This window comes from Leucopleurus acutus (genome assembly GCF_964270905.1).
Source record: "Leucopleurus acutus genome assembly, chromosome: 8".
Classification (NCBI taxonomy): domain Eukaryota; kingdom Metazoa; phylum Chordata; class Mammalia; order Artiodactyla; family Delphinidae; genus Leucopleurus; species Leucopleurus acutus.
The window spans coordinates 109,281,268-109,392,651 of record NC_139151.1 but is presented as its reverse complement, the minus strand read 5'-3'; the positions used below and the strand labels follow the sequence as shown (position 1 = coordinate 109,392,651).

Below are 111,384 nucleotides of genomic sequence, written 5' to 3'. Positions count from 1 at the left end.
GCTGCTGTCTCCAAATCAACAGACACTCCTGGTGACTCGTCTCTCAGACTGAGCCCTCTTCTGGGTCTTAGCCCCACAATTCCTCACTGTCTTGGTAGGAGTTCTAAGAGGTGTATGGGTTTTGTCTTGATACTGTTCCCAGCTCTTTACTTCTCAGCAGAGGGTTGACCTGAACCCTCTATTCCACCATCCCAGGAAATGGGGCCACCTCCCTCTTTTCAAGAGTATGAAATGCAACCTGTACTTGGGTTTATACTCCAAGCCCTTGGGAAGCACAGAAATATTCCTGAGAATAGATATGACCACATTATCTTTGCATGTAGGAGTTCCTGATTTAGAGTTAACAACTCAGCATAGACACCAGGTATGCAGGCTGAGATACCCTGCCCTCTTGGGGAGAAAACTAGAAAAGAGACACAAGGATTTACTGGAGCTGTTAATGACACCAATGTGTGAGAAATATTACATTGACTTACTTTTTTAACTGAAATGAGATATGCTCTGAGATACCACTTGCCCACTTATTCAGTGGCACAGAGACCACTCTGGGCTCCAGGTGCAGCATGGCCGTGATGAAGGTCAGTTAGGGGGCCACGTGGGGGATCAGGGCAGCCCCCCAAATTGGCATTGGGTGGGAAGGAGGAGGGGAGGGAGGCGGAGCCAGGTGTGGGGTGGCTGGGGCTCCCTGGAAGGGGCACTGTGGGAGGGGCCGGAGGTGGAGGCGCAGGAAGTGTCCAGAATGACCTCACGTGATGGGGGGGCGGGGCAAGGGAGCCCATCTGAGGGAAGAGGAGGAATTGGCTAAAGTGACTGGCTGTCTGAGCACAAGGGAATTAGTGGTGCGGCAGCGTTGGCAGAATGGGGGGCAGTGATCTCTGAGGCTCATGTTCTGCCTTCACACCGGCCAGATCCTGAACTGCGGCTGACATCACAGAATGCCCACTGCACAGAGGCTTACCCAGAGGGGCGTTTAGCATCCTCATCTAGGTCAGAGGTGGACACCATCTATGCTGCCGTAGTAGCTCAGGGCTGGGGCAGCTGTAGGATGGCCATGGAAGCTCCACCACAGGCCCACGGCCCGAGGCAGAAAGGAGGAGTAGCCGAGTGGAGCAAGACTCCCTCTCCTGCATTCCCCCAACACGGACTTCGAGGCGCACACCTGTTCCCCCGGAGCCCCCCCAGCCCCCGCAGTCCCCCCTCCCCTCAGAGCCCCCAGCACCTGGGAGCCCCCTTAGTTCCGGCAAGTTGTGTGGATGGCCTCATGGCCCCTGGAGCAGGGCTTAGGTTCTATCCCGAGAGCAGGAGACCCATCAGGGGTAATTGTGGAGGTGGTCAGGCCAGGGTGTCCAGTGGGAAGAGAAAGGCAGGAGTCACGGTGCTCTGAAGGCATAGTTGACGAGCGTGGTGACAGGCTGGCTGTTGGCATGAGAGGAGGGGTCACTCCGGCGTCAGCCTCAGTAGCTGAGCACACAGTAGGGCAGCTTATGCGGGGGTGGGCTGAGGAAAGACCACCTTGCAGTGGGAGGAGTTATTTCGGTGATGTGGATTTGGGGGTGCCCATGAGACACCCGGGGATTTATTGACAGCTTTGAGATGCCTGAGTGGAGGGAGGCCATGGCAACCTGGTGGGTGTTTAAAGCCGTGGGGAGGAGGCCCAGGGCCGACCCTGGACAGATTCCCACCTTCATGGTCAACCAGGTAAAGGAAAGCTCCTTAGGGGGTCAGGGTCAGCTGCCGAGGGCCGCGGGCTGGGGGAGGTGCCAACTTAGTGCGGAGCCTGGCACCCCTCACTCACCTGAGCCCCTCCAGGCGTCAGGAGGGACCCTAGCAGTGGGTTTCTTCAACATGTGTTGTAAGATTTGTCAGAACAAAGCATTTTAACTCAATCAGCCTCTTCCCACTCCAGTATCTCCCTATTATGCGCCCCCTGTGGCATGGAGCACAGGCAACTGCGGGCATCACCTGGCATCTGGCTGTGGAAGAGCTGAGTTAGGAATATGCCATCTTAACTGCATTTGGACAGATGTTTTGCAATAGTTCAATATCAGTAAAAAATTATATCTTCCTGATTTGCACAGATATGAAGGACATTGACTTTTGCCACCTTAAATTTATTTATTTATTTATTTATTTATGTTTTGGCTGTGCCGTGTGGCATGTGGGATATTAGTTCCCCGACCCAGGATCGAACCCGCACCCCCTGCACTGGAAGCACGGAGTCTTAACCACTGGACCAGCCAGGGAAGTCCCCCACCTTAAATTTACTTGTTAAAGAACTGGGGGAAATTTTAAATACTGAAATATGAAACAAAAGTGCTGGAGATGAGCATTGAAATCAACAGAAATTATTCAGACATTGAGGCACGAAATACAACAGAAGAATGTTGAGATCACACCGTTCATTAAGAGGAAGAGACCGTGTCAAGTAGAAGTCACGGACACGCTCTTGAATTGTCAGGTGATTCAATTAACGGAGACAGGAGAATGAAGAGAAGAGTTGTGGTTTCCTCCCAGATCTGATCACGAGGAGGAGTGAGGCCGTGGCACCACGAGGGCCTTGACGGCCTTGATGGTTCAGAGCGCCTTGTCCACAGATCCTTGAAGATCTTCAAAGACTCGTCACTTCACAGGAAAGTGGGAGCTCCTCGTACATGGAAGAAACTTGACAGAGCACTTCCCAAATTTACAATGATTCAAAAATGCATGGGCATAACCAATAACACGTTATAAATACCAATGATATAAAAAAGTGTTAAATCGTGGTTGAGAGTCCACCTGCCGATGCAGGGGACACGGGTTCGTGCCCCGGTCCGGGAAGATCCCACATGCCGCGGAGCGGCTGGGCCCGTGAGCCATGGCCGCTGAGCCTGCGCGTCCGGAGCCTGTGCTCCGCAACGGGAGAGGCTACGACAGTGAGAGGCCCGCGTACCGCAAAAAAAAAAAAAAAAAAAAAATTGAAAACATACACGTAGTATGACATAATTGTATTAAGCTAGAAATTGCTAACAGAAAGATACCATGAAATTTTCCAAACACTTAGAAATTAACCTGTTCACTTCTAAATAGTTCATAGGTCAAAGAGGAAGTCTCAGGGGAAATTAGAATGTATTTTGAACTAAATAAAATGTAAAAATTTATGGGCTGCAGATAAGGCAGTGTTTACAGGGAAATTTATAGCACTAAAAGCCTACATAACAAAAGAAGATTGGTCTCAAATGAATTAACTAAGCATCCACCTTAAGAAACTACAATGACGACCAAAAAATAAAAATAAACCCAAAGCAAGCAGAAGGAAAGAAATAATAAAATAAGCATATATATCAACAAAATTGACAATAGCAGAGAAAAATCAGTAAAACCAAAAGCTGGTTCTTTGAAAATACCAAAATATTGATAAATCTCTAACAATACAGACAAGAATAAAAGAAAGGACATATTTTACCAATATCAGGAAAGAGAGGGTATCACTACAAGCCTCAAAGACATGAAAAGGATAAGAAGGAAACACCACAGACAACTTACACACACACAAATTTGACAACTTAGATGAAATGCACCAATTCTTCCAAAACTACAAACTGAAAAAACTCACTCAAGATAAACTGGATAGCTGGGGTAGTCCTTAGGGTGTGTGTGTTTTTCACACCACCAAAGACTTGGTTCTCACAGACCAGGTGTCCCACAAGTTTAACTGAATTCTGACTCTGTCAGCCTGGAGATAGCACCAGCTTCCACTGGTTAAGGGCTCAGTCCCACAAGACTGACACCACTTCAGCCGCCAATCCAGGTTCACCTGTGCTTCTGACGAACTGACTACAGATCGGAGGTTCCCACGACCCCCTCCTCTGGTTGGATTCACTTGCTAGAGCGGCTCACAGAATTCAGGAATCCAGTTTACTTACTAGATCGCGGGTTTATTATAAGGGATATTAAAGGATATGAATGAACAGCCAGATGGAGAGATATGTATATAAGGCGAGGTTTGGAAGGGTTGGAAGGGTTCCCAATACAGGAGTTTCTGTCCCTGCGGAGTTTAGGGCCTGGCCCGTGGAAGCTTTCTGGTTCACCAACCTGGCAGCTCTCTGAACACCCTCCTTTTGGGTTTTCATGAAGGCTCCAACCCTCTAATTATGGTCGGTTCCCCTGGCAAAAATATCCCCATCCTTAGGGGATTTCCAGTAGTCACCTCTTACCATAAACCCAGTAGTGGTGGAAAGAGACTTGTTATGAATAACAAGACACCCATTTCACTTCGTGGCTCTGAGGGATTTCAGGGACTGAGGCCAGAAGACCAAATATTGTAACAAAAGATGCTCCCGTTGCCCTTAGGAAATTCTAAGGGGTTTGGGATGAAGACCAAAATATATATTTATTATAAATCACGATATCACAGTCCTGTGACCATAAAAAAAATGAATTTGTAGTTACACTTACTGAAAAAGAAATCTCCAGGCCCAGATGGTTTCAATGGCAAATTCTACCAAATATTTAAAGAAGAAATAACAATAATACTATGCAGTCTCTTCCAGAAAAACAGAACAGGAGGGAATATGTCTGAACTCACATTTTGAGAGCAGCATTATCCTGAGCCCCACACCTAAGAATGCCAAAAAGAAAAAGAAAATTACAGATAATAGCCCTCATAAGCCAACTGCAAAAATCTTCAACAAAATATAATCAAATCAAATCCTGTAATATATATAAAGAATAATGCATCACAACTAACTGGGATTTATCCTGGGAATGCAAAATTGCTTCTTTAGTTGAAATCTGTCATTACAATTCATCATGTTAATGGTCTAAAGAAAAAGATCACACGCCATGTCAATTGATGTGAAAAAAGCATTTGACAAAATCCAACACCCATTCATGATAAAAACTCTCAGTAAAATGGAACAGAGGGGAACGTCCTCAACCAAATAAGGGTCATCTACAAAAACCTACAGCTTACATCACATGTAATGGCAAAAACTGGACATATTCCCCCTGAAATTAGGAACAAAACAAAGAAATCTACTCTTACCATCCTTATTCAACATCATACTGGATGTCTTAGCAACCCCAGTGAAAAGGAGATAAATATACAGAGATTGGAAGGGAAGAAATAAAACTGTCTTTATTCACTGACGATCTGATTATCTGTGTAGAAAATTCCAAGGACTCTGAAAGAAAAACTTGTAGAACTAATTCACAAGTTTGGTAAGGTCTTAGCATGCAGGATCGCAACAGAAAGATCATAATTAGAAACCAGAAAATTTTAAAATAACATTTACAGTAGCGCCAAAAATCAAATACTAGGTATAAATCTCCAGAAAACATGCACTGGATCTGTATGTTGAAAACTACAAAATCCTGAAGGAAGAATTTTTTTTAGCTTTTTAGAATTATTTTTTTTAATGTTAAAAATTGAAGTATAGTTGATTTACAATATTGTGTTAGTTTCAGGTGTACAGCACAGTGATTCAGTTATACATATGAAGGAAGAATTTTAAGACAAATAAATGGAGAGGCATACCATGTTCATGAATGGAAAGACTCAACATAGTAAAGATATCAGTTCTCCTTAAACTGATCTACAGACTAATTACAATTCCAACCACAATTCCAGCAAGACTTTTGTAGACAGAGACAAGCTGATTCTAAAATTTACATGTACAGATGGAAAAAACGAGAATAGCTTAAACAATTTTGAAAAAGAAGAATAAAGTGTGAGAATCACATTACCCAACCTAAAAACTCACTCTGAAGTTGCAGTAATGAAGACAGTGTGGTATGGGTGAAGGATAGACACACAGATGGACAGAGCAGATTAGAGCCCAGAAATAGGCCCTCACTCCTTTGGCGAACTGATTTTGACAAGGGTACAAAGGCAGTTCAGCAGAGAAAGAATCGTCTTTTCAATAAATAGTGTGGGAGCAACTGGATATTGATGTGAAAAAAGAAAAGAATTTTGATCTAAACCGTATAACTTATGCAAAGATTAACTTTAAATGGGTCCTAGGTCTAAACATAAAATCTAAAAATATAAAATGTTTAGATTAAAACATAGGAGAAAATCTTACTAGCATGGAGTTAGGTAAGGAGTTGATAGATTTGACATGAAAAGCAAACTCCATCAAAGGCAAAAATATGTATCCTAATGTTAGTAGCACTGTCAAGAGGGATAGTTGTTTGGAAAGCAGTCTGACAGCATCTGGCAAAATTGAAATGATATATGATCTTTGACCTAGAACTTTCTCTCCGGGGAATTGGGCCATCCCACAGAAAGGAGCATCCATGCTGAGGGTGCAGGGAGAAGGGTTTAGCTGTGCCTGCGGTGGCAGAAACGCGGGGCCACAGGGATGGCCGTGCAGAGAGTGTACTGGACATCCACTAGCATGGCCCCGGAACCGCGTGAGGCTGACCCCAAGCTCTACGCTCTGGGAACGCAACAGGGAAGCTGCCCGGGTGAGGAGGGGGCAGAGCCGTGTGTAGTAAAGAGCCGTGTAAGGAACCAGCGGCAACCAGTGTGCGCACAGGCCAAGCGCAGCGGGCTCGAGGGGAATCCTACGCAGATGCAGGTGGTGGGTCAGGAGAAATAAGACACCACCTCACGGGCTTTCTTGCAGGGGGTCCTGCTGCAGAGGTGGGAGGAGTCACCGTGTGGAGCCACAGAATGGAAGGGCAGAGGCCAGGCGGTTTTGTGGTTTGGTTTTTTTTGGCTGCGCCTCGTGCGGCTTGTGGGATCTTAGTTCCCTGACCAGGGATCAAACCCAGGCCCTCGGCGGCGAGAGCTCAGAGTCTTAACCACTGGACCGCCAGGGAAGTCCCAAGGCCGTGGTTTTAAAACCACAGGAAAGATCACACTTGGGCGTATCTGCAAATGCACATGTATGGGTGGGCACTTGTAACGGGAACTGATGGGGAAGACAAGAACTGGGCAGGGCAGGTGCTGGTCAGGGGCGCCCAGGGTCTCAGTGGAGCACTGAGGCATGGCGGCCCCTGGCTCGAGGACATTGCGGGTGCAGGTGGGGGTGGGGATGGGGGGGCATCGGGAGCCCAGGGGGCCTGCCCACTCCTCCTAGGTGGTCAGACCTCAGGCCGTGGTGCCCTCCGGGGCCTGCCAGGTGGGGTCTGCTCCAACCACAAGGGCCTTGGTTCTGCCCAAATGCCCTGAGGCCTTTAAGAGGAACAGGGTCTTTTAGACTAAAACGCCCTCTGTTTCCATAGTCAGTGGGTCTGGACACATAATAGCAGGTGGTTAATAAATGTAGCGGAATGAGGGACACTTAGGGTGTCATGGTGTCCCGGGCGTGGGGTGGCAGGGGGAGCCCACAGGAAGGCGCCACGTGGCTGAGGGTCCACGAGAGGCAGCACAGGGCCCCCTGTGGACAGGGCGTGGGGACGGCCACCAGCAGCACAAGGAGAGGTCTGGAGGCCGCCTGGAGAGCAGAGTGGCCACCAGAGCCAGTGGAGCACTTGAGAAAAGCTCCTTGTGTCCCCGGGCGCCGGTCCTGCACGCGGCGGCCTCGCCATGCCCGGAAGCAGACGTCCCGTCCTGGGCAGGCTGCTGGGGGCTGCTCTGCTCCCGGACCTCAGGACGGAGGGCCCGAGGCTCTGCTCCCAGACCTCAGGACGGAGGGCCGCTCGGGGGCCGCTCTTTTGCGGCCATTCAGGACCTCCCAGCCCGCGTTTCCCTAACGGCTCACTTTGGAGACATTGCTCTTCTCCAGGAGGCTATAAATAGAAAACTTGTCTTGAGCGCCTGGCTCAGCCTGACTTACTTCCGCCTCAGAACTGCAGGCGTCAGTGTTGGATATCTGCTGTGGACGCTGGGTTTTATAAACACGGAACCTGGGAGGAGAGACAGTCTTTTTCCTCCTATTTCGCTGTTTGAGGACATGCCCATGTGGCCAGTGAGTCTGGCCGGTGGCCAGCACTGAAGGACTAGGAGTCCGTGTGCCCGCGATTACCTCCAAAACAGGACACTTGGGCAGCTGTTTGCCAAGACGTGGTTTAAAGAGGTCTAGAACTCGGTCGGGAACGTGGTCTAGAATGAAGTCTTTTATTCCTCAGACTGTATTAGTACTTGTCTCCAAAATTCTGTGTCAACCAGTGGGAAGTTAAAATCTGTAGAGAAAAGTTATAAAGAGAAGAGGACGGACGCTGGAAAGTGTGTCATGCGCAGGCAGGACGGGGCTCCTCTGTCCCCAGACAGGCCTGTGAGAACACAGCCCCACAGGGGAGCTCCCGGAGCCCGTGCCTCCGGGGAGCGCCGCGGGCATCCTGTCCACAAAGCGGAGCCTCCAGGGCAAGGAGTGGACAGGGGTGCTGAACGCATATGCCGGGGCTGGTTCGAGTCGCTGCTGTGTTGCGGCTGTCGCCCCCCTGCTGCCGACGACAGGGCGGTGGCAGGGCTGACCCACGTGTGCGCCTCGTCCCCACTCAGGGGCTGTTGGGAGCCAGGCTGCTGTAAGCGTTGTGCTCTCATTTCCCTGAGATGGACGCTGGGTCGTGTTCAACCAGTGAGAAGCCGCCAGGCTGCTCCGGGGCTGGGGTGGGGCTTGCAGGTTCCTGTCCCCGGGCCGCGGTCCCTGTTTTACCTTAGCCAGTCTGATGGCTGTGGAGGGCATCTCGTGTGGCTCTGAGCTGCCCTCCCTCGCGGCTGATGGCACGGGCGTCTTTCTTCGAGCGTCCTTGCCAGCTGTGCCCGTCTTCAGGGGGGTGTCCAGCTGTGTCTTTTGCCCGCCCCCTAACTGGAATATCTGCTTTACTGCTGAGTCTCCGGAGCTCTCTCTGTGTTCTGGAACTAACCCTTCATTGGGTTATGTGCTTGCAAATATTTTCATCCGCTCAGCAGGGTCTTTGGCGGAACACAAGTTGGGAGAGCTGGCACGGTTACCACGTTGTCGCCCAATCCACGAACATGCTGTCTCTCTGTTTATTTGGGCTTTTGATTTCTTTTATCAGCATTCTGTAGTTTTCAGCATGCAGTTCTGTCCACATTTTGTTACGTTCAGTCCTAAGTGTCTTATTTTCCAGGGCGACACTATAGCCGGGGTGGTGTCTTCATTTGGTTTCCACGCGATGACTGATCATTATGAGCACGGAGGCACCTGCTGACGCATGTGTGGGTTTGCTGAGCCCACTCTGTCCTTCTACACGTGCTTTTGTTGATACGCTGAGATTTCCTACAGTCAGCCATGTCCTATGCAAAGAGGGAGCTTTATTTCTTCCTTCCCAATCGGTCTGCTTTTCCTTGCCTTATGGAAGCAGCTAGAACTCATAGGGCTGCCCTGAAAGGAGCAGAGAAAGCAAACTCCTGGTCCCACTGCAGCCCCAGGGGAAAGGCTCACGCGTCCAGTCAGGCCCCGGGGCATCGGCTGGGAGGTGAGCTGAGGCCCACCTCACATGACTCAGACATGGCATCGAGCGTCATTTACGACACAGGGCGGGTCCTTACCGGCAGTGACAACGATGCAGCTAGCTCCACGGATGGGAACGGACAGTGAAATTGGATGTGGCACCATGGGACCAGGTAATGAGGGCTTGACGGCCAGAGTGAGTGACCTGGGCTCAGTCCAGCAGCTGGCGGAGTTCAAGATAGACGGAGAGAGACAGAGACAGATGGAGAGAGACAGACGGACGGAGACAGGAGATGTGGCGGCAGAGGGAGTCTTCTTTTGTGACTCTGTCCCTTTAGAGTGTGACCTGGGGGGGTACTCGTACAGCCGCAGCCGAGCCTCTGGACGCGGGGTGAGAGTGCCTGGGGCCTGGGCTGTCCTCGTTGGGTCTCACACACTTGAGGCACCAGGTTCCTGGACTCTCGCCAGGGCCACGATAGGTGGCACACGGTGCCTGGCAGGGCGACGCACTCACCTCAGAGCTCTGGGGTCTAGGACGGAGTTCCTTTGGTTTAATTGGCCCTTTGGACTTCCCAGGTACCAGAAACTCTGAAGGGATGGATGGTCACGGAGATCTTCGCTTCTCTTAGACTTGGTTTTAGGGGTTGAGAAGCAGCAGGCATCTCCTCGGGACCTGCTGTCCTGGCTGTAGCTGTGACCCCGGCAGGGAGCAGACTCAGGAAGCTGGGCGGGGAAATTGCCACGTGGGAGCTTGGGCCTCCTGCCCATGCTGGCACCTCTGGGAGGGACTGAGCAGGCGGAAGGGAGCCTCTGCACCTCTGGACCTTCCCCGGCTTGCACCCTCGTCCCCCCCACCCCTCTCCTCGCCAACACCCCTCCTCAGCAGCCCTGACCCCGGTCGCATCCCCTCGCGGCCGCCTGGCCCTTGGGGTCCTCTCTTGTAGTTTAAAAATAACCTCCTTGCAAAGCCTCCCCGAAATCCAGCCCCCCGCACTCTCTCCAGAACCCCAGTGTCCAGCCACCTGCTGGCATCACACGCAGACGTCCACGCAGCTTCTGATGAGCTCAGCGGAAACCAACTGTGAGGACAGGCCGCCCCGCGGCGGCGAGGAGCTCCAGATGGGCTGCGTCCCTGGACGCCCGGGCACAGCTCTCGCCTCGGCCCTCCAGGCCCTGCAGCTCAGGTGAGGAGACGCGCAGCCTCCTTCCCGTGCTCTCGGGGGCTGTCCCCGCACCATGGGTCCCCAAGCTGAGTGCTTGCCGGTAGATAAGCTCGTGGGCTCCAGGCCTTTGGAAGGACCAGCCCCGGGCCCTCCTGTGTCCTCCTTCATCCTCTTCCCTCCACCCCGAGGCTCTGCCCTGCTCTGCGTCCAGCCTCCCGAGTCCATGAGCGGCTCACGGATTTCCGGTGTCTCCTGTGACTCCATTAAAACACGTAAAGACTCTGCATTTCTCCTGAAATACACTTTAGCTGCCTTCCTGTGCCTGTTGGTATTGTCACGTCTAAGTATTTCTAATTTCCATTATGATTTCTTCTTAGACCCATGAACTATTTAGAGATGTTGCCAAATGTATGGTTTTTTTTTTTGTTGTTGTTGTTTGTTTTTACATCTTTATTGGAGTATAATTGCTTTACAATGGTGTGCTAGTTTCTGCTTTATAACAAAGTGAATCAGTTATACATATACATATGTTCCCATATCTCTTCCCTCTTGCATCTCCCTCCCTCCCACCCTCCCTATCCCACCCCTCTAGGTGGTCACAAAGCACCGAGCTGATCTCCCTGTGCTATGCGGCTGCTTCCCACTAGCTATCTATTTTACGTTTGGTAGTGTATATATGCCCATGCCACTCTCTCGCTTTGTCACAGCTCACCCTTCCCCCTCCCCATATCCTCAAGTCCATTCTCTAGTAGGTCTGTGTCTTTATTCCTGTCTTACCCCTAGGTTCTTCGTGACATTTTTTTTCTTAAATTCCATATATATGTGTTAGCATACGGTATTTGTCTTTCTCTTTCTGATTTACTTCACTCTGTATGACAGACTCTAGGTCTATCCACCTCATTATAAATAGCTCAATTTCGTTTCTTTTTATGGCTAATATTCCATTGTATATATGTGTCACATCTTCTTTATCCGTTCATCTGATGATGGACACTTAGGTTGTTTCCATCTCCTGGCTATTGTAAATAGAGCTGCAGTGAACATTTTGGTACATGACTCTTTTTGAATTATGGTTTTCTCAGGGTATATGCCCAGTAGTGGGATTGCTGGGTCATATGGTAGTTCTATTTGTAGTTTTTTAAGGAACCTCCATACTGTTCTCCATAGTGGCTGTACCAATTCCCATTCCCAGCAGCAGTGCAAGAGTGTTCCCTTTTCTCCACACTCTCTCCAGCATTTATTGTTTGTAGATTTTTTGATGATGGCCATTCTAACCGGTGTGAGATGATATCTCACTGTAGTTTTGATTTGCATTTCTCTAATGATTAATGATGTCGCGCATTCTTTCATGTGTTTGTTGGCAATCTGTATATCTTCTTTGGAGAAATGTCTGTTTAGGTCTTCTGCTCACTTTTAGATTGGGTTGTTTGTTTTTTTGTTATTGAGCTGCATGAGCTACTTGTAAATTTTGGAGATTAATCCTTTGTCAGTTGCTTCATTTGCAAATATTTTCTCAAAGAGCACGGAGGGGACAGACAGCGTCGTTTCCAGGTGGGAAGAGCACGAGCTTGGAGCCCTCCGGCTGCATTTGTCAGATCTGAAAAGCATGAGTGCCCGTCAGTGCGGGACTTCAATAACATCCTGATGGACCCACGAAATGCACATTCACAGCCATTAACAGCAGACACACCTCGAAGGTAATCATGAAGACTTTGAAGACTGGTAAATGAAAAAGACACTCAGTGATGCTGTGGGAGGGGGAGTGGATAACTGTGATACAGGACCATCTGGAGGCGGCTTGGCTGGACTCCATGAGGATGGGCCAAGGGATGGCGGGAGAGGGCCAGGCCTCCTGGCTGAGACCTGCATGGTGACAGGACCCTCCCCCAAAGGCAAGAGACCTTTGAGGTAAAGGGCTCGGTTCTGATCCTGACCTCTGACCCGGGCAGCGACACCGCAGTTCTGCCTGCTGCCCGGCACCCACTGTGCTTCGTGTCCGTAGGCAGTTGGGAGCCCTCATGGTCTCTGACCTGCTCTGACCCTCGCCCGACCCGACCGCAGTCCATCTGTAGAGACCAGGCGCCGCTCCAGCAGTTGAGAGGCCGGAAAGGTGAGCATCACCTGCACCCTCGTCCCTTGTGGCCACGTTGGGGGTAGAGGTCACCAGATGGGCGGTTCCATCCTTCCTGGGATGCGGCCAAGACGACGCTGACCCCCCAGCATTGACCGTGGGCCGGGCGCATCCAGCCACGTAATCGGTCTGTGGGGGGAGGGCTGCTGCCAGAGGTGCCCGTGTCCACGTGAGGAGCCCAAGGTCAGAGCTTAGACACCTGGCCCAGAGGAGGAGGAAGGACAGCAGGAGGGGGTAGAGAGGATGCGGGAGGAAGAGCAGGGGGTGAGCCAGGGGCTCCAGGCCAGTCCAGAGCGTCTGTATTTGTTTAGGGTGCAGGTACCTATAAAGGTTGTACCCAGGTGAGCCTCTGATGTGGCCGTCAGACCCAGAGAACCTCAAAGAAGCTGGCTGAGGCCTGGGTGGAAAATCGCTATAGGGATTTAACTCAGACTGCGAAGGCTTAGGGTGGGCATACGTAGCCACCTGGCACTGGTAGCCAGCAGGGTAAGGGATGGGGGAATGTGCACAGGGATTGGGGACGGGCTGGTCCTGAGGGTCCATGTGCCAGAAGCCAGCACCTGCCCGAATCCACCTGACCCTGGTCACATTCCCCTGCCTGGTGACAAGACCCTCCTCCAAAGGCAAGACCCCTTACAGGTAAAGGGCTCAGTGCCAACCCTGACCAATGACGTGAGGCCCATTGTGGGTTGGAATGGCAGTGACCCCACAGTTCCACCCGCTGCCTGGCACCCACTCTTCTTCGTGTCCATAGGTGTTTGGAGGCCCCCGGGGTCCCTGACCTTCTCTGACCCTCACCTGCCCAGCTCCATCTCTCCTGCCCCGTCCCTGGGTGCATTTCCATCGAGGAGGCACATCTCCCAGCAGCAAGAGGTCAGATGGGTAAGCATCACCTCGTCTCTTGTGGCCACAGTGGGGACAGAGGCCCATGGGTGGGTGCCTCCGTCCTCTCTGGCTCCAGCCAAGCTGACTCGGACCCCACCCCACTGACCCTGGGCCAGGCCCCTGCAGCCCCTTCTGCCTCCATGGGGGGAGGGCTGCTGCCAGAGGTGCCCGTGTCCACGTGAGGAGCCCAAGGTCAGAGCTTAGACACCTGGCCCAGAGGAGGAGGAAGGACAGCAGGAGGGGGTAGAGAGGACGCGGGAGGAAGAGCAGGGGGAGACAGATAGGAGACGGAGCCAGTGGGGAGGTGCATGCAGGGTGACGGAGGGAGGAGGAGGTAAGACAGGAAGAGGGGGAAGGACAGGAAAGATGGAGGGCGGTGGGACGCAGGAGCAGTAGGGGAGAGTGGCTGAGTGGCTGAGGAGTAGGTCTGGGTGTCGGGAAATGGGGAGAATGCGGAAGGAAGGGTGGAGGCGAGTGGCCAGTGGGGACAGAGGAGGAGGAAGGATGGAGAAGGGATGCAAGAAGCGGGCAGGAGGGGAGGGTGCAGGAGGAGGTGAAGGGTGAAGGCTAGGGGTGCGAGGGAGGGGAGGGGAGGCGTGTGGTTGGAGGGGAGGCGAGTGGAGCAGGGCAGGGTGCGGAGAGGTGCTCAGAGCTTCGGAAGCCCCACAGCCCGGCGCCCTCTCCAAGCCCTGTGCTTGTGCCCTGCGTCCTCGAAGTACCCTGTCCATCGTGCCCCAGATCAGGGGCACTGCCAGGTGAGGACGTTTGTGTTCGGGCTGTGGGCCGGGCTGGGACACAGGGCCTCATCCTGAGCAGTGCCCTGTCCCAAGTCCTCTTGACGTGTCACTGGCCCAACACATCCCAGCCGTGTTCCCGATGGGCTGGGCCTTCTGCAAGTGTCCAGGAACGAGTGGGTCCCTCTGTGTGAATGGGGACCGTGAGGCCCTTCCCCCATCGCCTTGTTCAGAATTGTGGACCTAGAGACGGTCTCAGCAGCACAGAGGCTGCCTGAGGTCAAACATGTCCTCCTCTCCCCAAGCCACACCCTCCTGATCAGCTGCGGTGTCGTCTGAGCTGATTCACCAGCCAGCACCAGCTTTGAGTTCAGTCAGCTGGAGTAGGTGTGAGCATCTCGTCCTAGAGACCCCCGGTCCCCAGTCCCTGCTCTGCTTCCCGAGTGGGGCCATCCTGGGTGGGCGCCCGGTCCTGGGAGGAGCCTAGTGGGCAGGAGCCCAGGGCCGCCCTTGACCAGGAGCGCCCCTGCCACCTTCAGGGTCTCCTGGGGCTGAGACTGTGGGGAATCGGGCTCAGAGAGCTCTTTTTCTTCAATTCACACATCACTAAATTTAGCTGTTAAAATACACCGATCAGTGGTTTTCAGAGTATTTACAAAGTTGTGCAACCATCACCACTGTGTCCACATTTCACCACCTCGTAACAAAGTCTCGTATCCGTCAGCAGAGACCCCCCAGCCCCTCCCCCAGCCCTGGAGACCACTGGTCGAGTTTCTGTCTCTACGGATCTGGCGATGCTGGACATTTCAGATCAATGGGATCACTGTGGTCTCTTGTGTCCAATTTCTTTCACTGAGCATCACCTCTATCCATGTTGTAGCCCGGATCAGTATTTCCTGTCCGCAATACAGGAGGGTTCTAATTTCTCCGCACCCTTGTGTTACTGGTGATAGCCATTCCGTGGGTGAGGAGTGGTGTGTCCTGTGGCCTTGTCTCTGAAGCTGGGTAGACTTCGGAGAAAGGTCTATCTATGTCCTCTGTCCATTTTCTAATTGGTCTACTTCTTTTGATTGAGTTCGGAGTTTTTATATATTCTGTATACTAGGCCCCTTATCAGATAGGTGATTCACAAATATTTTTATTTATTGTGTGTCTTTTCACTTTCTTGATGGTGTCATTTGAAGCACAGCAGTTTTTCGTGTTGATAAAGTCCAGCTTATCAATTTTTTTCTGTTGCTCGTGCTTTTTTATTTATTTATTTGTTGTGTGTGTGGCCATGCTATGCAGCATGTGAGATCTTAGTTCCTCGACCAGGGATGGAACCCGTGCCCCCTGCAGTAGAAGCACAGAGTCCTAACCGCTGGACCGCCAGGGAAGTCCCGTGTTGCTCGTGCTTCTGATGCTCGAGCAAAATGTGATTCCCGCAGGAGCCCCTCTGCAGCCGGCAGCCACCCTCTCCTTTCCTCAGCGCCCAAGGCCAGGATCACAGCTCACTGCGCAGCTCAGCACTTCGCCTGGGCCTCCTGGCCCCCTTCTTGCCCCTCATCACCTCACTGTGACAGGATTTCCCAGGCGGCTCGGAGGGGAGTCTGGAAGCGGAAGTAAGTGTTACGAGGTGTGGGTGCGAGCCATGACCCGCCACCCCGGCGGCGTGGTTTTCTCCCCTCATCAGACAGACGGGGGAGCTGCCGACAAGGAGCCAACTTCAACTTGCTGGCTCTCTGAAGCTCTTTAGCACACTGGGATATTTGGATATTTTTGTCTTGCAGCGTCGCACATGGAGAAGCCGGAGACCCTGCTGGCCCTGGAACGAGCAGAAATAACAGCCAAACACAAGTAGGTGAGACCCCGGCAGACGGTGAACACGAAGAGCAGGTGCAGCCCAGGCAGGTATCAGAGCCAAGGACAGGCAGGTGAGGCCCGGCGGGGATCAGAGCAGGTAGATCAGGTGAGGCCCAAGTGGGTATCGTCACCAGTCGGAGCAGGTACAGCCCCGGTAAGGATCGTAGTCACCAGCAGCAGGTGAGGCCCAGGTGGGGAAGCACAGCCAGCAGGAGCAGATATGTCCCTGGTGGGATCAGAGCCAAGGAGGGGCGGGTGAGGCCCAGGTGGGGCCCATCGCCAGGTATGCGCAGGTGCGGCCCAGTGGGAGCCACAGCAGCAGGAACAGTTATGTTCCAGGCGGGGATCCCAGCCAAGGCTGAGAAGGCGGAACCCAGGTGGGTATCCTCACCCGGAGGGGCGGGTATGGCCTGGGTGGCGGTCACAACCAGTGGGACCAGGTGGCCCAGGCAGGATCCTAGCCAGGTATGAGCAGCTCCCACTCGGGCAGGTGGGTCTCGTGCTGTGCTCCTGGGACGCAGGGCAGGGGAGGTGTCCTGCCCCTCCTTTGGCCACACCTCTGGCCTCTGTGGGTTTCAGGGCCAGGCAGGGGCTCCAGTGGAACCCGGGGAAGATGCTGACCGCTCGCTGTACAAAGTTGCCGACAGGCTACGTTTTCTGCCATGAGGCATCAGGATGCCCCTCCTTCCCATCTTGGGGCAGGCTTCCTTTTGCAGAAAGACCTCTCTGGAGGCGGGACCCATCGCTCCAGCTCAGGGCCTCGACCCCTGGTGGCCACGGCGGGTCAAGGTCTGCACTGGGCTGGAGCTGAGAGGACTCGGGGAGGCGGCGGGGGCAGGGCTGGGCGCTGGTCCAGGCCTGGGCCTCAGCCGCGTGGCCTCCATGCCTGGCCCTGGCCTCTGCCTCCGAGGTCAGAGGGAGGCTCAGCCTGGTTAGCAGACTCTGCAGAGCGTGGCCACAGGGTGAGGCGCGCCTGGCCCACAGGTCTCCGAGGCTCTGGCCCGGAGGACAGTGAGAGGTGTGGCCTCAGGCGCTGGAGGGACGGGCAGGGGGAGCAGGCAGGACCGGCCTCAGAAGCTCACGGGAAGGAGACAGACGCAGGCGGAGTTTGCAGCTGAAGACGACCTGACCCCTCGGTCTGGGGCTGGGAGGAGACTCGGGGTAGAAGGCCGGGCCGGGCCACGGTGGGGGAGAGAGGAGAAGACGTGCATGTACCTGGACGGAGCTGGTCTGCAGCAGGGCTAAGGGTGCTGGGCTCCTGGACGGAGGCGTCCACTCTGGAGCAGGGTGAGGCCCTGGGGAGCGACTCACCTGGACGGTGGCGTCCACTCTGGAGCAGGGTGAGGCCCTGGGGAGTGACTCTCCTGGACAGAGGCATCCACTCTGGAGCAGGGTGAGGCCCTGGGGAGCGACTCACCTGAGAGCCCTGAGCGGGGGCCTCTGCGCTCCAGCAGGGCAGGGGCCGGGAGGGCATGGAACAGAGCGGGTGACCAGCATCGGCAGGAGGTGGGGCACCTCCTGGGGCTGCTGTGGGACGCAGCCCATCCCTGAGCCAGCACCCTCCTGGGGTCAGCCCTCCCCTCCGCAGTCTCCTGGGCTGACACCTGGGGGTTGATGGGGGCAGGTGGGGCCTTCTGGGCACCCGGCCGGGTGCAGGTCCTCACGCTCTGCTTCTCTTGCCTTCCAGTCAGGGGAGCTGCGTAGCCTCAGCACCCAGGGCCTCAGCATCAGCGGCTGCAGCACCCACTCGGCGAGGGTAAGAGCCATCCATGCTGCACCGGCGGGAGGGGGGAGGACGTCGTGGGTGCAGCTTCGGTTCCCTGCCGCCCTGACCCCAGAGCCGTCAAGGGGTCCTCGGGCTGAGGGGTCTGCGCCTTTCCTGGCCCTTTTGAGGTCACGCCCATCAGGGCCACCCTAGGAAGCTGGCAGCTGGGCCAGCACCACCATTTCCCATTTTCCAGCAAAAAGCCCAGGAGATCGGGCGAGCTGACAAGTGGGTGAAGATGCTGAGGGATTGGAGTAAATACCAGGGTGGCGAGAAGGTAGCAAGCTGAGCATCCTGACCCTGAAGGGTGCTGGGCTGGGTGCCCCACAAGGCCCGGGGAGAGTCCGATGCCAGGGCCGCAGCCAACCCAGCCGGGGACCCCGCAGGAAGGGAGCAGTGGGGCCACGGCCCGCTCTTACTTGCGGCAGACCCAGCCCCTCCGGAGCATCCTCCAGACGCCTCTCGCTCTCTCTCCTCCTTGGCATCCCCTGCACCTGTCTCACAGCTGGCTTCTCTCCCGGAGATGCGCCGGCAGGTCTACAAAGGAATCCCCCCACAGGTGCAAGGTCAGGTATGGTCTCTGCTGTTGGACATGGAGAAGGTGAAGGTGGAGAACAAAGGGAAATACCAGGGCTACCCTGGTGGTGCAGTGGTTAAGAATCCGCCTGCCAATGCAGGGGACATGGGTTCAAGCCCTGGTCCAGGAAGATCCCACATGCTGTGGAGCAACTAAGCACGTGTGCCACAGCCACTGAACCTGCACTCTAGAGCCGCGAGCCACAACTACTGAGCCTGCATGCCACAACTACTAAAGCCCGTGCGCCTACAGCCCGTGCTCCACAAGAGAAGCCACTGCAACAAGGACCCGCGCACCACAACGAAGAGTAGCCCCCGCTCGCCACAGCTAGAGAAAGCCCACACGCAGCAACGAAGACCCAATGCAGCCAAAAATAAATAAATAAGTTTTGTTTTTTTTAAAGGGACGACCAGGTATGGCCCCTCCACCTGTGCGGGGGCCGCACCAACAGGCCAGGACATCAGGAGCTTGGGGGGCTGGGCCTCAGGGACCCGTTGCCCATCCCCAGCACTCTCCTGGCACCTCCCAGGCTTGCAGGCCCCGAGGCCCACCTGCCTGGAAGGCCCCACCCACCCCCTGCTGCCCATCCCACTTGGCCCAGTGCAGACACTGTGTCCAGATACGGACACATGCCACCTGGAATCAAACTAAGCCCTCCCAGACAGTTGGGGGGACAGAGTCACACAGCAAGGGATAGAAACCAGGGGGAAAAGAGCAAGGAGACACCCACAGAAGCCATGAAAGGAGAAAGCAAAGCCAGACCAGATGAACGACAGGCCTGCATTCAGCTGAACAGAAGGACTGGATCCGGACAAGAAGCAGGTCTTTTCCCATCGCCCCAGAGAGGTCCCTACACCTGGCCTGTTCCCACCGCCCAGCACCCCCTCTCCACCGAGGGTACCCCCAGGTCACATTGCCCGGGGAGGGCGCTCTGTGTACCCAGACCAAGTAAGACCAGTAGGGGAAATGGGACAGTGGTCATGCTTCCACAAGCAACCCAAGGACGGGTAACCTACGAGGCTAAGAATGTGGCGGACACCCACTAACTGTGGGACCACAGCCAGCGTCACGCTCAGTCCGGAAGCTCTCAAAGGGCCCCCGGAAACAGGGCAGATACATACAGAGATCAAGAATGTCCCTCCGTATGAACATAAAGAGTTCTGAAACGGGAAACATGCATGTCTGTTAGGCCTAAGGGGAGCCCCAAGGATATGTTTTTCGCCTTCTTAACCAGGGGTCTGAGAAGGGGGGGTGTCAGGGCCGCGGGGCTCTGCATTCCTCATGGGCTGTTTTAGCGTCTGGCTGTTGGGAGCCCGAGCCCCCAGCAGCCCTCCCGTCCCCGTCCCCGGGGACCCTGCGTCGGGCTGGTGCCAGATTCACTCTTGGGAAACAAGGCAGTGAGCCGCCCTTACTGTCCTCGCCTCGCCCCGCCTCGCCCCGCCTCAACCCTCGTGTCCCCGCCTGTTGGCGGTGGGACTCCGGCGGGGGTCAAGGAACAGAGGCCCAACCAACCTCTCCGCCTCCCCACGCACCTGGGAGCCGCCTCCCTGGGGCGCTGTCATCCTGGGAGGCCGCATGCAGCGGGCGGAGGAGGGGTCCAGCTGGCCTGGACGGTGCCTCCCTAAAGGGCGGGGGTCTGGACCTTGGACGTGGGCGTCACTCGTGACCCGCCCTGGCTTCAGAAATGCGCACAGTGAGGCTTCTGCAGAAACAGCTCAGCTCCCGCCAGCCTCCTCGCAGCGCGCGCTCTGTCCGGCGGTGGTGGTCGTGGGTCCGGGCTCCGCCTGACGCCTGCCCCGCCCCTTGGCCCCGCCCACAGAGCCCGAAACCGCAGGCCCGGCTGTACTCCCAGGACTTAAAGCAGATCGACCTGGGTGGGAACCGCGCCTTCCGAAACCGCATCATGTTCCGGGAGCGCTACGGCATCAAGTGGGTCCCCGGGGCCCCGCGGGGGGAGGCGTGGGCCTGGGTCTGAAGCTGGGATGGCGGGTGCCCGGCCCCTGGCCTGGCGGTGCCGCCTGAGCCTCGAGGGGGCGCGAGTGGGCACGTGAGGAACGAGGGCGGCGGTGTGGGACACGGGGCGGGGGGCGCGCGGGGAGAGTGGGGACCGGTCTGGACTGGCTCAACAGGCCCCAGAGGGCCCCGCGGGAGGTGAGGGGCTCCAGGCACCAGAGACCAGGCTGGACCCGAGCCCAGGGGAACGAATGGAACGAATGCGGGTCGGCGGGGTCAAAATGACGCCCCATCTTGATGTTTTTAGTTATATATTTCTGCTCTTTTAGACAATTTCCATCATTTATTTTTTAAAAGTGTGACGAACCCCCAAATTCCATCACCCAGGTCCAACACTAGCGACACTGTCCTGTCCTGTGTTCTGCGTTCACCACACACTTGACCAGCACAGGTGTTTTACAGAGAACCCAAGATGTCTGGCCTCACCCCGTCCCTAGGTTCTCAGTATGCATTTTAAAAGCAGGGATTCTTGGGCTTCCCTGGTGGCGCAGTGGTTGAGAGTCCGCCTGCCGATGCAGGGGACGCGGGTTCGTGCCCTGGTCCGGGAAGGTCCCACATGCCCCGGAGCGGCTGGGCCCGTGAGCCATGGCCGCTGAGCCTGCGCGTCCGGAGCCTGTGCTCCGCAACGGGAGAGGCCACAACAGTGAGAGGCCCGCGTACCACCAAAACAAAACAAACAAAAGAAACTGGATTCTTGGGAACTCCCTGGCGGTCCAATGGTTAGGACTCGGCACCTTCACTGCCGAGCGCCAGGGTTTGATCCCTGGTTGGGGAACTAAGATCACAAAGCTGAGTGGGATTTTGCGGGGGGGTTGGGGGTGGGGGGTGGGGACGGGACGGGACACGAAGACACAGGGATTCTTATGCGTGCCCTTGACCCTGTTGCTACACCTGAAGCATTTACTGTAATCCCCTAATATCCAGCCCTAGTGGGAGCCCTAATATCGGGTCTCCCAACGCTTCACTCCTTTCTGAACAACCTGTTCCAATCTGGGTAACTGGGTATGGCGCAAAGACCCTGCCAGCCGGGGAGACCTTGTGGGTGGGCAGGAGAGCAGGTTCTGCCGTGACAGGTTCGGGGCGTACATGAATAGCCAACAGATCAAGCTCGCTCTGGACCAAGAGATGCTCTTCAGAGCCCTGACCCCGGAGAGAAGAGGGGTCTGGCCAAGACGGCGCCGGGAGCATCAAGGCAGGCGTGGGCTGTGCTGCCCGAGTGGTCGCCCTGGACCTCCCACGCTCCTCTCATGACGAGATTCCTCTACCGAGGAGACTCCACGGGCCCGAAGCTGGGAAGCCCCATGCCTGCCTCGGCCCAGAGCGTGGCTGTGTCTCTGCTGACCTCCAAGGCCGGGCCCAGGGCGAGTCAGCCGCCGCTGGCCCTCAGAACCTCCATCACCCCACAGCCCCCAGGCCGCAGGCCTCACGCAGACAGGAGCCCAGGGTGTGAGGATAAGCCTGGTGGCCCCCACCAACCCACCACCCCTGCCCATCTGCAGGCCTGGGCACAGAATCAGGGAGGTTTCCTATAATGCACCCGATCGTAAATATCTTAGGTTTCAGGCCCAGCCACTGCTGCCTGAGAACACAGCCTACTGGATACACAAACGAGGAAACACGGCTGTGTCCCAACTTCTGGTTCCATCTTAAACCTCTGGCTTGTTTGCAGGGCCACTCACTTGTTGCATTAGAAAACCAGAACGCCAGGATGGAGTGAGGCCATGGACACCGGGAAAGAGGCCGGTTAGGTGAGAGAGAAGACACCTATGAGAGAAAGAACTATATCTAAATGTAAAACTTTCATTCTGCAAAAGACACTGTTAAAAGAATGAAAAAGCTACAGAGTGGGAGAAAATATTTGCCAATCATATATCTAATTAAGGACTCAGGCAGAATAGGAACCAAAGTGCTGGTAAGGATGTGAAGCAACAGGAACTCTCATCCAGCACTGGTGGGGATGCAAATGGTGCAGCCACTGTGGGGGACAGTTGGGTGGTTTCTTACAAAACTACACATATTGGGACTTCCCTGGTGGCGCAGTGGTTAAGAATCCACCTGCCAATGCAGGGGACATGGGTTCCATCCCTGGCCCAGGAAGATCCCACATGCCGCGGAGCAACTAAGCCTGTGCACCACAACTACTGATCCTGCACTCTAGAGCCCACGAGCCACAACTACTGAAGCCCGTGTGCTCTAGGGCCCACGTGCTGCAGCAATGAAGACCCAATGCAGTCAAAAAAACCCCACTACATACACTCTCACCATGTGATCAGCAACGATGCTCCTTGGTATTTACCCAAATGAGCTGAAAACTTAAATCCACATAAAACCTGCATGCAATATTCACTGCTCTGTTCGTGATCGTTAAAAACTGGAAGCAACCAAGATCATCTTCATCAAGGGAATGGATAAACTGGGGGATTCCATGAAATGGACTTTGATTCAGAAACACAAAGGAAGAAGCTATTGATTCACTCAACAGCATGGATGAGTCTTAGACATATTTTGCCAAGTGAAGGAATCCAGACCCACATGTGATTCCACTCACAGGGCATTCTGGAAAAAGCACAGCCCCGGGAGGGGGAGGGTCAGCGGCCGCCGGGGCTAACGGGGTGGGATCTTAGGCCAGAGCACGGATGTGGCGGCCCCGCCCGTGTGTGAAAACCCAAGGGGCTGTACATCCCCGAGACTGAACTGTGATGTGTGCCAACAGAAAAAATAAAGAAAATCAAAACTTGTCAAACTGTATACCTGGGATATTTATATTTCATTGCATGCAGACTTTACCCCTGAAACTCGAGTTTTGATCCTAAAAATGCTGTATTATTAATCAGAAACTTGGCAGGGATGAAGGTTCCCAGTAATCAGAACTCTTGTGGGGCCCCCAGGGAGGCAGCTCTGCTCCACCTGCTCTTTCCAGAACATTCCGTCGAGGAACACCAGCTGAGAGGACCCCACGGGCTGCCCACAGTGGGGTCTTGGGCCAGCCCCCTGGCCTTGTGCTCTCCCAGGTCAGGCCCCCCAAGCCTGACCTCACGGCAGGACCTCCAGACTGTGCCGGGCCCCATCGCCCCCCCTCGCCTCGCCTGGGAAAGGGGACCCAGGACGGCGCCCAGAGCCTCCGGCTTGGGGCTGCTGTGGTGCTGGCGCCTAGCTTGCTCAGGGGCTCTCCAGCCCACAGGGCATCTCAGGGGCCCCCTCCAGGGCAGTGTGAGCTCGGCCAGGCGGGAGCCCATCCAGGAGCTGAGGTGGTAGTGTGGAGGGGGCAGAAGAGGCCTCCAGGTGGGTCCTCCATGCACATCTGGCTCTTGCAAGAGGTGGACACTGCCAGGGCATAAGCCAGGTCGTGGCGATCCTGCTGACGTTCCTGGGTGAGGAGGACGCCTTCTGGGCGCTGGTCCAGCTGATGACTGACGAGAAACATGCTATGCATGGTAGGTGACCACCGAGGACAGCTGGAGTGCATCAGGGCCAGGGGTCTCCCTGCAGAGCTCCCCCAGCAGTGGGCTGGCGGGGACCTGGGCCCAGTCTATGTCCCCATCAGTGAAGGGCACGGGCTCCCCGTGCTGCCCTCTGGGTCCTAGAGCCACGGCCCTCAATCCCGGCCTCGTCCAGGCAACTCTCCCTTCCCTGCTGGTCCTTCTGCCTCACACCTGCCACCCCCCAGCGCCCTCTGAGCCCACGGCCAGACGAAGCCCCGGCGGCAGCAACACCCCCTCCCGTGCCCCCAGCCTGGCTGCCAAGCCTAGGAGAGGGCCAGGCACACCCCCGTCACCCACCCCGTGGGCTGCACTCCCTGTCCCTCTGTACCGGGTCCCCCACCCCCCGCTGCGGCCAGGGCAAGCGCCAGGGCCGGACGCCTGCCCACCCCTCAGCCCAGGGTGCCAGCCGAGCTGGGCCTCCGGGAGCAGGGCCTCTGCCCCGGCCGCCCCGGCCTCACAGGCTGTCCTGCCTGGGAAGGGCGTGTCCAGCCAGGGCTCAGGAGGGCCCTGCACGCTGGGGTCACCGCCGGGGGCGCCTGCGGTACTCCACCCTCGCTGGACACAGCTCTGATTTGTGGGGGTCCGGGGGCTCCTCGGGCTTCTCCATCCCGGGGTTCCCAAAACTGCTGAGACTCCAGGCCCACGAAGAGCACATTCTAGGCAGAGCCCTCCCCCAGCTGCAAGGACACCTGGTGAGTAGATGCATCGCCCCCGCCCCCGCACAGAGGCGCCATCCCACAGCCACCGCAGGGGCTTGGCCTCCTGCAGGCTTCATTCTCCTTCTCCCGAGGGGGGGTTGGGGGGGTGAGCGGCGAGCTCGTTTCCAGCCGAGCACGCAGGCCCCGAGCCCCTGCCCTCCATCAGGATGAGGAGCAGACGTCCACGGGCATTGACGAGCACGCAGGCCCTGCGCCCGTGCCCTCCATCAGGCTGAGGAGCAGACGTCCACGGGCGCTGACACCATCCAGTGGTTCAGGCTTCATTCTCCTTCTCCCGAGGGGGGTTGGGGGGGTGAGCGGCGAGCGCGTTTCCAGCCGAGCACGCAGGCCCTGCGCCCGTGCCCTCCATCAGGCTGAGGAGCAGACGTCCACGGGCGCTGACACCATCCAGTGGTTCTTGCAGTACTCCGTCGACCGGGCAAGGCTGCCCAGGAGGCTGAGTCCCAGAGGTGCTCCCTGACCCCCTCCTGATGCCTGGGGAGGACCCAGCCCCACACCCCAGACATGCCATGCCCCTCCCGCGGGGCGTCCAGGAGCAGCCCAGAGCCCTCCTGGTGGGCGCAGGGCATCTCGAAGTCCCAGCCGTTTCTGCTTTGGCTGCCATCAGAAGGCTGGGTCAGCCCGGGGGTGGGCAAGCCAGCGTTCTGCTCCACTGCGGTGTTCCCACCGAGCGTGGACAGGCTCTGTTGCCCCCAGACTAGGGGTCGTGCGGCCAGATCCTCAGGACCTTGAGTCCAGGAGCCACGGCCCCACCGGGACGAGCCCCACCAGATGAGGAGCTGCAGGAGCTTGTCTGATGCAGCCCAGGCGACTGCAGGCGCCGGAGGCCGGTGGCGGGTTCTTACCCTGTGCTGGGACCACCACCATGCCCTGCTCAAGCTGCCCCTCCTGGGCCTGCTGTCCCCGCTGGCCCCCTCTGCGCTGACCCTGAAGCTCTGGGATGCCTACACCCTGGAGAGCAAGCACATGCCGCCGGCCGTGGTGTGCACAGTCCTCGAGATCCCCGAGCGTGGCGTGCAGGCCGCAGAGGAGGCAGGCTGGCCAGCACAGGAGCCCAGCGGCCGCCCTCCGGAGCACGCCCTTGGCAGCGGCCCTGCCCACGGCTCTCCCGGGCACAGCAGACCTACAGGTGTGGCGCCCAGCGGAACACAGCCGCCGCCCACGGGAGGTGCCCCAGGGTGGGGAGCTGAGTCTTCCCGGTGGGGCCCCCGCTGGCCTGATGGCATCCGCACCCCCAGAACGCCTCCTGGAGCCGCCCCTGGAAGGCCTGCAGGAGTTCCTGCAGGACACGCTGTCCCGGGCCTGGGCCCTGGAGGACGACGTGGGGCTCAGGCAGCTGCAGGCCTCGATGGCCAAGCTACGCAGGACGAAGTGGGACCTGCTTCCCTCAGGGGCACTGAGCAGCAGTCTCCTCCGGGGTCACCCTCTGGGGCAGTGAGCGGTGGGGCGAGCCCCAGGCCTTCCTCCCCACCCCCATCCATCTGCCCTTCTGCTCTAAGACTCGGCCGACCAGGCCAGGGCTGGGCATCAGGACAGCCAGGGGTCAGCAGCCTGGAGAGCTGTTTTCAGTGTTGGGCTGGGGCCGCCATGCAGGGTCCCACCGGCCCATCCTGCGCAGGCCGAACGGCCTGGTCGAGAAGCTGACCTGGTCTGTACATTTCCAGCAAAACCTGAAGAGTTCCCCACGAGGCCCCTGGGCCTGGAGCGACCTGCCCCAGCCCCCAGGCCTCTCCTTACCCCTCCCAGCATCAAGACGCTCCCCGGAGAAGATGGGCTGGCTCTCCCTGGCCCACCTGCCCAGCACGAGCAGCCCAGCCCCTCGCCCGGCCCGGCCATCCTGAAGGCCAAGGAGCAGTGGCACGAGGGGGCCACGGCCTCAGGCCTCCCGCTGGGGGCCCCGGAGGCTCCGAGTCTGGCCTGCCTGTCCCCAGCCCAGGACAGTCCTCAGGATCGGCTGCAGCCACAGTGATGGAATTCCCTCCCGAGCCTCTCAGTGAACCACGAGGCCACAGGCAAGTGGCCCCCAGACATCGGCTCTGAGCCAGAATGCTGGGTCCTCTCCGCTTCAACACCTGCCTGGGCCACCCGCAGGGCCACACGACAGGCACGGCCCTGCAAACCCACTGAGGTCCCAGCCACTGGCTCTGCCCAGCCCACTGAAGAGAGCACTTCCAGGCCCACGACACCCCTCCTGCCCTGTGACGACTGCAGCCAGCACCCCTCCTGGGGCAGTGACCAGCACGGCCGCGATGGGGCCGGGGCAGTGCCCCAAGAGCGAGCCCCGCACGTCCCCACAACCCCCAACCTCTGCGTCCACGAGGAAGCTGGACATTCAGGGGCCTCCAGAGAACAAGGTGACTGTGAGCACAGTGACACGCCCTACTTCTTCACGCTGGCCTTCCTTGAGGACAGGACCCCCTCACACAGCACAAGGCCCTGACCCAGAAGCGCCTGGCCTGGCCTGACTTGGGCCCCGGGAAGGCAGGGGCGCTGTGAGCACCCCAACAGTTGGAATGATGACTAAAGCGGCCGCCCTGGCCAGTCCAGAGCTCTGCCCAAGGCAAGGTGAGCCCTCTCGGAGCTGGATGTGGCCACCTGGGGCCTGGATGGGCACCACAGGCCGCTTTGGTGACCTGAGGTGGCCCTGGGAGCAACAGGCCACCTCCAACGAGCGGACGGCAGGGGCCAGCGGGCCACCCTCACACACATAAGGAGGCAGGGCCAGCGAAACGCTGGACCCCACGCAGCCACCTGGTCCCCACGGGGCAGAGCAGAGGGTGCCACTGGACCCGACAGGCTGTGTTCCTCCCTCTGCCAAAGTCAGTTACTGCCTTCCAGGGTCCCCAAAACTCAGGAGATACGACCCCACCGGGAGTCCGAAGAAGCTCCCCGCCCCCCAGCCATTCCCTGTGAAGGCCTCCCTCCCAGGGAAGGGACAGTCTTTGGTCTCAGTTTCCCCTCTTGCCGGTTAAAGGTGAATAAATTTTCGTGTGCTAAGTGGTAGACGGGCTGGTTCTCACAGCACCCAGAGGTCTCCGGAGGACGCACCTGGGGCCCCCAGAGGCAGAGAAGCTGCCAGATGCACGAAGCTGAGGTTCCCGCATGCCTCCTGGGGCGTCACTCGCACCGCAGCCTCCCGACCTCAGCCAAATGCCAGGGTCAAGACATGAAATAATTTACTGCGACTCAGCCTGTGCCCAGTGGGCCAGGACGGGGCTGGAGGAGAGTGACAACTGGGGGCCGCCGGCGTCAGTTCACGACAGTCTGTGCAAAGCGTCCCGGGAGGCCCGCGGTCACTCTGTCCACCGACCTGGGCTGGCCAGGCTCTGGCAGCACTTCCTTCCTTCCCTGCATCCTCAGCCCGCGTCTCATCCGGCACCTCCACAGCCCGCACCCATGCCGCTGTCAGGAGAGCAGGCACCTGCAGCTCAGGCAGCCCGGGCCACCCTCGTCAGGCGGGCTCAGCTTGCGCACCTTGTGCTGCCGGATCTCGCGCACCAGCGTGTAGAAGGCATCCTCCACGCCCTGGGAAGAGGAGGCCAGCTCAGGGGGGGACCACTGCCTCGGCCTCGAGCAGAACCCCAGCCCCTTCACCCCACCCCGCACACGGGGAGCTGGACCCTGCTCCTCTCCGGCCCCAGGGGCCACCCCGTGGAGGCCTGTCCTCAGCAGCTCCCCCACGGCCCACTGAGGGGCTGGGGCTGACCAGGACCCGTGGGGCAATCTGGGGGCACAGGGGTGGGGGCCCCAGGGTCACCGCTCCGGTCTGGCTCAGGGCAGCTCTCTCCGGGGACCTCCACCTCCCCCGGGAGCTGTGTCGGCCCAGACCCGGGCCCTGGCCTCCCTCGCTGCCCTGCCATCCGGGGAGACTTACAGCGAGAGGGGCTGCTGGGTCACGGGGGTCCCGGAGGGTCCCAGAGGGTCCCGGAGCTGGAGCCAGAGCCAGAGCGGCTGCCCTGCGTCAAGGGAGAGGGGGCAGTGAGTGCGGCTCCCGGGCGGGGTGGGGCGGGGCCCTGGCTGGCTGCGGGGGCAGGGGGCCTGCTCACCTGGCGCGTCTTGGCCGACGTCTCGATGTAGGGGATGCCGTAGCTGCGGGCGAGGTCCTGGGCCTGCCGAGACTCCACGGTGCGCGCGGCCAGGTCACACTTGTTCCCCACCAGCACCATGGGCACGTCATCCGAGTCCTTCACCCGTTTGATCTGCTCCCTGCAAGGGGGAAGGCGTGAGCTGGCGGGCAGGCTGCCCGCGGCCCCTGAGGGAGGACAGGAGGCCCCTGAGGGCTGGCGGGCAGCTCACCTGTACTGGTGGATGTCCTCGAAAGACTTGGCATTGTTGATGGCAAACACACAAAGGAAGCCCTCCCCGGTGCGCATGTACTGGTCCCGCATGGCGCTGTACTCCTCCTGGCCCGCCGTGTCCAGGATGTCCAACAGGCACGTCTCCCCATCGATGACCACTTGCTTCCGGTAGGAGTCCTGGGGAGGACACTGCTTAGAGACAGCAGGCCGTCCGGGGACGGGACCCTCCCTCGCTCCTCTCGTGCCCCCCAGGACCTACGACGAAGAGACCCCTTCCTGCAGAGCGGGTAGAAGACGAGCCCGCGCCAGGAGCCAGGCTGTGGACAGGGGCCAGGCCAGCTCACCTCTATGGTGGGGTCGTACTCATCCACAAAGTGGTTCTGAATGAGCTGGATGGTCAGGGCGCTCTTCCCCACGCCTCCAGCGCCCACCACCACGAGCTTATACTCCGTCATTGCTCCTCAAAGGACCACAGCACAAGGCACTGCAGTGGTCGCCTGTTCCACCTGCCGAGGAAGCGGCACTCAGCACGGCCAGACCACGCAGGGCAGGCCCGCTGAGCTGCCTGGCCCAGCCTGCCCAGGCCCAGCCTGCCCTCTGGGCCTGGACATCCAGGTAACAGGGGCGGCAGCCAGAATGGTGGCCCAGCCGCTCACCTGTGGCACCTCCAGCCCAGAGGTGGGAGGGGGGTCCTGCCTCCAGCTGCATTTAATGACTGTATGAGAGAAGCAGGGAGCCGGCCCCCCAGAGGCAGGGCTGACAGCTGAGAGCGTCTCCCAAGCATGCACCCGAATTAGAAGCTGCTGGGTAGGCAAGAAGCCTGAACTGGAAGCGCCGTGGGCTGACGTTACCAGCGCCCCCATGAGAACAGGCCTTGCCACGGTGGCGGGCACAGCAGCGTGCCCGGACAGGCTGGTGGCAGCCGACAACCAGCTCCAGGCCCCCCCACCCCCGGGCATGCTGGTGCATTTGACAAGTATTCACTGAGCACCTACTGCATGCCAGGTACTGCTCCAGGCACACGATAACGAGCAGACAGAAAGTACCCCTGCCTTGGCAGGTTCGGGCTACGCTCCAAAGAAAAAATCCACATAAAGGAAAAATAAAGGGAAACCCACGGGGCCCCACTGCCAGAAGAACTTTGGAGAGCATAAGGAAGGTGAGGAGGTGAGCAGGGGACCAGGGCTCCAGGAAGCAGAAGCCGATCACAGGAAAAGACCCAAAGGAGGTGTGGAAATAAGGAGACAGGTGAGAAAGGAAAAAGGCTTGGGGCCAAGGCCCCTAGCTGGGGTGCCCCCAATTTGTGACGTTTAAAGAAGGGATGCCCTTGTGGGGACAGTGGGCAGTGACTTCCTAAACCTCAGATTCGTCTGGTGTATGTGATGGCCGCCCGGTGCCCGAGCTCTTCGCAGGGGTCCTTGGGTCTCTGGCGGGTGGGAGACCCCGCCTAGCGCCATGGTCACGGGCGGGCCTCCGCTCGGGGACACCCAGTGCACTTGTGGGGCCCCGGAAGACAGGGCCCGGGACACGAAGCCGAAGGGGTTGGCCTGGGTGAGGCAGAGCGGACCAGCCGCCGCCCGCAACTCCCGCCGCAGCGCCCCGCCCGCCGCCGCCCGCGGCTCACCTGCGCCCCCGCGCGCCCTGCGAGGACAGCAGGCCCCCCGCCCGGCCCGGCCCTCGCCGCCCCCGCCGCACTCACCGCTCACTGGCACGACTGCCCCCGGGGCCGGGGCCGGGGCGGGGGCGGCGGCGGGGGCTGGGGTCGGGGCACTTGGCTCGCCCGGCGCATGGGCTCCGTCCGCGGCGGGTGCGGCTCAGGCTGCGGGCGGCGGACACCCGACGGGGCCGCGCACGCCCCGCCCCGCGCCCGTCCGTCAGCCCGGCACAGCCTGCCATTGGCCGCGCGCGCCGGGCCCCGCTCTGCCCCACCCCGGTTGGCCGAGAGGCCCGCCCGTCAGAGGCCTCGGCCGGGCGGGGCTTCCGGGAGCTGCGCGGAGGGCGGTTCCCGCCCGGCTGGGCCTCGTGGGCCGCGGCCTGAAGGGTTGGCTCCGCTAGGGACGGGGTCCGGGGGAGACAACTTCTCCGGAACTGCCAGGACTCTCCCGGGAACAGGCGGGACTCGCGGGATGATAGAGACCCCGCGGCGAAGCGGGTCCGCGGCCGGGCGTGGACTGGGGCGGGGTCGCCGATGTCCGCCTCGAGCCCCTGCGCCGCTCCTAGAGCCCAGCGCCCCTGGGCACCTTCACGGCGCGCACAGCTGCGCCCACGCCCCCCTAGGCCGTCCCTGCGCCGTGCCGCGCAGCACACCGTAGGGGTTCCGGAGCGGAGGGGACAGCCCGAGGGCTGAGCCTCAGGGAGGGTGGAGCCCGCGGGGTCAGCACCGCAGACTCCCCCGGACCCGAGGCCGGGGAAAAGCGGAGGGGCTGCCGGGACGCGGGTCAGGTGCAGGTGGCTTCGGAAGGGGCTCCTCCCGGCTCCCAGGACGCCTGGCAGGTTCGGCGGGGTCCTTGGGCGCGGCTCAGCCATGCGCCCAGGGCCAGGCGGCGCAGGGCGCCTCGGCTGGGCGGGGACGTCTGAGCCCGCAGAGCAGCGAGTCCGGCTCAATCTTTTTACCCAGTGCGGGGGGTCTTGTTTTTCACTTACGTAGTGCGCAGCCCCGCCCCGAGCTCCGCAGAGGGCCCTTGTCCCGCGCTCCCTGATCTCCAGCTTCCCCCAACTTCGGCAGGCCCTGCAGACTACCCGTCCACCCAGCTTCCCCAAAGCCCGGAGCCCAGCCCTGCAGGAGCTCACCCTGAGGCCCAAACGGTACCCAGGAAATCCAACCCAAAAGCTGCCATAGGGGGTTGAAGACTCCCCCACCCCAAGCATAAATATGCACATTGTATCTCCTTTAGAGATTCTCAGAAGTACATGATTTAACATTTAAAAAAATTTCAAAGTAACGCATAAACACATTCTCCTTGTTTATAAGAAAGAATGGTGCATTACACGTAAGGCCAAACCTCCCCCTCTGCTCAGCCGGCACCCCCTTCCATTCCTACCCCTTCCGCGCCGTTCGGCCCCCTCCCGTGCCGGCTCCGTGCTATTCCCCAGGAGCTCACCCCACTGCAAGCCTTGACCTCGGCGGGCCCCTGGGGGGGGCCGCCCCCGCCCCAGGCACGGCGCCGACCCCACGTGCCGTGGCTGTGTCCGGTTGGCCGTCCCGCGCACTGCGCCGCGGCCACGACGAAGCCCGGCTCGCGCCTGACGCGCGTAGACGCGAAGTAAAGGCGGATAAGTGAAAACGGGTGACGGCGCCTCTCGCCGGCGCGGACACTCTGGACTCCCCTCCAGGAGTCCAGGTCTGCATTTCCCTCGTCTTCTGAGGGTCCTTTCCCAAAGCGCTTCCTTTAAATCCCGCAGGGCCTTGGCCTCAGGGACGACCCGACACGGGCGCCTACCACCTGAGAAAGGTGGGCGCGAGTCTCCACCCCAGACCACCTTTGCGGAAGCCGACACCTGGCCTGCCTGCGCCCCGCCGTCTCGACCGCGTCTCACCTCCCCAGCTGCCCTACCGGCCCCAGGGGCGCTCCCGCGCGTGCGGGGCGGGACACGCGCGAACCTCCCAATCTGGTTGGCCGCCGCCCCGCCCGCCCTCCCGCCCTCCCTAGCAACCGTTGCTAGGGGGCGTGGCTAGGCCTCGCGGAGCTGGAAGATTCCCGCGGCTCATGAATATTTGCAGATTCAGAGAAGGCCCCGCCCCCGTTGCCTTGGCGCCCAGGCCCCTCAACCCCGCGGCCGGGAGAACAACCCCAAGTCGAAGAGAGCGCCTGGCGAAGGAGGGCGCCCGGGACCAAGCCCCCGAGGCTGGGGCACCGGGGCCGACCCCTCAGGTGAGAGCCGAGCGCGCCTTTGGGTCCGGGGCCTCAGGCCTCGCTGTCTCCTCCCGTGTCGGGGGGGGGGGGGGGGGGGGAACTGAGGCCGGGGATGGAGCAGAAAGACAGTGAGGTCCCAGTGATGCCCCAATTGTCAGATCTGGTCCCCTGGGGACCCATCCCACAACCCCTGGCCCTGCTAAGGGTCTCGTGGTCACCGGGACAGGAGGGACCCCAAGCCCTGCTTAGGGACCCACTCTGGGAGTTTCCATGATGGGGACCTAGGAGGGGAGAGGCCCTACCCTCAGAAGGGATAGCAGGTGGAGGGGACCCAGAGAGGTGATGAGCCCGGCCAGGAGCTGGTGTTAGTCTGGGCCGTGGAGAGAGAAAGGCCACCACATTTCCAACTTCGGGGACTCACGGAGTGGCAGGGCAGGATGGGATCAGGGCCATGAACAGTGTGGACGGGTCCAGGCCAGTGAGTAGATGTGAAGGGATAGTGTCTCAATGGGAACCGCAGCCTCCAACCCAGGCCCTGCTCCTTGGACCCCAAGACCTTTGGCTAATCTAGACCCATACTCTGGGCCTAGTCATGGGCAGGACCTCAGGTCAGCTGTTCTCAGGCACAAAGGGAAGAGAGTGGCCCACTGGCGTCCCAGGCCACAGTCTGGCCAGCCCATCCCTTTCCCAGAGCCCAAGGCTAGCAGCCCTGGGGTAGGTGGGGGCAGCATCTTCCTAGGGGGCCTGGTGCTGGGGTCCTCCTTTGAGGCTTAGGGCCGTTCACCAGCCGGAGAAAGGCAGGCAGCAGAGGAACTTTCGGAAAGAAATCCTGGCCAGAAATTCCGTGAGGCTCTTCGTGAGGCTCCCCTGCATGGCCTTCACCTCCTTGGGTCCTTGGTGTGCGGTCATTTTCCAGACAAGGGCACGTGGAGCCCGGGCAGCTTGTCCCAAGGCCCAGCACTCCCTCCCACCCTCTCTGTCAAAGGCTAGCTGATCACCCCCGCCCCAGGGAGGATGAATCTTGACCATCCACAGGGGGTGATAGACAAGAACAGTGGCCAGAAACTGCATCTGCCACATTCACTGATTTTGGGGGGATATTCTTGAGCCCCTGTTCTGCACACTGGACATGGCAGGTGAGTGTCCTGCCCACACAGAGCTCACTTGCTGTCTCAGGCAAGGCACTCACTCAACTGAACTGAGGGCTGTAGAAGGGGGTCGGTCTTATCAGGTAGTAAGTCCAGGAAGGTCGGGAGGGAGCACAGGGGTAGGGGTTGGCGAGGCCCTGATCCAAGGTGGAGGGAAGAAGCCAGGATTTCCATACAGACTTCTGGCTTTACCCTCAGAGATGATTCCAGGGTCTGGGGCCAGCCACAGGCATCTGTGTCTTTAAGGAGCAATGCCAGGTGAGCCTGGTGCAGGTGGACCACCTCCTGTGGCCTTGGGGGTAACGCCCAAGAGGGACAGGGTGCCTGGGAGGCCAGCCCACAGGGGATGGTCCAGAGCAACAGGCTGGGGACCCCTTTTGGAGAGTGTAAAGTTGGGGATGGAGGGAAGTGGGGATTTGAAGACCAAGCATTTGCATTGGATGGACCCAGAGGCACCCTAGCGTCGGTCACCCATATGGCTGTCTTTCCAGTCAGCCGGGCCAGGTGCCCCATCAGGATGGTTGAAAGGACCTAAGGGCCAGCCCCCAGGCTGGCATCTGCTCACTTCTGGGCCCTGTGGCCTTGGCCCAGCCTGTCCCAGGTCCCTCGAGCATGGTGACCTGGCCAGGAGGCCAACCTGACTGTCTCTCCCGCAGGTGCCGCCTGGGGCCACATGCTGCCCTCTTGCCTAGATGTTTGGCCCACGGTGGGAAAAAGCAGCCTCCAGGTGAGGGGGTCTCAATGGGCACGGGGGGGGGCGGTGCCTGAGACCATCAGGTGGAGAAGGACACACAGCACAAGGCCCGAGGCACAGGCTTGCTGGTTACAGCGGCAAATGGGCAAACGGGACCTCGAGGCAGCCCCCCTCCCCGGCCTACATAGGGCCTCAGAGGGCAGGCCGGAGCTGGCACCCCGCGTGGACCCTGAAGGACGGGCAGAAGCACAGGGAGGGTGGCCTGCCCAGGCCGGGGGTGTGAGCCCAGGCTGAGGGAGGAGACGGCAAGGCCCCCGGGCAGGCTGGGGCTTCACCTTTACAGCCTTCTCCAGGCCAGAGGTGGGCTCTGGGGGCTTGCTGTGTGCGTGCGTACATCAAGGGCTGCACAGGGTCTCGGCTGGGCTGTGGATCAGAGGAAGAGCAGAGGCTGAGCAGCTTTGCCCTCTGCCTACACCCAGCAGGTTGGATGTGAATGGACCAGGCCTGGGACAGAGCCCACGGGCCTCGGCCAGGCATAGCCAGTGTCCCAGCGCGGGCGCTGAGCTGGCAGAGCCGGCACAAGCCCCACCCCCAGAGCAAGGCCCCGGGCAGCCGAGGGGGCAGCCACAGCGGGCGGCTGCCGGAGGAGCACCTGCCACCTGCCCGACTGGTGAGTGCCGGGGGCTGGGCTCGGGCGCAGGGGCCCGCATGGCTGACAGATGCCCTCGGCCCGCTGGGGCCCCTGCGCCTGCTCCACCCTTGGGCCGACCCCAGGTGTTTGGTGACACAGACATCCCCCAGGCATTCAGGCCGCAGAAGGGCCCGAGCCAGGCCCAGCCTCAGATTTGCTGAGCCCCTACCGTGCGCTGGGCTCCAGGGACCCCTCCGTGAACCAGAGAGAAGGCCCCTCATTCCCGTGGGAAACAGGGTGACAGCCCATCCGAGAGCGTGGTGCACAGACAGGGAGCCATGAGCAGAGGAGGGAGCAGGCCATCTGCAGGGCGGGGCATCCTGGGGTCCCACTGACCACATCTGGCGCAGTTGTTGAAGCCTCTCTCCCAAACCTGGGGTGCGGTGGCAGCTGCTTCCCACCCCCACACTGGGGCCCAGCAGGTTCTGCAGAGCCCTCTTGCCTGCAGGTTCCTGCCCAGTGACCCCAGAGAGCAGCCCTGCACCTCCTGGTGACCGGACCCCTTCCCTTTCTGGCCATTGCTCTCGCCCGTCATTAGCCACGCTAAGGGCCAGGCACTCCCCAGCACCCCTCCAGCCCGCACAAACACTTGCACCCAGGTGAGGGACCCTTGGAGACCCTGGGGTGACGCACCCACCAACACTCGACAGAAGGAAGCCTGGCTGCCTGAGGTCCCCACGCACTTTCCTGACCAACTCGGAGAAGGGTCCACGAGGTCTGGTCACTGCAGGTGGACAGGACACTCCCACTGGCCCCCTCCCCACACCCCCCAGCAGCCCCTGTGTGTCCGCCCTCCAGCCAGGCCTGCAGCGCCCACAATACCCAGGGTCCTGGTCCAGCGTGGACCCGTCACGTCAGGCCGCCGGCCCCCGCTGCTGCACGGGCTGGGTGCTGGGGACACGCCTTGATCAGAGCTACTCCGTCCACCCTGGGACCTCCCCCTCCCCCACCCAGCTCCTGGCTGGGGAGAGAGCCTGCCTGTGTGAGCGTGGCCCAAGCACCCCAGGACCACCCTTGCTTCCTAACATATTTGAGTCCGGTGCCCACCATGCCAAAGCGTGGCTGCTGAAGCATTTCCCTCGGTCACTGGAACCGGGGGTCTCAGGCCTCTGTCCTCCCAGACCCTCTCGCATGTAGTCAGCATGTGGCAACTGGTTTCTCCCTGAGGCTGAGTCTTACTGAGTCATCCTAACTCCAAGCCCTTCTTCATTTCTTCTTTTACTGGTTTGAGCTGAGAAGCCATTTTATTTTCCGAGCCACGAGTTCCAGGACCCCTGGGCTCTCTCCACCAGCTCTGAACTCTGCCTTGTGTAAAACCTCATCAAATGCAGTGAACTGTGGCCAGCTCACTCTGCCCACAATTGCCTGGCACCTCTCCACCCCCATCACAGGTTCATTGTGTGCGTCTTCTGCCATCCAGGTTACTACAGGAGACCCTTTTACCAAAAATTCCATTGTCACATGACCTGGGTCTCCATCTTTCCAGCTTCAGTAACACTCACGTCACACGCCCCCCACCAGTTCCCATCCAGTGTCACATCGTTTCATCATTTGTGTTATGGTAGCTATTGGAGCTGCACCTAGATCCCAAGTTTTGTATGAGTCAGCTATTGCTATAGTGATGCTACGTAACAAACAACCCCCAAACTCATCAGCTTACAGTGCAGGTGTACCGTCCATGAGTTTGAAGGAGGCTGGGGCTCGGCCATGCTGAGCAGAGCTGGGCTCCAGGCCCCAAGCTGCACTGGGTCTGTTCCATGGGTCTCATTAGGACACCAGCACACCTCAGGTCACACCCTTCTCTGGCAACGGCCCCACCAGCCACACAGGATCACAATCTCCACTCCTGTCACATCACACTTATCGTCCAGCTGGAGCCAATCGTGGCCACAGTCAACATGGGTGAGGCAGGGAAACGCCTGCCACCTGCTCCAGGCTTGCAGCCAAAAGCAGGAGTTTCACTGGGGGGCGGGGCGGGGTGTGTGTGACTTCTGTCCAGCTCTCAGGGCTGACTCCCCACCGACCCCTGCAGCAGGCCCTGGCCCAGGTGGATGACCTCCGACTGGTGAGCGTTCTGGAGTTGTGTGTCAACACCCACGAGAACAGCCTGGGGAACTTTGGTGAGAGCCCCTGCCCATGCACACCCTCCACTGTCATGGCCAGGCCGTGCTTGAAGGCTCGGCCTGCTCGGGCCCTGCCCACCAGGATCTGGTCTTTGACCACTGCACCCACAGACCTGCCCTGCACCCCGCTCTCTAGGGACTGATAACCCTCTCCCGGGGCCCTGGGAGCCTGGGACACTGGCTGGGGGGGCTGTGCTCTGGAGCCCAGTGTGTGGTCTGGCCATGCCTGCAGTTCCCCGTGGGAGGCGGCCTGGGGGCAAGACCCCACAGAGTCCCATGGCCCCGTGGCCTTCTGTGTGCCTCTGCCCCCACGGGGTGCCTCCTGCACCCTCCCCTGCTGGCCTGCGTCATTCAAACCGGGCCTCAGACACAGCATGTGGCCCAAGGCTGCCCCTGGGCCTCGGAACAGCCGTCAGGCGGCAGGGGCCGAAGGGCGCTGACGCCTCTGAAGGTGCAAAGGGCAGCAGGGCCTGCGCTGACCTCTCTTCCTGTGGCCCCACAGGGCTGCACCTGCCCAACCTCAGCCAGCTGAAGCTGAACGGCAGCTGCCTGGGCTCCCTGAGGTGAGTGTCCACCCCCCGCGGTGGTCACGGGGGAGGGCGTGCTGCCGGCCTGGGTGGGGTCCTGGGCATCCCACTATCGCCAGCTCCCGGCCCTAACGCCCACCCCGGTCACGTCGCCCACCCCTGGCCCGCTGGAGGCCCCGCTGAGGGTGACGCCAGCCACCCGGAGCCTGCAGTCAGGGTCAGGCTGGTTACACCAGGTTTTGTGGCTGACGAGGTCTCCAGGGACCTCCCTGTGGTGCCCGGAAGGCGCCCACTGACCTTTGGCGGAGGACCCCCAACCCGCGAGCCTGGGCGGCTCATCACCGACCAGCTTCTGGATTTGGGGCATCCCCCCACCCCTCACCACAGCCCAGGGCTGTGTCCCCGTCCTGGTGGGGCCGTAGCTGGGGGTTGAGCCGGCCCCCATCAGCGCAGCAAGACGAGCAGAGGAGCATGGCCGCTACTGCCCAGCCGGACCTCAGGCCCCACGTGAAACACAACAGCATCTTAATAGCTTAAAAGACAAAATGCAAAAATCAGGACAGATTAAGGTTTTTGCTTACTTCGTCGGGCTGGAAAGAACAAAGCTGAGGTAATATCAGAGTTTATTGGGTGTTTGAACAAAATGGGTGTCAGGAAAACCCTGCTGGGATTTTGTTTGTTTGTTTTTATAAATTTATTTTATTTATTTATTTTTGGCAGCGTTGGGTCTTCGTTGCTGTGTACGGGCTTTCTCTAGTTGTGGCAAGTGGGGGCCACTCTTCGTTGTGATGCGTGGGCTTCTCGTTGCGGTGGCTTCTCGTGTTGCGGAGCACGGGCTGTAGGCGCGTGGGCCTCAGTAGTTGTGGCACGTGGGCTTCAGTAGTTGTGGCTCACAGGCTCTAGAGCTCAGGCTCAGCAGTTGTGGCACACGGGCTTAGTTGCTCCACGGCATGTGGGAATCGCCCAGACCAGGGCTCGAACCTGCGTCCCCTGCATTGGCAGGCGGATTCCTAACCACTGCCCCACAAGGGAAGCCCAGCCCTGCTGGTTTTATGCGGCCAGACAGCCGTCTTGGGGCAGTGGGAGGCCAGTCCCAATTCTAGAAAGTTCTCCTGATGTTTTAAATGGGCTGTAAGTATCCAGTCATTTCCAGAGGAGATGATAAAGGTATTCATTAAGCAGCCTTGCACGATTTTTCCTATTTGTACTGCTGTTTGTCGAATAAACATCAAAAAGAATTTGAAAAACACCTGAAAGCCTAGAAGTGGAAGCAAAGAAGATCAGAGGCCGCGTGGCCCCCGTAGGCAGGGACAAGCAGGCGGATGCCAGCTTCCACGGCTCCTGCATGGCTCCTGGGCCTGCAAGGAAGGGTCTGGAAAGCAGGTTCTCAGAATTGCCTTTAGTACCTATACATGGTTCAGCAATATTCTGCCAGAGACGTCAATACTTTAAGTTAACAAAGACAAAAAAAATCATATTTACTCCTGCATTATTAAGGCTTACAAATTAGCTCAAAGAACAATAAAATATATAGAAAACATATAAAGGATGGAAACTACAAAGAGAAGTGGAAGGTATAAAATTAAGTATTTGTTACCATTTGTAACAAAACAAAATATTTGATTTCAAAAAAAAATCAATTCCAAGAAAAAATTAAATCATTATTTATATAAAACATGTGTTCTGTTTCTTGATAACGACAGTGAAAACTGTAAGGAATGTTTAAGTTGTCTGTTAGCGAATCCTGAAACTTGGCCACATGTTGTTTGCAAATCTCCACGGAGTGACAGCAAACAAATATTTGTAAAAGGAAGCTAATTCAATATGACAGTGCAATGAAGTAGTATTACAGCTTAGCTGATGACAGAGACAGTCAAGACATTAAAACGTCAGGCAGTGTTATGAGGACTGGAAAGTAATTTTCATGTGATGGCTGTCACTTCATCCGAAGCTGAGAGAGAATTCAGCCCCTGAAAGTGTCACTGACGTGAGGACAGATGGGGCTGGTTTCCAGGCTAGCCAGCATCTGACAAGAGCATCCTTCACCAGGACCACTGTGTGGGGAAACCACAGTAACAATCTCTGAAACTCAGCAACTAACTTGGAGATCATTAAAATGATTGAAGGGACAGTTCTCACTACAACTTAATCGTGTGTGTGTCCCCTGAAGACTCTCCACCCTTCCTCCTCCCGCGATCTCAGACCATGGTGGCTTTCACTTAAACAGAAACCCCTCATTTTGATTTGTTCCAGCCCATCAGTTCTGGCTGGTATTGTGGGTGTTTTTTAGGAGGTTTGTCTGCACCTCAAGGTCTTGGAGATATTCTTTTTCTTCTATTCACTTACGGTCTCACTTTTCAGTTTGGGGTCTTTAATCCTACTTATCTGTGAGGTTGCTTCCACTCCTGATATGAGATGGAGACCCAGTTCTGTTTAGCACCACCTGGTGAGTTGGTTTTCCCAGCATCGTCTACCCCAGGCCCACGCGGACACGCTGGAGGAGTGAGGAGCTCTCCGTCATCACAGTCTTCATTGGTGCGCCTTTGTGTTAATCTGTAACATCTGTTACCCTCCTTGTAGTTTTCCTTTTCCCAAACTGACCTAGCTATTCCTGAGCACTTATTCTTGCATTTGAGTTTTACGATCAGTTTGCTGGGTTTCACACACCCTTATCTTTCAGGATTTTGTTTTGTTTTGTTTTGGAATTTTAAAAAGGCACATGCTCATTTGGGTTAATTTTTATGTTATATACATCCATGAATATGGTATAGCTCTCCATTCATGTGTGCTTTAATGTTTTTAATAGAGTCTTTAAACTTCTTCTGTAAAGTTTATAGGTTAGAACGCTTTCAGCTGCAAGTTACAGAAACCTGCAGCCAACCGGCCTGAGCAGTGAGAAATTGTTTATCCCTTAAGTGCCTAAGGACCACGGGGCAAACCCTGTTCTAAGCACAGAGGATACGTCAGGGAACAGAACAGGTGAGAATCCCTGTCTCTGAGGGCACACAAGTAGCCCGGTGGTGGCTCACGCAGCTGGTGGCCCCCCCAGGATGTGGCCCCCATCCCCATGCCTGGGGCTGCTGCAGCCACGTTGGTGGGCTGAGGGAGTGTGGTAGCTAGTCTTCTAGGGTTGCTGAACAAAGCACCATGAACCAGGTGTCTTGAACAGCAGAAACTGACTCCCTCAGGTCTGGAGGCCACAAGTCAAGATCAAGGTGTATCTCCTTCTGAGCCAGAGGGAGAACCCAGCTCACTCCTCGCTCCTGGGGGTTTGCTGGCCACCTTTGACATTCCTTGGCTTGTAGACTCATCACCCCAATCTCTGCCTTCAGCTCACGTGGCCTTCTTCTCCCTGTGTCCAGATCCAAATTCCCCCTTTTTGTAAGGACACCAGTCATATTGGATTAGGGCCCACCTCACCTCCACCAATTACATCTTCAGAGACCCTGTTTCCACGTCAGGTCACATTCTGAGGTCCTGAAGGTTAGGACTCCAACATATGAATTTCGGGGTGGGGGGAGGATGCAATTCATCCCATAACAGGAAATGTGCCTTCCTGTGTCCATCAGTAAGAACAAGAAGGTTCCCAGCATTCTTCTGTGTTTCTTTGGCCAGAACTGTATCATGTATACACTCTCTTACACCAACCACTAGCAAGGGAATGGAATTATGATTGGAGTGGGCTAACCAGGACCCCCACCTGTGCACCCTGCTGCCACTTGGGACAGGGCAGGACACCAGCCTCCTCTGAAGGCAGGGCTCCCTGAAACCGGAACTGAATTAATTCCCACATACTTATAGTATTTTTATAATCATGGATGAGGGCCTGATTCTGCTGTATTCTGTTTGATTGTTGCAAATTTAGAGAAACACTATGCTGATTTAGAATAGATTTTTAAAATTTTTATTTTATTAACTTTTATTGGAGTATAGTTGCTTTACAATATTGTGTTAGTTTCTACTGTACAGCAAAGTGAATCAGCTATATGTATACATATATGCCCTCTTTTTTGGATTTCCTAGAATAGATTTTTTAAATCAATAAAACAATTGATTTTTATAAATGGGTCTATTACCTCTGGCAATAGTGTACCTTTGTTTTGTATTTAACATTATTGCCAAACTGTCCTATTAATTCAAATAATTTGTTAATTCAGATGGGTTTCCATACTGATGGTGATGTTATCAGCAAGTTACGAGTGCTATCTTTCACTCAAATCCTCCTGCTCCTTTTTCTTGTCTTATTGCTTTGGCCAGGATCTACTAGCCAGTACGATGTTAGACAGCGGCAATGACAGTAGCAGGCATCCTTGGTTTGTTCCTGATCTTAACGGGTATGTGTCTGGGTTCCTCTGCATCTATTGACATGATCATAAAATGATATTTCTCCTTTAGTCTATTTATGCACTGGATTCCACTGACAGATTTTGTGATGGTAATTCATCCTTACATTCCTGCAGTAACACTACTTGATGAGTTATTTTTAAATCACTGTAACCTTAAAATAATATTTGCTTTGCAATTTTCACATCAGTCTTCATGAGTGATAGTGCTTTAATGCCCCAGTTTGTACTTCTCTGGTCCTGGAATCAAGGACTGACTCGGACGGGGCCCTCCCTTTTATTGTTCTCTTCAACTGCTTAATTTTTTGAAACTTCCTGTACAGGAAATTATTGTGGAAGATAGAGATTGTCTATTCCATGATAGATCTTATTTTTAAAACTGATCCAGATCCGGGGACTTGGCGGGGGTGGGGCGAGGGGTGTTAATCACTGTTTAATTTCTTTAGTGGTCATTAGTCTAGTTTTCTTTCTTTTGGCACCAGCTTTGTCTAGTTTTCAAGAATGTTGGTATATAGTTTGTTCATAATGGTTTTTGTTGTTTTAAATTGCTGCTATAGCCATAATTATTCCTCTTTTTAAGTTCCATACATTTATTTGCATTGTCCCTCTGTTCATCCTTGATCAGTCCTGCCAGAGGATTGTCTATTAAGTTTTTAAAGAATCAGCACTGGGCTCTGTTCATCTTCTCTGTTTTTTCTAGTTGTTACTGGTTCTGTTCTAATCTTGATTACATCTTTCCTTCATGTCCTTTTGTTATTTGCTGTTGTTCTTTTTCTGGCTCCTTGAGCTGAATGCTTAGCTTAATTGTTCTACTCCTTCCAGTTTTTTGATAAATATATTTAAAGATCTAACTTTCTAGGGCTTCTCTGGTGGTGCAGTGGTTAAGAATCCGCCTGCCAATGCAGGGGGCACGGGTTCCAGCCCTGGTCCGGGAAGATCCCACATGCTGTGGAGCAACTAAGCCCGTGCGCCACAACTACTAAGTCTGCTCTCTGGAGCCCGTGAGCCACAACTACTCAGCCCACATGCTGCAACTACTGAAGCTCATGCGCCTAAAACCCGTGCTCCACAACAAAAGAAACCACCGCAATGAGAAGCCCACTCACCGCAACAGAGAAGCCCCACTCACCGCAACTAGAGAAAAGCCCACATGCAGCAACAAAGACCCAATGCAGCCAAAAATTAAATAATTTTTTAAAATAAAAGAAAATAAAAAATAAAAGAATCCTGAAGGGCAACTAGCAGAGGTTTGGCATGTGCAGAATTGTAATCTTTACAGAAGTGAAGAGAAACAATAGAACCTAACAGTTGTTTAAAGGATAAAGAAAACTTGTCAGACATAAAAGAAAACTTTCATCTACAGATTGAAATAAAAAACTGAAACTGAATTGGCAACCCTGAAACGTATCCTAATAAAGTTCCTGGACTTCAAGACACAGATCATATTGGGGGCAGCCAAGGAAAGAGATCAAGTCTTCCTTTAAGAAGAGAAAAAAAGGGACGTTTTCCTCAGACTTCTCCATAGAAACACTCAAAGCCAGAAGCCAGTAGAATGATGTCTACACAGCCCAGCAGAAAGATGGTATGAATCAAGAAGTTCATACCCAGCCAACATTTTGGAATGAGTAAGAAATTAAGGAAAATAGTTTGATTAGCCCCTCTTGAAGGAATCATGAGACGCAAATTTCAGCCAATTAAAAGATGATTGGAAAATGCATTGAAGGCAGTAGACTGGGGAGAAACATGGAATCTCTGTAACTAAAGGTGGAGATTACGGTAACAGAACAAAACTTAAAAAACGCAACATACAGGTTAGTCGGTGGATGAGACATAACCGAAGGGGAATTTGTGAACCGGAAGATGGGCCCCAGTGACGCAGAAAGGTGAGGCGGGCCAGGAACACCTCAGAGGTGAGGAGGCGCCTTCACTTGGACCAGGGGAGCAGGCAGAGCCCCCAAAGCAGGAGGAAGAGCAGATGCCAAGACCAGGGGCACCAGAGTGCAGGTGCGATTCAAGACCATGGGGAGACCAGAGCTGCTGGAGCCGGGGCAGGGAGGGCAGGGCAGCCAGCAAGGACCAACGTGTGCTACCTCATCACCGCAGGGAAGCCCCTCACCTCAGCATCTCCAGTGAGTCAGCATTTCCAGGCAGCATTTCAGACCCTCACTCCTAATCTGAATGCCCAAGAAGCTATTAATAGTATAATACCCCCAGCATGAAAGGGAAGTCAGGACAAACCCACAGGACCCCAGAGGAAGCAGACAATGCCAGGAGGGGAGTAAAACGTCCAGGCACCTTCAGTGAGTGTTCTGAGAGACACGGAAGAAGACGTGGCTTCTTTGCACCCTCAAAGCAAAAACAGAGGGCTTCCCTGGTGGCGCAGTGGTTCAGAGGCTGCCTGCCGATGCAGGGGACACGGGTTTGTGCCCCGGTCCGGGAGGATCCCACATGCCGCGGAGCGGCTGGGCCCGTGAGCCATGGCCGCTGAGCCTGTGCGTCCGGAGCCTGTGCTCCGCAATGGGAGAGGCCACAACAGTGAGAGGCCCACGTACCAGAGAAAAAAAAAAAAAAAAAAACCAGAATGCCATGAAATAAGATCAGAGAACAACGAAGGGCGCTTGGGAATTAAATGTATGAGGGCTGACAAAAAATGTTGCCAGCATTGTTGGAAGAGAAGGGAATCTCCCAGAAAGCAGAGGAAAGGCAAAGAGATGGAAATGGGAGAGAGAAGGGATGAGAACAAGCTCCTTCTCAGACCACACGTGAGAGGCTGAGCTCCAGATACGAGAGCAGAGACTGCGGGGAGAGAAAATACAAAAGGGAATATCCCAGAAGCTGACAGAAAGGATGTGCAACAGTGGGCCGGTGCCCGGACAGGAGACGAGGGCCACCCAGGCTGAGAGGACCCCGCGGGCAGAGGTGGGGCCCACTGAGGTCGGGGGCAGATGGGAGAGCCCCGGCCTGCCCACTGGCAGGGGAGTGGCCACCAAGGGAGGGTGGCACACACAAGTCCCAGGTGGGGGCAGGGGGAGGGGCTGTGACACAGGGAAATCATCCACAAAAAAGGCCGGGAGGAAAGAGGGAGGGAGGACACCCCGGCTGACCCCGCTGGGGAGGGGACACCCACTACAGCGGGCAGCAGCCGTCTAGCACGAGGGCAGCTCCCGCGGCCAGGCCCGGACCCTGCAGGGGTTAGATAAGGTGCCCAAGACAGGCGGCTGCAGCCAGGAGGGAAGACAGGGGCCCGGGGGCCCTGGAGCCCCTTCCTCGGCCTGGAGGCCACCCAAGCCAGTCACAGCTGTCCCTGAACCTGGAGACAGCCAGATGTGGGTGGCGGCTGGGCAGGAGGCATGGCACAGGGCCTTCACGGCCACCGAGACATGACCCTCCGCCCCAGGACCGCACTGACCAGCCAACCCTACCCTCTGCAGGGACCTGGGCACCTCCCTGGGCCGCCTGCAGGTGCTGTGGCTGGCTCGCTGCGGCCTGGCTGACCTGGATGGCATCGGCTCCTTCCCGGCCCTGAAGGTGGGTCTGCGGCGCTCCGGGGAGTGCGGGGGGAGGGGGGCCCTGACTGAGCCCCCCCGTGCCCCCCAGGAGCTCTACCTTTCCTACAACGACGTCTCGGACCTGAGCCCGCTGTGCCTGCTTGAGCAGCTGGAGGTGCTGGACCTGGAGGGCAACTGTGTGCAGGACCCAGGGCAGCTGCGCTACCTGCAGCTGTGCCCGCGGCTGGCCACGCTCACCCTGGAGGGCAACCCGCTATGCCTGTGGCCCGGCCCCGGCCCCACCCACCAGGTGGGCACCGGGCGGGGAGGCGCTCTGTAGCTCCAGCCTCTCGGCCCGGGCACTGCTTTGTCCACCTGAACTCCGGCCGGGTCGCAGGGGATCCCAGGACACACGCCTAGGGCACACCCGCCTGTTGCCGGGGCTTCTTCACTAGGAGCTCATTCCCATGTCGCTGGAGGCCCGGCGGCTGCCAGCTCGTCCTCCTAGGCCGGGACCAGACTCCGAAGGGCCACGCGTACACCCCAAGAGGTCTGTGCACACGCCATGGGGAACCACGCGTGTTCTGTACAGTCTCCACAGAGTCATGTACACAAGCACACACGCTCACATACACACACCCATGCAGGCCCCGTGCAGAGGCAGTCCCACCCCCTGCAGCGCTGCTCGTAAACCGGGGGTGTGTGCACACCGCCTGCGGCTGCACACACCCCCTCACTGCCCGTGCACTCCCAGAGCTCACACGCCTGCCCAGCTACTCGTGGTACCTGTGCACAGCGGCTGCCCACTGGGCCAGAGCTCTGAGTTCAGGGCAGCTCCACAGGCCAGAGGGCACCCCTGGACCCTGGCAGTGAGCCCAGAGAGTGAGATCATGCATGGGTAAGAGCCCAGGGTCCCTGCAGTCCCTGCTCTCCCAGAGTGACCCAGGCTGGCCTGGCCGCCTGGGCAGAGAGAGATGGCATCCCCGACCCCCAGCTCCCCTGCACTGCCCCCCAGCAGGTCTGGGGGCAGCGGCTACAGTGCAATGCTGGCCTGACGGGCCCACCAGACTCAGGCCTGCCACCCCCACCGCAGGTGCCCCAGGGCTACAACTACCGGGCAGAGGTCAGGAAGCTCGTCCCCCAGCTGCAGGTCTTGGATGAGCTGCCGGCCACACACACACACCTGACGACCTCCCGGAAGCTGGACCACGACTGGCTCGTGGTGAAGGAGGCCATCAAGGAGGGCAGCGTCCTGGACAGCCTGCTCCCCGGGTTGGGTACAGACGGAAGCCGTCCAGGGGCCTCGGGCTGGGGCTGCCCCAGGAGAGGGCTCCACCCCCCCACCCCTGGCCCCGCCCACAGGTCTCTCAGAGCCGGAGAGCCGCCTCGTGTCCCTTCTCAGCCACGAACCCCCCCACCCACCCCGACCTGCCCCGTCCCCAGAGCCCTGCACACCCACCCCCAGGCCAGGACACCCTCCCTGTGAGCAGCCCTGGTGGGGGCCTCCCCAACCATCCTCAGGGGGAAAGGAGGGCCAAACCTGCCCCCTGGTGGCGCTGGGCCTCGGGCACACGGATGCTGGGTGGTGGGGGGCCCTGCTCCGTGGACAGGGTTCAGCTGGGGGGATCCTGGGTGGCCGGCTGGCGTGGGCTTTGATGACCTCCGATTTTGACTGTTGTGCAGGTTCTCCCCACGGATCCCCCGTTTGGAGACGCAGCCCCGAGCTATGCTCACCTGAGACCCAGCGCAGGGCCCCCAGGCCCTGGCCCCGCTCCCTGCTGGTCCCCGGGGGCCCCCTGCCTGCAGGCCTTCTTCCCCAGGGCCCAGCCCCAGAGGACGACGCCAGCAGCCTCACCCACGGTAGGCGACCCACCTCGGCGTGAAGCTGCCTGTAGCCCCTCAGCCCCGAACTAGGCCCAGCCGCACCCTCTTCTTCAGGTGCCGGCCGGGTCCTCTGTGGAAACCCCGCCAAAGGCCTGCAGGAGCGCCGGCACCAGTGCCAGGTACAGCCTGCTCCCCCCAGCAGGCCGTGCCCCGGCCTGACGGCGCCTGCCCTAGCACCTCCCCGAAGGCCGTGCCCCTGAACCAGCCTGTCCCTCCCCAGGCTGGGGCGCACCCAGAGAGGCTGCCGCCTCCCGGGCCCGAAGACCTGGCCGCCCGGGCCTCCGCGCCAGGGCCTGACCCTGCAGACAGCCGCCACCCCCTGGCCTCGGCCAGCCTTCCGGCCCTGAGGGAGCTGCGCCTGCGGTGGGTTCCCCCTGCCCCCCAGCCTGGCCCCGCCACCCTGTGTGTCCCTTCCGGCTGAGACCTGCCTTAGCTGAGTGCCCGCTGGTCCTCCTGGTGGCTGGAGGGGCTGGCCACGGGAGCCCAAGGCTGGGGCACCAGCCCGAGCCACACTCATCTGGGACTGGCTCCAAAGGAGGCGCAGGGCTGCAGCCTCTCTCTTTCCCCGCACCCCAGTCCCCTCCCCAGTAGGTGCCTGGAGTCCCGGGAGGAGGCGGCTGCCGCCCCTGGGGGCCCACAGAGGGGCCCTGAGGAAGAGCAGGACGAGGCTGGGCCCACGACTCGCCCCCGCCCCCCGAGCCTGGCCCCAGGTACCGCGCGACCCGGCTCTGAGATGGGTTGGACGGGGAGGTCCTCTCTTGGGGGTGGGGCCTCACGACCAAGGGATTCCAACCCCAAGTCCCCCTCCCCTGAGCCCATGGGACCATGTGGCCACCGGGGCTGGATGAGAGAGAGAGAGAAGGCCCTCCAGAGAAGCGCAGTGTGAGCAGCGGCCAGAGGGGTCCTGGATGAAAGAGCAAGTGTCCCCAGGGGTGGGGGCAGTGAGGGGCCGGGACAGCAAGCAGGACAGACCCACCAGAAGTCCTGCGGGGAGCACGGCACAAGGCCAGCCAAGGGAGCAAGGCCACCAGATGGGCAGGAGACCAAGGCGGGGAGGGGGACTGCCCTTCCTCTGCAGACAGGGCCTGTGCTGGGCTCGGGACACAGAATTAAGCCAGGCGAGGCCCTCCCTCAGGGACACTGGCTTCAGAGTGACCATGGCTGAAAGGAGCAAATGCAGGGCCTTAAGGCAGAGAGACCCCTCACCCAGCAGGCCCCAGGGAGGCTTCCTGGAGGAAGGGTCTGACCCGACTGGCAGAACAGCTGGGTGGGCAAACCCGGGGAGGGGGCGTTGTAAGCAGGGGCCACAGAATGTAGGCTGCAAGATTGGCCCAATGACCCTCCGGGGTGGCGTGGCACTGGGGGCGGGTGTGCATCAAGGAAGCCAGGGTGGAGCAGGGATAGGGCAGGTCAAAGCTCTGCACTTCCTGTGCTGGCTGCGGCTTGCTGGGAGGGGCTGGGGAAGGTGGGCCATGAGACAGCCAGGAGGGGTGGAAAGGTGGAGGGGGAGCAGGCAGGCAGCCAGGAGGAGTGGCTGGAGGGGTGACAGGCAGTGAGGGACAAAGGGGTGCCAGGACCTCCTACTACAGTCCGGGGCCGGGTGGGCTCTGGGTGACCACGGACACACCCACCCAGCCTGCCCTCAGGTAGGCGCCAGGGCCTCGCTCTGTAGGGGAGGTTTGGGAACTGCCCCAGGGCCACCAGCCTGTGAGCATGCCCTAGGGGACAGGACCCAGTGACCCAAAGCTAGAGCCCAGACTTCCCCGGAGGTGGGTCCAGCTCAAGCAAAGGTCAGAGGTCACAGGGCCGAGGGGCCACAGCTTCCCTGGGGAGCACAGGAAGTGGGGCAGTGGGGTGCTGCCTTGGGGGGGGGGTGAAGGGCTAAGGGGAGGAGCCACAGTGGACACTGCAGCCCTGCCCATGGTGACCGCCCCAAGTGACTCCTTGGGGGCCCTTGTCTGACATGCCGTCTTTTTCCTTCTTTTCCAGAGCCTTCCAGGACCCTGGGCTACAACCTGACCCCCTCTCCTCCCAAGTCCCTCATGCCATCTGACAGGGGCAGCAGCTCCTGGGGGTCCACAGATCTGCAGTTTCGGGGGCGTCACCTCAGAGCCCTGGGTAGTCTGGGGCCTGGCCTGGGTCAGGGGCTGGCTGCAGTGACTGCTCTGAGAGCCCTCGAGGTGGCCTCAGGCCCCAGCCCTCGAGCCGAAGGCTGTCCAGGCCCAAAGCCAGCACCAGATCCAGCAGCCAGACCCCCAGCCTCCAGTGCATGCCGCACCTGAACCTCATCGCCCCAGCCCAGCCCCACCCCTAGTGTACACTGCCAGGCTGGCCCGGGCGGTAGGCAAGGGCCCCAGGGCGATCGTGGGAGCCCCCGTGTGAACTCTGGCCTCACAGAAGCCAGAGGACCTGGGTGGGTGTGTTGGGGGGTGGGAAGTGAGCCTGGTACAGGAGAGGACCCTCTTGGTAGAGGGAAGTTAGGAGTTGGGACCACCAAGGGTGGGAAGAGGGAAAGCCCAGAAGAGGATGGTCCAACTTACCACCGCTGGCCCAGCTGCCCACCTCTTCCGTGTGGCCTGGCCTTCCCTGGAGGAGCAGGCCTGGAAGAGAGCAGACTGGGCCCAGGCCGAGGTGGCTGTAGCTGGGCCCTGTCCATCCCCTGGCCAGCCCTCCAGCCGCCCCAGGGCTCTGAGCCACCCTTGGGTTGCCGTGGTCCCGAGCAGAGGCTTTTGCCCTAGGCCAACCAGGGTGCGACCACGCCTCCCATCCCTGGTGGACTTGTGGGGTTCCCCGCGCGGGGATGGGGTGGCCAGCTCCCTCCTCTTGGGGCCGGATACCCGGAAACCAAGCGAATCATTTTCGACTCCCAGGTGTACAGAAATACGGTTTACTTGGTAGGCGGCGTTGGTTCAATAAACTATGCAGCTGGCACCGCCTGCCTCCGGCGTTTTCTCCCCGCCCCGCCCCGCCCCGCCCCGCCCCGCAGCCACCGTCGTGGAGACGCGGGAGCACAGGCGCCGCTGCCGCCGCCCCGCCCGGCCCTACACCGGCCAGCGCGAGTCCGCGGTGATGGGCGGGCAGCTGAGGAAGCGGAAGCCGAACCTGCTCTCGGCCGTGCTCTGCACCGACAGCGCCACCATCGGACAGCCGCGGTCCACGCTCTTCCGGCCCACCTGGGGGGGCGGAGCCTGAGTGGCCGCAGGGCGGGGCCGGGGCGGGGCGGGGGCTGCCCGGACGCCCGCGCCAGCACTCACCCGGACCTTGTGTTCCTTCTTAGCCTGGCAGTCCTCGAGGCCCAGCGGGGCCTCTGCGCGGGACAATGAGGGTGTGGGGTCGGCCGGCCGCCCCCTTCTCGCTGTCCGCCCCTCCCTCCACGTCCCTCCCTGCTGCGCACTCACCGGGGACGTGGATGGGGCTGGCGGGCAGGAGCTCTGGGTGGGTCTCGGCGGCGCCCTCGGGCCGCCCTGGCACCTCTCGCTGGCGGAGGAGCTTTCTGGTGCTCAGGCGGGGCAACTGAACCCGCGTCCTGGGGGGAAGGGCGGTGAGGGGGGTCGTGAGAGACAGAGCCTGTCCGCGGGAAGGGGTGGTTCCGGAGGGGACGGGGCCAGGGGAGGTGGAGGACCTGAGGGGTGTCCTGAATAGCTGGCGGGTGGTCCTGGCAAGGGCGGGCCCTGGGGAGGTGGGGGACAGTCCTAGCAGGGGGTCTGGGGTCTTTGTCGAGTCTGGGCCTGGGGAGAAGGTACGGACTGGGGGACCCGAGGTTCTCACCCCGGCCTCCGGCGCCCGGCCCGGGCCTCCTGCACCCGACCCTTGCGCGGGGGTCGAGGCAGGGGCTGCCGCTCCGCGAGGTCGGCACCGGGCCGGGCCTCTGAGAGCGGGAAACGGTCGATGGACAAGTCGGTGTTGTCGGCGAAGATCCTGCACACGGGGGTCACGCAGTGAGCGGCCTGGTGCTCGCTGAGGACCTGCGAGGCCGTGGGGGACACGGTGGTCACCTCCACCCCGCAAAGCCCGCCCTTCCCACCACCCCCGCTGGGACCCGCACTGACCTCGCCTTGGGGGTTCAGGAGGAGGGTCACGCAGCCCCGGCTGGAGTGGACGTGGACGGGCTCCTGGCCCAAGGAGAAGGGTGGCTGCCGCTTGGTGCTGCTGGGCGCCTCGCCCCACACCTGGGGACGGCGTCGGCGGCCAGTGAGGGGTGAGGGGCCGGCGGCGGGGGGGCCGGGGCGGGGCCGCGAGGGGCGCGGGGAGCAGGGCGCACCGTGATGTGTTGCCTTGGCTCCAGCAGCGTGCTGGGCGGGAAGCGGTACATGCACACGGGGAAGTCGCGCACCAGCTGCTGCAGCACGAAGCCACCCAGGTCGGCCGTCTCCTCCAGCGACTGGTTGAGGATGCGCACGAACCCCCGGCGGTGGCTCACCGCCATGATCTTCAGGCAGGAGCCCGTGGGGCTGGGGCGGGAGCGCGGGCAGGGGAGCTGTGCCGAGACGTTCGGGCCCCTCCCACCGTGGTCCCGCTAGGAGACCTGCTCCCGCCCTTGCGCTCGGAGCTGCCTCCCGTCCTCACCTTGGACAGCGCCCGTAATGCCGGGGGTGGGGATCCGCACGGGACTCAGGCTCCTGGCCATTCTTGCCCTGCCTGTCCGAGTGGGTTTTCCGGAGATCCAGGGAGAGGCGGCCTGTCCAGGAGGGGAACCCCAATATGGAGGGTCCACTGGGGACATCTCCGGTGAGGCCAGACCTGGCCCACTGCGCCCTGAGGCTCCACGTGGGAGAGGAGCAGCAATGAGGTGAGGGTCGGATCGCAGAAAGGGGAGACGGCTGGACCCAGGAGGCTGCGCGAAGCAGAGGAGCGCCTGGCAGTACTTGCTGGGGCGTGGGGGGATGTGGATTCAGGCCAGAGCGCAAAGGCGGTGGCAGCCGTCCTCCAAGACCACCTTAACCCCTAGGGATGTGGCTGGAAAGGCCCCAACTGCCTCAAACTGGGCTACTGTGAAAGCCCAGAGGGTGGGGGACACCCTTTAGGACTTTGGGCGAGATCACAGTCCCGCGGGGGTGGGAGGGGGAGAAACCAGGGGAGCCCCGCCCACTCCACCTTCCCATGTTGCTCGACTGTCCCCGCAGAGGCTCTGTGCCCCCTTCTGCTCAGCAATGTGGCCTGGCGCCTGGAGAGGGTCCCCTGTCACTTTCTGCACATGGTGACGTGCAGCCAGCAGGCAGCTGCTGGACTCAGAGTCGGCACCCCCGGAGCTGCTGGTGCCCACCAGGGGCAGGGAGCTCCACTCGACGCTCTTGAGACGATGCTCACTCTGCCGGCAGTACAGCTCTGAGTTCCACTGGTCAGGCTGTGTGGCTGGTGGGAGCTCCGGGAGCGGCGGGGCCCAGGGGTGCCTGCAGGCCAAGATCAGCTCGCTGCCCGTGGCTTCAGCTCGTGGACCCCAGCCCTGCCCCCATCCAGCCTCCATAAGGAGGGCCGGGCACACCAAGTTGTGGCCCCAGTCCCTAGGATCCAGCCTGGGCAAAGGGCCCATGGCTGGACAGAGATGGCCCCAGAGCCCTTTCCCTTCCAAGTGACCTGTCCAGGGACACTAAGGGGTGGAACTTGGAGCTTGGTCCATACCAACCAAGGCAAGCCCTCCCCTCCCCTCCCCCCTAGGGAGTCCCCACCCAGTGCAGTTACTGTTGATCTGAGCTGGGCTCGAGGTTGGGGAAGAGGTTGGGGTACCGGTGGGCGACGCTGCTCCAGTCCACATTCTCCAGCCGGAACCCCTGGCCAGGGAGAAAGAAGCGCACGGCCCGGCCCTCCCGCAGGGCTGCAGAGCCAAGAGCACACCTGGGGGGCCTCGCTCACCCCCCAGCAGTGGGGGCCGACCGTTCTCAGAGAGGCCACTGGGGTCCCTCAGGGTCTCTGCCGCCACCACCTGCACAAGGGGCGGCAGGCTGGGGGGAGCGCCCCCTCTGCCCAAGGCCACGCGCCCCCCTGACCTCCCCAGTGCCTGAGGCACACACTTGCTAAGTACCAGGTGTCAGGGACTACAGGGCTTGCAGCTCGTCCCTGCCCCAGGCCTCGGTCCTGGTTCCAGAGGCAGCCTGAGGGGGGCAGGCCTCCCAGGCAGCCCAGGGACCCGCGGCGGAAGCGCCAGTCTCAAGGGGACATGCTAGCTGTCGAGGGAAGACCGAGGAGGGCGGACTTGGGGGGCGGGGGTGCCCAGAGGCCAGACTCACCTCCACACTGCCCGTGGAAGACCGCAGCATGCGGCCCACCCAGGAGGAGCGGGCCAGCTGCAGGAGGCAGGACTTCTGCAAGGCCTGCAACTCTGCCTCCAGCTGCCGCAGCGTGTTTCTGGTCTGCAGCAGCCGCTCCTCCAGGTGTGCCTTCTCCTGTTCGGGGAGGGCGGGGCCTTCTGCAGACCCTGCCGGCCAAGGCCAACCCCTGCCTGCCCCCTCCGCCCCCCGTCCGCACCCCACTCCCTGATCCCACCTGCCCCTCACCAGCTGGGCCTGTCCCTTCTGCTCTTCCAACTCCAGAGTCAGCTTTTGGACCTGGTTTTGCAAGAGCTTCCGGCTGCACGAGCTCCTGGGGGAAAGGGCAATCTCAGCAGCCCCCACCTCTGGGTCGGCAGCCAAGGAGAGAAGGAGGGGCTCCTCTTCACTGTCATTAGGGGCCTGAGGGCACAGAGTGCAACTGGGCCAGGCCAGGTCAGGCCCTGAAGAGGTCTGGGCTGGAGGTGGCGTCCAGGTTGGGTTCAGCACCCACAGACATGTTCGGGATTAGGGTCTGGGTGGCTTTACAGTATATTAACTTCTTCAGGGCTGGGGTGGGAGATCAGGACCAGGTAAGGACAGGGGCTAGAGGCGAAGATCAGGGCCAGGGTCAGGGCTGCGGTCTTGGCAGTGGACTTTGGAGTCAGACATGAACTCGGAGTTAGGGTCAGCACGGGGACTGGGCAGGCGGGGGACCAGCAGTATATGCTGCTGACCTCTCAGCTGGAAGCCCAGCCACTTCCTGCAGGATACGGCAGTGTCGGGCCTCCCGGTGGTTCTCGATCGCCCACCGCAGGGCCTGGATCTCCAGTTCTCGCTGCCTCCACAGCAGCCGCAGAGTGCGGGGGTCCAGAGACTCCGGGGCAGACCTGAAAGGCCAGCGCTCCTTCCACTTGATCAGGCCCTGCTCTCTCGCTGGCCTGGCCCAAGCGGCTGACCTCCCCCCTCCCCTCCTTACTGCGGGTTGACAGAGGAGACCATCCTGGTGGAGCTGGGCTTGGTGTCCTGAGGGCATGCGGGAGCCCCACGGTCAGGAGAGGCGCTGGCTGGGGGCCCCACGTGGCCGCTGACCAGTTCTCGGTCCACCAGGGATGGGAAAGCCTTTTCCTCGGCATCTTCAGCCTCCTGACAAGACTCAGGGTCCATTCTTGATGTTGAGGGAGCTCAGAGGAAGGATGGTAGGGCTGCCCTGGGTCCCGTGTGTGGGCACCCCTGCAGGGCTCTCCTTACATGGCCAGCGCACGTGCGTGTGTATGGCAGCCCCAAGATGGTACCGCTGGCTCACAGGGCGTCACTCTCCAAGAAGGGGTGTGTGTGTGTGTGTGTGTGTGTGTGTGTGTGTGTGTCTGCCCCACAGGACAGCACACTGCCAGTCACGTGGGTGTCCACACCTGCGTGTTTCTCACCAGGCCAGGGCAGCAGGTCACCCCCACCCCTGGCACCATGTCACTTGGGTGTTCACACATTCCTTGTCATCTCCCCCCTGTCACCCTTGCCCTCCAGGAGCTGTAATCCTGCCCCCCAGCCTAGTGCAAGTGTCCCCAAAGGTGCTAGTCCTTTGCCGGTGATGTCCCTGTCCCCCTCAGACCCAGGGCCCTCCCGCCAACACTCACCTGAGGCCTGAAATCCAAGCAGGCCTGTGGAGAGAAAGGCTCTACAGTGTTGCCATGGATACCAGCACCCAGAAGGGGAGGGGCCGTTTGTTACCAGGAGTCTCCAGGGAGACCCCAGACCAGGGCCCTGAGTGGACCCTGGGCCCCCTCCTTGTCCAGCCTGAAGGAGAAGCTGTGAGAGGCTGAGCTACAGCCCAGCTAACCTCCGCAGGCCCAGAGGACACAGAGTGACCAGTAGGGTCTGCCATGGTCCCCAGCGCAGCCCAACACCTCCAACCGACCCTGGGGCAGGTTCCCACCATCCCTCCCCAGCCTGACCATGGTGATCAGTGGGTATTGGTGGCATTGCTGCCCTGTGAGTGTGTCCACAGGCCAGCAGGATGGCCTTCGTGAGAATGTGGCCCTCACTGGGGCCTGAGCTGACTGGGGAGGAGGGAGAGGCAGGTGAGAGCTCGGAGAACCTGGCGGAGGGGCTTGCTGAGCTCTAACCAGCAGTGGAATCCCTCCTGAGTTCCTCCTACGGCCTCTGTGCCCATAGCGGCTGGTGCCCATTTACCTGACCGAGAGAGAAGCCTCCCCTTCCCCTTCCCCCATCCACCTCCACCACTGAGCAACTGCAGGGAGGCCTGGGGACACTTATATAACGATGACAATGGTCCCCTCACCCGCGCCTCTGGACAAAAGTGAGGCCCCAGACCTGACCCATTAGACTCACGCCCTCCAGTATTTGCCCCACCCCCACCCCACCTTCATTCCTTCACCATTCACTCATTCAGACTTTCAGCTTTTGCTCTTGGTAGGGCTTGTGGTGGGAGGGAGGACACCACCCCCCACCCCCGCCCGTGGCCGTCTGATTGGGCGAGTACAGCCTCTGGATGCCCTTGCCGCTGGGCCACACAGATAGCGTTGAGGCTACGAGGGACCCTGGCTGCTGCGCTGGCTTGGGGTCTCCTGGCAGGAGAGCAGGACTGGCCTGGTGCAGGAGCGTGTCCACAGCTTGGGCAGGCATTGGGCCCCACTGAGGGCAGGAAAGGGTGGGGGGAAGGAACCTCAAAGAGTCGAGGGCCTTTGTCCCAGGCAACCTCTGGGCGGCCCCCTCACCCACCAGGATTGTCAGCCCGGCAGCAGCCAGAGAGGTGCAGCGGGCAACCAGCTCCACTGCCTCCCGCTAAGAGCCCCCGACCCCTGTGCGTTCCGACGCGGGCCCATCAGGCCGGGGGAGGGGCGGTTCTGGCTCCGCGGCTCCGCTAGGCGCAGGCCGGGCTCGTGGGGTCCCAGGCCGGCGCCCCCTCCCTAGGTGGGAGGCTCCTCAGACTGGGCGGCTTCTGCGGAAGTCAATCGTGGAGCGCGGCCAGGCACCTGCCCCACGCGCCGCCTGCGACCGCGGTCTGGGACGCGCTTCCGTGTTGCTTTCGGGCTTGGGGCGTGCGTGGACCCGGGCTCTGTCCGCCCCGCTGCTTCCCGGAGCCCCGCCCACACCTGGGCGCCGCCGGGGGCGGGACGGGCGGGGAGCCAATGGGGAGGGCCAGGGGCGAGGCTCAGAGTAGGTGGCTAATGGGCGTCGGCATGGGGCGGGCAGTGCGCGCCGCGGAGCCAATGGAAGTGTGTGGGGCGGGGCTCTCCGGCCGTGGGCCAATGGGGTGGCGGGCCGGGGCGCTCCCGCGGCGCTGTAGGCGGCAGGTTGCGGCGGCGCCCGGCGCCTGGCAGCAGCCAGTTCGCGTCCGGATTCCGGAGGCAGGCGAGCGTCCAGGTGAGCTGCGCCGGGTCCCGGAACTTCCAGAGCGTAGGCAGCGGCCCCGGACGGCGATTCCGACGGAGGGGCGCAAGCCAGGCCGGCGTGGGGGCCGCGCCGCACCTGCACCCGCCCCGGGCGGGGACAGCGGCCTCGCGGCGATCGCGGGGACGGGCGGGAGTGGGGAGGGGCCGCCCGTGCCGGGTGCGGTGGGTCTGGAGGGCCGAGGTCTGCGGGCGGACGCCCCGCGGGAGGGGCTGTACCCTCCGAGCCAGGTGGCTGGGTCTGGTTAATGATTTGCCTTGTTCCGGGAGTGGGGCGGGGCGAGAGCAGGCTGGGAAGTGGGGAAGCCTCCGAGCGCTGCGGGAGGGCACACTGGTTCCCCCTTTGGGGGGCACTGGTCTTTGCTACCCCACCCCCAGGAATGCGCGGCCTGCAGGTGGGGCTGGGCAGCAGACGCTGAGGGGCAGCAGTCCTGAGCCAGTTCAGGGGGTGAGGGGCAGGCCTCAAGGAGGAAGAGCGGGGCCAGGCTGTGTTGGGGCCAGGCAGAGCCTGACCCTGTGGCCTTCACCCTCCCTGCAGGACAGGGATGCTCTCAGGGCTGGCGGCCATGGAGCTGAAGGTGTGGGTGGATGGCATCCAGCGTGTGGTCTGTGGGGTTTCAGAGCAGACCACCTGTCAGGAAGTGGTCATCGCACTGGCCCAAGCGATAGGTGAGTCCCCTGAAGCACGGATGGGCCCAGCAGGTGCACCTGGGGTGCCCCGAGGAGGGTGGGGCTGCTGCTGATCCCTCTTGCCTGCCCCCAACTGCACAAGCCAGGTGAACAGACGGTAAGGGATGTGGACTGACTGACCCCTCCCCCCTACTCCAGGCCAGACAGGCCGCTTCGTGCTTGTGCAGCGTCTCAGAGAGAAGGAACGGCAGCTGCTACCCCAGGAGTGTCCCGTGGGTGCACAGGCGACCTGTGGACAGTTTGCCAGCGATGTCCAGTTTGTCCTGAGGCGGACAGGACCCAGCCTCGCTGGGAGGCCCTCCTCAGACAGCTGCCCTCCCCCTGAGCGCTGCCCAATCCGAGCTAGCCTTCCCCCGAAGCCTCGACCAGCACTGGACCGTGAGCCCTGCAAAGCGCTGACCTTCAGCCTGGGGTTCCCTGGGCTGGTCCCCGACCCTGTGCCCCCCGAGCCTGTGGGTCCCGTAGCACCAATGCCGGGCTGCTGCGCAGACCTGCAGGGCTTGGAGCGAAGGGTGCGCAGGAACGCAGCGGAGCTGGGCCAGGAGGCCTTCTGGGAGCAGGAGCTGCGGCGGGAGCAGGCCCGGGAGCACGAGGGGCAGGCCCGCCTGCAGGCGCTGAGCGCGGCCACGGCTGAGCATGCCGCTCGGCTGCAGGCCCTGGATGCCCAGACCCGCGCCCTGGAGGCCGAGTTACTTATGGCCGCAGAGGCCCCTGGGCCCCCCTCACCCACAGCGTCTGTCGCAGAACGCCTGCGCCAGGACCTGGCCGCCCAGGAGCGGCAGAGTGTGGAGGTGCAGGGCAGCCTTGCCCTGGTGGGCAGGGCTCTGGAGGCTGCTGAGCACGCCCTGCAGGTGAGCCCGCTGGACCCCGCACCCCTGCCAGTTCCTCCATCGCAGGGTGGATTTGGGTGTTGGTCTCAGGATCAGACGAGGGAGAGCATGAGGCCGTGCGGCTCCACGGCCGTGCGCCTCTGAGGGTCCCGTGTGCCTCTGAGGGTCCCGTGTGCCCTAGGCCCAGGCCCAGGAGCTGGAGGAGCTGAACCGGGAGCTGCGTCAGTGTAACCTGCAGCAGTTCATCCGGCAGACGGGGGCTGCACTGTCCCCGTCCCCACGGCCGGACGGGGCTCCCCCTGGCACGCAGGTCAGAGCGGTTCTGGAGGGTGGCCAGGTTGGCGGGAGGCCCAGCCCAGCTCCATGCTGACCCGCTCTTCCCACAGGATCTTCTGCCTCCGTCCAGAGAAGAGCCCCTGCTGGGAGCCCCCCCAAGTCCAGCCCTGGTGTCCAGCCTGAGCCCAGAGAGTATGTCTGTCTCCCCCACTCTGGGTGGGATGAGGTCCTTCTGTGGCCCCCGCAGCCCTCTCAGCCCATGTCTTCCCCACAGTCACCCCCATGAGGCAGAACTCCTGGAGGTAGCAGCTCTCGCCCCAGAGTGGACGTCCAGTGCCAGCCCAGCCCTGGGCTCTGATGACATGAGCAAGGGCAGCCAAGGCCAGCCCAGCCTGGATGACAGAAGGCGAGCTCGGGGTCACAGAGGACTCCTTCCACCATGCAATGGGAAGTCCTGGTACCCTGGGTCTGAGATGGGACTCCTCGGAGCCCTAGGGTTTCTGCTGCAGTGGGCAGGGGAAGGCTGAGGACTCTTGCTCTAGTCCTTGTCAAATCTGCGCAGACCCCTGGAGAAGCACGGGGCATGGCCAGCCCAGAAATCACTAGGCCCCAAAGGCCACAGCTCCTTGCTGGGGAAGGGAGGTGCACGGACCACCCTGTTTTCAGCCTGTAGGTATGCGCTTGCGTGTGGGAGGCATCCTTCCCCACGTCCGTGTGTGTGCTGCCTTCCTACCCCGACACTAAAACCTCAATAAACTGCCCCACGTGGCTTAAGTGTGTCCCAAGGCTGCAATGGGCAGGGTCTGTGGGGTCCCTGCGTAGTCCCCTGAGCTGCCTGGGGCTGGCAGCAGCCAAAGATCCTGAGATGGGGGTTTCCCAGGGACCAGTCATCAGTTGGTCTAAAGCCGGAGCTCCCAGGGGCTCACATTTCAGGCTGCTGTGTCCACCCACCCCCTGGGGGGGTGGCCCTTCCCTGTTGGTGTGCCGGGTGGTGGTGGTGGTGGTGGTGGTGGTGGTGGTGGTGGTGGTGGTGGTGGTGGTGGTGGTGGTGGTGGTGGTGGTGGTGGTGGTGGTGGTGGTGGTGGTGGTGGTTGGGGGGAGTGTTTCTCTCCTTGGCAACCTGAGCCTGGGGTTGGAGTGGTGCTGGGTGCCTGAAGCAGCCTCAGCACTGACCTGGGTTTCTGTCTGGACCCCTCCCCCACCTGGCTTCCCTCTCTGGCCTGCTCCCCACCAGCAGCAGAAAGCGCTGCCCGCTCTGGGGTGGCTCCTGGATATGAGGACTCAAGGACACGCCAGACCTGTCCATCAGGTTTCCTGAGTCTCAGAGCTTGTGGGGACTCCTGGGTCTGCGAGGCCCAGGCAGCTTTGCTGGCCCCTGGAGGGTGTGCCGCCCACCTCCACTCCCCAGGTGGGCATGAAGCCTCAGCTGCATGCCTGCAGCCTTGAAATTGGGGCAGGGCGAGGTCCAAATCACAGCCCTGGTCCTGGGCTGGGCCACAGGCTCCCAGCTCAGAGAGCTGTGGCTGGGATGGGAGAGCTCTGCCGGTCAGAACCTGGGGGGCTCTGAGGCTTGGGTGCAGCCACGTGTATTGAGGAACAGGGGACGGGACAGCCTAGATCACAGGGGTCTTCGTGCTTAGTTTGGGGGCGGGCAACTTTGGGATGCACTCAGCCTTCTTCTGGGGTGGCCCCTGAGCCGGGCCTGGCATTCCCCACTTCCTTTGGGGCCGACAGTAGGGGACGTGGAGTCCTGAGTGCAAGGAGCAAGGAAACCACCAAGCGCACAGCTTATGGGAGCAACCAGGAGCCGGTACTTCCTGCCTGAGCTGCAGCAGGGATGGGAGTGGCTGCACGGGCCTGGTGGCAAAAGGGATCTGGCCCTGGCTTCCTCTGTGGAGCCCCCAGCCCATCCCCTCACCTGTCCACACGCCTGCCTGACCTGTGACTCCAGATAGGGCCAAGCACAGGCCACACAGGGTGCAGCCTGGAGTGCACGGGCCAGTAAGGCCTTGCCCTGGGTGGGAGGACTGGGGACTGTCCGAGGGGCCTGCTCCCTTCACCTGTAGCCCCCACCTGTGCTCCAGAGGATTGGATGGGCCGCTGGGCACCAGCCCTGAGCCTTAGCACGGCGTCATCTCCCAAGCTGAGCACGTAGGCCAGCAGAGGGCAAGGCCAGGTGCTATCCAGGGACCACCCTACACACACAGGGGAAAGGGGAGGACCAGCCCATGCCCTTCCCAGTGTCGTGGGCTTCCCCACTCCCCAAAGGGCGGCAGACACGGAACTGGGCGTACTTAAGCCCCCTGGTCTCCGTGTCTGTTTTCAGGGAACACCCGTTCCTTCTGAAGTCACTGGCAGGGACCCGCCCCTGGCCTGAGGCTGCCTTTGAGGATGCTGACAGCCCTCTTCTCCAGCTCAGAGAGGGTCCTCAGGCAGAACCTTCCTCTGAGGCTGTTCCAGGTGAACAAAATTCCACACCCCCCGAAAGTTGCCAGAAGTGCTTCAGATCACTAAGCAAATCCTTGAGTTGCTGAAAAGTTTACTTTTGAGTTTTAAACTGTACTTTGAAAACAATGATGTGAAATGTGCTGAGGTGAGGAAAGGCCCAGCTCCCATCAAACCAGTGGATGGCAGGGCAGGACCCTGCCTGCTGTGAGTACCGGGCAGCTATCCTCACTGTCGCTCCGCAGGGCCAGACTGGGTTGGGGGGAAGGCACTGGTGCCCCGACTGGCCTCAGAGTTCCTGCTTGCCCCCCACCCCGCACAGCAGGGCCCTCCAGGGCTGGCTGAGAACACCAGGGTTCACAGACGGCTGCCCAGAGTAAGTCATCACCCAGTGGCAGCAAATCAGCTCTGCTGGTTCTCAGCCCCAAAGCCACCAACAGCCTCCCTGCCACCTGCAGAACCTGGCCCTGCCAAGCCTGCTGGGTGTGACACTCAGCACACCACATCGACCATCAGTTAGGACAGGGTCCCTCCAAAGGGGAGTCCGAGTCCACACAAGGCCCCGACTAAGCCTACCTCCCCCCAGGCTGCCCCAGCCATCAGCCCCCACCACCTGGGAGAGGGGACAGAGCCTGCTGCTGGCCTCCTGGCGTCTGCAGGCCCAGAGGCTGCTCTGGGCCGGCTCCACAACCACAGGATTTTCACGGTGAACTCAAGAATCCCTAACAGGAAAGCGGGCCTCCAGGAGCCCCCGCCCCTGGGAGGGTGTGTCAGGGGTGCCACAAAAGGGTCTTCAGAGCCCCGCCTCCCTTAGCGGCCTCGCTGAAGTGGCAGAGTGCACAGAAAAGTCAAATCTGTCACCACTGTCCTCAAGGAAGTCCTCAGAGGTAGCCCTCAAGAGGCTGGTTCTGGAGGTCCTTGTTCCAACGTCCAAGGCTCGAACCCCGGCACCCGTGCCTGCCCAGGACTGCCTTAAGCTTGGCGACATCGGGAAGGCCGTCCCAGGAACCCTGCACATCCTGACACCCTGAGACACACAAGGGAAAGAGAGTTCCCTCCAAGAGGGCATCTGGTACAACCTGAGCCTCCTCGTGCGGAGGACAGCGAAGTTCCCTGAATGCCCCCCGTTTTCCCTCAGCCCACTGCTGGTCGCAGAAAAGCACACCCAGTCCACGGGGCGCCTTTGCCCACCACCCGCCTTGGCGCGCGCCCTCTGACCCGATGTGGCCGTCCCCTGCCCTGCAGGGTCACAGAGGGGACGGGGCGGTCGCGCAGCCCAGAGACAGATCAGCCGCTGTCACACGCACAGTGGGTCCGGAGCAGCGCAGTGTGCGGTGGGCAGTGGCTGCCCTGCGCCTGGAGGGACCGCCGTGCGGGCGGAAGGGTCGTCCTGAGCCCCCGACCCTTCCCTCCCCTCCAACTTGGCTGTCCGATCCCGCTGCCCTTGCCCGGTCCGAGCTCCCGCCCGCCGGCCTGGGACCCCTCGCGCGTCACCTGCGACCCCGGCACGGGGCCGTCGCCGGCTTTCTGCCCAACTTCGGCGGCGGCCGCGGCCCCCTCGCGCCCCCGCCGGCTCCGCGCTCCGCGCCCGGCCCGTATGCAAATGTACAGGTCCCGCAGCCAATGGCCGGCCGAGCCGGGCCCGCCCTGCCGCGCCGCAGCCACTGTGTGAGAGCCGGGGACGGGACGCCACGCCCACCGTCGCGCGGCGCCTCGCGGGCGCGGCCGGCGCGTTCCTCTCCGCACGTCGGCCTCTGGGCGGGGCCGCCACCTGCCGGGCGGGGCCAGCGGGCGCCGCGTCGCCGCCTGGCGCCCGGGGCAGCTCCCCCGCCGGCCGGTGCGGGTGGTACGACCCGAGGCGCTACCCACGCCGGCCCCGGCGGTGGAACAGCCCGGGCGCTTCAGCACCCCCGGCCCGCGCGAGCCGGGCCCCTCCCCGGGAAGGCCGGGCTCCGGCACACGTAAGCCGGCCCGTGCCCTCGCGACCACCTACTGGCTGCGCCTCCTGCACCCACTCCGGGGTGGTCTGGCTGGCGTTGAGGGGGCTCCGCTTCTGCCTGGTTTGACCGGCGACACCCGCGGGCCGGCCCTGGGGACTCCTGGTCACTCCTGTCCGGAGGGGCCACGGCACGGAGCGCAGGGCCCTCGGCAGCTTGCCCCCGTCCTCTGACCTGTCCTGTCCGGGCATTGAAAATTGTAGAAACCAAGGGAACGGAGCGTTTCAGACCTGGAGTCATCCATTTCTGGTGTAGCCCCAAGGTGGCAGCCAGGGGAGTCGTGGCCCTGGCCCCTTCTCTTCACACTCCCCTCGCAGCCTCCCTGAGGCAGAATCATGGGTCATCCGGACCCCTAATCAGGCAGAGAGGTGCCCGAGCCCCTCCTGTTCTCCACCATCCAGTCTGGAGAGTTAGGGTTAGGGTTAAGGTCCTCTTAAGACCTTTGTGTCCCCTCCAAAGTAAGCAAGAACTCTCCCGTTTGCCCACCTCCCTCAAGTCAACCAGAGTCTCTGGCACCTGCCTCAGAGCCTGGCCCTCCCTGGAGGACCCCATTCTCCCTGCTCCAGGCAGCTACAAAGGGCCCCTCTGCCCCCGACTTGGCCCAGGGACAGTACCTCCCCAGCATCAGCCACCCTGGCTGCTCTCCTGCAGCCCTCCTGCCCCCCAGCTCACTACCCCACTCTTGTCCTCCCCGGAGCCCACATAAGCCTGGGCTGGAGCCCACCAGTTGCCACAAAACCAGTGTGGGCCCCTCCTGCACCCTTCCCACCATCTTGGTCATTTCATTTCTTCCTTCAAAAGTGTTGCCCAGGTGGCCGAGTGTGGGCCTCCAGGGAGACATCTGACCCTGCCTGGGACCTTGGGAGCATGAAGCCTGAGTATAGAAGTTCAAGTGCAGGGTGTTGGGTGTGGCCCCCTGTGGGCAGGGCCTGCACCTTCAGGGCTGGGCGTGATTGGGGCGGGCAGACAGGCAGTGGTTTGGAGGGGAGAAGTCTGGGATTCGGGGACAGGGACAGGCCAGAAATCAGGGTGACTCCCAGTTCCTGCCTTGCCCTGCTGGAACGACCTCCAGCAGTGCCCCCTCAGTCCTGCTGGTTCCAAATGCACCCTTTATCACCCTCTGAAGTGTACTGAATGGTGGTACCTCAAAAAGTTATGTTATATCCAAATGCCTAGACCCTGTGAATGTTACCTTACTTGGAAAAAGGGTCTTTGCAGCTTGATGAGGTCATCCTGGATTATCTGAGTGGGTCTTAAATCCAAAGACAAGTGTGCTTTTAAGAAAGGTACAGGCACACAGGGAGGAAGGCCATACGAAGACCGAGGCAGAGATTGGGGTGATGCTGCCATAAGCCACGGAAGACTGAAGGACCAAAAACCAGAAGCGGAAACAAAGGATTCCCTCTACAGATTTCAGAGAAAGCACAGCTGTCAACCTAGATTTTGGACTTCTGGCCTCCTGGACTGTGAGAGAAGAAATCTGTGGTTTTAAGCCCCCCAGTCTGTGGTCATTTGTTGTGGCTGCCCTAGGACACTGATACACCTGCCTTCCTAAGTTAGGGATCACAGCCCTGCCTGTTTCCTTTCCCCGGCTCTGGCCCTGTGTGTTTGTGCAGGACTGATGGCAGGGGACGGGGCTGACCTGGGCTGGACAGAACCAAGGGAGCTCCCTGTCCAGCTCCACCCTCCTGTGCACACGAGGAGAGGAGCATGCATCCTGTGTCTGGGCCTGCCTGGGCCTGCAAGGGGCAGGAGTAGGGTGTGCCAGCATGCACCAGGGCCCAGTGAGGGCTGCAAGGTACAGGTTTTTTTTTTTCTCTCTCTTTTTTTATTTATTTGTTTTTGGCTGCGTTGGGTCTTCGTTGCTGCGTGCGTGCTTTCTCTAGTTGTGGCGAGTGGGGGTTACTCTTCGTTGCGATGTGTGGTCTTCTCATTGCGGTGGCTTCTCTTGTTGCGGAGCATGGCCTCTAGGCGTGCAGGCTTCCAGTAGTTGTGGCACGCGGGCTCAGTAGTTGTGGTGCATGGACTTAGTTGCTCCGCGGCATGTGGGATCTTCCCAGACCAGGGCTTGAACCCGTGTCCCCTGCATTGGCAGGCGGATTCTTAACCACTGCGCCACCAGGGAAGCCCTGCATGTGTTTATTATGACAATCTTCCAGCAGGCCCCAAGAGCAGCTGCAGATGAGGGTAGGAGGGGCTGATCCCGCTCCAAGGGGGCTCCAAGCTGCTTGTCCAATTCCTTCCCAGGAGCTTTAGTGGCGTGCTCCCACCCACCCAGATTTGGGATCCTCTGCTGGGCGGTGTCCTCATATCTAGTGGTCTTTGGCAGGTAGGCATGTGTGTGCAGAAGGGCCGACACTGGCTGAGACCAAGCTGAGAGGGAGGGGAAGGTGTCTGGTGCAGGGTGTTTAACATGCTGGACCCCACCCATCCAGCCCTCCACATCACTATTTTATAGCCAACGAGGCACAGAGGGATTGAGAAACTCTTCCGAGGTCACAAGATCCATACTTACGCTGAGAGCTAAAGTGTCCGGATTTGGGTACCTGGCCTGGGTGACACCCAAGAGGTACTATGCTGTGCCAGCGCCACACACACACACACACACACACACACACACACACACACACACACGCCCACAGAGAAGATTCCCTCCAGAGTCCCTCACCTCTCTGGCACCATCCATTCTTCCTTTCTGCAAAGTCCTTTCCGGATCCTGTAAGCACGCGGGTTATTTCTCCCCTCGTAAAAAGAAAAAACAAAACAACCTTCTCTCGGTGGCCTTCTTCCCAGCTGCCTCCACTTTTGTCCCGCTTGGTGCTCGCCGGCCGTCACTCAGCTCGCCTTCTCGTTAAACCGCCTCCCTCTGCCCCGCCCCCCAGCGCTGCTACCCTCCGGGTCACCGGTGACTCCCACCTCGCTCCACACAGGCGTCCTCCTGGATGCGCCTTCTTCCCCTGGCTTCCAGGAACCCTTCCTGGTTTCCCCTTTTACCTGGCATCTCACATCCAACTCCTCAACAACCGCGCCCCCCTCGCTTCTGTCTTCATAATCTACCAGGAGCGGATCGCTTCCCGCACCTGCGCTGCCCCACCCCAGCCGGCACCACGGGGGTCCCTGAAGGGGGGTTGGCCAAAGAGGCCTCCCCACTGGTCCCCCGGGCCCGCCCCCGCTGCTCCATTCTGTTCACCCGCTGCCGCCCGGGGGATCCTATCAGCCAGCGCCTGTCACCCTGCTCAGGACCCTCCCGTGCCGCTCCCCGCCCGGGCCCACTTCGCGGGCCTCCCTTCTGTGGTCCCGGCAGCTTCTCCGAGCTCTCCCCACGGCTGCTCCCTCCGCCATCACGTCTCACCCGCTAACTACCACTGGCCAGTCCTCCTGCCTCCGGAGCCCCGGACTCTGCCCTTTTTATCAGAGCACGAATCAGCTTCTCACACACCACGCGGCGCAGTGATTCGCAACGTTCATTGTTTATTGTGTCTGGACAAGATGGGACACGGGACTGGGGAATCGTCCTCGCTGTGCTCAGCGCCTGGCGGAGCCCGAGCAGAGGGTCCATCAGTGTTTGGTCGGAGTGAACGGACGGCACAAAGCTGCTCGTCCCTGGAGCGCCACCAGGCCGTCCCGGCACGGCTCTCCGCAGCTCACGCTTGACGTCTGAGGGATGGGAGGGGGGTGGCGGGAGGGCGGGGCGGGGGCGCCGCGTGGAGCCGGACCCGGGTTGGGGGCGGGGCCATCGCACGGGGCGGGACCCTGGCTGGGGGCGGGACCCTAGGTGTGCCAGGCTTCCGCTCCCATTCGCCCTGGGCGACGGGCGGAGGGTCGGACTGTGCCAGCTTCCCGACGGAGGGGCAGTCCCATAACAGCCCAAAGGCAGGAACTTAGAAACCTCAAGTTCTTCCAAGCAGCTTGTCTCTTTGGACTGTGATAACGCATTAAACAGTGTTTCCAAAGCCTCGAGATCCCCAAGCTCAGGGAGCGGCTCTCTCTTCCACCTCAGGCCTTTCTTCTCCTCCCTGGTCCCAGTGGTTCCCGCCAAGGGCGGGGTGGAAGGACCCCGGAAGCCGGCTCCATGCACTTCCGGGTCGAGGAGCGCGCGGCGGCGGCGGCGGCGGCGGCGGCGGCGGCGGCGGCGGCGGCGGCGGCGGCGGCGGCGGCGTTGTTGTTGTTGTTGTTGTTGTTCGGGCCTAGTCGTGGTTCTCGTTCGGGCGGCGGCTGCGGCAGTGGCGGCGAGCGCCCGGTAGCGGCCGGCGGGGCGCGAGGTTCCGGGTACGTGCTGGGCCGCAGCTTCCCGGGTGTCTGTTGCGCCCCGGCCGGAGGGCCGCCCCGGGCGCCTCGCGCTTTGTCTGCGGCCTGCCCAGCGGTGCGAGGCCTGCGCCGCGCTGGCCCCGGGCTGGCGGGCGGCGGTGACCGCCTGCGGGCGCGGGAGGCCTCGCGCAGAGGCTGGGAGGCCCCGGGCTTGCAGGCGGGTTTCCGGGGGGGCGCCTTCCTAGAGCGAAGTGTGACCGTTTGCTAACTCGTTTCCAGCTCCTGGTCGTCTTTGCTTTCATTGGCTTCGCCAGTGTTTCGACAGGCCTGTTTGGTTGACGGGATGGTTTCCCGTTCTTTAACTCACGTAGTCTTCACAGCAGTCTCTGGGGACTAGGTATTGGCCTTCCTGTTTTACATACATAGAAGGGAGCCCGGAGAGGTTAAGTAACTTGCCAGCGTCACACAGCTCCTGAGTTTGGAGCCAGGGCACTGTGTTAACCCTAGCCCTGATTCCTGGCCCATGTTTTTTTTTTTAATAACAAGGATTGTTTTACATTCTTGTCAACTTCGGCTTTTATATATTTATCTTGTTTCTGCAGCAGCAGCAAGATGGTAGTCAGCCTGTGAGCCACATTTTGGCCAGTGGTCACTTGGACAGAACCTGAGGCTGAAGTGAGGTTTGACTTGGGACATAGCACACCTTCCCTCTCCCTGGACCACTCGGTATTTTTTCTTAGGAGAAGAATGTTGTGTCAGAATGACAACTGGTTCCTTTTTTTGCGCTAGGCTGGTGGCAAGGCCGTGACAGGGCCAGCCTGGCTTTGGTTCTCTTAGCAGCCTCCCAGCATGGACTCTTGGTGCCTGTCTCAACCCTGCCAAGACCTTGCTGGGCCCTAGCTTTTTGACTTCCGTTGCAGTTTACAGTTTCGAGGTCTTGTATCCTCTGTGGCAGACGATGAATGAAAGTTGAGAGTTGGCCCCGTATGAGACGTTGGACCGGGCAGGCTTGCTCAGGGCCTGGTGATGGGCAGTCAGGTTCTGGTCCTGGCATAGCTGCCGGTGACCATACCGGAAGGTCTTTTGGTTCCTTAGTGATGGTTGGGATTGCAGGTGCTTTGAGTCCCTGAATTTGAAAAGAGAGGGAAATACTCTTTCTGGTTTAAATTTTTCCCCAGGTTCCCTTAAATCTGAAGGCTCGGCAGGAGCACCACAGTGCTGCGGGCTCTGCCGAAGGCGGCCAGCAGCCGGGGGGCTGTGGGCTTTCCCGCAGAAAGGGCTTCCTGGCCATTGGTCTGGGACATATGAGCAGAGGTGGGGATGGTGGATCTGAGCAGGCGTGTCTGAGCTGGGGCTGCTGGTGGGGCCAGTAGGTGCTAAGCCAGGGTCCCACTCGCACAGTGTTCTGAGTGCAGGGTTCCTTACAGAGGAAGGGGGGGGCCGGGGGTTGCTAACGGTGGTCTCTTCCTTCGTGGTCGCACAGCGCTTGCCCTGGAAAGCACCTTCAGAGGCTAGCCGGCTCTTTTCCCTGGGCGCTGCCAGAAGTTACTGTGTACGATGATGCAGGAAGGGAGGGCTGTCGGGAGGCCTGGAGGTTCTCCTCGCAGCTGTGATGGAGAAGCACAGGGCTCTCGGGACTGATCCCCACAGGTGCAGGGACACGGGGAGTCAGTCATCCTGATTCCGGAGTTGGTGTCTCAGGCAAGCCAGACCCCATCGTGGCCGCACTGACCTCCTACAGCTCTCTGAGCCAGGCCCTGCCACTGCCCCTGGCAGGCAGGCCTAGGTCTCAGTCACCAAGGGAGAGGCCAGGGGTTATTTGTTTGTGCTTTTGACCTTTTGCATGTGAACTGTCCCTGGCTGTGCTCTGTCGTCTCTTTGGGGGGTTACATTTTCTGATTTTTTTCCTCGGTAGGTTCCTGGGTGTGAGTATTTACCTCCTTCATAGGCTGTGCTTCTCCAGGGCAGGACCCGTGCTGCACACAGTAGGGGCAGGGTAAGTATGAGAGCAGGTGTCCCAGAATGACAGCTATAGCCAGAGGATAATAGGTCTTCTTACCTGCAATGGGCTGCAGCCATCATGCTCAGGGGAAAGGTGGACGGACAGTGGCACCATGGTCTGTGCGTCTCCAGCAGAAGACATGGTCAGGACGTGGGTACAGGACAGGGAAGGTCCCTGCTGTGTTGCTGACTCACCAAGAAGTGGGGTGCAGACCCTTAAGTTGAGTAGGACTGTTGCTGATTTTCTTAACTTTGGCATGTTAGGTAGAAGAAAGGTGGTGGCTTTCAGGGGTTAAAAATTTCAGTTGCCTGCTTGCAGTAGAAGCATCATGTGGCAGTTTCATGACATTAACATGCCCTCACTATTTTAGAAAGCATCGTCCCAGAATCGGGCTTTGTATGGGAAGTGAGGCGTTCTGGGGTCTGAACCTGGCCTCAGCCCCATCAGGGGATCATTCTTTGGGAGCATCTGTACAGTGGTGGTAGTGACAGCCCGTTCCCTTGTTTCTGTGATGCATGTGTCATACACAGTGTGTGGCCCACAGCCCACGGGAGAGAAGCCTGCATGTAGGATCCAGGAATGAGAGCCTTTCCTGGCTTCTGGGCACGCTGCTGTCAGCCTAACCCCCTGCGCCTGGTTCTTGCTTTGTGCCTCTGCCTTCCGGTCTTTCCTGTGACCCCTTTCCTTTGACCATGTAGACTGGACTTGGTTGGAAGCACACTGTGCCACCTGGATGGGGGCAGTGTTTCCTCACTGTGTGTCATTGAGGTGTTTCCTCTCGGGGTCACTTGGGAAGTGAGTAGCACTGATGGGAAAGGAGCCCTTATTTGGAGACCAAAGTCAGAGGCCCTGGTGTGGGAGAGTAATTGTGTCCCACTATGTCTGTGAGGTCATTGGTCTAGATCTTCTGTGTTATCCTGGCAGTGGCCTTGCAGAGTAGGCACGACAGGCATCCCCACTTGGAGATCAGGAGCCCAAGAGCAGGTGGACTTGGCAGCCAAAAGGCAGAACCTGACCTCTGCTCCTTGTGGCCCCGTGCTGCCCCCGGGCAGTCAGGTGACTTGGCGGTGCCCTGTGGATGCACTGGGGCGAGGTCAGAGGAACGTCAGCTGGTACCTTGGCCTCCCAGCTATAGTCAGGTGCGTGGAGCCTGGGCTGGCCAGCCAGGGCTGAGAGGGAGGTGCCAGGGGAGTGCAGGGAGAGGGCCCTGCTTGGCACCGGGGCCTTCTGGTGACCATCCCCCATTGAAAGCGCTGCTTTGCCTCAGCTTGTGATAAGCCATTTCCTTCAAGCCTGGCCTCGTGGTACCTGGGGAGTGTTGAGGTGTGGTAGGTGCCTGACTGAACAAGAAGGTGGCCAGTCTGAGGCTCAGTTAGGTTCGTTATAAGTTGGGATCTGACTTTGAACGTGGCTCTGTAGATAGGAGCCAGTCTCTTTTGTGTGTATGCACAGTTTTGAGCGTATTATATCTCCTGTGCTACGGGTGGACACGTGTCACCAGGACGTGACGTGTAGAGAGTGACTGTTGCTCTCGGCAGGGAGCTTTACGTAACGTTTGGGACAGCGGGAAATTACTTGACTCTGGTTTCTTTCAGAGCTGAACTCCAATGTCCAGCAATGGATGACGACAGCCTGGACGAGCTTGTGGACCGAAGCCCGGGGCCCGATGGCCACCCGAGACTCCGTCCTGCCGCCCTGACCAGCGATGCTGGTGAGCCGCCCTCCCGCCGCTCCACACGGAGCTGGGGAGCAAGTGTTCATGCTTTGCTTTTCAAGTGCACAAGCGGCACATTGTTTGGTGTTTATTTTTAATGCAATCAATACAGATGTAAATTGAGCAAAAGATGCTGCTTTTTCCTCCCCACGTCCCCATGCGGCCCCACCCCCCCATCCCTGGGGGCAGCGCTGGGCGCCCTGTGGGCAGGTGTCCTCTGAACACCTCTGTGCATCTTCCAACCTGCCTCAGCCATGACGCTGCCCCCCGGGCCTGTGTTTACCTGTCCATCTAGAAGACAGCAGTGATGCCCACAGTGGGGGCTCTGAGGACGACACGTGCACTGAGCACAGTGATGGCGACGACGAGGAGGGGCACCTGGAAGACGGATCTGGTGAGAACGCTGACGTTCGAGCGGCCCCGCGTGTCCCCTCTCTCGTGACAGGGATTGCTGTTATAAAACGGCCTTGTTGAAGTTGCTGTCTTAACCGCGCTGGCCACCTGGGGCTGTGAACACTGGGGGTGAAACTCCCTAGCACAGCAGTCTGGCAGTCCCCTGCAGTGGGTCTCGTCTTCGGCTGGGAAGCTGGCTCGCATTGATGTAGTTGGGCTGATGGCACAGTGGATAGGTGTCTTCCTTGGTGGCGGCAGGAGGTTAAAATGCCTGAGAACAGGGAGCAGTGCGAAGGGCGTTGCCAGGGAGAACGCAGGACTGGACCTGCGGGCAGAGCAGGCCCCCAGCCCCTGCTGCAGGGCAGGGGTAGCATGAGCCGAGGTTTGCCGGGACCTAGGACCACCTGACCAGGGAGCCACCTGACCCCAGGGACCACCTGGGCAGGATGGCGGTGCCTCCTGTGGCTCCTTCTCTCGCTGTTGATGGAACCCCTGAGAGAGCTGGCAGATGCATGGAATGACTTTATTAAGAAATTCCCAGGATGTTTACATCACTTGACGTTTGTGCCTCTGAACTCCTGCACGGGGAGATAGTGCCGCCTGAGGACCTCACGGCACCTCCTTCCCTGGCCTTCCCGGGCATCCTGGCTGGTACGTGTCCTGTGGGGTCCCCAGGCTGGACTGCCTTGTCCCAGCCCCTCAGAGGGAGGTGCGCTCAGCCCCCTCCCCATGTGGCACCGGGCTTTGGAAGCTTGACTTGCGGCTCTTTTCCTTCTGACAACAGCCGTCCACTCAGGACGTGTGTGGTCCTGAAGCATCTGCCTAGTCTTTTTATCACAGTTCTTGGACTCCTGTGTTTATGAACATTAGAATGTTTCAGAAAGGTAACCCCTCACGTGTGGGACAGTGCTTGTGAAGGAAGAGCACTGACACAGCACATCAGTGTGAGTTTGCTACCGCGCGTGTGTTGGTGACATATTCTTCCAGAGTTAGATTTTGACTTCTGTGCAGGCACGTGAAGTTCTGTGCTGAGTTTGCAGGTCACGTTGTGGCTCTTCGCTTGTTTCTGCAGATGGGCTTGGGGCTTGGGCACAGGCATGTGGCCTTGACCAGGCTGGAGGCAGAGGACATCAGGTCTTTGTCACTTCATCCCTCGAGCAGAGGTTTGAGGCTCTACTGGAGGCTGGAGGGCAGGCGGGAGCCCAGCTGGGGCTCTCTGCCCGAGCTAACTGCCTAGCAGCAGAGACAACGGTGTAAAGGAGCAGTTAGGTCAGGTGATAGATGCCAAGAATGTGTTTATGGGGACATCATGGGAATGGGGAGGCCTCAGCCCCTGTGGGCCTGGGCTGGTGAGGAGAAGCTTCCAGAAAGACACATCTAAGCTGTGATATGAAGGGCAGGAGGGTTAGCCGGGTAATGGGGGACATGGGCTGGTGGGGAGTGCCGTGCAGGGACAGCTGGCATAGAGCCCAGTGCCCAGCAGGCCCGCAGGTGATGAGGAGGTGCCCAGTGGCGGGCAGGCACCTGGAGGCTACGGCCATAGCTGATGGGCAGTAAGACTCCACCAGACACCCCTAGTTTTCCGCGCCGGTCAGTGAAGCTCGCAGGCAAGGAGCGTATCTCTGTGGCTGGTGAGAATTTAAAGAGATCTCAAACGTAGTGTCTTCAAAGGGAGTTACCTGCATCCTTACGGGCCTGGTATCTGCCGCGTCCCCTCTTTCCGCGGCTCTTTCTACTCATCTTTTTGCTTTTCCTGCGCTAGTGTTGGTTCCTGAAAGTCATTTGCTTGTGTCGCTGTTTGCTCAGTTTTCAACTTTAGATAGGTATTGTCTGTTCAAGTCTTAGGACGAAACATGAGGACTTGGGACTCTGACCCGCTGCCTCAGCCCGCTCTCCAGGCGGTGCACGTGCGTCTTGGTCTGCTCGGCTCGCAGCCCCTCCCTACTCGGCCTCATCTCAGTTGCTCCCAGCTCTTTCCAGTGTGGTCCTGCCCTCCTCGTGTGAGCCGTGCCCTCACCTGCGCTGGGTTCCCAGGCGTGCTGTGCTGCCAGCTGCCACGCCGGGCTGGCACCCATGTCTGCACCTCCTTTGGCCTGGTCCTTCGTCTGGGTGGGGCCTGGTCCGGCCGCCCCTGAGACGGGGTGGGGAGGCGGGTGGCCCAGGGTCTTGGCACCTGCCTGTGTCTTTAGCCGCCTCTCCGTTGGTGGTCGCTGCCCCTCAGGCACTTCAAAGGCGTCCTCCGTGGGTGGGACACCGCGGAGGGGTCAGGTGGCCCTCAGATGGCCAGCTCTCTGCCTTCCCTTCAGTTCCTGAGCCTTCTGGAATTCCGGAGGAAGAACCAGATCCTCCAGCCTCCACGCCCTTAGCCAAGCAGGAAGCTGAGCAAAGTCATTCTCCAAAATTTTGTGGACACCAGTTTTGTTAGTTTTCTCTTGGTTTGTAACAGATTGTCACGAACACAGCAGCTGAGAACCGCGTGCTCAGTGGTTCCATGGGTCTGTAGTCCAGACACCGGTGGCCGGTCCTCTGCTTGGTTCTCACCCGACTGACATCAAGGGGTCACAGGGCTGCCGTTCCCATCTGAGGCTCAGGGTGCTCCCCAAGGTCACGGCTTGTCAGCAGATTTCAGATCCCTGCGGGCATGGGGCTCCAGTCCTGTCTGGCCGGCTGCCAGGGGAGGCCGTCGTCACTCAGCTCCTGGGAGTCACCCCTCAATGGATAGGCCGCAACGTTCTACAACCAGCCAGAGAAAACTACTTTTAAAGAGCTCATTTGGTTATGTTCTAGTTTCCCTTTGCCTTGAGACAGCAGGGTCTCGGGGGTGTGTAAGAACCCTGCCTGCCACACCCCTAGCCTGCTTCTCCTGTCCGTGTGAAGTAGCGTTATTTCAGTGGAGTTCAGTGGGGAGAGAAAACTAATGCACCTGTTGACTCTGCCTTGGTGAACTGAAAGTGTCTCCTTCCTTTTCTGCTGGCCTAACCCCAGCTTCAGAAGCTTTCAGAAATTGATCAGGACTGTTGTGGCCAGCTTGCTGGGTTAGGAATTTATGCTCTCTAATCCCTGAAGCAAGAAAAATGAAAGACCTGTAGGAGAGGCCTTTCCTGAGGGCCGTGGCTCACTGACACTGTTTTGAGAAGGGTGTTGACGGCACGTGGCGCCCTCTGGAGGCCACTGCACTGAGCCGAGAGGCGGGCTGGCCCCGGGAGGCTGCCTGCCTCATGAGGGTTCTGATTCGGCTCCAAGTTGGGGAGGTGGGGCTGGTGTCCCCTGAGCTTGGAAGCAGCTTCGGGTTAAAATGCCCGGTGACATCTGTCCTGGTGGGGCCGCAGGAGCAGGTCTGTCCCTCGTGTGTGGGATTCGGGACCCTGCTCACCGAGCGTGGCTGCGGCCTGCATGCCTCCTGTACTCCAGTTTGTGGACTTGTAACATTGCCTCTTTGTCAAGGTTCCGAGGATTCCGAAGAAGACGGTGACGATGTGGACACGTTAGCAGCAGCAGCGGCTACTCGGGGGGCGCTGGAAGCCAGCGGTGCATTTAACTCTGATGATGATTCGGAGAGCTGCCCGATCTGTCTTAATGCTTTCAGGGACCAGGCTGTGGGGACACCCGAGAACTGTGCCCACTACTTCTGCCTCGATTGCATCGTGGAGTGGTCCAAGGTGCGTGGCTTCTCTTCGGGTACTTCCTCCCTTCGGGCTAGCCTCTGTGTGTGTGTGACCCAGCCTGTGGCCGGCCTCTCAAGGGTCTGGGTCTCTGCTCTATAACAGGAGTTGGAGCCCCAGGTGGTGTCCGAGCTTGATCTCTGCTTCGTTCGAGCTCTAGGCCCTCGGGGTGGTCGGTGAAGCTCACTGTGGGGTGATATGCTCGTGGAGCGCTGGATCGGGAGGGTTGTTTATGGGCCGGTGCCCCTCGGGGACCAGAAATCCTTAGTGGCCCAGGGGCAGCCTGCTCAGGCCGAGTTGGCCGGTGCTCACATGCTGAGGGGTCATCTCATAGACCCAGGAAAGCCTGAGTCGTGTGATTAGCAGTAAAAGCACATGGGGTTCACCAGATGGTGCAGTGTTGCAGGGTGAGCTTTAGAAGCACTGCCCCCTCCCTACTTTCTGAACTTTGTGAAAAACCTCAAAGAAGTAATGAGTCAAAGGACGCGTGGCCCACAGCCCCGTGCCTTTCACTGTCCTCGAGGACCAGCGGCCCTGCCTGATTCTTTTCTATTCCCACCCTCACCAACTCGGACCCCGGGAACGCGGCCGGTCTCGCCGCACTGTGCCTGCCCTTACTCAGCGAGGGTGACAGTAACGGCGTTGCCTCAAGCACCCAGCCTCTTCTCCTCTGCCCCCTGCTTGCTGGCCAGTAACCCAGCTGTCCCGCCACCCCTTGCCCTCCTCTTGTCTTCTTAGCACTGACTGGCCCTCCAAGAGAACCGCTCCACGTGGCAGGGATTTGATTTCTGTCTCTTTTCTTCACTGCTGTATCCCCAGCCGCCTAGCACAGGGCCTAGCCTACACAGGCATTCTGCAAATTAGATTTTTAATGTAAAAGGAAGTCTTGACTTCTAAATGAAATTATTTTCAGATGGTATTAATAGTGAAAGTGATTCTGTAAGATTGAAGTATGATTTTTCTTTCTTACAGAATGCCAATTCCTGTCCAGTTGATCGAACTATATTTAAATGTATTTGTATTCGAGCTCAATTTGGCGGTAAAATCTTGAAGAAGGTAAGTGTAGGCGCCCCCTTTTGTGTATTACATTGGTCCCCATCTCATGGGAAAACATGCCTTCAAAAGGCAAGTTGCTTTCCTGAAGTATTAGTTACGTGTGTTTTAGAAATCGACTAAAAGGCCGTTTGCGGCCATGAACGTGAAACCCGGTGCTGGAGGTGGTGCTGTGTGCCCGGCCAGCCTGGGCTCTGCATGGGAGCGGTTTCCCAGACTTCCTCCTCTCCACTCCCACATGCCTTTTCTGCATCTCCGAGCTTCTCTCCTCTTGAGCCACGGCAGCCACAGCAGGCAGGGAAGGTCAGGGTGTGGACCCCAGCCCTGGGAGAGGGGGCCAGCTCTCTCGGGACCAGACTTGGGAAGGCGCGTGGCAGGAGCATGAGGGCTGGGGACAAGGTGTTTTCCTTGCTCTTAAAAGCGTGCTTTTGCTCACCTGCTGTTTGGGGACTGGGAGGCCTCCATACGTCGTCTTCTGTTGAGGAGCAGCAGTAGAAAGACTTGTTGAGGGAGTTCCCTGGTGGCCTAGTGGTTAGGCTTCCTCGCTTTCACTGCCATGGCCTGGGTTCAGTCCTTGGTCGGGGAAGTTCCTGCAAGCCACACGGCTCTGCCAAAAAGAAGAAAAAGAAAGACTCGTAGAGATTTGCCTTACATCTTCTCAGCGAGTCTTATAGCCGCAGATGTGCCTTTTTATTTGCGGAGCCAGGGATGTGTGAGGACTCCGGCTCTGGGTGAGCAGACTTCTCCTGGAGTCTTGGTCGGGGCCGGCAGCTCCCGTCCCGTCCTGCTGGTGGAGCCTCCTGTGGCCTGCCCCGGGCGCTTTGCTCTTCTGCCCGAGGTCTCTGGGGAGCACCGGCATTTTCCCCGCAGGCAAGCTCTGTTTCCTTGAGTGCTTGCCTCTTGAGTCCTTGGCCCCGAGCGCCTCCTGTGTGGGAAGGGGAGGTGGGTGAAGGGCCCACTTACACGCCAGCAGGTCCAATTGGAGGAGATCCGAGAGCGGCTCAGACCCAGCACAGAGTCCAGGAGGCCGCGGGAGGGTCCCGAGTCCCTGGCTGGTGCAGGAACAAAGGCAGAGAGTGTGGCTCAGGCGAGTCACCCGTGGGGAAGTGAGCTGCAGAGGCTGTTTCTCAGTGGGACTCATGGGCAGGAGACCGAGGCAGCCTGTTGAGGTGGCTCGGGCTGGCGGCAGCGATGAGGAGTAGCTGTGATCGTCGTGGGGCAGCACATGTTTGAGTGTCATTTGGCAGTCACGTTTCTGTGCTTTGCTTGGTCCTGGGACAGTTCTCGGGGGACGAGAGCCTGGCGCTTCCCTGTTCTCCACCCGCGTGGTCCGTGCAACGTAGCCCTCATGTTTGGCTGTCTCACCTGCCACTCCGCTCTGGAGCCCTTCCGTGGGTCAGACTTTTTCTGTTGAATCGTTTTTTTTCTCAGGGCTAACTACCCTGAGATGGTTAGAAAACATAAAAGTCACTGGTGCTTGTTAATTCAGAAGCTCTGGGCCCATGGAGCCCGTGTGAATCTGCTCTGGGTCCATTGCAAACCGTGATATAAACGGCTCTGGGATTTGGGTCCCTCTTGCCATGTGCTGAGCACGCTGTCCTGTCCCCAGATCCCAGTGGAGAGCGCCAGGCTTGGGGAGGATGAGGATGAAGACCCGACCTTCTGTGGGGTGTGCGGCAGGAGCGACCGGGAGGACCGTCTGCTGCTCTGCGACGGCTGCGACGCTGGGTGAGCCCCTCCCGTTGGGTGCCCTGAGCTCGGCTCAGAGCTGGTCTTGTTGACCTGCTAGAGGGACCTGCCCAGCTGTGTTTGTGCTCAGCGCCACCTGCCCCTCGAGGGTCGTCTGCTGCGTCCTGGGCTCCGCATGCTTCGTCCCCCCCCATCGTTGTTTATATCCTCCACCTGTTTCCAGACGATATCCTGAGGCCGCTTGCAGAGATGTACCTAGTATCTCAGGACGAGGGGGAGAGGCAAGAAATGGGGGTGTGGGCTGGCTGGGCCGGGGGCGGACACGAGCGGGACCCACCCTTTGTGCGAGGCCAGGGGCCGGGGCAGCTTCACACGGCAGGACAGTGGGACGCGCTTCCAGCCAGGCTGCCAGCCACCCCTGTGTCCGTGGAGCCCCTTTCATTGTCATTCTGCAACACCATTGGGTCTCCTGCTTCTCGTCAGGCCCTTTCCTTGTGCTGGAGCAGCACAAGCCCGGGAGGACGGGCGCCTGTGGGGCCTGTGCTTGTCCCAATGCAGACACTTCCTGGGCTGCCCACCGGGGCCCACTACCTGCCACCTCCCTGCACTGAGACAGCAGGTCACCCTCCGCGGGCCTGGCAGCATCCCCCACCTTCCTCCGAGCCCCTCCCTCGGTGCTCACACAGCTGAGAATGCAATGCGTTCCTCCCTCCTCTCTCACCAGTCTCAGCCTGCATCCGTGTTTGGTGACACGGTTGCCTGACCTTGCTGCTCCTTGCCCCTTTGGAGTCCCGGAAGTTGGCCATGTCTGAGCGGGTCCCCTCTAGCCTGTTGTCGGTCTGGGGCTAGAGGGCAGAAGCAGAGCCTTGGGTGTCCTGCAGACCCGTGCGTCCAGCTCACGGCTCTTGCTATCACACTCCATGACCGAGCGGGGCCACAGGGGCGGCAGCATTCAGAACGCTGCTCACACGCAGACTGCACCCTTTTCCCCAGTGATGGTGGCTGCTCGGGGCCTGAGAAGGAGGGGCCTGGGACAGCTGGATGCTGCCTGAGAGCCCACACGTGGTGGGAAGGAGAGGCCTGGTACTGGCCGCCACACCCCTTGGCCTGGCCTGGCCCTCGTCACCAGCCTTGCCTTCTTGGCCTGGGTTCCCTGTGCCAGACGAGCTTGTGTGCCTTCCAGTGGCCTTGAGGACGCTGGGGAGCCCTGGATGAGGCTGTTGGAGCTTTCACTCACAAAGCCTCGATTTTCTCTTAAGCTTTTATCCCTTTTTTTTTCCTTTCCTTTTTGCCTTGCTGCATGGCTTGTGGGATCTTAGTTTCCTGACCAGGGATTGAACCCGGGCCCTCAGCAGCGAAAGCACCGAGTCCTAACTACTGGACTGCCAGGGAGTTCCCCCCTTAAGCGTTTTTTTTTTTTTTTCTTTTAATATTTATTTATTTATTTTTGGCTGTGTTGGGTCTTCGTTTCTGTGCGAGGGCTTTCTCTAGTTGCGGTGAGTGGGGGCCACTCTTCATCACGGTACGCGGGCCTCTCACTATCGCGGCCTCTCTTGTTGCGGAGCAACAAGGCTCCAGACGCGCAGGCTCAGTAGTTGTGGCTCACGGGCCTAGTTGCTCCGCGGCATGTGGGATCCTCCCAGACCAGGGCTCGAACCCCTGTCCCCTGCATTGGCAGGCAGATTCTCAACCACTGCGCCACCAGGGAAGCCCCCACACACCCTTAAGCTTTTAAATGGAGCCTACAGTCCTTTTTTTTTTTAATAGATTTTATCTTTCAGAGCAATTTTAGGTTCGTAACAAAATTGAGTGGAACATAGCATGCATTGTTTTTAAATTGAGGTATAATTGGTTTATAGAGTTATATTAGTTTCAGGTGTACAACACAGTGATTCAAAATTTTTATCAGTTATGCTCTATTTAAAGTTATTATAAAATATTGGCTCTACTTCTCTGTGCTGTGCAGTGTATTCTTGTACTTTGTTATATACAGAGTAGCTTGTATCTCTTAATCCCACCCATACCCCTGTCTTGCTCCCCGACTCCCCTCTACTGACTGTTAACCACTACTTTGTTCTCTATATTTGAGTCTGTTTCTGTTTTATTATATACGGTGGTTTGTTTCATTTCTACGTTACACATATAAGCGATAACGTAGAGTATTTGTTTTTCTCTCTTGACTTATTTCACTAAGTGTAACACTCTCCAGGTCCATTCATGTTTTTGCAAATGGTAGAATTGCAGTCTTTTTTATGGCTGAGGGTGTGTGTTTGTGTACACCACATCTTCTTTATCCATTTGTCTGTTCATGGGCACTTGGGTTGCTTCCGTGTCTTGGCTTTTGTGAGTGATGCTGTGAACACTGGAGTGCATGTATCGTCTTGGCTTTTGTGAGTGATGCTGTGAACACTGGAGTGCATGTATCTTTTTGAATTAGTGTTTTCATTTTCTTTAGTTAAGTACCCAGGAGTGGAAGTGCTGGATCATATGGTAGTTCTATTTTTAGTTTCTTCAGGAACCTCCATACTGCTCTCCGTGGCAGCTGCACCAATTTACAGTCCCACCAACAGTGCAAGAGAGCTCCCTTTTCTGCACATCCTCGCCAACATTTGTTATTTGTGGTCTTTTTTTTTTTTTTTGCGGTACGCAGGCCTCTCACTGTTGTGGCCTCTCTTGTTGCGGAGCACAGGCTCCGGACACGCAGGCTCAGCTGCCATGGCTCACGGGCCTAGCTGCTCTGTGGCATGTGGGACCTTCCTGGACCGGGGCACAAACCCGTGTCCCCTGCATCGGCAGGCGGACCCTCAACCACTGCGCCACCAGGGAAGCCCTATTTGTGGCCTTTTTGACGAAAACCATTCAGACAGGTGTGATGTGTTGTCTCATTGTGGTTTTGATTTGCATTTCTCTGATGATTAGCAATGTTGAACATCTTTTCATGTGCCTTTTGGCCATCTGTATGTCTTCTTTGGAAAAATGTCTGCGGTCTTTTGCCCATGTTTTAATCACTTTTTTTGATATTGAGTTGTATGAGCTGTTGATATATTTTGGATGTTGATCCCTTGTTGGTCATGTAGTTTGCAAATATTTTCTTCCATTCAGGAAGTCTTTTCGTTTTGTCAGTGTTTCCTTTGCTGTGCAAAAGTTAAGATTTAAAGTTTAATTAGGTCCCATTTGTTTATTTTTGCTTTTATTTCCTTTGCTTTGAGAGACAGATCCCCAAAAATATTGCTGTGACTTATGTCAAAGAGTGTTTTGTTATTGTTTTCTTTTAGGAGTTTTACAGTTTCCAGTCTTAGGTTTAGGTCTTTAATCCATTTTGAGTTTATTGTTGTATATAGTGTGAGAAAGTATCCTAATTTCATTGTTTTACATGAAGCTGTCCAGCTTTCCCAGCACCACTTATTGGAGAGACTGTCTTTCTTCAATTGTATATTCTTGCCTCCTCTGTTGTAGATTAATTGACCATGTAAGTGTAGGTTTATTTCTGGGCTCTCTTTTCTGTTTCATTTTTCTGTGTGTATGTTTTTGAGCCAGTATTGTACTGTTTTGATTACGGTAGCTTTGTAGCATAGTCTGAAGTCAGGGAGGGTGATACCTCCAGCTCAGTTGTTTCTTGGGATTGCCTTGTCTGAGCCTACAATCCTTGATTATGTTAATTCTTTATATCAGGTTCTGTTTCAGGGAGTTCCCTGGTGGTCCATTGGTTAAGACTCCACATTTCCAGTGCAGGGGATCAGGTTCAATCCCTAGTCAGGGATCTAAGATCCCACATGCCGCGTGGTGTGGCCAAAAAAAAAATTGTTTCAATTTTAGTAGTGTTTTGTTTGTTTGTTTGTTTTTGCAGTACGCGGGCCTCTCACTGTTGTGGCCTCTCCCGTTGCGGAGCACAGGCTCCAGATGCACAGGCTCAGCGGCCATGGCTCACAGGCCCAGCCGCTCCACGGCATGTGGGATCTTCCTGGACTGGGGCACAAACCTGTGTCCCCTGCATCAGCAGGCGGACTCTCAACCACTGCGCCACCAGGGAAGCCCCAATTTTAGTAGTTTTAACAGTGACTCGGGGATTTTTGCAACTTCTGCAAAAATATTTTTTGTTGTAAAGTATATTTATAAACTTATTTGTTTTTTTATGTGCTTGAATTTAACAGATAAGACAAGTACATAAAAATTGTGATAGACCTAAAACGTTAAAACTGATAAAAAATATAGTGATTCGTATGCTTCTGAATATCCTCACTGCTAATATTTGCCCTTAGCTAAATTTTCTTACAGTTAAGTCTTTCAACTAAAGTCACAAGTCTACAAGTCTAAGATCACTGTTACTCATTTTTCTTTAATAATGGGAGCTGCAACTGAAACTTTTTTTTAATATAAATTTATTTATTTGTTTTTATTTTTGGCTGTGTTGGGTCTTGGTTGCTGCGCGTGGATTTTCTCTAGTTGCGGCGAGCGGGGGCTACTCTTTGTTGCAGTGCGCAGGCTTCTCATTATGGTGGCTTCTCTTGCTGCGGAGCACGGGCTCTAGAGTACAGGCTTCAGTAGTTGTGGCTCGCGGGCTTTAGAGCGCAGGCTCAGCAGTTGTGGCGCACGGGCTTAGTTGCTCTGCAGCATGTGGGATCTTCCCAGGCCAGGGCTCGAACCCGTGTCCCCTGCATTGGCAGGCGGGCTCTCAGCCACTGCCCCACCTGGGAAGCCCTGTTACTCATTTTTAAATGAGTAGCTCACAAGCCTGTCCATAGATACATGAATATGCCAGGTCCTTCCACTGTTATGTGAAGCAGGTACAGATTATTTGTGGGGGGTTTTGCCTTGGTTTTGTTTTTGGCCGTGCTTCGTGGCTTTTGGGATCTTAGTTCCCCGACCAGGGATTGAACCCGGACCCTGGCAGTGAAATTGCCAAGTCCTAGCCACTGGACCTCCATGGAGTTCCCCCATTTGTGTTTTATGTAGCGGTATTTATTCTCGAGGGAGGACCTCTCTGTGCCACATGGCTGTGGCTCTCCCAGTGGGAGGAGGTCATCCTTGTGCTCAAGTGAGCGCTGCAGGCCGGTCCTACTGGGCGATCATGGGGCTGTTCTGGGTTTGAGCCTTTAGCCATCTCCTCCGTGGAGGGACTAGTGGGTGCAGACCGGCTGGGCAGGGTGCCTGTCACCCCCGCCAGCCTCCGCTCCCAGGCCCTGGGGCTTGGTGGCGAGAACAGGGTTGAACCGCGCTCGATCCTGGGGACACTGTCAGAAGCTGCCACTCAGTTCTTGGATGTTGTTCCTGAGACCATATCCTGGAGGATCTTCTCAGGCTGAAACCTAGTTGGGGTTCTGGGTGCTCCCCGGTCCTTGGTGCCAGCCTGCCGCGTCCCAGGAGGAGCAGCCTCCCGCCGTCCGTCCCCGGGGTGCTCGGGTGAGGTCTAGCCAGGGGGTCGGGGCATGCTTCGCCCTGTGGGTCTGTCTTGGCCCCTCGCGCAGGGCAGGGCTGTGAGCAGCACGCGGCTTCAAAGCCGAGTCCCGCCTGGGCTCGGGTGTTCAGTGTGGGCTCGGCGCTGGTTTCCACCTGGCCGGGCTCGGCGCCATCTCGGACACTGGGATGGAGTTTGGAGGGTTCCGGCACCAGCGGCCCACGCCAGCGGTGGCTCCTTCAGCAACTGCAAAGCAGACGCTGTTGGGTGGCGCTGCCGTGCGGGGTGTTAGTTCCTCGGAGACTGGCCTCCCAGGATGGTGGCTGGCACCCCGCCGCCGTCAGGGTCCAGCTGCCGCTCTCTTAGCTCTGTCCCTCCAGATGGTACGTCCCCTGGGGAGAGTTTGGCGGCCGTCAGGGTCCCCTTGGAGGGCAGAGATGCCCAGAAGCCTGCGGTGGGAGTCCGTCCACCCAGAATGCCGGTGGGAGAGTGAGAAGACAGGTGTCTGCAGCTCCAAGCGCGCAGGCCCTCTGAGCAGGCGGACTCCCCCTTGGCCTCGGGTGGGGGCATCCAAGTCAGTCCTGGCAGAGCTCACGGTCGGGGAGGGGGCGCTGTGTCGGTCAGGGCCCCGCCCTCATGACTTCACTTAACCTTCATCACCCCCACAGGCCGTCTCCAGGTGCCGTCACGTTGCGGGGTTAGGGCTTCCACACGTGGATTGGGGGGCCACGAGATCACAGCAGGGTGTGTTGTCAGGAGACCTGTCATAGGGCTCGCTTGGCTGAGACAGTGAGGCTGGGGACACCGTCTCGTTTCCTAGGTACCACATGGAGTGTTTGGACCCCCCTCTCCAGGAGGTGCCAGTGGACGAGTGGTTCTGTCCGGAATGTGCTGCCCCCGGGGCCGCCCCTGCTGCGGGTAACACACTGCCCCCCCTCAGGTGGTCCGGACCCTTCCTGTGGGGCCGGCCCCTCGTCCCAGGGAGATCGCGTCCGGCTCTCCAGCAGGGGCGGCTTTCGGTTGCACTCTTTGGGCGGGGCATGGGCTGGAGACAGGGTGTTGGCTGATGGGGGTCTAGGAGCCCAAGCTCCAGGGAGACACCCCCTGTGCCCCGTTTCCCAGAGTCCTCCTACCAGGGCCAGGGCTCAGCGGAGTGCACGTCAGCCCAGGGTGTTTTCTTCCAAGACGCAGGTCCCGTGAGCGAGGAGGAGGTTTCCCTGCTCTTGGCCGACGTAGTGCCCACCACCAGCCGGCTTCAGCCACACGCAGGGAGGACCCGGGCCATCGCCAGGACACGGCAGAGCGAGAGGGTCCGAGCGACGGTGAACCGGAACCGGATCTCCACAGCCAGGAGGATCCAGGTGGGTGCTGGTGGCCTCGCATCCTGGCCATGTGCAGGGAACAAAGCCAAGTGGGCCTGAGGCGGCGGCAGCAGTGGAGAACTGGCCCTGGGGGTGCTGGACAGTCGGGTCCAGCCAGTGGTCAGTGGCCCGGCCCGTGGGTGCATCGTGGAAGCTGCCGGGGGTCCCCTGCCTTGCAGCTGTCACCTGCCAAGGCCGTAGTACTGAACTGAGAGGAGCTGAGAGGACTTCATGGGGAACGTGGTCCCGGGACCCCACCACAGATGCCCACAGTCCCTCCTGGCACCTCCGCCCTCCACTCTGAGGCCCGCAAGCCCTCCTTGTTCTGCATCCTTGCCCGGCCTGCTCCTCGGGAGGCCTTCCCAGACCCCACTTCCCACTGGGCCCTTGGGGAGCCCCCAGCAGCCTGCCTGATGTCTGCTGCTGCCAGGCTGAGGCGTCCAGCCTCCCGGGGGCTCAGGGGGCTCCTTGGGGCTCCCTCAAGGGGCCTGAGGCGGCTCCGGCCCCCCTGACCAGCGCCGTCCCGTGCTGTGCAGCACGTCCCGAGGTACCTCATGTCTCCTCTGCTGGACGAGACCATCGAAGCTGTGGCCGCTGGTCTGAGCACAGCTGTGTACCAGCACCCCGGGCCGCGAGCCCCTGCCCGTCGGAGGAGGAAAGCAGGTAGGCCTGGCTCGGTCTCTGGCTTCCAGTGGTGGCTGCCATTCCTGTAGCCTGGTTTCCGCAGACCATCGCGCAGAAGGCCCTGCAGGCCCAGGGGTCTGGGTCTGGTCCTTCCCTCTGAACCCCCCAGGGTGCTGTTTATGCAGCAGCGCCCTGCATGTGCATCAGGGTGACTGAGCCTCCCCAAAGTTGATCGGGGAAGAGTCCCCAAGGACCTTGTGGAAGATTCGCGATGTTTTCTCTAAATTGGGCAACACACAGGTGAAGCCCCATGCCTGGCTTTTCTGGGTGGGAACAGCTAAAATGATTATTTCAGTGTCTTTGCTGGTTTGGGCGCTATTCACGTTTTCTAGTCCTTTTCTGTGTTAGTCTCGGTAATTTTGTCCCAGTAAGTTCCATATTTCTTTGGTAGTCGACATCCCTGCCTGGGGAGAAGCTTTCACCCCAGTTTAACATCCTCGGCGATTTCTGGGTCTGTGCTCCATTTATATTCATGGGTTGGAATTCTCCAAAGAAGAGCTTTCCTTTTTCTTCTTGACTATTCATTTAAACCAGTAGATGTGGTTTCCTGTTTCTTTCAGCGGGTTGCAATCTGTGGTCTTTTAAAAATCAACATTATTGAGACATGCGTTTTCTGTGATGAGCACACCCACTCTGGGCATATGGTTCCCGGTGAGACCGACGAGGCTTCCAGCCGCTGCCCCCACTCCCCAGGCAGCCCCTCCAGGCACCTGCCGTCCTGTCGTTGGCGCTAGCTGTGCCATCCTCGGTTCTCACTCGTGAGGTCTTGAGTGTGTGCTCTGGTTTGTCGCTCAGCAGAGTGATTGGGGGCCTGTGTAGTGGGTGTCTGGGGTTAATTTCTGTTTATTGGTGAGGAACATGCCACCGCACGAACCACCCCAGCTTGTCCACCTGCCTGTGCCGGGCATTTGGGTTGGTTCTGTAATGAAGCTGCTGTGAGTATCTTTCCTGCAGGCAGGTGTTTCCGCTGCTCTGGGTTGGTAGAGAGCAGTAGACTAGTTGGTGCAACCAGTGAACGTGTGTTGGAGGTGACTCACCCCCTGCGCTCCCATCAGCAACGTGTGCGTTGTAGCTGCGCCGCGTTCTTGCCCACGCTCGTCCTCCCCACCCCCAGCGGGCGTGTGTGTGTCAGGTTCCGCTGCCCTGCGTGGCCCCGCCAGGTGCCGAGTGCATATGTGCTCCCGGAGAGCCCTCGCCCCCGAAGAGCTGAGCACAGAGAAGACACCCGAGGGCCGCTGGCGGGTGGTCCTGGTTCGCAACCCTGTGTAGTGGATGGGTCCAGGAGCTGTACCCCGAGGTCACGCTGATCACTGCCTTGAAGTTCAGGATGAGAGAGGTTTTGCTTCTCGTATTTTCTGTCTGGATCTCCTCTCATGTCCAGGGTCTCACTTCTCAGTCCCAGCAGTTGCTCCCTTGCATTTCACAGACCTGTCCCAGGATAAGAGCTGGAGGTGCTGCAGCTCCTGGAGAGACGGGCTCACTTCTCCCTTTGTCCCGAGTGGCCCCCACGCTTGGCTGTTACATCTTTGCTGTGAATATTTCACACTTTTATTAAAAAAATTATTTATTTAATTAATTTATTGGCAGCTTTGGGTCTTCATTGCTGCGCGCGGGCTTTCTCTAGTTGTGGCGAGCGGAGGCTACTCTTTGTTGCGGTGCGCAGGCTTCTCATTGCGGTGGCTTCTCTTGTTGCGGAGCACGGGCTCTAGGCGCGCGGGCTTCAGTAGTTGTGGCTCACGGGCTCTAGAGCGCAGGCTCAGTAGTTGTGGCGCACAGGCTTAGTTGCTCCGCGGCATGTGGGATCTTCCCGGACCAGGGCTCGAACCCTGGTCCCCTGCATTGGCAGGCAGATTCTTAACCACTGCACCACCAGAGAGGCCCAATGTTTCGCACTTTTTACAGACGTAGTCACACTGTGGAAGCGCAGGGAGACCGGAACAGCACCCTGTGACCGTCTTGCCATGGCCTGGCGACTCCTGGCGGGGGCTGCTTCATCTCTCTCCACCCCCTCCCCCTCTGTTATTTTGAAGCAGATCCTCATTTTACCTCTGAGTGTCTCACAATATGTTTCTGGAAGAGGGAGTCTCTCTTTTGATTTAACAATGAGGCCGTTGTTACACCCAAGGAGATGAGCAATAATTGCACAGCACGGTGGAATAGCTGGTCGGTGTTGAAAGTTCTAATTGTGTCACAAATTGTGATGGAATTTAAAAAAAATAGTTTACTTGCATCTCGAGCCAAAGGAGGTCTGTGTTGCACTAGTGGCTGCCTGTTAAGTGTCTCTGTGTCCTCTTGACTGGGGTTGATGCGGGGTCTCCTATCCTGGCGCATCCCTCGCGGGCAGGTCTCACCTGCTCCGGCTGGGCGGCTGGAGCCCCGAGGCTGGCTCAGGTGCAGGTGGGCGTTTCGTTGGGTTGGTGGGGTGTTTGAAGGGTTGCTTGGGTTGGGGTTGGGGGTCCTCCCAGCGGGCAGCTCCGCCAGGCTCTCTGTTCACAGTCAGGCAGCCCCGGGGCTCAGGTCTCAGATCCATGAAGTCACGGAGGAGGTGAAGGAGAGGCTTCCTCCTGACGGGCTGCTTCCAGGAGTGCAGTTTCCGTGGACAGCACGGGCTCGCTGGCGCCTCCGTCTGTTTCCTTTGTTGAGCAGTTCTCAGAACCCCCGAGCTGCTTGTAGCATCCTTCAGTGGAGATCAGGTAGGGCTTTTAGCTTCATCGCGAGATCACAGATTCAAGTGTAGCGGAAGTGCTTTAACAGCACACGTCTTCTCGGAACCTGCTGTTTCTGTGCTGGGGTTCCTGAGAGTTCGGGGGTGCTGGAGCATCACAGAACTAGGGCGCCCTGTGGCTGCCATGGCTCGTCCCCAGTCAGCCCGTAGCGCCCCAGGGTGGCTGAGGGGGACGGAACGCTGCTGGGTTTGCAATGTAATCCTCAGGATACGTTTTACTGGACACGTACCGTGAGGTCGTCTGTTTCCAGGCCTCTGGGAGAGTGCTTCTCCGGGGTGAGACCACCAAGTGGATACAGAGCTGGGAGCCAGTGTTTCCTTTTACTTTTGATTATTAGGGTTTGTGTTTTCTAATTTAATTTTGTTTCATAATTGTGTAAAATAATCTGCTGGTTCTAATAATGAGGTCTACAAATCAAAGTAGGCTCAGACCTACTCTGTTTTTGCTTTGCACTGCCTTCCCCCTCCCCTCCTCTGTGGCGAAGTATGTAAAACCCTATAACAAAAAAAATAAAAAGAGGAAGGCCCCAGGCCGGGATGGACAGTTGTCATCCGCTGGGTCTTGGGGGGGGGGCACCTGGGGTGGGGCGCACAGTGAAGTGTGCGCTGTCAATGTGCTCTTTGTAGGAAGACGGAGGAAAGTGTCGGGAAGAAAGAAAACCCAGTCCAGATCATCTGTGAAGAGCAGGAGCTCGGGGACAAGGTCCAGGAAACGCCAGGGCCGTGTGAAGAAGAGTAAAGGGAAGAAGATAAAGGTAGCGTCGGATGGGGGATCACGCTGGACGAGCTTCAGTCCTGTGTGTGGGTAGATAGTGGGAGTCGTAGAAGGACCCTTTTTTTATAATTACTTAGAGATTCACAGATAAATATGCACGTTTCTGCAGCACAGATTGAAGATGGGGCTGAGACAAGATGTGTTCTGGGCCCCGCAGAGCGGCTCCTGGGACCGCGGGGGGCGCAAGGGGCTGGGCTACAACCCGTCAAGGCGCTTGTTCCCTGGGGTGCCGGCATCTGGTGTGAGCCGGGTGGGGGTGAGGCCCAGGCGGGGTCCTCACGTGTGATGAGTACACGTGACCCTCAGGCTGCAGGACTGTGGCTACTCGGTCGGCCGTGTTTGGTGCTGCGGATTCATAGTTGGAATGGAGGCTGTAGATTGCAGCCCTGTGGATCAGTGTTTCTCCCTCTGTCCCCTGGGTTCAGAATGAAGCCACAGCTCGTTCCCGCATCGCACGGACGCTGGGCCTCCGCAGGCCAGCCCATGGAGCCTGCATCCCCTCGGTGTACAAGCCTGCAGACCCCTCTCTGGGGCTGATGCGTGCAGACATCGGGGCAGCCTCTCTCTCCCTGTTTGGAGACCCTTATGAGCTGGACCCCTTCGACAGGTGACTGCAGAGGGGGAGCTGGGGGGGCTCACTCTTTTCCTAGGCCCGTGGGCATGTCGCTCCTGGTGGAGGCATGGCTCACCCTCAGAATTCGCATTTGTGAAATTCCTGCTTCCGAGTTGTTCTCAGAATTCCGTACCTACTCGTCCCCTAATTTGGAGAAAGATCTAACTCACACGCCTGTCCCCCACCCCGTCCCCGCTCAGAGACTCGGGCAGCTGCTGACAGAAAACCGCTGCACGGGGCCTGGGTTCATTGTTGAGTCACGAGGGCTGCCGTGGGGGTAGTGCTGAGCCCGCCTGTGCCACGCGCTGCTGAGAGGTTGGGGGGTGGCTCCCTGGGCCTCGATGTGCAGGGTCACCCCGTGCCCTTTGGCATGTGTCCTCCTCCAGCAGTGAAGAGGCATCTCCGAGCCCTGCTTCCCCTCTGAGCGTCAAGAGGAGGATCCTGTCCCGGTCAGCCCTGCGGTCGCACCAGCCTGTGGCCAGGCCCGTCTCCATGGGGCTCTCCAGGTGTGTCCTGGGGGACAGGATGGCCGGGGCGGTGGTGCGGGGTGGGGCCCCAGGCGTGCAAGGACCGCAGGCTCCATGTTGGGCTGGCACTCTGCCACCTGGCACCCACGGCCTCTCCTGTGGCCTGTCCTCTGGCTCTTGGTTGAGGAAGTGCTGCGGCCAGTCCCAAGCCAAGGGCACAGGGATGAGGTGGCAACCCCAGAGGCTGCCTCCGTGTGCCTAGCTCTGCTGCAGAACCCACAGCAGGGAGGGGCCGGGCAGGGAGCCAAGCTTTTTCTCTGTTTGACCCTCCAAAAGAAAGACTTAACCAGCTCTACCAGTCGGCGTTGCTCACGAGCCCCTGCCTGTCAGTGAGTGGAGCCGGGGCCAAAGCCTCGGACGACTCCACCCCCCCGCCCCATCTTCCTTTAGTCCGAGCTGCCGGGTGGGTCTCACCCCTCCCCTCGGGAACACTGCCTGCTGCCTGGGTGTGGAGGCGCGTGGGCAGGAGGGCCATGACCGCTGGGCCTGCCCCGGGTCTGCCCTGCAGGAGGAGTGCTCCCGCCATGGCGCCCCAGCCGGAAGTGGATGCGGACCCCGGCCCTGACCTGCTGGGAAGCATCCTGTCGGGCCAGAGCTTCCTGATGATGAACGGTGCCGACATCGTCATCCACCGCGATGGCTCCCTCAGCGCCAAGAGGGCAGGTGAGGAGCCTCTGCGCACGGCCCGCCGTCCCCACCTCTGCGCGCCTGGAGATGGGGACACGCGTTCCTCCAGGGACAGTCGTGTGGTGTGACCCAGCGGCTCTAGGGTTTGCTTCCGAGTGTAGGTGAGGGTGCTGAGGGACTGAAGATGCCTGTCCCATCGCTTTCTGATAACACATCTGTTGGGGGAGTTACCAGGCAGCCCACAGGCCCTCCTTGCTGTCAGCAGCTGCCGTCTGTTCTCACAGCCCCAGGAACCAGCGTGGAGCCCTCTCCACGGATCTGGGCCCCAGCGGGATTCGGGCCTGGGGGGATCTGGCCATGGAGGGCAGGGTAGGCTGTATGGGTGTGGTCATTGGTAGACTGGGGTGCTACCCTGTTTTCAAGCCTCCAGCCCCGTCCCTGTGCCCTGTAACCGTTGGGAGGGTGTTCTGAGAAGGGTGGGGCTTTTTAAGGATGGGGGTGGGGACTGATGGCTGTTTGCCTTTTGTCTTTTAGCGCCAGTTTCTTTTCAGCGAAACTCAGTTGGTCCATCCAGAGGGGCAGAAGGCGCCGGGTCTGGGGCCTGCCTGCAGCCCAGAGAGACTCAGTCAGGAAGCGGGCCAGAGAGCTTGGGGTCCAGCTGTCCAGGCAGGGCTACCCCGGGCACACCCCCGGCCCCGCCCACCCCCGCCCATGTCCCTGCGCTCACGTTGGGGGCAGCTGTGAGACTGGACTCCTTGGTGACCCTTCAGTCAGGCCAGGCTCAGACCTTGTCCAGCGTGAGCAGACCCAGCTTAAAACAAAGTGACGGCCCCCGATTTAACGGCGACAGCAAGCACCCTCCGCCTCTTAGGTCTGCGGCATTGAAGACCTTGAATGGTAGCTCTAACTCGCCTTCCGAGAGCACGGTGCTGGGACAGGCCCCGAGACCAGCTCCCAGGAGGACGGACATCTCCGAGCTCCCCAGGATACCAAAGATCAGGAGAGACGACAGGCGGGTGGGCGAGGTCCCTGCCGGCGGGCAGAGAGTCGAGATTCCCAGCTCCTGCATCAGCCGGCTGACGGGCAGGGAGGGCCCTGGGCAGCCTGGCTGTGGCGCCAGGGCGGAGGGTGAGCCCAGCAGCAGGGGCGCTCAGGAGCCCAGCACGCGCTCGGGGGGCGGCCCCCAGCCCCCTGCCCCGCTGGGCCCCTCCCGGGGGAAGGGTGTCGGCTCCACCTTCGAGAGCTTCAGGATCAACATTCCTGGGAACACAGCCCATTCCGGCAGAGTCCTCAGCCCCGGCTTCTGTAACACGTTCCGGCCTGTGGACAGCAAGGTGCAGAGAAGAGAGAGCCCTGTGCCCCTCTTCTCCGTCAGGAAGACGAAGCAGCTCAAGAGCGAGATCTATGACCCCTTCAACCCCACGGGCTCTGACTCCAGCTCGGCCAGCAGCAGCCCCGAGCACCCGGGCTCTGGCCTCCTGCCCTCTGAGATCACGCGCACCATCTCCATTGACAGCCCCAAGGCCCCCGTGCTGCCGCCCGTGCGCTGCGTCACCTCCTACACGGTGCAGACCGGCATGGAGAAGGAGCCCGAGCCCCCCCAGGGGCCCTGCGGCCTGCCCAAGCTCCAGGGCGAGGAGGAGCCCGTGGCACAAGCACAGAGGCCGTCCCCGCCAGAGCCCTGGGGGGACGAGGACCCACCACCCCGCAGCTCCTTCTTTGGCTCAGAGGGGCGGACGGTGACTTGTGTGACTGCGGTGGAGCCGGACGCCCCACCCAGTCCGGACGCCCTGCCCGCGACCACCCACAGGGTCGTGGAGCTGCGGTCCCCCACCCGTTCCCGCTCCAGGTCCAGCTCCCGCGGTGGGAAGAAAGCCCAGAGGCCGAGGGTCGCCACCAGGGAGCACCGGAGGGCCCGCTCAGGGTCCCGCTCGTCGCACTCGGGGGACAGGAGCTCGCGGTCTGCGTCGCCACTGGCAGGTGAGGACCAGGCCAAGAGGCACCGGCCCAAGGCCCGGGATCGGAGGTCTTCCAGCGACCGCTCCAGCAGCCGCGAGCGCACCAAGCGGAGGAAGGCCAAGGACAAGAGCAGGGAGAGAAGGAGGGGCTCCTGGGGCCGAGGCCGGCGGAGGTCCCGCTCCCGCTCCGGCAGCCCTGGCAGCTCCTCCCACGAGCATCGCGAGGGCAGGAGGAAGAAGAGGCGGAGGTCGGGGTCCCGGTCTCGGGGGAGGGAGTGCTCACCCCACAGCAGCCTGGAGAGAGCCCGGAGGCCCAGGCACCCCCGGGAGAGGAGGGAGCGGCCCGACAGGGAGAGTGCTGCGCGGCTCCGAGACAGGCGAGGCTCCTGGGAGAGGAGGCGGCGTAGGTCCAGGTCACCCAGCCCCGAGCACAGGCCCCGGGAGCACCGGCGGCCTCGGTCCCGTGAGAAGCGCCCACGGCCCCGCCCCCGCTCCCCGGAGAGGAAGTTGGCTCCGAAAGAGGCTTCTCCGGCACCCCTTCCCCAGGGGGAGCCCAGGCCGGACAGGGAGCCCCCGGCCAGGCCCCTGGCCTTGGCAGGAACAGACGCCTTGCTGGAGGGGTCCGAGGCCGACAAGCCCCCCACAAAGGTCCCCCCAGTCCTGGAGGTGCCAGCCGAGTACCCCCCTGAGGATCTGGATTACGGTGACTCCGTGGAGGCGGGGCATCTCTTCGAGGACTTTTCGAACGAAGCCATCTTCATGCAGCTTGATGACATGAGCTCCCCGCCCTCCCCGGAGAGCACGGACTCCTCCCCAGAGCGAGGCCTCTTGCCCAAGCCCACTGGGCCCCCGGCTGGCCAGCAGCATGACGCTGGCCTGGCCGTGGCCGCCATCCGCAGGGAGGTGTCTCGGATCCACGGTGAAGATGTGGCGCAGCCCCTGCCCAGGATGGAGGGCCCTCGAGAGGAGCACTTGCTCCAGCAGGACGCGGCCGAGGCAGCCACAGCTCCCTGCGCTCTGGGAGGCCAAGCCATGGGTGGGGCGCCTGCGGGGAAGGAGGAGGGTCCCTCTCAGAACCCCCTGCTGCGGGCTAAGGCGCTGGTGAAGAGAGTCACCTGGGACCTCCAGGAGGTGGAGAGCGGTGCCCCGGCTGAGGACAGAGGCCTGCGTGAGTAGGCGCTTGGGCGGGGTGGGGCAATGGGGTGGGATACGAGGATGGCTCAGAGCGACCACCACGGAGTCTTCTCCCTGGATGGCTCACGGGCCTCCTTGGTCATGCAGGGAGATGGCCACGGCCTGACCTGTGGTCCTCGCTGCTGGGATGCTTTTCTGGAATTTTCCAGCCAGGAAACAGCCTTCTGGCGTGGCCACAGAGCACCCACCCCCCTGTGTTGGCCCTCAGGGACGCCGCTTCACAGGCCGCAGAAGCCCCGGGAAACCGAGGACGCGGGCCCCGTGGCTGCGTTCCAGCAGGCTCCCTTCTCTGAGCCCCCTCCCCCTGGTTATGTGCTTCCAGAGCCTGGCTTTCCTGATGCTGACCCTTCTCAGGTGGGCGCCTGGCCTGCAGGGATGTGGCGTTGGGCTCAGGTCACTCAAGCTGGGCCGGGTTGGGGCTGAGGGCCTCATGCACCAGCCCCTTTCTGCCGGGGCTTTTAGTGGTGCGGGAGTGGGGGTTGGGAGCACGTTGCCTTGGGCACTGGGGCACCGAGCTCTGCAGGGGCTAAGCGGGCTGTGCTCTCGCCCAGGTACAGAGCCTGAACCTGCCCCCCACCCCAGCTCTGCCTTCGAGTGTCCCACCATACGCACCTGTCAGCCAGCCCGCGGTCCAGTTCCTCTTGCAGGGGAGCCTGCCCCTGATGGGCTGCGGGGTGGCCCAGAGCCCGGCCCCGGTGCCCACTGTCCTGACTGCAGCCTCAGAGCCGGCTGGTCATGCTGCCACTGTGACCACCGCCGCTGCCAACAGCTCCGAGGAGAGAACAGCTGCTCCCAGGCCAGCCTCGGAGAAGACCAAGAATGAGGAGGTGAGTCCCACCCCTCCTTCCTCCAGGGACTGGCGCAGGTGGGTGGGTGGGTGGGTGGGAAGCCAGGGGCCAGTGGTCTCACAAGTGTCCTCCCCCCTAGTACATGAAGAAGCTGCACGTGCAGGAGCGGGCTGTGGAGGAGGTGAAGCTGGCCATCAAGCCCTTCTACCAGAAGAGGGAGGTGACAAAGGACGAGTACAAGGACATTCTGCGCAAGGCCGTGCAGAAGGTGGGTGTGGGGTCCGTGAGCCCAGAGAGAGGGGCTCCGGCCCCAGGGTCGCTCGGCCACATCCTGGGCGCAGCTTCAGGCCAGTTGTAGCCACGCCTCATTGATGCTTCGGGGGTATAAAATGCTGGTGTTTGTGAGGGGCTTACGACTGTGTCCTCGTGACTTTAGTTAAAGAGGCTAAATGACACAAGATGTTTAACCCAGCTCATGGGTAGGAAGTGAGACCCTGAGAGATGGACATGAGAGATGGACATGCCAGCTGATCTCAGTGGGACCCTCAGCAGCCTTTGAGGGAGGCAGAGCAGGCAGGCGCACGTCAGGCTGCCTGCTGTCCCTCATGGCGTGCTCCCCAGGGCTCCATCCCCATGATCCCTGACCACGTGGGTTTGCAGGGACATCCGGGTAACTGTGCCCCACTCCCCCAGATCTGCCACAGCAAGAGTGGGGAAATCAACCCCGTGAAGGTGGGCAACCTGGTGAAGGCCTACGTGGACAAGTACAGGCATATGCGCAGACACCGGCGGGCCGAGGCCGGTGAGGAGCCGCCTGCCCAGGGTGCCGAGGGCTGAGGCTTGCCCGGCGCCCTTCTGGCTGGAGTAGCCGAAGCAGAAAACTCCGGGCCACTCGCCCTCCCGTTTCCAGGGTTCCTGTGATCGCACGTGGTCTGTGCACCTGTCTTGCTCACAGTTTAAAACTGGACTTTTATATGTATATTATAGACACACACTGTTCCCATTGTGTTCTAATTTATCAAAAACGGATTATCTTTAGAAATGTCTTGATTGGCTCAGTACTTGAAAGGCGAAGCCTTTGGTGATGAGAAACCAAAGGCAGGCGGGCGGGTGGCGCTTCTCCCACGGGCAACCATCTGGTCCCAGGATTCCCTTGTCTGCTCGTTGTGTTTTATAAGTAATCGCTCGGGTTTTCACTTAGGTCCGCCACCTCCCAGGCACAGCAGTGTTGGCGGGTCTCGAAGGCCAGGGACAGGCCTTGGGCGCAGCACAGATGGGGAGCCCTGTTCACGGCAGAGGGGCCCCAGGTGCTGCCCCCTCTGGGGAACACGTGTCCTGAGGGGCCCTTGCGCTCTTGGAGCAGTTTGTTGGCTCTAAAGCATGCCCTGAGTTTCTTCACTGTGAAGTCAGGAGAACGGGTGTGCACAGGAGGCCAACGTGGGCGGGGCAGGGGGCTCCCTTCCTGGGCCCACAGGTCACAGGCTTCCCGTGAAGTGGGGTGAACCTCGCATCCACAGTGCCCCTCCCAAGCCTCAGTCTCAAGCCTGCCCCTGGTCAGGACACCAGCACTGGTTCTTGGGGTCTTTTTATTAGATCGGGAGGGGATGGGGACCCAGCCTAGCCGGGCTGCTCTGCCTCCATCAGGAAGTGCTCCAGGAAGTGCTCCAGGTCATCATAGAGGCTGTTGGAGCTGGACAGGCAGAGGCTGAGGCTGCCGCTGTCCAGAGAGGACGCGCCTTCGCGCTGCACGCCCTCCAGGTATGCCCGGCACAGCCATGGCTCCAACTGTGGGGAGGGCGCGGTCAGGTGGGGGGAGGGCTGTGTGCAGCCTCCCTCCCTCCCCCCACCCCCACCCCAGGGACCCTCCACCTCACCTTCACCAGGACCAGGCTCTTCTCCTTGGGCCTTCCCACTGACAGGTCCTGCCCAAAGCCCAGATAGATGGTGTAGTGAGGGGAGCCCCGGCGCCGGCAGGCCTCAAACTCCCCCAGTTCTGCAGGACAGGGCTTTGGTGAGGGGGGGTGGGGGGAGGCGGGGAGGCCCTCAGCCCCAGGGCAGGTGCATCACTGACCTTGGAAGAAGGTGCTGAAGTCAAAGATGGGGGTGTCGCAGTTCCGGGGCAGCAGGCGGGCGGGGGTGGAGGAGCTGGCCGAGCCCAGGGGCCCTCCCACCTCCCAATAGACCTTACACTTGCCCAGGCGCCGGGCCCACAGCCTGAGACCCCGGAGTTCCAGCTGCAGGCCAGGGGCTACGTGCTGCAGCAGCTTCTCTGTGTAGTGGAGCTGCTTCTGGTCGGGCAGCTCGGCGGGGCTAGGAAAGGCTACTCGCTGGTGCTCTGAAGCCCCACCAGCTACATCGGGGGGGCCATACAGGAGCACACAGCTCGGGCGCCCCACCACCTCCCGCAGCACTGTTCGGCCCTTGTACGTGATGGTCAAGTCCAGGGCCCCCAAGCTGGGCAGTGTGTGCAGACCGAGCTGTGAGCAGGTGGGACCAGCCACGTGTAGATGCCCTGCCATCAGGGTGCAGGCACTGGGGGAGGCTGTGGTGCGGGGCTCCGCCTCTCGCGGCTGCCAGGGGGCTGGGGGTGGGCCTGTGTCTGGAGAGGAAGGCAGGCCTGAGCTGGCTCCCGAGCCGCCAGCTCCTCCCGTTTCCTTCCACATGTCCCCTAGCTCCTGTCACCTGGGCCTGGGGCTGGGGCGCCACATTTACTGTGGCGGGCACAACTCCCAAGCAGGGAGCTCTGGACCTGAGGAGGCTCAGCTGTGCCCAGCAGGGATGGTGGCCCACCTCTGGCCAGCACCGTCCCTGCTGGGCACCCCCCTCCCCCGGGCCCTCTCTCCCCGGGGACTCTGGTGTCCTGCCTGTTCCTCCCCTTGGCACACAGAATTCTGCAGGGCAGAGCATCCCCCTCCAACAGCCCCTCACCAGGAGCCCCAGGGGCTATCGGCTCCACCCCACACGCAGCTTTCAGCACATGGTCCTCCAGGCAGCTCTGCTGCAGAGCTTGGATCAATAGGTCCCCAGCATCTCCAGCTGGGCTTGGGGCACAGGGCTCAGGGCTCAGCCCGGCCAGCCCATGCCCCAGCCTCTCGCCAGCATCTGCTGCCAGGTATGGCCCCAGAAGCCCATCCTGCAGGAGAGGACAGACAGTCCCAGCATAACTCAGCAGCTCCCCAGCCCAATGAGAGGGGGCAGCCCCAAGGTGGAATCCAAGAGGGCAGTGACCTTACCCTTGTAGGTGGGACATCTTCAAGGGCCTTGTCCTCCCCCTGGCTAATAATGCCTGGGCTTTCTGAGGGAGAATTAGGGTTGGGGGAACACTGGATTTGTGACTCTGGAGTGGGACACCTAGGTGTGAATCCCTGGGCAGCTCCTCAAAGCTCAACCGCACTTCTCCTTCACTGATCCCAACAGGCCCATGAGCTTCCTCCCAGCAATCCCCAGTCCCCGCTAGCCGCGCCACACGCCCTCACCCCGGCCCCGCCATCCCCCAGCAATCTGGCACCAGCCTCTCTCATGCCAGTTTTCTAAAACCGAAAATCCGACCCAGCGGCTGCTCCCAGGACAGAGCCAAGTCTCCCTGCCGGCAGCCCTGCCGTGGCCTCCTCACCTCCGCACGCCGGCCCGGGGGTGACCATGTACACCTTATGAGGGTCGGTAGGGTCCCCCGAGTTGTCTTGCAACATCACGAAGCGCCGCGTACAGTGCAGCGCGCAGCGGAAGTTGGTTTTCCAGGAAGCTCGGAGCGCACTCTCGGCGGTAGGCCGGGCACCTGCGCTGCTGCGGAGAGGCCACCTGCCGCGGGCCACAGCCCAGGCCTGGGGAGAGAGACTGAGTGGATTACGCGGCCCGGACACTCGGGCCTGGGCCTGGACCGGCCCTCCCCCGCCCCAGGCGGGGCTGGGGTCCCACCTTGAAGATGCGCGAGTCGGCCTCTCCCAGGTCCTTCCGCGAAAAGTGCTTCCAGGGCACGCGGAAGCGCGTTCGGGCCGCGTCCAGCCACCGTAGTCCCTCGTAGCGGCCGCTGCTGACCTCGCCCAGAAGCCAGTCTCCGAAGAGCACGCGCGGGGTCCCCCTGCGGGCGGAGCAGCCGGGCGTCAGGGCGCGCGCGGGCCACCGGGGGCGTGGGTGGGGTCGGCAGCGGGCAGCGCGGCGGGCTCACCCGTCGGGAGCCACGGCCATTGCTCCCTCCGCAAGGGCTGGGCGTAGAGAGAGCGGCGCGCCCTCCGCGGCGAGAGCTGGGGTCGCGGGGGCAGTCGGGGGATAGCGCAGGTGAGAGGAGGGTTCCGCGTGAGTCTCCGCAGGTAGTCCCGGGTGTTGGGGCCCCAAGTGTTGGGATCACAGATGGAAGTTGAGGACTTCTGGCCACGGTGTTGCCCAGGTGAGTCCTGGCCAAGGAGGCGATGGGTGTGGCTACAGATGGGGCGGGGCCTCGGGCACACGAGGGGCCACAGGTGTCGAGCCGGCGTCCGGGCTGGGCCCTGCGGGGGCGCGACGGGAACGGCCGTAGGGAAACGAAACCGCGCGCTGCGGGAAAACGAAACCTAACCCGCCCCACCCCGCGCGTCACCGCGATCTCCGCCTCCAGGTCCCCCAGTTCCGGACCCGTGCCCCTCGCCGTCACCCGCTCTGCCCGCCCCCTCCTGGTCACTGCTCCGCGGAGCGAACCTGGGGTCCGACGCGGCCGTCGCTGCCTTTCTCGCTCCGCGTGGGTTGGGAGTCCCGAGTACCTGGTAGTGGCACCGCCGGCGCGGGAAATTTCGGCTCCGCTGGGGCTCCGGAGCAAGCGCTTTTATGGTGGCGGGGGCCGGAGGCGGGGCCGGGGCCGCGGAAGTCACGTGCTCCCGCGGGCGGGGGCGGGGGCGGCACTGGGGTCCTGGCTGCCGCAGGGCACAGCCCCTTCGGAGTCCAGCCGCTGCTCTCCCTCACCCAGCGCTGCGGGGGGCTGGGGCGCCAGCAACCAACGTGGTGGGAGAAGCAGTGGGATAAGCTGGGGACCCCGGGATCGGAAATAAAACCAGTCAGGTTCCTGAGCGGACGAGCGGGTGAGGGGGGTGCGTGGGAGGAGATGCAGCTGTGCTCTTTGGGTTCTTACCAGGGACAGTTGTCCAGGCAAGAATACTCAAATACTATCGAGATTAAAATATATGGAAAGGAATCGGAAATGCCTTTTCGTGAGGAAAAAACGCCAGTGATGCATAAGGGACAGTGGCGGTGGTCGGGGCTGAAGTCCTGACTGAGGGTCGCCCCTGAGGAAGCCAGTGGAGGGGGCTCGGTCCCCAACTCCGTGGCTCTGGGTCGCGTCCACAGCCTCTGTCCTGTGCCCCCACTGGCCCCACCTGCTGCCCGGGGCCCAGGGCCTGCAGGCCACTGTCACACTGGGCCAAACCACCCGCCTCCACCCCGCACCGCCCGTCACAGCCCAGCCACCTGGACCACGTGCCTCCGAGGGCACCCCAGCGTGTTTACTGCCCTCACTGTAGCCCACAGACGCAGGAGTGTGAGCCCCTGGAAGGTCCCCAGGCCCGTGCTCTCCCAAATGAGTGTCCTCAGGTGGCTCCTCTGCCTCCCCCACGGGAAGAATCTCTGTGTTGGGTCAGCTGTGGTTAGACAAGGAGAGGAACTTCCTGGCCACCAGCTGGCACCGAGCCTGGGAAGCCCCGCGGGCGCAGCAGGTGGTTTACGGGAAATGGCACCCAGTGCTCTGGGCAGGGAACGACCCCGCCCACCCCTCTCCGCCCCCACGGCGCCCCTGGCGGTCCCTCTGAGGAGGACTCAGTGCAGGGCGGGAGCAAATGGACCACGTCCTGACAGCCCCCACTGGCAGCCCCTTGGGGCAGACCCCACGCGTCCCAGCAGATCCGAAAATGTCACTTTATTCTGCGCAATGGAGTCGGGGGAGAGCCACCAAGCCGACTGCAGTGACCCAGACTCGCCGGGAGAGGAGGGGCGGCCACACTAGAGGTAGACGGAGTCGGAGCGAGGCGCGTCATGGGCACCCCCGCGCAGGCCCGCCTCTGCGCCCTCGTCGCCGCTGCCCTCGCTGCCCTCGTCGCCAGCACCGTCCACTTCCGAGGCAGGCGTGTTGAGGACCACCACGTCGGCCTCGGCCCCGATGTCCTCGCCGAACCACACCGCCTTGTAGCCACCCTCAGGCCGCCGCTCCTTGGTCAGGATGGACCTCACAGCGGCTGGGCCGTCCCCATCCAGGGCCACCGTAGGGGACTCGGCGACTCGGCGGAGGGTCCCCGGGCTGGGGGGCTTGGGTTCTGGGGGTGCAGGCTCTGGGGGAGCCGGCGGGACGGGACTGGATGAGGGGCTAGGAGCCGGCGCCCAGCTGGCCTCGTCGGGGTTGTTGAGGAAGGCCTGGTTGTCAAAGCCTTGGGGCTGGGGCTCCTGGGGGGCAGGCGGGAACCAGCAATCAACCAGACCAGGCCTGGGCTCAGACCACCCCTGTTCCCCCAGAGACAGGCGGCTAGACGCTCTGCCTCTCTCTGCCCTTCCCCCCATCTGTGGGCTATGGTGTGTACGCCCCGTCCCTCCTCACCTCTGCCCTGCATCTCCCGGATGGACTCCTGGCCTCCACGCTGCCTCTCTCTCCATCCTGCCGCTTCTCCACCGCCCCCCGTCCTCTCTCCTGTCCTTTCCCCCACCCCGAGGGCCTCACCAGCGCTTTGCCACAGCAGCACTTGAGTCGGTGGCCGTAGTGCTTGTGGACGAGGACTATGAGGGCGACGAGAGCCAGAAGGAGCAGCGCGCTCAGCACCCCGCCCAGCGCCGCCATATCCACCACCGAGAAGCGGCTTGCGTCTGACCTGCCACCCACTGGCGGGCTGCTTCCTCCGGTCCCAGGCGTCCCTGCTGGCAACACCGCTGCCCGCTTGCTGTCCCACCGCAAGCACTCCCGGGCCAGCCTGGGGCAAGCTCGGGACACCCGAAGAGCAGGCTAGGCCTGGCCACCGGAGATGACGTTTGGAGGAGTGGGCACCACTGACCCCCGCCAGGGAGCCCCGATAGGCCGGGCTACTGGGAGCGGGGAGGGGGTCAGTGCCCACCAGTTCCAGGTGGGTGGTAGGGGGCCAACGTGCCAGGCAGGGAACTGAGGGTAGCACGGGGCCCGTGGGCTGAATGGCCCTGGGAATTGGGGGGGGGTCACTGGATCCTAAGTCTGGCCTCTGCCCCACCCTCCACACATCTTCCCTAGCTTACCTCCTGGGGCCCCCCAGGACCTGTCTCTTTGCCAGATCCCCCCTTGGGGTTTCGTGGTCACCATGGTCGTGCTGGGCCGACCTGGGGTGGACCCTACCCCACAGCGACCGCCCGGAGTCCTGAGTCAGAGAGCATGAAGGTAACTAGGGTAAATGGTGGTGCTACCTGTAGGCCGGGGGGTCCTGCTGGGTCCAGGGGACATTGGCAGAGAGGTTCCTGGCTTTGAGGTCTGTGCTGAGCCCCCACTGGGTGAGGCTGATGGCGAGGAGGGGCTGGTTCCTGCACTGGGGGGCCCCCCAGGCATGGTGGAGGCCGGAGGCCTCAGAGTTGTGCCTGAGGAGGGGCGCGGGCTGCTGTCGCCCCCAGAGCTGGTCGTGGAGGACCCCCAAGAGGGCTCAGGGGGCCAAGGGGCTTCCGACGTGGTGCCGCTGGAGGCTCTGGTTGTTCCTGCTGTCTCTGGGGACGGAGGGGGGCCTGGGGCCAGGGCCAGGGCTCAGGCTCGCCACTCCTCCTAGCAAGAAGCCCTCCCCGAGCCGACCCGGGGTCCCTGGGAGGCTCACCTGTGGGGGCGGGTTCCTGTTCTGAGACTTGAACCTCCACGACCGTGGTCGCTGTGCCTGAGGTCACCGTGTTCCTGGCCTCAACCTGGGCAGGAAGGGGGCTTGTCCCTCCTGGGCTCCAGCTTGACCCCTGGCCCTCGGAGATGCTGCCCGCCTCTCACCTCTGCGTAGAAGACCCCGGCGTGCACCAGCGAAGCGTCAGTCAGCATGGCCTCCCCGTCCATCCGGAAGTTAGAGTTGTTGGTGACCCGATACGTGATGGCCGAGTTGAGGTCCTGGACGTGGCCCCAGTGAGTCCTGAGCCCAGGCTGCTCCCCAGACCACTCCAACCCCCCCACGGCAGGAGGCCGGGCAGACCCAGGGACCAGGCGGTGCCTACTGGGAACTCAGGATCCTGGGCCCGGATCCTCAGAGCCTGGGAGGGGGCAGCTGCATCCTTGATGGCCACGCCCACCCCAGAGCCGAGCGCCACGGTACCGCGGTACAGGCTCTGGGGGAAGCGGGGCGGGCTCCCGCTGGCAGCCTGGGCCTCCACCGTGACCTGGGTCACCGAGTACCTGGCGTGATCCGCCTGCTCGCCCTGGGGGTTGGAGAGGCCGCAGTGACCAGCAGGTCCTTGAAGGGTGAGCCCTGTAGCCAGGGGCCCAGGAAGGGCCCGTGGAGACCTGGCCCTGTGCGGGCACCCACCTTGACCAGCAGAAGGAAGGTCTTGGGGCTGGGGATGCTCTTGGTCATGGTGAGGTTGCCTGTGTTGGCATCAACGGAGAACGAGCCATCCTCGTTTCCTGGGAGGACGGCAGGACGGTTTGGCCGCAGTCCCCTCTGGAGGTCTGAGGTCCCAGTGTCACAGCTGGTTCTGCCCATGTGGGGACGGGGTCAGGGTGTTGCATGGAGAGAGAAGTTGGGGGCTGGTGCCCACTCACCCCTGATGATGCTGTACACAATGGGCTGATGGATGCCCCGGTCCCCGTCCACGGCGTAGATGGGCCCAGGATGCAGGATGAGGGGTCCTGACTGCGGGAACAGGGAGGGGAGGGTACGCCGTGGAGCTGGTGCCCCTCCCGCTCCCCTCAAGGAGATCTGGAGTAGCCCCAGGGGGCAGTCAGGGACCCAGGTCGGTCCCTCACTGGGTCCCAGGGGCCTGGCTGGCTCTGCCCTGAGGACAGCTGGACCCTGTTTCCTCATCTGAATTTCAGAGGCCCTGTGTCCCACTCGCCACCATGGGGTGGGGCAGGATTGGTTTACGAAACATCGTTCACATTTGCTTGAAAATCACAACCCACTCTGACCCCACGGCAGCCAGGCCCGCGCTCATGCTGCCCTGGTCCTCCACGGCCCCCGTACCAGTGTGTGGCCTGTGGGCACAGCCCCGTGGTACTGGGCTTCGACGCAGACAAAACCGTCAGAGTATGTGCAGGGCAGGAACCAGGGGGCCCGCAGGTCGGCGGGCTGCACCTCCAGGACCAAGGTGGCTGTGGCCGTGTGGCTGGGCTCCACGTTCTCCTCTCGCGTGTCCTGCAGCACCGCAGCCCTGCCGTCAGGCCTGGGGGCCTGTGGCTGGAGCGGCTCGGGTGGGGCCGTGGGCGTTCGGGATGAGGGCGGGAGTGGCCTGCTCACCCGGACCAGCAGTTGGAAGGTCATGTTCGGCCACCTGTCGAAGTCCAGTGACCGGTCCAGCCGCAGCTCTGGGCGGTTCGCACCCACCAAAGAGAAGAAGCCGCTGGCACCCTAGGGAGGTGGGGGACTCAGCCTGGGACCCCGGGAGGACACGCAGAGGTGGGGATACCCAAAGGGGAGGGCTGGGGGCACTGACCGGGGTCACTTCCTGGAGGGTGTAGAACAGGACGTCATCTTTGTCGAGGTCCTGGGCCTTCAGCTCTGTCTCGGGGATGACGACGGCATTCACTTTAGTGTCCTGGGGTACGGAGGGGGGTCGGTCTGGCCACGCCCGTGTCCCCAGGGTGAGACCCCCAGCCACTAGCCCTCTGCCCCCCATCCCAGGCGCCAGATGCCCCAGATGGTGTGAACTGCTGCTCCCTTCCACTCACCTCTGGCACCCTTTGGACCTTGACTACAAAGGGGAACCTGGGCGGGTTGTCGTTGACATCCAGCACTGACACAAACACCCTCAGGCTGGTCACCTGGGGGAGGGAGGAGGGTCCCCGGCCCAGCGGCGTGAGCTCATTCTAGGCGCTGGGGTACAGTTCCCAAGACAGCTCTCTGCCTGGGGCTCCCGCTCCAGCAGGCATTACGGACAAGGAACAGAAAGCAATTTTTTTAAAGCACAGAAGGTGCGAATGCCCTGGAGAAAAATAACGCAGGCACTGGGGGCGCAACCAGCAAAACCCCAAATGAGGAAAACGGCAGAACAATTGAATTTCTTCAAGCATAAGTCTCACGGAAAATCAGGACACCATGTGTTGAAAGAGACGTGAGAGAAACATCAGCCAGCTGCACTGGGTGGACCTTGCTGGCAGGAGACTGTGAACGACCGCTCTGGAGCTGGTGGGGTGTGGGCGTTGGATGCCGCGCTGCTGAGGAGCCCCTGCCTTTTCCGGACGTGACAACACTACCGCGTTAAGCAGAAGCGGCCTTGTCCGCTAGAGGCTCATCCTGAGGTATTTGTGGGTGGTGTGCTGTGACGTCGGGCGGGGGGCACCCACGGGGCTCAGGGAGACCACAGAGCTGACTGGTGCGAGGGGCCAGGGAGGCGGGCGCCTCTCCGAGGAGGTGACAGGGAGCAGCCGGGGTGGGGGGCTGGGGGCGCAGCGTGCCGCTGGGCCTTTATTCGCTTTATTTGGGAGGGCAGGGACCGCTGCTTGCTTTACCGGATAGGATCGTTCTCCGGCCATTCGGAGAGTGGACTGGGGTGGGCGGGGCCAAGAGGGGAACAGATGGACCAGCGGAAGATGCTGGTGTCAGGCCCAGTCAGCCGGCAGATTTGCTGGAGGACCGGCGTGGGGAGGGCAAATGAGGACTGAGCTGGCAGGGCGAGGCGCCTTTGGGGGGGCCTTGGATCTCGGGGTGGGGGTGTCTGTGGGGTGTGATGTCCGTCCGGGGCCGGGTTTGTGAGCCTGCAGCTCGAGGCACAGTCTGGGCTGGGGGAAGTGTGGGCGTTGCCGGCACAGAGGTGACACTTGAAACACACCACTAGGTGAGGTCGCCAGGGAGTGACCGTGGGCCAGGCAGAGCAGGGCACAGAGGTCCAAGCCGGAGCCCTCTGACATCACAGGGAGGGTGGGGATGTGGGGATGCCGGAGGGGGTCTGGGGGGCAGACTCACCACAGTGTCATCCCTCTTGCACTCCAGGACTGCTTCCAGCATTGAGTTCTCCTGCGGGGGCGGGCAGGTGTGGGAATCACCTGGGCAGCTGGCCCAACCCCCGCCCCATTCCACAGGTGAGGAGACAGAGGGCGAGAGCAGCAGGTGCTGGCCAAGGGTCCCTGTCACCCATGCTGAGTCCAGAGGGCGGCGGGGCCCAGGCAGCTTCGTCCCCCGAGGGCCCCACCCCCTCAGGGCCAGCCCTCGGCCAAGCCTGGGGGCCCGAGAGGCCCCCTGGGCAAACTGTGACCCAAAGATCCCCAGAGAGCCCTTCTCTGGGGAAGAGTGTGGGTGGCCGCCTGGGGCCCATGGAGGGTCGGCCACCCCCGCTGACCCCATGGGCACAGCCAGCCCTGGGCCCGCCATCCACACCTCGTAGTCCGGGGTCACATTGAGAAACAGCTGAGTCCCCTGGATCCAAAATGCGAAGCGGGTGGGCGAGGGTCCGAGGGTCACCTGCTGGCCCTCAGGGACGGTGATGTTGAGGAGTAGCTGCCCGGGACTCGTGTTCTCACTGACTTCGAAGAAGTTCTTTTCCACAGAGCAGACTGGAAGTTGGAGAGGAAGGGTCGGTGCCTGCCAGGCCCCTGCCTGCCACCCCGCCCCTCTGCCACTGCCCCCAGTACCCTGGGCCTGGGCCACGGCCACGAACAGAGGAAGCAGTAGGGCCCAAGTCACCATCTCGGCAGGCGGGCGGCCCCGGGGGAGGCTGTGGGCCCGTCTGGCGTCTGGGACCCTCTGAGCGGCTGTGTTGCTGGCGCAGTCTCTGCCTGGGCGACCTTCGCCCCTGCCAGGCGCCGCCCCACTTTATGACCCTTTACAACGACTGCCGCCAACCAACCGCAGGACTGGCCTCCACCAAGGGGGCCCCCGCCGGCCGCCGGCCAGGCCGCGCCGGCTGCCAGGAGGGGCAGACCAGGTGGTTACCCGGCCGGAACCGGGACACATGCAGGGGCTGACAGGGGCTCAACCCACAGACCCCAAGACAGAGGAACCCAGAGCTGGTGGGCGGCACTGGGGGCCTGGGCGGGCTGGGGCTGGGGTGGGCCTCTGTGTTTGCTGTACTTGCCCCCCAACCCGGGATGGCCCTCTGCTGGGCCCCTCTGCCAGAACCCTCGTGGGCACAGCTCCTAAGGCGGCCCGGGAGGTTCAGGCTCAGGCTGCAGGTGTTCCCCTCCGGGCCCACCTCCTGTCCCCGAGTTTAGGGGACAGGTCTGGAAGGGAAAGGTTATATGTGTCCTAGGGACTCCCCTGCCTGTCCCAGAAACAAGCCAGCTTCTTCCAGGGGGCTGGGCGGGGTCACAGTGACAAGGATGGCAGTGCTTCGGGGCAGCTGGCAGCTGGGGGGGGACCCTGGGCCCCGACAGAGGGGCATCCTTGTGAGGGGCCCATGGCAGAGGCCCCCAACTGCCCCACCTCCATCTTTCCTCAGCCCCCTAAGCCCAGCAGCTGGGAGAGGACACTGGGTCGGGGAGGGGCTGCTGTGATGGGTCGGGCGGAGCCCTTCACACCTCCAGGCCCCAGGCCATGTGCGCCTGAAACACCTTCGCAGAGCAACCCTGAGCCCGTGGTCCTACAAGGCCTCCTGCAGCCTGGCACTTGGGGTGTCATCACCGGCCCTGCTCCACAGGCCCCGGGAGGTCAAGCCACCCATCCAGACTGCACGCCTGGACCGGGAGCCAGGACTCATGCTCAGGTACCTTCACTGGGGAGTGGCCTGCTGGGTCCTGCCTGTTGCCTCTTCCTGCTTGGCCGAGCCTCCTTGCCCCCTCACCGCTGCCCCCCGGGGCAGGATCTAGGGGACATCTCCCAGAGCCCCTGAATGTTTGCTGTGTGGATGTCAGAGGTGCCGGGCGGCTTCCAGGGAGCTCAGTGGATGGGGCAGGAGAGAAGGAAGCGGAAAGATGAGGCTCCCCGCTGGCTTCCCAGGTTGAAAGGGCAGCTGGGCATAGCCACGGTCCTAGAATCCCGAGGATGGGTCTCTCCTTCCCTCTGGCAGCTGTGCCCTGCAGCAGCTTCCTCGATGGTACCCAGACGGCGCACAGAGCGGGCTCACAGGGCCAGGGTCTGAATTGCTCCTTTATTGGTGCCAACTGCAACCCCCCCTCCTCCGCCCCCCTCCCCTGTCCAGGCTCCCCTTGGGAGGTTCCTTCTTCCTCAAGGCCTCCTCTGGGTCCCCTCAGCAGCAGGGATGGCCGGCTCTGACACCATGACCCCAGCCCTCAGTCCAAGAGGCATCTGGGGAGACCAGGCCTGATCCTCGGGGGGCCTCAGGGGCATCCTGCAGAGACAGCCAGGTTAGGGGTTGGGGTCTTGGTGCTGGAGACCGCTGCCCACCCGGCGAAACTGGGCCTTCTCTGGTCACCAGCGCTGACAGTTTCACCCTCCCAGACCCCTGGGCAATTGCTGTGTCCAGTTGTGCCCGGGACCTGGGGTGCCCCAGGGAGGGAGGCTATGGGGCAGGGAATGGGGGATGGGGGGATGGGACTGGTGCTCACCAGGCCTGCAGGGTGGGCGCGTCCGACCACAGCAGGCAGAGGTGGCCCTCCGCAGAGTTGGTCCAGGCTGTGCTGTTCTCTGTGTCCTGCTCGCTGCTCCCCACCCCAAGTCAGAATTAGTCTGGAGTTGGGGAGCGCCCTGGCAGGTCCACCCCCATCCCGCCACCCCTCACCTGCGCTTCCCCACCAGGCCCTGCAGCAGCCGCTGCAGCCGCGCGCTCTCCCGCAGGCGGCTGAGCTCGCTGGTGAAAGTCCCGTCCGAGTGTCGCGGGGCCCTGCGGAGGGGACGCGGAGGGGGCCGGGTGTGTGGGGGGGGTCAGGGCCGGGGCGGGGTGGGAGCGGGCGGGCGCGGGGCCCGGGGCCGCGGGCTCACCTGGGGGGCGCGGGGCGCGCGGCGCAGCCCCGGAGCAGCGGCGGCGGCAGCAGCAGTAGCAGCAGCAGCAGGGCCCGAGTGGCCATGGTGGGCGCCGGGCGGGGGCTGAGCGGCCGTGGGGCCGCGGCCCCCTTTATAGCGGCGCCCGGGAGCGGGAGCGGGGCGGGCGGGGGTCGGCGCCACCTCGGCTCCGCGCCGCCCGAGCCGCGCCCCATCGATCGCGCGGGAAGGTCAGGGCCGCCCCCCCAGCTGTCGCCCCGGCCGCCCGCCCGCCCCCACCGCCGCGGCGGCGCCCCTCGGCGGGCCCGCTGGGGTCGGGCGCCCGGGGACAAGAGGACCCCCGCGGGGGCGGCGGGCGGGACCTGCGGGGTGTCGGCCCGTGCAGTGACCTTTCCCAGTCGCCGGGCGCGGGGCGGCGGGGGAGCGGCGGCAGGTGGGCCGGGGGCGGTGGGGGCGGGCGGGGGCTGATGCCGCGCAAGACCTGGGCCTGGGGCGCCTTGGCCTTTGGGTGCATTTTTGGAGGCGGGAGACCTGAGCGTGCTTCGGGCCTTTTACAACCAGCACCCATGAAATCCTTACACGTAAATTACAAATCGAGTAAGGGGACTTCTTATAAGCCAGTAGTTCTTGTGTTAAACTTTATATGCATTTTAAAGATCATTAGTAGACTTTCTTTAGAGCAGTTTTAGGGTTAGGGAAGAATGGAGCTGAAAGTACGGGAGCTCACACACGCATGTGCCCAGCCTCCCCAGCACCAGGCATTAGTTTGGGACATTCGTTACAATTGATGAACCAGTATTGTACATTATTATTAACTAAACCCATGATTCACAGTACGGTTCACCTTGGTGTTGTACATTCTGTGGGTTTTGACAAATGTACAATGACACGAGTCTGCTATTGTAGACAGTACCACCCAGGGCCCTGCCCTAAAAGTCCCCTGCTCGCCACCTGTTCACCCCTCCTTCAACAACCCCTGATCTTTTCACTGTCTCCATAGTTTTACCTTTTCCAGAATGTCATAAGGTTGGAAGCATACAGTTTGTGGCCTTTTCTTATTGGCTCCTTTCACTTAGTTATATGCATTTAAGGTTCCTCCATGGCTTGTCATGGCCTGATAGCTCATTCCTTTTTAGTGCTGAATAATATTTCATTGTCCAATGGACCACAGTTTATTTATCCACTCACCTATTAAAGGACATCTTTGTTGCTTCCAAGTTTTGGCAATTATGAATAAAGCTGCTGTACACATCTGTGTGCAGGTTTCTGTGTGGAAACAAGTTTTCAGCTCCTTTGGGTAAACACCAAGGACCACGATTGCTGGATCCCATGGTAAGGTTATGGTCTGCTTTATAGGAAAGCAGCAGACTGTCTTCCAAAGTGGCCGCACCGTTTTGCATTCACACCAGGGCGTGTGTCGTGGTATCTCATTGTTGTTTTCTCTACATGTATTTGCAACAGCTGCTGCGGCCTCTTCTTGCACAAATTTGGCAAATTAAAACCGCTAAACTTTAACAACATTGACGGATTAATGACATTCATGAGAACACTCAAAATTGTGAGTAGTGTCGTTTAACCAGTCAGATGTCTTAGCACCTCAAACACTTAAGTGACCAGGCAGATCTTCATAGGAAAGATCTTCCTATTAAAAAAAATTTTTTGCACGCAGTAAAATTGACTTCTAAAAAATTAACATACTGTAAAAAATGAATTTCAACACATGTATGGTCCGTGTAGCCACCACCATAATCAGGATACAGAGCAAGTCCATCACCCCAAAGAACCCCCTCCTGCTGCCCTTTGTGGTCACATCCACTGCCCTGAGCGACTTCAGTCGCACCTGCTCGAGGCCCCCAGCAGTCACTAGCATAGAAGGACAGACCGGATGGAACCGAGGCAAGGACAGGCGGGCTGTGTCCTGCATGTGCGCGGCACAGAGGACTTTGTGACCAGCTGTCTCCATCGCGCCTGAATGGCTGTCGCCGGTTGTCTCTGCCGCTCAGAATCTCTCCAGAGACGGTCCTGGCCTGTGTCCTCCACACCCACGTGTGGCTGCCTCAGCGTTGCATGCTGAAATGCGACAGGTAACGAGGACCGGACCCTGATGGGAACTGGAGCAGGAATGGACGGGTCCGCTCACACCTTGCCTGGTTTGGACCCTACTCTGAAACACACAACACAAGCTACATGACTAAACGCCACGTTCAACCCACAGATTTCAGGGAGAGCCCCAGGGATTTCCAGGACATCAACCCTGGCTGGGTCCTCATTACAAACGCACAGAAAACAGTCAACGTATGTGAATAGCTATTTGAAGCCTCTAATCGGACATCACTCTGTGTGTGGGATCCTCCTAATGGCCAATTTCAGGATTCAGGTTTCTGAGGAAGAATATGCAGCTTTATTTATTTATTTAT

The 111,384-nt window shown here is 60.2% G+C and overlaps 8 protein-coding genes across 15 annotated transcripts; 3 read left to right on the top strand and 5 right to left on the bottom strand.

Annotated features, from left to right (window-relative positions):
* Positions 1-27,814: 27,814 nt before the first annotated feature.
* Positions 27,815-30,780, bottom strand: HRAS (HRas proto-oncogene, GTPase). Of its 3 annotated transcripts, XM_082844257.1 has the most exons (6): positions 30,653-30,780; positions 29,298-29,459; positions 28,952-29,130; positions 28,702-28,861; positions 28,530-28,611; positions 28,106-28,180 (listed from the first exon to the last, which is right to left on the bottom strand). In XM_082844257.1, the coding sequence occupies exons 2-5, from the start codon at positions 29,406-29,408 to the stop codon at positions 28,549-28,551; spliced, it is 513 nt and encodes a 170-aa protein (XP_082700383.1). In that variant the 5' UTR covers positions 29,409-29,459; positions 30,653-30,780; the 3' UTR covers positions 28,106-28,180; positions 28,530-28,548. The 3 variants fall into 3 exon arrangements, with proteins under 3 accessions (XP_082700381.1, XP_082700382.1, XP_082700383.1); XM_082844255.1 differs by lacking the exon at positions 28,530-28,611 and having other exon boundaries at positions 27,815-28,180; XM_082844256.1 differs by lacking the exons at positions 28,530-28,611; positions 30,653-30,780 and adding an exon at positions 30,578-30,617 and having other exon boundaries at positions 27,815-28,180.
* A 4,362-nt stretch (positions 30,781-35,142) lies between these two features.
* LRRC56 (leucine rich repeat containing 56) lies at positions 35,143-49,987 on the top strand (the record flags this gene model as incomplete). Its single annotated transcript, XM_082843957.1, has 11 exons — positions 35,143-35,319; positions 37,373-37,460; positions 37,966-38,026; positions 45,765-45,861; positions 45,931-46,131; positions 46,915-47,098; positions 47,505-47,681; positions 47,760-47,824; positions 47,926-48,068; positions 48,282-48,415; positions 49,695-49,987. The coding sequence occupies 11 exons, from the start codon at positions 35,143-35,145 to the stop codon at positions 49,985-49,987; spliced, it is 1,620 nt and encodes a 539-aa protein (XP_082700083.1).
* A 692-nt stretch (positions 49,988-50,679) lies between these two features.
* On the bottom strand, positions 50,680-55,117 carry LMNTD2 (lamin tail domain containing 2). Its single transcript, XM_082845452.1, has 14 exons — positions 54,927-55,117; positions 54,685-54,837; positions 54,197-54,281; positions 53,930-54,085; positions 53,536-53,625; positions 53,385-53,473; positions 52,800-53,095; positions 52,272-52,383; positions 51,967-52,156; positions 51,755-51,874; positions 51,474-51,670; positions 51,104-51,231; positions 50,960-51,012; positions 50,680-50,878 (listed from the first exon to the last, which is right to left on the bottom strand). The coding sequence occupies exons 1-14, from the start codon at positions 55,112-55,114 to the stop codon at positions 50,747-50,749; spliced, it is 1,989 nt and encodes a 662-aa protein (XP_082701578.1). The 5' UTR covers positions 55,115-55,117; the 3' UTR covers positions 50,680-50,746.
* A 2,144-nt stretch (positions 55,118-57,261) lies between these two features.
* On the top strand, positions 57,262-59,841 carry RASSF7 (Ras association domain family member 7). Of its 2 annotated transcripts, XM_082845156.1 has the most exons (6): positions 57,262-57,331; positions 57,896-58,026; positions 58,186-58,898; positions 59,059-59,187; positions 59,264-59,345; positions 59,428-59,841. In XM_082845156.1, exons 2-6 carry the CDS (start codon positions 57,903-57,905, stop codon positions 59,457-59,459), a joined length of 1,080 nt encoding a protein of 359 aa, XP_082701282.1. In that variant the 5' UTR covers positions 57,262-57,331; positions 57,896-57,902; the 3' UTR covers positions 59,460-59,841. The 2 variants fall into 2 exon arrangements, with proteins under 2 accessions (XP_082701282.1, XP_082701283.1); XM_082845157.1 differs by lacking the exons at positions 59,264-59,345; positions 59,428-59,841 and having other exon boundaries at positions 59,042-59,182.
* Positions 59,842-67,759: 7,918 nt separating this feature from the next.
* PHRF1 (PHD and ring finger domains 1) lies at positions 67,760-96,033 on the top strand. 4 transcript variants are annotated; one of them, XM_082844960.1, is made up of 18 exons: positions 67,760-67,864; positions 71,441-71,556; positions 71,855-71,953; positions 75,397-75,611; positions 76,587-76,670; positions 78,277-78,395; positions 84,572-84,669; positions 84,937-85,112; positions 85,649-85,775; positions 89,149-89,276; positions 89,722-89,903; positions 90,296-90,415; positions 90,945-91,099; positions 91,598-94,189; positions 94,424-94,569; positions 94,767-95,042; positions 95,143-95,271; positions 95,697-96,033. In XM_082844960.1, exons 2-18 carry the CDS (start codon positions 71,463-71,465, stop codon positions 95,838-95,840), a joined length of 4,884 nt encoding a protein of 1,627 aa, XP_082701086.1. In that variant the 5' UTR covers positions 67,760-67,864; positions 71,441-71,462; the 3' UTR covers positions 95,841-96,033. The 4 variants fall into 4 exon arrangements, with proteins under 4 accessions (XP_082701086.1, XP_082701084.1, XP_082701085.1 ...); XM_082844958.1 differs by having other exon boundaries at positions 67,781-67,864; positions 71,858-71,953; XM_082844959.1 differs by having other exon boundaries at positions 67,781-67,864; positions 84,943-85,112.
* A 545-nt stretch (positions 96,034-96,578) lies between these two features.
* Positions 96,579-99,747, bottom strand: IRF7 (interferon regulatory factor 7). Of its 2 annotated transcripts, XM_082843894.1 has the most exons (9): positions 99,675-99,747; positions 99,169-99,487; positions 98,919-99,081; positions 98,617-98,824; positions 98,237-98,298; positions 97,932-98,136; positions 97,075-97,602; positions 96,878-96,996; positions 96,579-96,788 (listed from the first exon to the last, which is right to left on the bottom strand). In XM_082843894.1, the coding sequence occupies exons 2-9, from the start codon at positions 99,186-99,188 to the stop codon at positions 96,621-96,623; spliced, it is 1,473 nt and encodes a 490-aa protein (XP_082700020.1). In that variant the 5' UTR covers positions 99,189-99,487; positions 99,675-99,747; the 3' UTR covers positions 96,579-96,620. The 2 variants fall into 2 exon arrangements, with proteins under 2 accessions (XP_082700020.1, XP_082700021.1); XM_082843895.1 differs by lacking the exons at positions 97,932-98,136; positions 98,237-98,298.
* Positions 99,748-100,964: 1,217 nt separating this feature from the next.
* On the bottom strand, positions 100,965-106,777 carry CDHR5 (cadherin related family member 5; the record flags this gene model as incomplete). The annotated part of the gene is made up of 16 exons (XM_082845051.1): positions 100,965-101,402; positions 101,674-101,920; positions 101,967-102,105; positions 102,381-102,671; positions 102,776-102,860; positions 102,937-103,050; positions 103,155-103,355; positions 103,463-103,560; positions 103,699-103,789; positions 104,120-104,290; positions 104,393-104,503; positions 104,589-104,690; positions 104,824-104,916; positions 106,058-106,108; positions 106,469-106,644; positions 106,723-106,777. 16 exons carry the CDS (start codon positions 106,775-106,777, stop codon positions 100,965-100,967), a joined length of 2,463 nt encoding a protein of 820 aa, XP_082701177.1.
* A 1,476-nt stretch (positions 106,778-108,253) lies between these two features.
* SCT (secretin) lies at positions 108,254-109,053 on the bottom strand (the record flags this gene model as incomplete). The annotated part of the gene is made up of 4 exons (XM_082843772.1): positions 108,254-108,377; positions 108,595-108,687; positions 108,768-108,869; positions 108,968-109,053. The coding sequence occupies 4 exons, from the start codon at positions 109,051-109,053 to the stop codon at positions 108,254-108,256; spliced, it is 405 nt and encodes a 134-aa protein (XP_082699898.1).
* Between the last annotated feature and the right edge of the window lie 2,331 nt (positions 109,054-111,384).

Excerpts from the sequence above, each read along its gene's own strand:
- HRAS (XM_082844255.1), bottom strand. The coding sequence starts at position 29,408 with ATGACGGAGTATAAGCTCGTGGTGGTGGGCGCTGGAGGCGTGGGGAAG. Across the intron at positions 28,862-28,951 it reads GAGGACATCCACCAGTACAG|GGAGCAGATCAAACGGGTGA; the intron begins GTGAGCTGCCCG and ends TCCCCCTTGCAG. Across the intron at positions 28,181-28,701 it reads CGTCGGCCAAGACGCGCCAG|GGCGTGGAGGATGCCTTCTA; the intron begins GTGAGCAGGCCC and ends TCCTCTTCCCAG.
- LMNTD2 (XM_082845452.1), bottom strand. The coding sequence starts at position 55,114 with ATGGACCCTGAGTCTTGTCAGGAGGCTGAAGATGCCGAGGAAAAGGCT. Across the intron at positions 52,384-52,799 it reads CAGTCGAGCAACATGGGAAG|GCCGCCTCTCCCTGGATCTC; the intron begins GTGGAGTGGGCG and ends CCTCCTGGACAG. Across the intron at positions 51,232-51,473 it reads GCCGGGCGCCGGAGGCCGGG|GACGCGGGTTCAGTTGCCCC; the intron begins GTGAGAACCTCG and ends CCTTCCCCCCAG.
- RASSF7 (XM_082845156.1), top strand. The coding sequence starts at position 57,903 with ATGCTCTCAGGGCTGGCGGCCATGGAGCTGAAGGTGTGGGTGGATGGC. Across the intron at positions 58,027-58,185 it reads CGCACTGGCCCAAGCGATAG|GCCAGACAGGCCGCTTCGTG; the intron begins GTGAGTCCCCTG and ends CCCCTACTCCAG. Across the intron at positions 58,899-59,058 it reads CTGCTGAGCACGCCCTGCAG|GCCCAGGCCCAGGAGCTGGA; the intron begins GTGAGCCCGCTG and ends CGTGTGCCCTAG.
- PHRF1 (XM_082844960.1), top strand. The coding sequence starts at position 71,463 with ATGGATGACGACAGCCTGGACGAGCTTGTGGACCGAAGCCCGGGGCCC. Across the intron at positions 71,954-75,396 it reads GCACCTGGAAGACGGATCTG|GTTCCGAGGATTCCGAAGAA; the intron begins GTGAGAACGCTG and ends CTCTTTGTCAAG. Across the intron at positions 76,671-78,276 it reads GCGGTAAAATCTTGAAGAAG|ATCCCAGTGGAGAGCGCCAG; the intron begins GTAAGTGTAGGC and ends TCCTGTCCCCAG.
- IRF7 (XM_082843894.1), bottom strand. The coding sequence starts at position 99,188 with ATGGCCGTGGCTCCCGACGG. Across the intron at positions 97,603-97,931 it reads GATAGCCCCTGGGGCTCCTG|ACACAGGCCCACCCCCAGCC; the intron begins GTGAGGGGCTGT and ends CTTCCTCTCCAG. Across the intron at positions 96,789-96,877 it reads AGAGCCTGGTCCTGGTGAAG|TTGGAGCCATGGCTGTGCCG; the intron begins GTGAGGTGGAGG and ends CCCTCCCCACAG.